Source organism: Patiria miniata, unplaced genomic scaffold (assembly GCF_015706575.1).
Source record: "Patiria miniata isolate m_02_andy unplaced genomic scaffold, ASM1570657v1 HiC_scaffold_9, whole genome shotgun sequence".
NCBI lineage: Eukaryota > Metazoa > Echinodermata > Asteroidea > Valvatida > Asterinidae > Patiria > Patiria miniata.
In genome coordinates, this window is record NW_024037076.1 from 10,228,453 (window position 1) to 10,372,631 (window position 144,179).

The window sequence follows — 144,179 nt, forward strand, 5'->3', positions numbered from 1 at the left end:
CAAACTTGAGTGAAAAAAATGAAAGTAACTTAAATCCCCAACCTGGGGTCTAAAAAAGGTATAGGTAAGTGAAATCCCCAACTTGGGGTTTAAGACGCATAATGTAAGCATAATTCAAATCTCCAACCTGAAGATTGAAAAACTAAAAGGCAACTGCACTTCTTAATCTGGATTCTTAAAACCTAAAGCTTAGTGAAATTCACAGCTGAAGGTGACTGAAATTATTATGTCCTTTGAGGAGGCAGTTTGGGGTAGTGATTGAGGTGAAAGAAGCAATTTGGATTATTTGCGGAGAATTTTCACATTATTTGCCTTGTGTAAATTAACTTTTCCATCCTCATGTCTGAAAAACAAGAGTTAACTAGAATCCCCTCTACCTGGGGTCTGAACAATAAATAACAAAGACCACACTATAGTGCATGATGAAGACAAGGGAAACATTGATCCCACACTTGAGCTGGATAAACTTTAGATAAAATCTAAAGGATCCTTTTTCCCTAGTCGATTTCTCACGAAATCCTTGATGTTAGTCCATGTTCTTTCTTGCAAGACACGTTCAGATGACAAGACAGACACGATTTCCTGTTTACCAGGCAACTTGCATGTTTGAAAACAATGGCCAAAATTCTTGACTACAGCCATCTTCTCGTCATTGCTCCATGGTGTTTTGGTTATCTTCCTGGTTCTCCTTTTCCCCTCCTCGTTGTGTGCGTTGTGTTTACTGCTCGTACTACTAGCTTTCTTTGAGGCCTTCCCACCTACATATAAGAAGGTGCATGGAAACATTTTCAACTGATGCTTGAACTGCTTTAATTTTTAGTAAGCTGAAAAACACTGGAAGCCAAATACATGGAATGCAATGGATTGTCCAATTAGCAATAATTATCTTAATAGTGGAGCTGCATAGTGAAAACTTGTGCATATTGTGTTAACTAAAAGCATGATGTGTGGCGTGCGGGCTCAGAATAGGCGAGAGAACATTAAGATTTGGACCCGTATTGGATCTTGCCAATTATTTGGGGTGGGACATGATTAAAAAAAAAAAAAAGGACAGACAAAATGCCAACTCAAAACTGTCTTTAAAAATATTTTTTCCTATTCTAAATAACAATACACTTAGAAATAAGTAAAACTTGTTCACCTTTTAATAGGCACTGCTTTTTCCACCATTTTGTGGCTGTGGCATTTATTTCTAAAGGGGCAGTTTATTGGTCATTCAATTTCATTAAGGCACAAACTGCATGTACATTGAAAAAAAACAAAACCTGTACACGCTGTATACACTTTGAAAAGGCAATTTTCAGACTAAGGTTTTTTTTTATTTACCCCTTTGTAGGAATAAAGCCAACTATTATTGTAGGGTTGAAAATCAGAAACGTTGCAGCAGGCAGCTAACTGAAAAATGGTTCGAGGTTTTCCGAGTTGAACTTCGTCCGCCCTCTTTTTTTCAAAATCAGGCAAAAACCCCTGGAATAGGCAAGATCCTGTAATTTCTGGACAAGACTGAGCCCACGTGCCAAATGTCATGCTTTCACCACAAAATGCACGCTTTGGCAAAAAATGACCATTAATTAGCAAGTCCACTACACAAGTAAAAACCATTATCCAGGCTTTGACTACTGCCATACCATAGCCAACAATGGTTTTCACTATGCAAGGTGATGACCCTTGTCTTTGACCTATGTGTTAATGAAAAACACACAAAAATAACATGCACATTGTGTGAAAAGCATCAAGACTTTCTGTTGTTTACACATTGTGAATGTCATTTTTTGTGTGTTTTTCAGTGCCACACATTTTCATTAACCCATAGGTCAAGACAAGGGTCAAGATGAAGATCACTTTGTGTAGTAAAACTGACAAGATTGTTACTAAGCTGGTGTCTCCAAGTGATACATTTCAAACTTACCTCCGGTTGGTTCTTCTCCCTGATGGTGTGAATTCTTCTTCTGGCCACTGCTGCCCTTCTTCTTTGAGCCCACGTGCCTCTCATCGTCATGATCGACATCTTCATCACCTAGTGGTTCATCCATTGGAGATTTTGAAAAAGCAAACATGATTAGTAACTCCTTGGGATGATCTCAACAAATATATTCAACTTTGGTAGAGAATATACAAGGCTTAAATTCTGACAGACATGAAACATACCTCAAGGGTGTGAAAGGCATTAGGTTTTTCCTTTATGTACATTGGTAAGGCCAAGGGGCAAGATAAAGATTTTCAGAGATCACCTTGCCAAGTAAAACTGGAGACATTGTTATGAAGTTGCTGACCCCAGCTAACTAACTTGCATACTGGAGACCTGAACACACTGCATGATGTTTAACATGCGGGCTCAGAATAGGCGAGAGAACATTTTAAGATTCGGACCCATGTTGGATCTTTTCTATTTGGGGGAAAAGGCATGTTTTTCAAAGAAAAAGGACAAACAAAATACCAACTCAAAAAACTATCTTTAAAAGTTTTCCTGTTCTAATTAGCAATAAACTTAGAAATAAAGTAAAACTTGTTCACCTTTTAATAGGCACTGCTTTTTCCACCATTTTGTGGCTGTGGCATATATTTCATTCAATTTCATTAAGGCACAAACTGCATGTACATTGAAGAAAAAAAAACCTGTAAACCGTTGTATACACTTTGAAAAGGCAATTTTCAGACTGAGGTCATTTTTATTTACCCCTTTGTAGGAATAAAGCCAACTATTATTGTAGGGTTGAAAATCAGAAACGTTGCAGCAGGCAGCTAACTGAAAAATGGTTCGAGGTTTTTCGAGTGGAATTTTGTCCACCCTCTTTTTTCAAAATCAGGCAAACACCCCTGGAATAGGCAAGATCCTGTAATTTCTTGTCTAGACTGAGCCCACGTGCCAAATGTCATGCTTTCATCACAAAATGCACTAATTGGCAAAAAATGACTATTAATTAGCAGCTCCACTACACAAGTAAAAACCATTATCCAGGCTTTGACTACTGCCATACCATAGCCAACAATGGTTTTTACTATGCAAGGTGATGACCCTTGTCTTTGACCTATGTGTTAATTCCTAGTACTGAAAAACACACGGAAATAACATGCACATTGTGTGAAAAGCATCAAGACTTTATGTTGTTTACACATTGTGAATGTCATTTTTTGTGTGTTTTTCAGTGCCACACATTTTCATTAACCCATAGGTCAAGACAAGGGTCAAGATGAAGATCACTTTGTGTAGTAAAACTGACAAGATTGTTACTAAGCTGGTGTCTCCAAGTGATACATTTCAAACTTACCTCCGGTTGGTTCTTCTCCCCGGTGGTGTGAATTCTTCTTCTGGCCACTGCTGCCCTTCTTCTTTGACCCCACATGCACCTCATCCTCATGATCGACATCCTCATGTAGTGGTTCATCCATTGGAGCTTCTGAAAAGCAAATAAGGATTATGCATTTCTCAACAAATATTACCTGAAAATTGACATCCTGTAGATAATGTACAAAGCTTCATTTCCAGCAGGCATAAAACATTAGACTACTATACATGGTAATGGAAAAAACATGTTCTAACTTCAGAGGAAAAAAAAATTACGGAGGAGACCATTTCAGAGTTAATTTACCCAAACATGTTCTAAAAAGTCTTGATAGACTGAAGAAAATTTACCTTCTTCTTCCTCTACACGGATCTCATCAAGACTGCTTCCAGCCAGGCTCGACAGGTTTCCCTTTTCCATCTGAAGTAGCACCTTCGAAACCTTTGCGACCTGTAGTGTTTGCTCTGGGAGGCGATAAAACTCCCTATGAACCCTGATATCATGACCCATGAAATTAGCCAGTATGTCCTGCTCATGATCCCTCAAGTTCATTACTTGTGCAACAGTGCCGATGTGCTTACGTAAACGAGTTGACCTAAGGTACTCAGGCTTGCTAGCTCCACATAATCCTGCATGTTTACGAAGAACATCAGAACCTCTGATATGGCCTAGGGAACTCTGGACTGGAAACATGAATTTATTTCCATTCATTACACCAGCCTGTTCTCTTTTGCACTTGAGAAGGTCCATACTTTGTTTCAAGTCCTCTGTCAGGAGCACTGGTACAGTCCTTCCTCTCTTCCCAACGATCTCCATGCGCCAGACAATTTTGCACAACTCCTTCTCCCACCCTGACAAGCCTTCCATCATGATGCCTTCTTCACCTTTCTTACACTTATCAAAGTCGGACAACTTCATTTTGGACACCTCACCAGATCTCTTCCTGTTGAACACCAAAACTGAAGTCAAAGTCACTTCAGCCAACTGTCTGTAGACATCTTTTACATGTGCTACATCTACCGGGTTGCACAGCTTTTTCTTCTCCTGTTCTACCTGTCCTTTCAGGTATGATGTAAGCTTGACAACATCACGTGTCACAGGGAGATATTTTGGATTGTTTCTCTTGTTTTCAGTCAATGTCCTTAGTGCATGAGTTGAAACCATGTCTTCACGAGGAGTGTCACGCTTCAAAAAACTTACTGTCATGGTCTGACATTTAGATGGCTTCGGAAGTACACTGTTGTCATAACACCAACTTGACAAGTCATCAAGATAGCTTTGCATGTGAGATGGTTGGCCATGCTTCACTACTTCACTTATAGTTAAATCATCAACATATTTCCAATGTCTGCAGTTTTCAACGGATGCATCATTTACCAAAATCAGAAACAGAATTGGACCCAATTTGGTGCCTTGAGGAACCCCACAAGAAATACCATGAGTCTTTGACAAATGACCGCAGAGCTTAGTATTATGGGTACGCTCATTGAGAAAACTGCAGACAGTGGGAACAATAGAATGTCTAACTCCAATTTGAATGAGCTTTCGAATAACAATATTACGGTTCACCCGATCAAAAGCCTTCGTAAAATCTATGGCACAAAGGTTAGCAAAATGACCAGTTCTATCAAGTCCCTCATGCACAAAGTTAAGCAAGTGCACAGTGGAGCTGCCTTTGACGTTGCCATACTGATTGACATCCAGCTTTGAAGAAACGTCTTCGAGGATCCACTTTGCAAGAAAGGTTTCAAACACTCTTGCGAAAATCGGTGTGATTTAGAACAGCCTCCCCCCCCCCCCCACACACACACACTGTTTGATTTTACATAGGCCTAGTGTCCGGAGGAAAAAACGGGTCTATATTTCAGCACGGATGTGCAAGTGCCCTTTGAAAGAAATGCTCCCACCCCCAATAAAAATGGAAACTTCTTTGACATCCTGTCGGGCTACCGTATTCAAATAAAAAAAAAATTCGAAAGTTTACAGCATCATATCATATTATGTCAGGCTGTCAAAACAAAATAAAAAAATAAAGCTACATATATTTTAGCAGCATTTATGACTTAGTGGGGGCCTGATTAAATAAACCAAAAAACATATATTTATATACAAGTTTTGGTCTTCCTTAATTTAATCGGTTTATATTATTGTAATATTCATATGTTTTGAAATTGAAAATGTAGTTTTCTATCAATTTAAAATAACATTTGGGGTTTTCAAGGAATTCAAAGTATTTTTTCTTTTAGTTTGTAGTTTCAATTCATTTACGTATTCACTTCTAACATGTATGTATTCACCACAACACTGGATTGTTTCGGCTACCTGTGACTCAATGCACGTATGTCACTTCGAATGAAGTCTTTTGAAATATATATATTTCTCTGCAAAATGAACACATTTAATGAAAAGGTCAAGATATTTTTTTTGTAATGTGCACTTATTTTTTGCAGCGTTGTATGAATTAACGGAGGCCTAAAAAATGAAATATATAATGTGTGTCTCCCTGAAATTAATCTATAGATTATTTTTGTATTAACACAATTTGTGAAAGTATAGCTTGGTATCAATTTCAAAAATTAATTGGGGTTTTGGTGGAATTAGGGGTATGTTTTGTTCCGTAATTTCAAATCATTTACGTATTCAAATAAAGGTCAGCGAGGAAAATTTGTTTGATGTTTTCATGATTGTTATTATTATAACAACATTATTCAATGTGTTAAATGGTATAATATATCCATAGTTTATACAATATACCCTTCCTAGCAAGGGTCTATGATATGCAAGCAGAATCGGCGATTAATCATGCAAAAAAAACAAACTGCGTCCTGACCTTTCAGCGTGCGCTTTCTATATCTGGTCTTCGGTTATGTACCCGTTGTCGCATCACACACATCTATAAATGTAATCTACACACGACATCTATTCTGTTACGTTCTAAACTGAGCAAACAAAGAGCCATTTTAGGGCCTAATTTTATCCAAACTTCACAGAAACACGAGCTCGCAGTCCTCTGTACGGCTTCCACTTTTTTTTTTTTTTTTTTTTTTTTTTTTTTTAACAAATCCTCAAGTTTACGGCCCCTAAACTCCTGAGAATTTGAGGGCATATTATAAATTATACATGATTTGACCCGCGTAGGCAATTTTGGGCCGATTTACAGATCTGAACCCCTAGGATTATGATGGACGACGCCGAGCATGCGCTTCATGTGCCGCAACAGTTTTTTTTTTCAGTTGGCGGGACCGGGGGGTGGGCACCATTTCAAAGAGGTCAACCAGGGTGGTTCCGCAACAAATCGTCGCATATCTGACGAAGTGACGAATCGGTCATTTTGGAGTTTTTTTCATTAATTGAGTTTTATGGTTAAAAATATTCGAATTTTCAGATTTTTAGGTTTTTAATTCATGAAAACACTTCATTTTTGTTGTTCCGAAACCCACTAAGTGACGAATCGGCACATATCGGAAAAACTTTGTCTTGCGAACTGACGAATAAATTATTCGACGCTTGGTCATATCAGAACAGCGCGCATCCAGTATCTGACGAAGTGACGAATAACCAGTTATTCATTGGTTACGCACACACCCGTCTTAATAATTGAATGGCGTATGAGGGAACCAGGGATTTTCTGTTTCGCGCGCTTTCCGTCAGCTTTCAAAACAAACTAACGGCGCTGCAACATTATAATGATGACTAAAAAGAGATAACCGTTACTACTTCACCTTTATGTAATTTTGTGTATGTAGAGTTGTAATCCTAAAATGAACGGAGTACAAAATGTACTAGGCTAGGACTGCGCGATGGACAGGCTTATACAGACTGGGATTCATTTAAAACGTGCGATATACTTTCCTTCAAAACCGGCGTTTTATAGGAATTCCACAAAAGGTCTACTGCATTTCAAGAAAATCTCGAAAACGGTCCCATTTAAGTGGCTAATATGAGCTGAAAACCTCATTTTAATCAGCCCATACTGAAATGAAGTGCCTCCTAGGGGATGAAAATTAGGATATTTTTTTAAAACGTGCGGTCCACTTTCTTTCATAAACGGCGTTTCATAGGAAAGCATTATTACTGCATTTCGACGGAGTCCATTTAAGCGGCTACTTAAAGCAAAATACATTATTGGAATAAACCAATACTGAAATGAAGTGCACCCCAGCAGGTGAAAATAGGATTATTAAATAAAAATAGTATTTATTCAAAACATATGCGGTACGTTTTCTTTAAAAACTGCGTTCAATGGGAGACCCGAAATACTGCATATTCTCGAAAATGGAACCCCTTTAAGTGGCTAATTTGAGCATAAGACCTCATGGGAAAAAGCCCACAATGAAAATAAAGAGTGCCCAGGAAGGTGATACTTAGGATGATGACATAAAAATATGTTTTATTTGTAGATTTTCTTTCAAAGACGGCATTTTTAAGGAAACCCAAAACACTGCATTTCGAGATATTCTCGAAAACGGAGCCTCTTTAAGTGGCTAATTAGAGCAGAAAAACCTCATTGGAATGAGCCTATACTGAAATAACGTGTGCCCTAGCTGGTGAGTGATGATTAGGATAATGAAATAAAAATATAAATTATTTCAACGGGTGCGGAACACTTTCTTTCAAAGACGACGTTTTATAGGATACCCAAAATTCATTTTGAGATACAGGTTTTGTATTCTCGAAAACGGAGCCCTTTAAGCGGCTAATGAAAGCAGAATGCCTAAGGATAACAAGCCGTTACTGAGATTATTGTACCCTAGAAGACAATAATTATGGGATTTTGAGACAAAACTGATTGTTTTTAAAACATTTGCTGTCTTACATGAATGAATGAATGAATGATTAAATAGTGTTGTTCGTTGTCAGTTCGCATTCACAGTTTTGTGTTCCTACTATTTTGTTGCGTCCATTCGAGATATTTTCCTTTTTAATAACTTTTTTATTAGGCTACTGTATATTATTAAAACATTATAGCAAGTACTTGGATTTGAACGTTGGGTTTAAGTGTTACCATATTTTTCCCTTAAAAGAAAATAGAAAATGTTTGTAAAACAAACACATTTCTTTGAAAATGCGCGTAGTGTTGTAAAGAAGTGACGAATATGCAATGGATTTGTGATGCAAAAACGCGCGCACAGTCAAAATGTTATCTTACAAAGTGACGAATAAGATATTTTTACGTGGCGAATAAGCAGAATGACGTTTAAATTTATCTCGCGAAGTGACGAATAAGTTTCACAGCAAAAATTAGACAAACCTTTAGTCTTACGGGTAAAAAACAAATGAAAAGATATATTTTAACAATCAAATAACTACCTTGAATAAAGTAAGAATGTACAAAAGGGGAAAGTAGCATCGAAAAGGGACACGTAAAATGTGTTCAACTTTAAACGCGTTTTTCTCAGAATTGCGTTTACGCGTAATCGCGCGTATTCGTCGGTTCGTCAGATATGCGACGAAATGCTCCAAAATCTTAAGGGTGCCGTGGGCCATCATCCAATAACAGCATTTTCCATTTGGGCTTGAAAGTAGCTAAAATTTCAGGCCTGTCATGATATCCAATTAGGAGAAAATTTTCCTCCCAATTTGTATGATAAATTTCAGTTATGGAGTCTTCCTTTTGCCGTACAAGATATTTTTTTGGGGAAAAACATTGTGGGTATATTAAAGGGCGTAGATCTGTAAGTAAAATTGAAATAATATGACAATTCTTTAGTATCATACGTGTCAAGGAATTCGAGGAATTAACAGTCCTTGTGATTGCAGTATTGAATTTCTCTGTTGATAATTTCGGCAGTTCCAAATTTGTGGTGACAAAACTACAGATATCCCAATTTTTTTCCAGAAGATTTAAATAACCCATTACATGTACGGCCATTGTAAGTATGCAAGACCGTACCGAGGCAATACCTGTAAACATGTGGGCAAGAACTTGTTTTTATACAATGTTAAGACCCTGAATGAAACTTTGTGAAATTTTGGCGAGACGATGAGCAATTCCAAGTAGGAATTCCTAATTTCGTTGCAACGAAACTAATAACATCCCCATTTTTTTCACACCACTGCGCTTGTTTTTAAATAATGTCAAAACCCAGAGTGAAACGTATGCGTTTACTGCACTGACCAAGTGAACCCATACTTTGACAAGTTGAGGGCCAACGAATTTGTAAATTCAGTAACAAAACTTGTAACTGGACGATGTTTTGTTGCAACAACGCCATTGAGGTGAGGAATGCGGAAGTTAACAATGCAGTGACCTCAGCGACGACCGTTCAATCGTAAATCCGAACGCTATGCGATCATAGTGAGTATACAAAGGACAATATCGCTGAAGTATGGTGGCACTGAAGGGACATCGCATATCGCAAACGTGTGCGCATACGTATGCGATGTCGCGAAATTTATCGCGAATGTGTGCGCACACGTATGCAATGTCGTGAAACAATTCGCGAATATGTGCGCACACGTATGCGATGTCGCGAAATTTATCGCGAATATATGCGCACACGTATGCGATGTCGTGAAATTAATCGCGAATATGTGCGCACACGTATGCGAATTTGTTTGCAATGTCGTGAATTTTATTGTATACCTTGTCGCATACCTTTCAGTAAAATTCCTAATGAACTGGGGAGTTGTAGCAGCTAGTCTGGAATCTAGACGTACTGTTAGATATAAATAGGGTCTGACTAATAAACCTTCGCGCGCACGCTGTTCCTCGTGCAATCGTTACTACTAGTACTGTCGAGCGCAAACTTGCTATTTGCGCAGCTTTGAAATTTGCGTGCGCATGTTTGAAACTTGCGCGCGAGGAACAGCGTGCGCGCGAAGGTTTATTAGTCAGACCCTATTTATATCTAACAGTACGTCTAGATTCCAGACTAGCTGCTACAACTCCCCAGTTCATTAGGAATTTTACTGAAAGGTATGCTACAAGGTATGCAATAAAATTCACGACATTGCAAACAAATTCGCATACGTGTGCGCACATATTCGCAAATTGTTTCACGACATCGCATACGTGTGCGCTCATATTCGCGATTAATTTCACGGCATCGCATACGTGTGCGCACATATTCGCGATAAATTTCGCGACATCGCACACGTTTGCGCACACGTTTGCGATATGCGATGTCCCTTCAGGGCCACCATACTGAAGCACTCATTTGTGTAAACATGCAGCTTCATTCGCGGACCCCTCCTAGTCCGAGTAACTAGGACTCTACGAATCGCCTTTGTTTACATTTGGATGGTTGGGCGACAGGAGAGTCAGTCCTAGGTACATAGCCTTCAATGACCAGCACGGGCCCGATACAAGATCTTTGACGTCTTGCTGCAATGCTTGTCGCAAGAGGGCCGGCACTGGTCCGATTAAGGCTCTGTACCGTCTGGCCGTTATGGTTGCAGACCAGTAAATAACCTTCTATAGACCCCAATGGTAAATGCTCACACTTCAGAAATTCGGGAAAAATACTCACAACTCTCCAAGTAATCAAGACACACATCAAATTAAAGTTTATTTCATCATCTTTCATTTTTGTTGTTGAAATTTTGAGGGGTTAACTTTGGGGGGGGGGGGGGGTGACTTTTAGGAGAAATTTCCATCCGAAGATGATCACCCCTGAAAATAGTCCTCAAGACGAGGTGAATGGAACAGTCCGTATGACACTTCAACAACTTATTCTTATACCATTGCACTCAGACAACATGGATGTTATTTGCATGACAAGGCAGCTTTGGTTCATAATTTGACGGCTTTTTAAATGTTGGAAATATGCCTAGGCGTTAAGTAACAAATTTGTTTGTTTGTTTGCTTGTTTGTTTGTTTTTTTAATTTCATTATGAACCGTTCCCCGTTAATTATGTCAAACCCTGGTTGGGTTGCTGGTGATCCAGACATTCAAAGTATTATTAATTAAAAAAAAAAAAAAACAAAACAAAAAAACGGCAATCCCGAGATTGACCTATCGCCGTTTGCGAGTTTGCCACACCCCTTGGACAACCCTTTGGAATGCTGTACGTTATGTTCTCTTCGTCTCAGATTTTGCGCGTTCCGCGTCCATTTGTAGATCATGTAATTTGACAATATTTATACGTGCTGCGCTGACGCGAGTCTATTGCGATATTCTAACCCCCTATGGCTGACATTTCATATTCAAATGCGTACATTATCTTTATTCATTTCCAGTAATTCTTTTTCTTTTTGTATTCAAATATTTTTAAGTTCTAACTTTTGGCTTCAAATACTTGTTATATTAGTATTTATATATATATTTATTCACTCTGTACAGAACTTGATGAGGAGTGGCAGGTCTTTGGCCACAGTGGTTGTTATCGCTTTTGCCTCTCCTATGCCCATCTTGTCCCCTATGTGATGAAAACGAATTTGCATGAATAAATAATAATAATAATGATAATAATAATAACTCTTTTTGCCCCAATAGGGTGACTTTCCCATAGACTTGTGCAAAAACCTAAACTGTCACCTAACCCAAGTTCACCTTATGTTTTTTCCCACGAAATTTAGTATTTATACTAATTGGACCATGAGAAATCGATCTATATGGTTAGCGACAGCAAAATTCCTTGTCCTAAGGGTCGTTTTCATAAAAGGGCGACAGTTATTTTGTCGCCTCAATAAGGTGTATCGCCCTATTGTGGACGGAGTTCGCAAAACCTGTCGCCCTATTACAGTAACAGTAGTAATAACACGTTTCAGTCAGCACAAAACAGATTCCATTCAAAGTTATCGGAAAATTCGCTCGAGTAGTCAAGCTTAACCCGCCATTGTTAGGAATACTACACCATTGTTAGGGCTTTCACCTAGGTTGTTCATCCCGTGAACTCGCACTCAAAGTGTTTCTTTTTACAATTTTGTTTACGTGAATCACTGATTTGAACAAACAAACGTGTTTACTCAAAGTACTGTGAGGGTGACCGATGCCTATAGGGTGTTGGAATAGTGGAAGCTGTAATTTGGAATGGAACGCCTTAATATAAAGTAGGAATACCCGCTAAGTTTGCATGTACTCAACATCTAGGGCTTTTTGTGACGGCTAATGGGAAAAATGACACGATATTACGGAAAGGCGAAACATTGTGGGTAACCTACTGTTACGCTCAATGCCCTACGAGTGCAGACCAGTAAAACATTTACTTTATGTTGTCTTTTTTTTCTCCCTTATAATATAGACAGTGTTTTAGGCCTCTGCACTTGAGGGTTTGTAGAAACAGAGGTTCTCGGCTCTAAACCGGTCTTTGAACTTGTTGTTCTGAGACGTTTGGAGAAATATTTTACCCCATAGCTTTTTTTTTTGGGGGGGGGGCCTTTGGAGTGAGAGGAAGATTTTGGACAATGGTTTTGGGATTAAGGAATTCTTTTAAGAGTGAACATAGGGAAAAATCACCAAAAATGTCAGCGTTAACTTGCCCAAGAGAACACCCTGCTGACCAGTGATATGCACTCTGTTACAGTTCTGAAGTAGTTCGATTATCATTAGGCAAGAAGATACTGAGAGCCACTAGAGGTCAAAGGTCATGTTGTATATCGCCACAAAGATGTTAGATTTTGAAGGGGACATTTCACCGCCTCCCCCCCCCCCCCTCGACCTCTATATGATTTTGATTAAAATGTTTTACTTGGCCTACATATGCCAATACATGTTCTTTCTCTGCAACCTCCTTTCCACCCCACCTCCTTGGGGCATTCAGTACAAATTCGCAGAATTGCTAGATCCCTTTTGATCAAGAAATTGGACTTACAGCAAAACGAACTGGTCCCCCACTCCCCCCGCTTGTTTCGTTCACGGCTATAGCTGCATAACAAAGTTATTATATAATATCGACCATAGCGGTAGCCCGCTAGTCAAAATGCGAGTAAAACAGCGGCGGGCTAGTCAAAACCATTCTCCAAGTAGCCCGTCTAGCGAGGCAAAGTTTAAAAGTGAGATACGGCATGAAACTTTTCCGAGTATACGCGGATTTCCTAGCCTTGATTGCAAGGTTGTGTAAGTGTTGTATATCGTATCAGCGTGCGATCATCGCTGGCCGTGCATAGCATACCCGTACCATACCCAGAGTACCGCCCAGCCTACAACTCTGGTGCTGTTTTTTTTTCTTTTCGTATTGGGGACATGCCAAGAATTAAAGGGGTGCACTGGGACCCCCGTAGCCAACAGACTACAGGGTGAGTAAAAAAAAATAACGAAACCCAAATGTCGGGACCATAATTTAATTAAGTTCTGCATGTAGCACTTTCAAATTCTAGGATATGAAAGCCCGATTCATAAGCTTTCTTTAAGTACAAGAATCATTCGAAACACTCATGTACTTTAACTTTCAAGTTACGGAATTTTGAACACAACCGCTGTTTTAAGGTTGACTACTTTCGGGGTGATTATCTTTCTTTTGATGGATTTTTCTCCCAAAAATCATGGGACAATGGAACCAAAATTTTACCAAAAATGAAAGATTATCAACAAAGCTTTAATTTGATAGGTGTTTCAAACACCTAGAAGACTTGACAGTAATTTTAATAAGTTTCGGAAGTAAGCGATATTATTTATCAGGTCCATTAGAGTCGATTTGCAGTTCTGCAACCTTTGGGTGAAGACCAGCAAATCAACTCCCACATTACGGAAAGCCGAATAACTGTTCAAAGGAACTCGGGTTTGTTTTTTGTAACATTAACCTAGGGCAGATTAGTCCGAGTATCACACGTTATGCACTGGGAGCCCTGTTTGTGGTCCAGCGTCTGATATATCTAAGCTTGCAAATTTACGCAACCCCGCATACCAGCCAATCGGAGTCAACTTTTCTTAAATCGTGACGTCGTTTTACATTCTAAAATCTACACTAAGTCCTTAATCGGTCAGTTCGGATACTGCTTTTTTTGTAATACAACGGCCGGGCATGGAGATATATTAAACCTAGACACGACATTTTGCTCAAAGCTTTGTGCATGGCGTAACATTATCGTTACAGAGCGCGTGCCTTTGTTAGTTCAATTTACAAGGTAATATAGTAATATATGTCGTGTGTAGGTTTTATTTATACAGGGTGAGAAAAACAAAACGAAACCCAAATGTCGGCACTATTGCTTTTATTGAAGTTCTGCATGTATCCCTTTCAAAATCTAGTATATGAAAGCCTAATTCGTAAGCTTTTTTTTAGTTTAGGAATCATTCAATTCAGTCAGGTACTTTTTAAGTTACGGAAATTTAAACACAACCACCGTTTTAAAGATCTGTCCAAGGATAAAAAAAAGGTTTTTTTTTTTTTTTTTTCAACAAAACAAAAGCAATTCACACACATCCCTATGTGATTTCTTTTCGTTTTGCTGATAGAACACTTGCCTTCTTGTGATCCGTTGACAGAACCTTAAAATGCTGGTTGTGTTTAAAATTCCGTAACTTGAAAAGTACTGTACTAAAGGAATGCTAATGAATATGGCTTTCATACCCTAGATTTTAAAAATGCTACATGCAGAACTTCAATAAAACAATGGTCTCAACATTTGGGTTTCGTTTTTTTTTTACTCACCCTGTATAAATCCAGGGCGCGAAAAAGGATATATAAAACCGAAGACCCGATATAGAAGGCGCCCGCTGATTGATCATAGTCTCGAGGTCAAGACGCAGCCATTTTTCTGCATAAATAATCGCCGAATCTGCTCGCATTTCTGCTTCGCAAGGGTATATTACATAGACTTAGGATATATTAGCCCATTTAACATATCGAATAATGTTGTTATAATAATAAGGATCATGCAAACAACTTTTCTATGCTGAAATATATTTTAATACGTAAATGACTTGAAATTACGAAATCAAACATACCCTTAATTCCATCGAAACCCAATATTTTAAACTGATACAAAACTATCATTAGAAAAAAAAGTGTAAATACAAAAATAAACTAAAGATTACATTTAGGAAGATACAAAATATGTATTTCATTTTTTTAGGGTTCCACTAAAATGATAACATGCTGCTGAAAATAATGTTTATATACAAATCGGTATCTTTGATTTGTGACAGACTGACATGCCGTCATCATGACGACATCAAATGGCAACTTTACAACACAGCTACTTCTGTACACATTAACACATAAAAATATGTTGGCCTTTTCATTAAATGTGTTCATGTGCATAGAAATATCCACATTAAAAAATACTTCATTCCAAGTGCTATAAGTGCTATTTTTAGACACAAGTAGCAGAAACAGTCCAGTGCTGTGGTGATCACATAAATGTTCCAGCTGCATATACACAATACAAAAATATACTTTAAATTCCCTTCAAACCCCAAATTATATTTAAAATTGAAAGAAAACTACAACTTCAACTATAAAACACCATACAAATATAAAAACAGTTAAATTTAGGAAGACCAAGCTAGATATATATTTTTTTCTTTTTATTTAATTAGGCCTCAATAAAGTCATAAATGCTGTTAAAACTACATGTAGGTTTCATTAAAAATCGTTTTCTGTAATTGTTCACTGACTGACATCAAGTGAAATGATGCTGTATAAAATCTTCCGTATGAAACATGAGTACAGGGCCCTTTGACTGTCACCTATGGTCTGTCACCTATGGATGAAACATGACGGTGTTAATTTTGTTTTATTTTACCACGGTAGCCCCGCCAGATATCAAAGAACTGTTTTCCCTTGGAAGGCCTGGGGTGTATTTGTTCTCATGTATGTCATTAAAGGCATTACTTTGAGTATTGAAATACATTTTACACAAACGTTTATAATATTTCTGTGCATTAATAAAATACAACCGATGGTCATTCAAAACTCTGTCACGTGCAGCTCAGGTGTCAACGAGTGTACACACTGCTCCGAATGTTCAAGATTTGACAGAACAGAACCGAGTGTTGGCTTCAAATACTGTACACAAGGGCAGATCGGGGGTTGCCCCCCCCCCCCCCAAAAAAAATCCCAAACTACCAACAAACAAACAAACATACAAACCCAATTGTTTAAGTGATCTCGCAATAAAGGCAGGAACTGCGTACACCACCATCTTTTCCTCAAAATGATTTGGCTAGAGGCTCAGAAATTGCTTCAGATCGCACCACAGAGTATCTCGAATCCCCCCCCCCCCGAAAAAAGAAACACGCCGTAATTTCTGAGACACACTTTTTGGAGGACAAATTTGTTCCCCCCCCCCCCCATAAAAAAGTTTGGTTCTAGATCCGCCCTTGACTGTACACTTCCTTAACACATAGTACCTTCATTTTTCCATCCTCTCACAATATACTTATACAATTTAAAAAAATAATAATAATAATAGATTTCAAAATATTATCACAAATAGCTGATCAAACTACAAAGCAGTATATAACAGCCTAAGCATTTTTTTTATTCAAAAATGAAAGACATTAATATGGTTTGATTACATCACATAAAACCGACCTCATATCCCTATTACAGATTAAATACACCAAATGAATAAACAAAGAAAGTGAAAAGAAGTTACTTGACCAATCAATTAACTGTTCCATCCAAGACTGTGTAGAATTTCAATAGGTTACCACAAATGAGGATTATATGTAAAAGTGTTTGAGGTGATTCATAACAAGACAGTTGAGAAGTACGAGATCAAATTAATCAATAATTATCTGCTTCACTTTACAATTATGATGTTGGTGGTTGGCTGAAGACAACCATGACTTATCTAGAAAGTTTTTGGCAAATTAGTAAATGACTCCTTCTGGTAGTGTTTGGCGTAGAAAAATTAGCATCATTGCAGGGGTCAAACACAAAGGAGCTTTACTGGATCCAAAACCATGTGCAACTGAGTTAAAATAAGAGGTTACTTTTGCACATGCATGTTTTGCTTTGTCTTCTCCTAAAAAAAGCTCAAATCAAGAATAGGGGAGAGAGACACACAGTACCAAATCGGATAAATCCTCTACATGAAATTGGATAACTGTGGAACTGGTTATCATGGTCAAGTTGCAATCCTTCGCTCAGTCGTTCAGTCTACTATACATTTTTCCATCCGCTCACTAATAAAATACAATACCAAACAGATTATAAAATGGTGTAACTAACAGCTGATCAAAATACAAAGCAGCATATAACTTGTTAAAACAGCCTAAAAACTGTTTTATGTTTAAAAATGAAAGACATACATTTATTTACCTCGTACCCATATTATGGATTAAATACACCAATGAATAAACAAAGAACTAAAATAACAGCTGCTTTACCAAAATCACTGAACAGTTCCATCCAAGACTGTGTAGAAGTTCAGTGGGTTACCCACAAAAAAATATGAAATACATGTACAGTAGTGTATGAGGCTGGGCCATAATAATAAGGGTGCTGAGAAGTTTCAGATCATATTAACACAATGTATTTTATCTCCATATAATTAGTGATGAAGCCAACCACAAAGTATTGAATGTGCAGTTTTATTTAACATCAATGAATGCCCCCCTCTGGTGGGGATGAGTGTACGAAATTAAAATCATGAAAGTAGGGGTATAAAACAAACATGCTTCGCTGGATTCAAAACAAGTTTCAACTGAGATAGTTTTTTAAGAGGTTAGTTTTGAAAATGGGTGTTTGCTTTGTCTTCTCCTACAAGAACCAAGAAAACACCTCAAATCAAGAATAAGATGGGGAGAGACACGGTACCAAATTGGGTGAATGCAGTATGTGTGAGGATTCATTCTACACTAGAATATGGATAACTGTGGAACTGGTAATCATGGTAAAGCTGCAATCCTCCGCTTAGTCGTTCAGTCTTATCTCATGGGCATTACTTGTCGCAGAGTTGCATTTGCAGCAATGGAAGCTGTGGCCAATGACGAGGTTTAGTAGTAGAGGGCGGGATTGTACACCACGCGGCCTGCAACATCCCCTCCATCACGCTGTGAAATAAAACACCAAATACATTTTACAAGTCTCGAAAAAAAGTCGTGTTAAAGAAATGTACACCGAGGGTAGAACATTTAATATCTCAAACTTAAAAATGTGAATGCTTCGATCCTGAAAACTTACCGCTTCGTTTTCTCGGTAACGTTCAAATGCCTCGTTGCCAGTCACCATGTATGGTCGGATGAAGTCTGGGCGATTCTGCATAGACTGTGTGTCATATAAAAATAAAACTTAAATCAGAAAGTTACACATAACATCTTAAATAATACATGGGTACACATCCAAATATAGTATAATGATCGTGATCATGCCTATGCAAGACACTGTCTGTTTGTATCAGGATCCATTTACCGTGCCCCTAAGCACATGATTCTTGCTTTTAGGAGGCATCAAGCCCCATGTAAAATGACAGTGGCTGAACTCTACTTTCCAGAATCCAACAGAATCCCATCAAAGCCTCATAGAGGATTTGGAAAGATCTGAAAGGCTAGGGCTATAACTCCAGCAACTTGACAGGATCTCTCTTTATAAACCTCCCTTAGAGAAGAATCTCTCTCATAGGCTATAAACCTGTCTTACCTGTAGGTAAGGTGACTGGCTCATGACATGAGCGAGACGATTCATCCTCCTTTCTTCCTCCCTGTAGTCAGCTACACTGTAGCTTTCGTCAGAGGACAGACTGCGATCTCTGCGATCTTCAAAGTCGAAGGGTTCTCTACTTGCTTGGAACTGTCTACCTGACTGATGGTAGATTTGACTCTTAATTTGGTATTGACGCCTCATCAGCATGCAACAACACATGACTATTCCTGCTATGGCCAGCAGGAGAACAACACATCCGACTATGATGAGAACTGTAGCTAGAGGCGACACATCACCACCTGCAACAGCGCAAACAGTACATCATTTAAAACATACCTGGTTTTGTTTTCCCGAAAAAAACCTTCAGATTTTGAAAAAAAAACAGGTAAACACAAACTGATTTACCTTTTTTTGATTTTTTTGGTGGCAAACTATTTGTATTACATCATTACATGTTATTGCATAATAATCCGAGGTCTGTTTATCAGAAATAAAACTCAATGTTTGGAGCTGACTCTTTTAAATGAGAACAAACAAAAACAAGTTGTTGTGAGATTAATATCTGAACCAAGGGTGTACAAATGTTGCAACAGGTAGCGCTGTAAAACTAGCCCTTGTCAAACAAAACAATTGTTTTCGGTCTTGGGTGCGAAAATGATTGGAATTGGATGTACCTGGTGGTGACGTGGTTACAACTTGAGTCTCACAACGCTCTCCAGTAAATGATGCAGGACAACTACAAAACACATAAAGACAATATTCTTACGTTGTATAGCCTACGTGTACATAATTTTCTCAACACGCATTTGAACTCAACCATTATCAAAAATTCAATGAAATGAAATTTTCCTAGCAGGCACTGAGATCCTTTCCAGAGTTTATTTCTCATTCTTGATGCATGTCCTGTCATAATGGCAAGAAATTGGGGTCAGGAGAGAAGGACTTGCATGATCTTCACTGCACGACAAAATCAAGGATGTACATGTGACACTTGGATTCAGATAATGGTCCGTCTCAATACATTTCCGGGAAGAGTTTCGGACAAGTTGCGGACATTGCATCGGGTATTAGTTGCAGGATTCCGAATAATTTCCCCGCAATCTTCCCGCAATGAGACTAGTGAGCCAAGCTATCTCCCCAGAACAAGTCCAGGACAAATGCAGACCTTCAGTCGGACAAAGTCATTGATTCTACCCAAAATTTGTCTGAATTTGTCCCAGATATGTATCGAGACGGGCTCTAACTCTCTGCGCTCAACGATCTGGGTTCAAATAGGCTCAATCGATACCAGAATGTTCAGTTACTAATAAATCAACCAACTATCAGCATACATAAATAAGTTCACGTATTCCAGGCACAAATGTACAAGCATGTATAGAGCTGATGCTTAAAGTTTTAAAACCATCACCATCGTCGAGTTTTCCCCCTGATAAATAAACAAATTACGCACATTGTCCACTTCAGACTTTTCGTCACCATTCCATTAATTAATTAGGCAATTTCGTGATCAAAGAATTAAGGCACTTGTTTGCCGTTCTGTCATGTTCTATTTTTTTATGATCAATATACTCCCACTCCTTTCACACTATTCTATAGTTCCGCCCTGACTTTACCTGCAAGTTAGCTGAGGGGAGAATCCTGACCTCTCGCATGTTCCGCCATTCATACAATCTCCCTGCATGCAATTCGATGGCATGGCTGATAACAAAACAAAGCTGATCAAAAAACGTGTAAATGTATCTGTATGCATACATTATCCACTTATTGGTTTGTGTTTCAATAAACCATATTGACATCGTCTTCAATAGTTCACTGCTATACTGAGCACTTTGTGCTTAGATGTTGCAGGGACTGCCTTTTTAATTCAGCAAGTTTCCGTGTCAATCACTTACGCGTATTTTTTGTAACAACTGACACAAACGTTTACTGGTACTGTACATGTACATGCACTGCTCTTTCCGTTTACCGAGAGATACTTCTGTCAACAACATAGTTTGTAGTTAGCTTTGACTTTAATATAAAAACAAATCTGGAATCGGTTTCTTATCCAAATTTTCCCTTAGTTCATTGGGGCTTGTGTAACAAATGCTCCGCCGTTTTTACTCCTTGACTTATTCAAAACCAATACTAGGACTGGGGCAGTACAGGGGGAACAGGTAGGTTGGTTTGATGCACCAGGAACAAATGCATTGGCAAGACTTACATGTGTTACTGACAGAGTTCGGGACAAGCGGAATGTTTCCCGACCCATCGTTAAGTGTGTCACCCGCTCCTATCACATTGCTGATAACATTCGTCGATGGTGGTTGCCCTTGGAATGCTATTGCCGTGAGTGCAACCACACTGCCTTCTTTGAAGCTCAGAACTTGTACCGCAATCACATTGCTGGTGGAAGTATCTCCCCGCAGTTTGTTCATGATCTGGAAAGTGAAGGCCGAAAAAGGGTGCCAAAACAAAAAGGTTTCTCCCAAGCTAATGCAGACGTAGTGTGAAATTCCGACTCATGGACTCGCTATTGCGCATGTATTGCGCATGCCTCAGTGTGAGGGTAAGAGTCCATTATAAGGTGCAAGAAACCAGATTTCATAAGAGTGCTATTTCATATGACACCGGCACACATTAACACTCCTAATGTTAAATACCTGGTTTTCATCAATCAATGTGTGCCAATTGTGAGGCAATTACTTTATTACCTCCGCCAAGGAGGATAAGTTTTCATCTGGTTTTGTTGGTTGGTTGGTTTCTCTTCTAACAAGATAACTAAAAAAGGTCCTTGGTACAAGTATAAATCGATTTACATTTGAAGGTTATCCGGATCTGGATCTGAATCCATTTTTATAAGGACTCTTCACCATTTATGTGGTTGTTTCTTGTACTAACAATATGGCGGGGAATTGTATAGCCTTGGTAGAGGTTTGTTTGCGCTCTCTAAGAGCTTTTTAGTTTTAATTTGTGTTTATTAGTTTATTTTGAAAACATAAAACAGTGCAAGCGCAATGTGCTAAAAATACTTCAATAAATGAATGCAACAAGAAGTAGTTTATTACCGCTGCATTAAGCCTCGTGGCAAGTTGTTTCCATGCAGAGGATGATGGGTTACCGTAGGCACTGACGAAAAGCAAATCTATTTCTATGAAAAAGTAGAGTGTCTCGCGTTCTGAAAAAAAACAACAACAGGTGTTTCAAATTAAATTTAGTATTTTACGTCTTGAACAAAATCTTAGAGCAACGCTTTTTACAAGTCTGTTGGGGAAAAAGAAATACATCAATATACATTGAGCTAAAGATGTTGTTATAGTTGTACTTCTAGTAGCGGAATCATAAGATAAGTGATTCTGACTAGACAGGTCCCAAGGCTCGAGTTCTAACTTCACTCCATTTCAAAAGCTAATTGTGAGACCCAGACTTACGTGTACATGAACCATTATTGTTAGTGAAGAATCCTTCATAACCGTTGCATTGGCATGTGTAGCCGGCAGCGTTGGTAGCCGGTTGACAAAATGTTGCACTCTCTGAGCATGAAGGGTTGCCGGACGAACACGGACTGGCAGCTGAAAAATAATGCAATGGACGATGGTATATTGTTCAAGTTGATCTTATTTTGATGTTAATACATGTACGGGTCGTACTGCTTTAGTATACAATTTATAGGGTTTGAACATACAGTTAAACATCCTGTAGCAGTTTACATAACATGTGTTCTCGTCGACTGATTGAAACGTATATGAGGTGAAGAGAGACAACCAAGAAAAACTGACTTAAGCATTTTATTAATAAGTAAATATATCCTTGAAACATTGGTGCACATCATCCCCGTTTGTTTATGTCTAAATGAAGGATTTGCTATTGTTCCTTTTCCCTTCCTTTTGATTATACTGAGCAGCTCTCATTAGTTTTGTACACGTTTTCTAATCAAGGTCGACCTCGATTTGGTTTCTGTCCTCAATTCATCGATGATGTTGCACGTGTGTGTCCTCAATTAGCACCATAAATCTATTCAGCTTCCAAGTTGTCATTAACGAATAGGTTTTTTCCACTACAGAATCAATGTATCTCTGTTACTATTGACCTTCAGTTTCATCATTTCATCGCAGAAAAGGATAAAAATCTTAAGGACATATGTACTTCTCTTTAAAATATCCTTTTTGTTGCAATGCAATTGATGGAATAGAAAGTCAATGGTAACAAAGATACATGCATTCCAGTAGAAAAAAATATCATGCCATTTTGAGTATAAGAAGCGAATAACTATGAACCAGTATCTAAATAATTATCTAATTAAACTGAGTAAACAAGTTATAGCTTTAGGAGCACTGTGAACATGACAAAATCTATCAGTTGCCAAATCTTACCCGAACAAGTTGGTCCTGAAAAATCATACGGACAAAGACACTCGCAGAAGTTTGCATCAAATTCACCTCCATTCGTGCAACTTGATGCAGACAGCTGGCAATCTGATACAAACAAAACACAAACACAGAGACCATGAGCCATATAATAGTCTAATGTACAATGTATACTATGACAGAGGACCTGCATGAATCATGCTCCAAGTGGCGATTGCTAGCAACATGAAATATGTTGCACACCTCCATTTATGGCTTATGAAAATGTCCAATTGACGACTTGGGAGACTGCTAACACAAACATGGTTGAGAGATTAATACTTTTATACTGTGTGAACAGTATTTCTATCTTCGTTCGGTTCAATATAAATATCAGGGTTTGCTTTATTTCTTCGTTATTTTTATTAGAAAAACCTACCTCCCTCCGTGGTTGGTGTCTCTGTTGTCAAGTCTGATGGTGTCGAAGGCACTTCAGTTTCGCACCGCTCACCAGCGAACGATGCAGGGCAACTACAAGAAACAGACAGATTACATCCCACTGATGCTTAACATATTATATCTATAGTTCTTAACAATGATTCTGAAGGTTTGGGCTAAGAAAACCTTCAATGAATCAATGATTATCTACAATTTATTTCACAATTGCGTCAGTAAGCCTTCCTTACCAGCCTTTGTTATTCTTGATGTACGTCTTGTGCATAGTGTAAAGAAAGTGGGACCACTAATGGAGGAATTTATCCTTCACTGCTTTATGATTAAATCCAGGATGCAATAAGCAGTGCTGTAGCCGTCAGGACTGGTCTTCGATTTGAGACCAGTCTCGAGACCAGTTCGAACGTGTTCTTGGTCTCGATCTCTCATCACTGATGAGTGATATTGATTCAAATAACTATCTGTATACGGCTATAATAATAGCTCACGTAGTCTTTGTTAATACCAGAATTCGATTAACACTATATCGACTAACTGGTATAATGTACAATCAATATATCAAAGGCAATCAATATATCAAACATCATTTCAAACACACGTTGTAAGTTCTCGCCAGGGACATAAGTACATAATATGTACCGGGTTGATGCATGACACTTGAAAGACACCTTCCCTCGAAAAAAAAAACAGCTAGAGGTTATATACCCAATATTTATTTCAGTTTGGGACTTTTCATCATCATTATGATTTATAATTACTCAACCGGGCGATACATTCCAAACATAATTGATTCAGGCAGCTTTATGTCTCTTTGTAATGTGCTGCTTCTTATGGCTATATACTCCCACTCCTTTCGCACAATCCTGGCCCGCCCCATAAATTACCTGCAAGTTGGCTGAGGGGAGAATCCTGAACTCTGGCACGTTCCGCCATTCATGCAAACATCTTGTGTACAGTCTGTCAACAATGCTGATAACAAAACCAATTATAAAAAAGGTCACTGGGATTCCATTGTTTGATGAATTATTCACTTTGGAGGTTTTCATGTTTCTGACGTACTGACAGCGTTGCCAAGGTGATTAATAAAAAAAGGAACCAAAATGTCGGGACCAATCTTTTAGTAAAGTTATGCATGTAGCACGTTTAAAATCCGGAATATGAAAACCCAATTCATCAGCTTTCTTTTAGTCCAAGAATCATTTAAATCACACAACTTTTATCACAGCCACCGTTCTTTCCATGGATCACAAAAGGTGTGCGTTCTTTCAGCAAAACGAAGGCAATTCACACACACGTCTATGTAATTTGATTTTGTTTTGCTGAAACAACACTTACTGGGTGAAACAGGCAAGTTGGTTTTAGGTGTTAAAGGAACTAATATAACACAACCTTACATGTGTTTATGTAACTGACAGAGTTCGGGACAAGAGCTATGTCTTCCACACCATCGTTCAGTACATCATTCGCTGCTATCACATTGCTGATGACATCCACGGAGGGTGGTTGCCCTTGAAATGCTAGTGCCGTCTCGGCAACCACACTGCCTGCGCGGAAGCTCAAAACAGCTACCGCAACCACACGGTTGGTGGAACTACTTCCCCGCAGTTTGTTAAGAATCTGAAAAAAGGAGACAGTATATGTTCAGATAGTAAAGATAAGAGGTTAGTTCTTCTTCTTAATGCAAATGTAAAAGTCACCTGCGACATAAAGGCAATTTGCCACAGGAATCTGCAAAGGGAACACATTTCAGTGGATATTTCATTATGATGGATGGATTCAGTTTACATGAATCCATCATACCTGCGATTTCTAAGACAGGAACAACACCTGGGTACCAAATACCCAACAGAATTAAGATGCAAGATATTAAAACGGTTCCACATTTTCTGAAAACCTTCGTTGCACAAACAAACATAACTTTTCTTATACAGAGACAGTCAACTTAAAGGGAACATGTAATTAAAGGGAAAATACAACATTTGCAAACATCAAAAAATAAAAATACCAAATCATTTTGTAATACCTTGCTGGACTGTTAGTGAATGACAATGTAAAGCATCCTGTAAAATCATGGCACCTGGTATACTGTCATTTTCAAGAAAAGTGGTATTTTTGTATCAATTTCCAACGCTGATCGGCCGATCAGCGTTGGAAAAAACTGGCTTTTTTTTCAAAAACTGGCCCCAATTGACCATCGCACTTGTTTGCAATCGATTACAAACCTATGAACGGGTACGAGCCAGCTAGACTGGTTCCCTGACCTTACAATTCCCCAATGTATGTAAACTGCTCTGTTTCTTCTTATATGGAGTCAGGGAACCAGACTACAGGAAAATGATTGTTTTTCGTGGTTTTTATAGCATTTTCGAACCAAAAACCTCAAAAAATCAGTGTAACTATATTTGCTATATATTTCCAACCCCCCAATTCCATCCATTTCTGGAAATTACAGTAAAAGCAAATGATGTATATTCCCTTTAAAGATTTGTATGACTTAAATACACTTAAAACAGCTTTCTTGCCATGTTACTTTGATTTTCCACATCCTTTGTAATAATCTAAAAAAACATAGCGTAATGGCTATGGGGTATTTCAATTTCTAAAGACAGACTTGCAGGGTTGCGTTGTCCCAATTGTTGCCCTTTTCCCCGGTACCCCATCAGTGCCAATATGTAAAGGGCACTTGACAGAACGGCAAAGATGAGTGCTTAGAGTTTCTCTTTTTTTAAATGTTGGTTATCGAAGGTGTGGTGCACATTACATGTGAACCTAAAGTTTTGTCACGTTTTAGTTTTGTTCTTGTTCAGGAGGTTCTTGATCCTTTCGACAACGGGTATCCGGTTCCAAAATCACCGGCAAGAGCAGACACCCTCCATGCAATTTGCAGATCTTAGGCACAACTGTTTGCGTTTGCATTTGCTCGGTTGTAATATACTAGTTTCTATCCTTGTGTGCAACACACACGTTCTAGGCTCATTTCCACAGGTGTATACAATTAATTAATTAATGGTATATTACCGCAGAAATTATCCTTCTGGCAAGTTGTTTCCATGCAGCAGATGCTGGGTTATGGTAGGCAATACGGAAAGGCAGGTTTAATGTCATGCCAAATCGGAATGCCGTGCGTTCTGAAAAACAATAACAGTGTTTGATTTTTAATGAAATTTATTAGTACACCTGTCTTGAAGCAATTATGTTGAATTACCTTTGCACTGAACACACTCTCTTAACATAGCCTGCTTGTTCATGGTGCGCTGTATCTAAATGTAACTTAAACCATTAGTAGGGTTGACTGGCAAATTAAAATGAAAGGAAAATGTGGGTAACTGTCCACCAACAAATTGGAAAATGTCTTACTATGCATGGTTTACTTAAAGTACTGCTAGTATTATCTTTATTTCTGATGCCACATACAGATTGATGATACAGAGTTTAAATAATAGCCCTTCAAACAGTGAGATATTCAACAAGTAAACAACTCAATCGAGAGACCCAAGGTGCAGTATTCCACGGGCCTAAGGATGAAGTCATGCTCCAGTCACTTTTAAAAAGATTGTGCAGGACCCACGCCTACTTACTTGTACATGAACCATCACTGTTAGTGAAATATCCTGCAAACCCATTGCATTCGCATGTGTAGCCCGCAGCGTTGGTAGCCGGTTGACAGAACTTCCCGTCAGTGTCTGGACATAGAGTGGTGTCTGACAAACATGGACTGGCAGCTGAAAAAAATGGGACAGTACATGATTTTGTAAGTCATTGTTGCGTTGATAGCAGAACATGTTGTACAGGCTTGACCATGTTTTAGTAATCAAACAAAAATTGTTTCGTCATTGATTGGCTAGTTTTAATTGAAATAAAAAAGTTATACGTGACCTGAGTAATATAATTAAAAACAAAAAGACTTTCCCGGAATATTTTCACAGATGTGACACTGCATCTGCACTTCCTACCAAAGTGCCCGTTCACACTTACTTGAAGCAAAATCAAGGCAACCCAATGACGTCGATAACTTAAGTTTGACTGTGAAGTCTGCTGTTACCTGACACATTCGTTCCGCACTGTAATTCGCTTGAATAAGGAACTTAAAAGTCATTAGATGCAATTTAATGCTCCCAGAATCATAGTGAATAAAAAAAATCATCACGGAGCAACTCAGTGTAACAGCTCAATGTGAGTTTGTGCTATCAGAAGAGAATAGCATTGGATGAAACTAGTATCTTAGGAAATATAAAACATCATAAGCGTTACAAAAGCAAAACCATAACTGTGGAATTATTGTGAACACAGGAAAGCACAGTTTTAACGACAACTCATTGCAAAATCCTACCTGCACAAGTTGGTCCAGAAAAATCAGACGGACAAAGACACTGGCAGAAGTCTGCATCGAATTCACCTCCATTCGAACAAGTAGATGCAGACAACGGGCAGTCTGATACAAACAAACACAAACACAAACAACCATGAGCCACACGAGAGTTAATGGGCATTGCATGTGACATAGGACCTGCAGGGATCATGCTTCAAGTACAGATGCACACATGGCTTATAATTAAATTAAATGTCTTTAATTGGAGTCTGCCAATGCAGGCTGAATATAGACAAAATAATGGTAGAGCGGTGGTACAGCCTTAATGATCTAAGGTTCTTTCCACTCATTTCAAGTGAGATCCAGAAGAATGATGTGGGAAAGGAAACAGCAGCGTATGGGGTGGAAATGAAACCTTGTGTGGACGTGGGCAGGTCCACACAACGTCGCTGCTACCTGGTTTATATGGACAACTTTTTTTGTTCGGAAGTCCACACAGTGAATGTAATGCTTGTCCACACACATAAGGCCCAGGTATACGATTCTACATTAGGTTCACAGTGGTGAAGTGCAAGAAAGTGCAGCTATGCCAAATTGATCTCTCATAGACATAGTGCATTGTGTATATGAATCTCCGGTACAAATTCCACAGTCAACTTCGACTAAACTTGATAGGAGCATCTACTTATACAGAACTGTGTTATTGAAAGGTTGTCAATGTCAAAAACTTTAGTAAGATACTCTAATGAGTTGTGGATGTTCAAACTTCAAGTAACATCAAGACCAATGTCAAGAAGTTCAGTAATATACTCCGATCAGTTTTGGATGTCCAGACTTCAAGTAGCAACATGTAAATCAATGCTGGATATAACTGAAGTGGGTATGTAGTTGACTTTTGTACCTGTCTTGTGTTACAATTTGGTTAATTGATCTTTATCTAATAATGGACAGTATGTTCTAGATTTGGCTACGGCGGACATTGGTGACAACACGTGCGCCCCTTATACGTTCCGGCCGTAGGCGCCATAACTATATAAGTACAATTTTGTCAAAATTCTATCAGACAGTTGGTTTAAAGGTCATCGTTCGATTGGTTGCAACACCATGGGGAATGGCCTTACAAAACATCAGTTCTTAGATTTAAATGGAAACAGGGCCCGTTTCAAAGGGCCACAAAGGTGGAGATTTTCTCTTGGCGTGATTTGATGTTTCCAACGGGTCTTATACTTATGCATATGGCAATTCTGCCAAATTTATCATTTTTTTTCAACCAAGACACGGCTGATCAGTTATAGACCAATTTGTTTCCAGCGAATGATGTAGGAAAATAATCAATTTCTGAGCAACAGATTTACAAAAACATTTGGATATTTTTTAAGAACCCCCAATAAATAAAAGCCCTTCCCAATAGCTCATTCTAAATCTTAAATGTTTATCTTTGTTTCCATACCTGAACAGTCAGTTCCAGTCCAGCTCTGGGCACATGAACACTGGCAAGTAGCAGTGTTGAGAGTTCCGCCATTCATGCAATTCAACTCGCAGTCTGCAACGAAATAACTATATTTGTCAATTGTCTTTTTAAAGTATACAACAGTCCTGTCTACAGTGCTACAATATGCAAAGAAGGAATGTTTATGAGTGCAAGAGAAATTACACTTAATGGAAAAGGTGGCAGCTAGATGGGACATTTCAATCAATGTTAAGGCCTTGTATAAATATCAATACGTGTTTGCCTATACACTGTAAAAACACTTAGTTTGATTTGACCAAAAATACAAAAAAAAAAAAAACCGGCACCCAGCCCAGGCTACAGTGAGGGTCAGGTCACAACAAGATTTGATATAACCATTTTATAATGAACATAATTGGGTGGATATAGAGGTTAAAATTGTTTGATGACAATGCTCTATAGGGCCGCAAGTTAACGATCATTTTTTTTTCGATCAGTTAATCGTTCCCTTCCGATAACAGTTTCGATTAACCGATAAGCCTATTGTTGTAGGAAAATTCTGGTTGAAAAAAAACCTCGCGCCAATTGAAAAACGATATCGCCTGTATCTCGATTTGTCTTGACCTTACGCAATTCCGATTTATTCAGAGAAACATCATAATCGTGCTGAAATGATTTATCGTTAAGCGGTTCGTGGGATGTTTCCATATATAAGCCCGTTTTTTCACAACTTGGTTTTTGATTAATCAAATAAAACAATTTAACTGAATAATCTACACATTAATCTAGGAAACTGAATAATACTTGCAGCCATACGATGGTCTGTTTAATTTTACATACAATCTACAAGCCAGGAGGAGGTTCGTTTTAAGCCATATTTGGTGTGGTGGTATTTTTATAGCAATGTTCTATTGTATATGTATACATAATAACACTCATCCTGTACTCACCAGAGCAGGTAACTCCCATCCAGTTTTGATCGCATTGACACCGACATGCTCCGTCATTCAACGTGCCATCATTTTGACAGATAAGTGGGCAGTCTGAAATACAATCACAATACCTTTAGCTTAAAAAAAAGGAGTTCCAGTATTGCAAAGAAAAACAAAAACGAGGCTTATATATAGTCTTAGTCACAAGTTTTCAAAAACTGAAATATGGTTTAAAATTTCAAGCGAAGCCCCGAGCATTGCCATGGTGCTAAATTTCAGCGTATCGCACTGGAAAGTTGAAAGTCTTGAAAACAATGAAAATACACTTAGCTAAAAGAGTTGTCTTATTACTGTAAAGAAAAAAAAGAACGAGGCTTGTGTGAACTTACTCACACGTTTTTAGAAACTAAAGCACGGTTAGAAATTTCAAGCACTCCCCTTAGCATTGCCATCGCTCTAAAAATCAGCGTATCCCAAATTGCACAGGACAGTTGAAAGTCTGATAAACAATCAATATACCCTTATCTTAAAGAGTATCCTAATTATTGTAAATACAAAAGAACGAGGCTTCTGTGAACTTACTCACACGTTTTCAGAAACTGAGACATTGTTTGAAATTTCAAGCAAAACCTTGAGCATTGTCATTGTTCTTCAATCAATAAATGTCAACAAGCTAGTTGAGGATAGCCACTTGTCTTTGTTCAATCAGGAAATGACCAACAGCTTTGAAAATGTTTTTTATGTTTTTTTTATTTTTGCATATGCGAATTTCTAAATATAGACTTATTTTGTGAACATTGTCAATTAATATGACAACGAAAATAAAAATTGGCAACTGGCTGACTGGCCAATCAGTAGGGCTCCGTCAGTAGAGAATGGCAATTGAAATGGTAGGGTTTGTTTCGTCCGTTTGTTTTGTGTACAACAAAACATGATTTGAATATCTAGGCAGTTAAAAAGTTGGCAAAATCAATAATTTCTTATGACGCTCATCTTCTTAAATTAAAACAAAACTCACCAGAGCAGGTGGTTCCAGTCCAGCTACCGGCACATGTACACTGACACTTCCCAATGTTAACATTCCCAGCATTTGCACAGGTCAAAGGGCAATCTGTGAACAAGGGTCAAATTCATCTCTTTCATTTAACACCAGTTGTACTACATGTGTTATTTTGTCCTTTTCTTTATAAAAAAAAATAAAAACAAACACAATTATGTTTAAAATTCAATACCTCAAAAACAAGTTCACAAAACAACTACAGTTCATCCCATGCAGAAGGACATACTTACATTGTCGAGTCGATATTTGACTTTTTTAGAAGAACAAATATAGCCTAGAAAACTGCAGCGTCAAACAGGGAACTTGGCCTTCACAGCTAACTACAATTTGTTTAACTACATATTGTTTGGACTTTGAGATTTTACACAGGTGGAGGCTATGCAACATAATACACCGAATAACATAACTTCTTCCACGATTCACAAAAGCTTCCGCTCACGTAACGACAAATAAATAGTACAATTGTTCTCTTTTTGTCAGCTACAAATTGTACTGCGTCACTGCTTCACAAAGACCACTGCGTCTGATGTGTTACAAGATCGGAAAAACCCTAAAAACCAATCGAAAAAACAACAACTCAACAGGGTGCTGACATTATGGTTTCCCCTCATTTAAGAGTTTGCATGATTTCCAAACTCTTAAATGAGAGAAGATGATGGATATTTCTGTGAATTTTTCAATGATAAAAACAGATAGACAAGTAGACAGCATTAGGGTATTTTTGAAAAGTAAACACAATACTTACCAGAGCAAGTTGTTCCCATCCAGTTACCTGTGCATGGACATTCACAGGTCTGACTATTCTGCTGTGCACCGTTTTCGCATTGTAACGTACAATCTGTAAACAAAACAGATGACATTTCTCAAGTGCTGTAAAAGTATTTAAACATTGAATATAATTTACTTTTGATTTGACGATAAATGTTAAACACCAACATGTGCAAACACATAAATGCAAACAAACTACTTTCCCTGATATTAACACATAACACATTTTGAAAATGCTTAACGTAATTTGTTATAATTATGACAAGATGTGATAGGGTCTCATTATGCCAACGATTAGTAATTCTGCTGATACTTTAGCCAAGGATTAATTTAAGCTGAACTTGGTTGGAATGGCTACAGGATTTAGTTTGTGGTCGATAAAGACTGATGTCTTTAGTAAAAATGTTTAAAATGTTCGAAGGAATAGTAATAAATTCATGGTCAAAATGTTGCTGAACGGCGCGCCACCGAGTATATTAACCAACTTAACACCCTCCAAGAATTCTTAACTATTGCTTGAACAATGGCCTTTGTATATCTTCATTGTTGAATTTGTTAAAATTTAGTAAATTAGTAATATCAAAGCATTTAAAAGAACGGCATTCGTCGAGCTGTCACAAAAGCCTAGTGGCTAACGAAATGAGCTTAGATTTAAAAGGTCCCTAGATCGAATCCTGCAATGTCAATTTTTGAAAACGCCATTATTCCAGCTACATGGATTTATCGAAAACCCATAGTGTCATGTAATGATCCCACGTATGGGAGACAATTGTGGTGGATGTCGAGTGACGCATCGTGCTCCATGAGTCCAAAATAATGTGAAGGCAAAATAGTGGTTTGACGTCACGGGAGGGTGTTAAAACTAGGAAAGGGGTGTCTACCTTAAGCACCCTTCCCCCTCCCTGGGAGAGTGAGAGCAAAGGTTTTGAAAATCGTTGTATTTGTTGTACTGTACAGTTTACTGCAATTTCAGAGCAAGAAGAGAGCTAACCTACTCAGAAAACTCTACGTTAATACAGTGAAAAAGAAATCATTGGTGTTCATTTACCGGAACAGTAATCCCCTGTCCAGTTCTGGTCACTGTCACATGTACACTGGCAATTCTGATCCTGCACTCCATTATTGAAACAGGTGGATGGGCAACCTGCCATACACACAAAAACAGGGAGCAATGTGAACTTATAAACATTTAGTTCCGTAAATTGTGCTGCTTCTCATACAAATATTATTATGTGAAAATAATTACAGCGCATGAATGAAACTGTACTTTTCTTGCTTCCATTATGTCATAAAGTAAAGTTTTCATAAAGTAACACTGAAGTGGACCTGAAATAACGCCACGGGTGTGGTCATGCATGATTTTTGGCAAAATCAACAAATTCATGTTGTTTTGTAAATATCAGAACGTGAAAAATGGGGGGGGGGGTTATCACAAGTTCAATATTGTCCTTATTTTCCTATACCTGAGCATTGACAAGTACTGGTGAACAGATTCTCTCCTTCCTGACAGCTATCGGCAGTTAAACTACAGACTGAAAAACAATAAGAAAGAGAGAACAAAGCTTATTCGATTCATTTTTTTGTTTGGTAAATTGTTGTGTTTAATCTATTTTAAATTTGTTTTAGAAACTGTATCTTTGTAGGAAGATACTTTTCAACACATGCGAAAAATGCTAACTGAGCTCAAATGATGTACTGCATGCAGAGCATCCGTTTATTTCATAGAGACGGTAAGTATGGCACAGTAAACAGTATACATGCTTCCAAAAAATTGTGTCACATCGATACGAATGTCTAAGAATGTGTCGAGTACGCTTATGGTCATCACAACTTTGTCTGCTACAGCCAGCACAATTTGTCTGCCTAATTATCTTCCCGCCGTGAAATAGGGTGCAAGTACACATCTAAGCACACTCATTAAGACCTGATCGTTTCCTTCTTTTGTTCCCTTTTGCTTGTACCTTAACTTGTTCTCAACGGCTCCCATAATGTTTGTACACCAATATTCCCGAGGACCTGGGCTCTTTGAAATCGAACATACCCCATTGTTCCAAGTCCTCAGTCTGAATGATAACCATCCCACCGAAGTGTGTATTAAGCTGCAATCATGGACCTCCTATTGACCCCCCTTTGTTTATAATTAAACTGTTTAGGAAGACCTCCCATATGTTGTGTACAGGATCGTCAATTGTGGACCTTCTGTAATTGTGGACCCCTTTGTCCAACGTCCCCTATTAGATGCAGAAACAAAACACAGTGACACAAGACATCGCAATCAATATAATTACCAGTACAGGTCGTTCCACTCCAATCGTTTATGCATGTGCACTGACATGTCGCCTCATTCAAATTACCACCATTCATGCAGTCCAATGTGCAAGCTAGTGAGAAACAAATAACATTGATTCCATGAACATCTGTAAGTTGTTTTTATTTTCTGATGAATCCATATGGGACAATGCAGTACTGGAGCTTTGTTGGCAAACACGTTTGGCATTATGAGGCATTAATGTGACTACAAACGGGATGAACCAAGCCTCAAATTCCAATGCATAAAAAAGATCGGCCACGGGTCTCCTGTCAATCTTGCAAAGTCAGGAAGATCACGTGCACCCCCTCAAAAAAAAATCCATGGAAACTGTGTGCTTTATGAAGGTGTTACTTGCCATTAATGATGTGCATACAGGCTTTGTACTAAAACAACTACATGGGTTTGAATTCCTTATGAACAAAAAAATGTATTCATGGCACTTAGACTGAAGAGGTGTTTTTTTTTTATCCTACTTTAGATTTTTAGGATGCAAATTTACAATCATGATTAAAAAAGATGAATGCAAACTTGTTCTACATCTGTATGATTAGGGCCTGTAGAGGTCCTATTTTTGGCTAAATTAAGTCCAAAGCTTACCAAGACGACTTACATATTATCTCCTTTTTACACAATACCAATCCGACAGTTATAGTCAACAGAATTCCAATTCATGCCCATGAACTCTTCTATCTCTTCACATATCCCTTGCTACTATTGAAAAAAAAAAAACATAAATACTGTTTTTAGTTTGTTTGTTTTGACCAGGTTTTTTTCTTTCAACTGACCGCTACAGTTTAGTCCATCCCAGTTGTCGGCACAGGTACATGTGCACGCTGCAAGATCCAGTGTTCCGCCATTCACACATGACAGCTTACATACTGAAAAGATAACACGTTCATATTCAGTGCTCATTTGATATTCCTGTCTCAAGTCATATGACAATTGTTTTAAAAGATTGATTCATATATTGATTCATATATTAACATTCATATATATATGACTGCAAAATGACTCTGCATAGTTTGAGCAAAAAGTAAGAAAACTACTCAATCATGAAACCTGAAACTATACCTTACACCTTCACCACCTTCAGACTAACAAAAAATTCAAAATGCTGTCATTTATCCAAGGGCATAGATTGGACCTTTCATACAATTCTTTTTTTTTTCAATTTGATATCGGCTAGACAGTTTGTAAGGTTAAAATTTCCAAGTTTCCCTATTGTTTGTGAACACTGCATTATTTCTTACTGCCACTGATATCATAAAACCAATAATAACATATTTGAAAGTTCAATATTATCTTAAACACAAGACAGATTGAACTAAAGTTTAATATTTTCTCAAACAAGCATCACAATTCCAACTTGTTACCTATTTCACAGTTTTCTCCCATGAACCCTACGTCACAGCTGCAGGTGTACCCGCGAGCAGTGTTCAGATCGTTGATGCAAGTTGCTCCGTTTACGCAGTCGTTGCCCATTTGACAAGGTGCTTAGGATAATAAACAAGATCGGATTGAACTATAACCTGGAGGGAGGTTAACAAAGCTGAAATATATCTTAAAAAACTGGAATAAGTTGGTTTCAGCCATCAAACGACAAGTGGCGTAACTATGAGCAAGTTCGATCAAGGACCAGTGGTTAGCTTGTGGTTGATTCGTGATGTACCTAGCGTATGCGCACTGAAGCTGAAGCGCAAACGACTCTAATTGTCATGTCAACGACCGTCAGAAAATGGCGGTCCCACATTCAACACTTTTTTTCTGTTTATTAACACAATCATAGTGATAGTGCAGTTTATGTTATCTTACATATTCGCCATTAATAATAACAACAATAATATACAAATTTCTACCGCGCATTTCTAAATACAATTGATCAAATGTGCCTTACAATAAGAACAATAAGACGTTAAGTTATTTAAAAATCCAACTATTGTACAATGTTGACCAAAGACAGTGTCAGAACCATGAACCTGAATAATCGACTAGACTAGTCTAACCATCGTCGACTAACGTGCGTTCGATCAAAGTCATCGAACTATGGTTAATTATGGTCCTTGGGGGTACTGATTATGATCAATTTTTAATTCCAAATTGGGGGATGGGGGTGAGGGTGGGGTGGGAGCGGAGTTGGGGTGGGGGTAGTGGCACTGGGGGTACCGGGGGTAGGCACTGGGGGCACGGACATCCACGGGGGGGGGGGGGGGGGGGGGGGGCACGTGCCCCCTGTGCCTCCCCCGCCCCTTAGTTAGCCAGTGAACATAACCCGTTTGATGCATTACAGGGCACAGTTGTATGTAAACATTACAGGATAACAATCTATGCACTTAAATGGCAAGATTTTTAAATCAATAAACGTAAAACGAGGTACCGAAATTTTAAAACAGTCATATTTACCATAGAGATTTTGCCTACCAAGTAACACTACAATCATATACTTTTTTGAGTTTACATGAAATGACCTGTATTTTTCCAAGTGTTGTCGTCGAGTCAATCAAAAGTCATTTCATAAAGTCAGTCACAAGTAACAAGATGAACAACGACCGAATAATGATCTTGTTGCATGTCATTGTAATGCAACTAGTGACTTCATGACTTGTGACTGATTAACTTAGGATATACTGGCAGGGAATTGCATAGGCTGGACTACATCACTGATATTTCTTTTAATCCATCAACAGTTGTTCATTTGGCCCATGCCTACACTGATTTTGATTAAACATACTACTACTACTGAATTGTGATGAACAAGAAGATACAGATGGAGAAGTCTGTTCTTTGCCTGTGCCGTTGCTGGTTTATTCACCACACACTAACGGAAGAAGTGGAAATGAGAAACCAATTTGACTCGTAGGTTTACGCAAACAAAGTAGTCCCAAATTTACATATCAAAACATACCTCCTCCTTTAAAAGTAGACATTTCATTAACTATAATCAAGTTTTAACTACAGAGATCTGCAATTTAGCACTGTTTCATGAGGGCAAAGATATTTAGAATTGATGAGAACTGTGCACGATAGAAAGATTTTGATCATTTTCCATTATTCCACATTTACCTGAAATCAAATGCAGATGTATATATATATATATATATATATATATATATCACCAGGTAATTCATTACAGCCCACCATTATAGAGTAGTAAATTTCAGACCTCTGTGGTTAAAATTCAATTATGGTTCTTGAAATTGTACTTTCCAGAGGGGAGGGAAGTTGTGATATGTAAATGAGGAACTACTTTGTTTTGGTAAGACTACTGAGGCAATCCGGTTTCCCACTTCCACTTCCACTTTTTCCATTAGCGTGTGGTGAATACCTACAGTGGCACAGGCAAAGGACCGATATCCTGGCACTGACAGTGTATCTTATTAGGTGCAGAGTTTCTTGTTTAAGAAAGTTACCCATCGTTTCACACCGCGGGCCGCTGAATCCTTGACCACATGTACAGGTGTAGCCAGTGTCTGATGAAGAGTTAACTGCACAATTCCCACTGTTCATACAAGGGTTGACGTCACATGGTTCTGGGGGAAACAGAAATACACACATGATTGATCAAAACAATATAAGAAAATGCTACCATGCTCAAAGTTTTCCTATTTCGTTGGGTTCTTTCACAAATTGCCAATCCAATGGAAGCCGATTCCACACTAGTCTTTCCCCGCAAGATACAAATCACGATATTTTGTACATAAATTCACCTACCGACTTGGCAGTTTTGTCCGCTGTAGCCCGGTGGGCAGCTGCACGTGTATCCTCCCGTGGCCAAGTTGTCCTCAACACACTCACCACTGTTAATGCAGGGCGTCGCATCACACTCTGGTTGAGAACAAAAGCAGCAGAATGTGAACTGTTAAACTGTGAATGTCCCCTCTGTTCGCTATTCTCCTTTGTGAGAATAGAGATTATTATTTGAGTTTGATACACACTTTCATTAGAAGCATACATTTTGAGAGCGAGTACTTACTGGGGTCACCGATAATGAACGTCCGTTTGATCAGCTGGTGGTTGGGAGCCAGCTGACCCCCATTGCTACCCGTCAGCTGGCCAAGCAATGCCATGATGATCTCTAGATCCGAGTGCGTGGAGCCACTTTGGAAGTTGATAACCAACGTCAGTAAAGCTGTTGTTGAGTCCGAGCTCAGCGTCAAGTCTGTGATGACTACATCCCTGAAGGAACTACTCAAAGAAGAATCTCCGAAGGCTGCCTCCATCTGAGTTCAACATGAGTCATTAAGAGAACCAGCAATTAATTTCTTTTTTATGATGAACGTTCAACAAAACTTTCACGCACTGCCACAACATCACAATTTGGAAACGTTTAGTCCATATTTTACAAAAGCCACCACCTGTCTATGGCATCGGCAATGAGCATTGATCTTGTTGAAGCGAAAACCCTATGCAATTTTTATGGGCATTATTAATGGTTCAATCAACGTTCCTGGGATGTCTTCAATTTCTTTTTTTGCTCCTAATAATATACATTGTTGATCTCATTGGAGTGCTGATTTAATAAATTCAAGTTTCCTTTATACATGTTTAATTTCATTTTACATGTTAAGAAAAACTGTTAAAAAATTGTGTGTTTTTTTTTATTGAAACACACCACTCCCATATCAGTAACCACCAGTCATGTAATCCATTAGGGGGAATACATTTGAAGAAATAATGTTGTCTGTGCAATCTACATACCGAATTCTTCAATTCCTGGCGATATGTGACGGAGCCTGTTGCCAGATTAAATCCAGCACCGTCCACAGCCAAGCCACTGATGATTTCAAACACGGCAGATGCCTCTTTTGAATAAGCCGCTGAGAAAAAAAATACGCACATTTTAAGTAGGCGACCTGACAAACTATTGACAAGTTTGGCCATTTACCTATAAGCTGAGTGCCACAGCAGAGTTGTAATGACTCGGGTCAATGACTGCACTTGAGTCTGACTCGAGTCACAATCTTTTGGCGACTCGACTCGACTGGAAAATCGACTCGATCCGAGTCCCAACGGGTAACTGACTCGACTCGAGTCACTGTGCGCAAATGACCCAACTCGAGTCAAAGGCTATAATCACTTGAGTCCCAACACTGTGCGAAATTTTGCAGTGACTTACGGGAAATGTAATTATGTTCGCGTATTTCGCGTTACAGTCAAGCTGTGGCCGCTTATCGCATACAAATATACGCCGAATGACGGATTCCCTTCTGATTTTATAAGGTGGCCCACAAACTACCATCCCGGAACCAGGTTTTAAACGCATCTCCAAATTCCTGTTTTCATCATCGGCTTCGGGCGATTTCTTAAGCCCTTGATACTCGGACTAAATGTCATGCTTTAAAATCAAATAATTCGATATATTTATATAAACCATAAAGCCTATGACGTTATCAGCGTAAATAAAATATTCCAGACCCGAATGTCCACTTCGTGTTAACAGTTCCGTAGATCTTTGGTAAACGTCCAGCAGAAGCTGTCTAATGGGTACCATGCAACATATTTTCAGTCTCTGGATCTTCATAACAAACTGGTGCCTTGTTCAATAATTTATTAGATGGTTTACAAGTACCAGTGACTAGATTTGACTCGAGCATAAACATGACTTGACTCGACTCGACTCGACCACAAACTTTAACTCGACTCGAGTTGACCAGACCTTCTTGACCTAATCACTCGACTATGCTCGAGTCACTTCCTTGAAATACTCGACTCGGCTTGAGTCACTTCCTTGAAATAACTCGACTCGACTCGAATCACAAAATATTGTGACTCGTTACAACTCTGCTCCACATAAATGGCAGAAACATTGTGCGAACTGCTTCCACAACGTGCATTCCAAACAATAGCAGCCAACATCCTCTTGCCATGTAACAGGGGCATTTATGCGTGCTGCGAGCACAGTGATCCACACTGCAACAACGTTTTGCTGTGTATCGACTTTTTTCTTCATTTTTTTCTTCTTTTCCCATTTCTTTTTCTGACAAGCGTTTGGGAATGTTCATCCACATTACCATAATAGTCAGGCTCACACCTTAACTTTCCCTTTCTACCTGTGCACCATTTGGATGATCATTTCGTCATTATTTTTAATGGCAATTTTTTTTTTCTAAAGTCATTAATGAGAGTAACTCTTTCTAGCAAATCTGGAATAGCAAAATATTACCCAGACATTCTGACTCTTGTTGATAGAATCCTAACATGCAGTTGCACTCATACGTCCCTGGCAGATTAGCGCACATTGAGTTGGCCATCGTACATGGAGTCCCATCACATTCGTTCACATCTAAACAATGGGAAAGATATCGAGAACATTTCATCAACCCAAAACCCCTTCAACATTTTGGCAAAGAACCTTTTTGAATCCTACAAAAAGAGTAACCATTCTGCAAGTAAACCAATGACAAATTCTTCGTTCTATATTTACTAATGTGAGTGGTTGGGATCTTCCTTCCCTCAATCCAGCTAAGTCCTTCAAAATGGTTAATTGAAATAAAACCTGGGCAAAGTGTTGTAGATTGAGATAAGTTTACGGTTAAAGTTTATACACAAAACTAAACCTTATTTTAAGCAATGAAAAAGAGATTTCCAATGGAATATGACAGTATTTCCCTCAGTTTCAGAGGGAGGTAGGCCACCCCAGTGCAATTCACTCTTGGCCAGATACTTCTAGTCCTTATACAAAATAAAAATCAACATTTAAAAAAAAGAAACAGTGAAAGATGGTTGTTGTTTCTACAGTGTTAATATTTATTGTCCAAAACCACAACAAGTGAAAATTCATCAGTCGTCCAAACATCAATAAAAAATGTTCAGCACTGAACTGTTTTAACAATTCAATTACCTTCACACTGGCCCAATTCATTCTTTTCATACCCCTCCTTGCAGTCACACATGTAGCTACCGACAGTGTTGTTACATAGCGACACCGATGTATCGCAGTTGTCAAGATTCAGCGCACACTCATCAACATCTATAAAGAAACGGAGCCAATCCAACATATCATTGAATATTCAGTATCTGTCTGATAATGGACAAAACACTAGACGAAGTAGGCAGGTTTCTAGCTCTAGGCTCAACTGACTTGAAAGGAACACACAATAGAGCTTGTCTTACTCTTTCTCTCAGGGATTTGTTTGTGCAAAGAAACGTTTTTTAAATCCTATAAAATCCAAAACTGTCTACTGGAATTCAATGGCACAATCTTAATCTTCATCTTTTAAGAAGCATCAAGCAGATATACTAGGGGGAGGCGCACAGGGGGAGCACAGGGGAGGAAAGAAACGTGTAAGCCGTTCAAAATGTTCCCTTTTTTTAAACCAAAAGCATCAGCATTTTACAATCAGCACTGACTTAACCATTTTTCCAATAAAATATGAGCGCCCCTCCTCCATCGAGCAAAACGTGGCCATGCTACTGCCATCAAGCCATGTTGTAGTAACAGGAACAGGATCGACCTTCTTGAAAATCCTGCAAAACCTTCTGAAACCTAATGTTGGAGTTTTAACGATCTTGAATGTTTACACATTTACATCACAGAACATTTTTAGGACCCAGTTCACTCAAGTTTGAATGTGATTGTGCAGTTCACGGCGTATACATTTTCCTGGCATGTTTTCAAAAAAAAGAAAAGGTGTTTACCATCGCACTGTCTACCAGTTGGGAAGCCTGCAGAGACATAACCACCTATGCAGGAACACATGTAGCTACCGACATTGTTCATACACTCAGCAATGTCAGCTGCACACTCATCAGCACCGGTCATGCATTCATTCACATCTACCGACAACCAAAGATCAAATTTAAATGTGATTTATATAAATTTCAAATGTCAGCTTTTAATCATCATTTTTTTCAGATTGGAAAGCAAGTGAGCATGATAAACTGATCTGCAAAAGCTTTCATTTTTTAAAGTTGGTGTATTAGCTGTACATGCTTTACATTCTAGCGAAAAGGAACATATTCAGTGGAGTCTGAACTTAGTTTGACCCTGGCTTGCCAAAAATCTACTGACTTTGTTAGTTTCCACTGCTGTGTGACCTGTAATTACGAAATGAAATTACCCTTTTGCCATTTTACAGTACAATCAGACAAAGCCAAGGTTTGAAGGGCCGGTCGATTTTGTTGGTTTTGGGAGTTAACCTCAATCTGTAACTGCTATGTTTACTTTTTCTCAAATGTATCTTTCAATTCAGTCAAACATTTATATATAAACTTTCTGTTTTCACTTTTAATATTTTGCTCTCTTTCTTTTTCCTGACTTGTTTGTGTAATTCTTGTTTCTATTCATCCTTAGCCTTGCGATAATTTCCACCCAACAAAATTATATAAATATAGTTACTCAAAACACTGAATAAATTTGGTCGTTTGGGTTTCATTATTGCGTGCTTAGCAGTATCCGGAATTCCAATCTTTCAATTCTGTAAAGACATCAGACCTTACCCCTATTTCGTAGAGACAGGTCAGAATGAGAGAAATTGATACATAAACAATATTCGTTTTTACCTTCACAATATGTGCCATTTCCTTGGTAACCCTGGTTACAGTTGCACGATAGCTCCCTCGGTGTCTGTGCACGTCGCTAAGGAGTGACACACGCCAGGGTTCTCCTGACACTCATTGATGTTGACGCACGAGGTGAAGCCATCACCACGGAAACCATCGTCGCACGTGCAGAGATAACTGCCTAAGTTGTCCGTGCAGGTGCTGTTGGTAGCGCACGCGGAGATCCCACTCTCACACTCGTTGATATCTGGTGAAGGAAAATGTGTGAAACACACGTGATTTTATACAGCGGCAAAATACATCTGGACGCATCAAGACTTACCTCCAAAGCGTAAAGTGCCTGTTTTAGCTCATAATGGGCCATTGAAAATGGCCTCCCATTTTCTAAATTATATTCATTTCACAAGGCCGAAAAAAAAAATCGTGTACACTTTTAAGATAAAAGTTGTAAACGTAAACTCTCCCTCCCAATGTTTTTTTTATCAAATTCCAACATCCATTTCTGGAAATATGTTTTTTTTTAACTATGAATAGAAGACTTGTACTGTGTGTGCTTAATAATTTATGCTAGCTCCACATATTTGTCATCTGTAGTGAAACAAATCTGATTGAATTTGGTTGAAAAGCTTTAAGAGAATCGAATGGTTTCACACTGTTTCCATAAGTTAAGGCACACTCTAAAAAAATTTGTATGACCAAATTCAACTATGTTTGGTATCATGGCTCTAAGTAAATACACAGGTTAAGTGCACCAAATAGTTTTCTGCCATAGGGCCATACGAGAATTAGAATAACTTGTATAGACTCCATGCATAGTACACAATGATTCCTTACCACTCACGAGAGCTGCAGTAGACGGGGTTCACATTGTGCACTTGTCAATTTGCGTGTGGTATGAAATTCACAGGATTTTGTATTCTTAGTATTATGTACGACCCCAATCGTCACGTGACATTCAATCGTCACGTGTTTAAGTGTCAGACGCTGTAGGCATTGCATTCTAGGGTTCCTCCCATCAGTCTCTCCCAAGTGTCTCTTTGCAACTAATATGGCGGCATTTGTGCTACACACAGTCCATACTCATCAATTTTATCCTCATTCAAGATGAACCCTAACAATACTGTGCCACAAGCCAATCTTGGCGGTCATCTATCTAAGTAAGGCTTAAAGCAGGTTATTTCTGTTTGCACCTACTTTGGCAAGTTTGCCCACCCCCTTCGTATCCCATGGTGCAGTTGCATTGGAATGAGCCCGCCAGGTTGGTGCACGATGCGAAGGGACTGCAGTTGGCATAGTTCGGGTCGTCGGTGGGCAAGGAACATTCATCAATATCTGGAGGAAAAAAATAAACTTCATATGTTAATTTGTCACGTGAAGTAATTCAATCTATTTCACATTGTGCAGATAATGATGCGTTAACAATTTCTGACTAGATTAAAATGAAAAGACAAAGTTCTGAAAGCTAGCCCAGATCTTCGAGAAAATTAGCACATGTCAAACTCACATCGGGTATTCCAATTAATCAACACCACAAATTAAACAGGAACATAATATGTGCTGGCAAATATGATATATACGTATCATGTCAGGTGCAACTTCAAAACATGCTACAACCAAGCGCTAATAACTGATGAAAAAAAGAACCCATAGTCTGTATGTGTAGTCTAGGCCCCACGTCTCCCCCCCAGAAAAAGGATTATGTTGTTACAAGTATCTAACTGCATAATACATGGGTTGTATCAATTGGGGCAACATAATTAACAAACATCAATGTAAAACACCAAACAAACACTCACAGAAACCTTGAATAATACCAAAACATAAACAGTTTACTTACCAAAGCATAGCTGTCCGGTGCCAGTAAATCCGTCTTTGCATTGGCAGGTGAAGGAACCGTTATTGTTCAGGCAGTCAGCGTCGATGTGGCAATCATTCAAGGTGTCATTCAAACATTCGTTGACGTCTGTCAAAATGAGCAAACATGAATCACGTCATTTAAAACAAATATATATATATATAAAATGAATGGAAGCGGGACATATACACGATATTCAAAGTATTTTTTTCTGGCAATGACAAGATCTCTTTCAATTGAGTGGTTTAATGCGGCTCTGAGGATTCCTGTCGGCTACAAGTAGCAGTGACTATCCACAGCCATATTGACAAAATTGCCGACACAGCCATTTTTCTCTGCACTGGTTGTGGCTGAATACATGTAAGTCCGTAATTGACTTTCGAAATATATCCAACAAAAGAAAGTCAAACAAGCCGTTAAAGGGAATATACAACATTTGCAAACATCGAAAAATAAAACTACCAAGTTTTTGCGAAATACCTTAATAGGATGTTGGTAAATGACAGTCTAAAGCATCCTGGAAAATTATGGCACCTGGTATACTGTCATTTTCAAGAAAAGTGGTATTTTTGTATCAATTTCCAACGCTGATCGGCCGATCAGCGTTGGAAACAACTGGCTTTTTTTCAAATACTGGCCCCAATTGACCATTGCACTTGTTTGCAATCGATTACAAACCTATGAACGGGTACGAGCCAGCTAGACTGGTTCCCTGACCTTACAATTCCCCAATGTATGTAAACTGCTCTGTTTCTTCTGATATGGAGTCAGGGAACCAGACTACAGGAAAATGATCGTTTTTCTTGGTTTTTATAGCATTTTCGAACCCAAAACCTCCAAAAAGTCAGTGTTACTATATTTGCTTTATATTTCCAACCCCCCAATTCCATCCATTTCTGAAAATTACAGCAAAAGCAAATGATGTATATTCCCTTTAAATGTTAACAAAATGTAAAATTGCGTGTCTCTGGAAATTCAAACAGATTTCGGCTTCTGTTTAACTCCTGTTTACAGTAAGAATATTCGTGTGCATGTAAGAATATTCGTGTGCACTTTGATATTCTTGTTCACAGGCATGGAACAAAGAAATAAATGAGCATACTTCTGATATATCATTAGTTTTGAGCCATCTGAAATACGTGTGTTGTATTATTCCACATTTCACTCACACTCACAGGATGCCTGAAAATGAAGACGTTGTAAAGTGCACGACAGCCCTATTCTCTAAACTGAGATGTAGAAGTGGGGTTGGCCTCGCAACCCCCAAAGTGGGACTTAATTTGTAAAGTTTCCAAAGGCCCCTGGGTATGCACGCCCATGAGGAAAGGGTCCTAACCTGAGCAGGATCCGTTGAAACTCTCGCTGCTGAAGCCAGGCTTGCAGTCACAAGTGAAGTAGGGTTCATCGTTGACGCACATCTGGCTCATAGCATCGCAGTTATGAGTACCGGCTTGGCATTCATTCACATCTAAATATCATGAAATAATGACATGATGGTTTGTCAGAGCTTAGATTTCAAGTAAAAATCAAGTAGACTGCAGTGCTTGCTAACCAATACAAATTCTACCTGACATGAAGTACTTTTATTTGAACAGTGCCCCCCCCCCCACCAAAAAAATGTCGGTTGATTCATAGTACTTTTGGTAAGCAATATTTCTGCTCAGCAGCCACACGAAATTGATTTCTAGTGTCATTGTCAGATTGACATACCTGAACAGGTCCGTTGGTCACTATTGAGAGTGTAACCGGGATAACAACGACACTCGTAACTGCCTTCCAGGTTATCACACATCGAGTTGGCACCACACATGTCAGGGTCACTCTGGCTTGTGCACTCATCAATATCTGAAATGCAGTAAAAAAAAGATGAACTGAGAGGAGTGTTCTCTTAAAGCCACTGAACTGTTTGGCATAGAAATATCTAAATTCCTAAAAGAAATTAGAATTGAAACTCATTTTGTGATGAAAGATCAAAACATGAAAACAAGTTAAGGAGGACACTGTTAAACTATGTTACCTTCGCAGACAGTGATATCACCATTGATTGCGTATCCTGGGTAGCAGAGGCACATGTCTGTATTGCTGGCTCTGTAACAGTCACCCTGGGTGCAATTTGTATCCGAACACACCATTTCAGCTGTGGGCGAAAACCATACCATGAAGGAGTTATTGTGATGGCAACAAGCTTACATTGTATTACATTGTATTTACTCACTGATGAATCTATAAAACCGGACAGTGCTGGGACAGTTTGAGGTTGTTAATGGACTAATGGGTTACGATATTTTGTATTAAAGAGACAATTATGAGAAGAAGTAATTACAATGTTTTGAAAGATAATGAGTGGTTTTTTATGTTTGCTTACAAATTCAACTTTCTTCATTTTCTTAATATTAATTTACAGAAATCAGCAAAAGAGATTTTCCCACTGGGCAAACTGGTTATTTTCTTCTGTATCTTGATGAATTTCTTGGTGCATATTTAGGATGCCAAACTAGCTTATTCAAGGAAAGTTGCCAACTGAATATTTCACCCTGACAAACTCGGTCTCGAAGGGTGAATCCAGTGCTACAATTGCAAGCAAATGATCCCTCGGTGTTGGAGCACTCTTGCTGGCAGTCGTCAAGTCCAAGAGTGCATTCGTTAATGTCTGTGCAAAAGGAAGTAAAAAACTTATTTATACCAAATAGCACAAATTAATAAGTGGAGTAACACGCTGATAACTGTGAAAAGAGGCAATTGTTCTGTCATTGCAAATCCCCTGTACTGTTAATGGACTTAGCAATCGACCTGCAATTTACCGAACAAGAGATTTGTGTTTAAAAATGAACTTCACAACAAAAGAAAGGTATGGTTGCAGCTTCGGTTTGAATGACAACACGGGCTTTTGAGAGTAATGTTGATATTACAATAGTTTTATTGCAACATCCAGTCGAAAACATGAGACAAAAACAAACGAAGAGTCTTTCCTCAATGCTTGAAAGTTAGAGAATGCATTGGCTGAGTATGATGGCATTAACATCTGGGTCAAAACAGTCACACTTAGACATGGGCTCTTAGAAAGCAATTTTCAATTGTTGTTTTGCCTTTGACGAAGATTTTGTTGCAATGTCAGGGTGCTAAAGATTATTTGACATCTCACCTTCGCAGGTCTGTCCGTCCCCTGTGTATCCAGTAACACAGTTACACTGATAGCTGCCCACAGTGTTGGTGCAATTAGCGTTCGCCGAGCAATCATTGTTTCCCTGACACTCATCGATATCTACAATGATCAAAGTTGTATGACAGGAAAAAAAAAATGTTTGGAAAAAAAAATACTTTCATTTCAATTGGTGTCAATGTCACCTTCTGGACTTGATTCTACGTGTTTGCAGACAAGGGATTTGGCAGCGCATTAAGGAATGTAGCGAATGGGGCGGAGTGTCACTAAAGAGTATATCATCCCGCACCTAGGCAAATGATCCATCATGGGCGTTGCTGCAATGAAGAGTGCCACCTATTGTCCGATAAGGTCCAAGGGATTTAAACATCACCGCCTTTAAGTCAGATCATGCAGTTCCCCTCCAACATCCCTTTATTTTTGCTTTTCGACGTCCTGTTATTTGCTGGGAAAAAAAACAAACTTTTCTGGCTACCTTGCAACACGGAGGGTCGGTCATCAAATTTGTTTTCACACCCCCAATCAAATCAGTCGAACTATGCCCCTAATTATGAGCACATCTTCTGATCTTGTCAACTACCTTTAGTCTACAAATTTAAAAACTAGTCCTTTGACACAAAAGCACTGGCAACAGAACAATACAAATAAATCGCCTTTCCATTTTAAACAATTCTGTCAGTATCTACGAAGATTTTGGTAAAAAGAAAACAGAGGATACCTCCAACTTTCAGGCCCAGTAACATCGTGGACCTGCAAGGGACACTAACACATTTATATAGCACACTGGTTATGTTTGATTTACCTGTACAGTTTGTCCGACCGTCCCCAGTATATCCATCCTTACAGCTGCAGTCAAAGCTACCCACTGTGTTGCTGCAATCACCAGTAACGGCCAAACAATCGTCCTGACCAGTGGTACACTCATTCAAATCTACGAATCAACGGTAATGACAGAAACATTTTAGGCTGTGCAAACATTTGGTATTTTGCAGCCCTGGCTTCGCCTTTGTCCTATGATGGGCAACAGTGAATATTATTTTATAGTCATGGACAACAGTGTCTGTGTTGGACAGGGCCTACGTTGGTTAGGATGATGGTGTTCGAAGTCGACAATTCAGATTGACTGCCCTGGTATACTATGTTCGACGTATAAATGATACACTGAACAGAACATCTAATGTTTTCAACTGCATCACCTTAAGAAAAAAAAAACACTCCACATATAGCCCTGGCTGGCTACTTTCACTACAGCAATCAAAACGTAACACTGCAATCTGTACACTGCAAACTTGCGAAAACACTACTTACCCGCACACATCATTCCGTTGCCAACATAACCAGTGTTGCACTGGCATGTAAAGCTACCTTGAGTGTCCGTACATTCAGCGTTCTCATGACAGACTGGTAACGATGCGGCACATTCGTCTACATTGGTGCAGTTGGTGCCATCGCCAGTCCAGCCATCCCCACACGCACACGTGTATGACCCCACGGTGTTTGTGCAATCGGCTTCAGCATGACAGTTATCATCCAGGTTCCTTGTGCATTCATTCAGATCTATCGATACACGTAAAGTAGAAAGTCATGTTTCGAGCAACACTTTCAGCTGAATGCGACTGGGTGACGTCACAACACTTTTTCACGCAGCCTTTTTATTTCACAAAATGTGGAAGCAGTTTAACACCAACAGATTTCGCCATGAAAGTTTGTTTATTCCAAATGAACGTCACATTTACATTTGCATTTGCAATGAAATGGACCACATTGTTTGCGTCTAATTAAGGCAATTAATTCCAAAGTCAATTAGTACATAAGGCCTTACCTTGACATGTCTTGCCATCACCTTCATATCCCGCAATGCACACACACAGGTACGAGCCGATGGTGTTTTCACACTTAGCTTTCTCGTCGCAAGTGTAGCTACTATTGTCCATGCATTCCATGAGGTCTGAGGGATGTATGACAAAAACAAATGTGACTGTAACTTTAGCTAATCTAACGCTGACTTCACAATTATAGGAATAAGACTTAAAGCAGGAGCATTCTATACACTGTTTTTTTAGCATCATTTGCTTGTATTGACTAAATTTCCACAAATGACTTTTTCGAGCCTTGGCTGACTTAAATCAACTTAGAAAACTGACAAAAACACGATTTTGGTGCCATTACTGTGGGTTTCCTTTCACGTTTAACGCTATTCCTTTGTATACTATTTACTATCTAGGCCTCAAACCTTCAAACATCTGAAAATACAAGTTCTCACACGTTCTCACAAGTTCTCGAAAGTTCTCAGAAATCGTCACAAGTAGTGGACAACAACCCAAATCGTAAAACAAACAGTGAAACAAACAGTACTTCTTTTTCCAGTGTTCCTTCCCTGCGTAATTTAGTTGAATACGCTGTAAGGTAACTTATGAATGTTTTGCAGTTGTCTTGACTGTAACCTTAACACTGCCGTATGTTCAGCATCATCATTTGTACGTTAAAAGGCAAAAACATAAACGCCGTTTTGTCCAAAATTTTATACCAAGCACTGACATCGAAAAATAAATTGCTCAGCTGAATTCTGTTCATGATGGAACATTTAAAGAAAAGTAAAAGAAAAAAAAAACAATCAAACTTTTTGAAACTCTAATGAAGAAAATTAAAAACACCTGTTTTTATACTGTTTGTGCTTTATCATATTCTTAAATTTTGCTTTATGTACAACAAATGTTGGCAACATCTCTACCGTTTTCCAACACACATACCTGTACACGACGTTCCATCCATGAAGTCGTCTCTGAAGCCTGGTTTACAGTCACACTCGTAGCTGCCCTTGGTGTTGTTGCACACGGCGTTGACGCTGCAGTTGTGCAGGTCCATTTCACATTCGTCGATATCTACATCATCCAAATCAAACACAACCGTTCTAAATTACTGGTTTCACAATGTGCAAATCTGGCACACAAAAACACTGACATGCCTCAAATCCTCAGATACCACTAGGGTAAAATCAACTTTCTACAGGTCCCCTCCACTTCACTGTCGTTATGTGTTTAGTACTTTTGTTTCTATATTTGTCAATCTGTATTTTTTTTCTCTACCTGTAAATAAAGTGGAAATAACTGAGGAAGATATTAAAAAATGAATTTAAAAGGCTGAAGACAAAGAAAAGAGCTAAATTGTGGCGATTTCATCTCCGTTGAGAAAAAAACAATTCAGATAAGTAGGGTTATGGGGGGGGGGAGGGTTGGCAGAAATTGTGGAGACTATCGTAAATTACCCCAAATATCAGTGTCTGAGTCTCACAATTTAAAATTTTAAGATAATCTTAACTGCACCTTATACGGATATTTAATGAAAAAACTTATGTATTGCGTCCCCTCATTTTCGCAACACTGTTACGGCGTAACCAACTTTCTGTCCAAAGTTTTATCTTTGTATTTTGCAGGCTTATCTTTGTTTTCGTGCATGCAAAGAACACAATGCATACCAATGCATCGCCTGTTGTCAATGTACAAGGAGTAGCCAGATTCACAGCTGCAGTTGTAGTCCATGAGGAGGTTGTTGCAGATCTGATCGCAGCCGCGTCCACCACTGCTGGCTGGCTCGTCTTGGTACAGCTCACACTCGTCAATATCTGCAGGAAATTAGCAGTGAATCTTCAGGGTAACACAGTACGTCAATATCATTAACAATTAACGTGAGGTCCATATAAGTCTTTCATACAGCAAACTTCATTAAGTCATGAATACAGAATCACTGTGTAGTTGATTGATATAATCTATCACGACAGGGAATTGTGGGGAGGGGAGTTGAGGTGGTTAACCATAATTATTTCCTTTGGAGGAGGATGGTTGAGGTGGCTAAACACTCCCCTCCAAGTTCATTTCCTTGCCATTAGTTTCCAAATGTGTTAACGATGAGACCTCCTCATTTGACTCCATTTACAAAAATCTTGATTCAGAGAATGTACACATACTTGATTGACGGAGAACGCATAATTATGTGCTCAGTCATGTATTTTAGTACTGTTGAAAAACAAATTTTGACAGACCATACATCGTTGGTGCAAAATGGTCTCTACTCCTTTGCCAATGAACTTCATGTAGGATCATTTAAATCAATTTTCCATTCGCCTCTCAGTACATATACAACATCGTTCGACATTGTCTCTATTACCTGATGAATCCATAAGCCCACATCTGTACTAGGTAAGTCTTGGGCAGCACAGAGAGTAATACACCATGTCACATTTTGTTTACACTTGATGTTGTGGTCACGTGAAGCATCATGTGATGCAAACTGTTCTGGCCTGCATTGCAAGTACATCTCTTGCAGTCTGGGTCGCCCGTCGGTATGTCACAGGTGACGTGGTCTACAATCAAGTTAGTCTGAGCCAGTTATACGTAAATGAGCTAGTGGTTTAAAATTAAATGCTCAAACCAAGAAAGTCTTGGCCTACCTTGACAGAACCTGCCGTCACCCTCAAGTCCTTCAGGGCAGGGGCCACAGGTGTTGTTCAACGACGGTGGCGCTTCGTCAAAACAAGCCACGCCCATGAAACAGGGGCCGTCCTCACAGGCGTCGTAATCCACTTCACAGAACTCACCACTCCAGCCAGGATCACACTCGCATAGCACCACCTACATAGGAAACGATTGACAATGTAAACGTACATACTACACAATACAATGTGCATAACAAGCGTAACAACTTGATCTCTTTGATTGTATTGCTATTTGCTACCGACATTCACAAAGCCTATTTCAGGAAGGGTCTATCGGATTAGGAAATCCTCCGTCTTTGAGAAGGACACCTTTCTTTGAAAAAAAAAGAGTCAAACCTTCCATAATCTGCATTTTCGACCTAGAATGAATCAATAGCTTATAAGAATCATTGTTAAACTAGCAAACATCCAACGCAGCTTCTACACAGACCCATAATAAATTAATCGAGGAAGTAAGCAAAGCCTTGCCTGTTTAATCTGAGACCAGACGTTTGACAGCAACTTTGGGAGAAAAGGACATTATTTTTACAAATTAAGAAAGTCAGTCAGTCGGTCAGTACGTCTGTCAGTCGCCAGCACGTCTGTCAGTCGGTCAGTCAGTTGTTCATTAGTAGGACATTAGGTCGGTCACAGGAAAATAGGCTAGCCTTTGGGTCCCTCAGAAAACAATAAGCACTCACCCCAAAACGGTCTTCAACAACATCCGTGCCCATCACAAATTCATCCCACAGGCACGTGCCACCGTTCATGCAGTCACAGAGCTGTACGGTTGGTTCATGTGTTGCATTAGCCTTGCCATCTGTTGCAAGGAAACCAACCATGACCTTCGACTTGTCCGCTGGCGTCCAAGTGAAGAGACCACCTGTAAGATTAGTGGGCATGTATGCTTACTTCTGAAACTTGAACATCCAAAATTTGCTGTACTCATACTTTAATATGTGTTGTCTGAAGTATTCGCTTCCCAACAGGGTGGATTGAGTGGGCTATAGCAATATCGGGCAGATCAATACTAAAAGCCACTTTTTCAGAGGGTCACAGAAGCCCCAAATAGAAGAGAGTTGTGAGGGTTGTATATTACAATAAAATATACAAAATGAATATTTGGTTAGAGAGAAGACACAAATAGTTGAAAAGCATGGATATAACGTCTTAATTCCAATGGTTACAACTGAGGTAGGCTATAGCAGTGGTAGATCCAGGACTTTCATGACTGGTCCACTAGCTTTGGTTTTAAAGTCACGATACTTTTCAAGAGTGGATTGATAGGTGAGGTGTTGACGTCAACACATACAACGATCAAAGGTCTGTGGCCTTTCAAGATTCGCAACAATGAGTGGTGATATTATTCTTGGAACTTTGTGTAATTCAAGTTGGGATCATTTAACACCGGTTAGGTAGGGAGTGTTGGGGTTGGGGGGGGGGAGCTTGTTAGCCACCTGAATCGTTTTCTCCTGGCAAGAGCTATAGGTCGTGGGTTTAAGTCACACACAATTTAGCTGAGGTTTTTTTTTTATCATAGATTAATTTGACTGCAAAGCGTACACCGCTCTTATGAATATATTGCTGACGGAAAGCATAGCCAAATCGAACTACTTCGTAAAGGTTAATTGTAATTACCGTCTTCGGTGATGGATGCACCTTCAACTGGCTCCACCAATGAAAATATAACATCGTCTCCATCAGGATCCATGGCTTCCAGTTGTTCTGTGAATAGCACACCAACCATCACCCTAAAGGTATCCGAAGCCGTTATGTTTGGTGGATAGTTGGCTGCAAATTGTACAAAAAATAAGTACATTTTATTGCACCGCAGTAGAGTGCCACATAAATCCAATAATACCGGACATTTGACCTAAGCAATCACCGCAAAACCTTTGGCAGAACATTGGTTTTACAAATGACCACTAAACAAAATAAACAGTTTGTTTGTATGGAACCCTTTCTGCCATTTTTTTGTGTGATGTTCAACTGTAAATGAAATGATCATTTGCATGCACGATTGTCATGATATTGTGAGCACGTGTACGTGCGCTGTGTGAACGCCGATGATGCATGAGCATCATATCAGCGTATGGTGTCAACGATATCAAAAAGACTCTGCCCAACCCTTCCTTCGTAACAAATAAAGGGCTACTTATGAACCACAGGCTTTACTTACTTGCTGCACTTTCGCTTGCAGAATTCATTTCATTCAGCATCACTGTAGACTGTCCGATGCTTTCATCGTCTGTCGCCAGTGTGTCAAACAAACACATCTTGTTGTCTCCGCACAGCTCTTGAGCCTTTGCCAATTTTTCCGGAGTTGCAGCTGCGACAAGGTCTTCATAGAAACTTGGCACGAAGGAGTGTTCGTTTGATAATGCAAAAGTCTCGTCACCCACATAGTAGAAGAGAGAATTCGCTTCAGTGATACGCCCTGCATGCAGCCAATAGAAAAATATACATTTTTTAAAGAAAACTGAGGAAACTCTTGTGGCAAACAATATCTAATGCAGCGTCTGACAATATCCAACAGCTCCATAAAGAGTTTTGGATTATATAGATTCACGTTAATGTATGAGCACATACTGCCATCAAGTCAATGTGACCTTGGTTCCGTCATGTAGAATGCATTTTTGACTTGTACCTGATCGTGTGGGTATTCAGTGGAAAGTCTGTGTTAATTCTCTCCAAGCCCTTCCTGATCTACCTACGTTCTCGACTGAAGAAGGAAGTGTCAAAGATTTTATGGGGTATCCCGGATGAATGCTAAATGATCACAAAATCTAGATAACTCGGCAAAATAATTTCACAACAGTCACCAAGAGTTGGTGATTGACTTACAGGTTTCACCAAATGCATAGAAGTCACTTTCAATCATCTCTCCGTTTTCACCGGTGGCTGCTTGTATAGTACCGTCACGTCTTGTTGCATCGTTGCTTTGGTCGCCATCCCAAACACCTGTACACCAGACATTTAATCAATCATTCATGCGACGCAGACCGAGAACTACGGTCTAATTACGCAAGTATTTGAGAAGTGCAAAACTTTCCAAATTCTTGAAATCTTGCTTATTGGTTGAGTAAGTGACTTGAAGTTGGACTAGATGACTTCCATTGACTTGTGCACTTGTGAGAACATGTGAGGCCTTGACCTAATTTGTGTACATCGGACTGAAGTCGTATGTTGAAATGTTGTCCGCTGAGGCAATTAATTCTGTTTATATTATTAATGAGTAATTTGAGTTGTACTCACCCAGAAGTCCTTTGGTGTTTCCCATATATGTTTGCCCAAACTGGACAGTTATGTCTCCAATGCTGTTGTTTACTCCCACTGTAAACTGAATATCGCCAGGGAACATGGTGACCACTTTGTTAGTTGATGCATCCCTTTTGACAGTCACATTGCCAATTAGCAATCCTAAAGAGGATAGAAGACAATATAACTCACAACTACTTATCAAAAAGTCAGTGAGAAATTCTTGGTCTTTAATTATTTTCGCCATCAGTTCTAGGTTCAATGCATTAAGGCTTTTAAACCTAAGAAACCGCAACAGGCAATTGGTTGCTTGCTGCATTCTTAATACACAACTGAAAGGTATGACAGATAGGCCTATATGATGAAATATAACAGGCCCAACTGGGGACTCATATCAGGTAGTGTTCAATGAAAAATCACTGATTTAATTATGGGCTGGTCAGCCCAGATGTTGTAATTATAACTCTACTACTCATTTAGGGGGCGGGGCTACCAGGTAACATTTAAACTCCACCTACTGCGCATGTACCTGCTGTTGTAGGCGTGACAACGTCTCCATTGACAGTTGTTATCAGGTCATCGGCGTTCTGCCTTTTGTTTAATTTCACTTCAACCTGGTAAAAATAATAAAAATAACCACCTATTATCAAAATATGACAGAAACCTAGGCCATTATTTCCTTACAACTTAAAATATTTCGAAAGTGAGCGATCCAGAGCAAGACACGTGCGGAAAATGTGACATTTCTGATGTTTGCGTTGTGTAATACAAACCAACTACAGAGGATGTTTGAAGGAAAAGAAAAAGTAAATTTCAAAGATGACAACGTTTCTCTTCAATTAAATCTGTGAGTTTTAATATTCAAGAATTCCTCAAAAGTTCCAGATTTAAAGAAATACATAATAACCCGTAAAGACAATGACGCAAGGGATGCGATTCTTTCCAAATCTACAAAACACATTTTAAAATGATATCTCATTTTTTGGCAGGTGAATAGAGAACCCATAGCGTGTAAATTCATAAGTATTACCAAGTTCATAGCAACGTGCCAAAAAAGTTTGTCATATTAACTACGTGCTAGTTACATCTGGCAAATACTCAAACTGAATAATCGGGTGCAATTCAAAATCTACTAGTAGAAAAACATATTGAATTTTTGAAAAAAAAAAATTCTTGTTGAAAAGTAAAGTGTTACAAACCCTTCCTTCTCCAGGATACTCTGCAGCAAACCCAGAGTAGAAAGTTGCATCCGTGAGTTGACCACTTTCTACATTGGTAGCTCGCTGTGTCCGGCCTTGTAGTTCAAAGATTGTCCCTCCGTTGTCATCTTCAACGAGAGCCACTGTATATTCCCCCAGACCATTGAAGGTGTACTCAACTCCGTCCAGGGTTTTGATGTGGGGGTCTCCCCAGAACCAGACTTTGGGAATTTCCAGGAGAAAAAAGAGTGACAACATTTATTTTACTCAGTGCCTGGATTTTCGTTTGTTTTTCACTAGTTGTTGGTTTGAAATCAGAAAAAAAAATTCAAAGGTTTTTCATTTCAATGACTCTATAAGCCTTACACCAAGTAAATGAAAATTGGACCAACATGTCAGTAAAAATCCTTTGTCTCAATGAGTTGAGCATTTGCAACTGTAGAAAGCATTGATATAGATATATGACTGGACAGCCGAGATCTGACAAGCAAATAATTTTCTTTATCAACCATCGTCTGTGTAATAAAAGAAAATACTTATTCAGATTTCTCGATAATGCAAACTTACACCAAAATGGTGGTCGGTATCTCCGACAACCCATGGGCGGTCTGGAGGCGTAGTACAAGCCGCAGAGTGTAGAAGCCTGACAGCAGTAATACCGAGGCAATACTTCCAGATCTGTGTACAAACACAAAGTTTGTTTAGCACACAAAGTTTGTTTACGGAGCGTACCCCATTTCACCAATTAATGTATTCTCATTTTGTAGTCGATCAGATTCAATCGATTTTCAGTGTATGGGACAGCCTGAGAGCAGTTCTATGGTCAGCCGTAAAAAAATGGTTTCATTTAGGAAACATGCATAACTTCTGATAGCATGGAGCTATTTCAGATATTCTTTTTTTTTCATATTAGTGAAAGCATATGCTCGTTTGATACATATGCTATTGGTATTCAAATAAATTTGTTGTTTTAAGGGGAAACATCATTAATCTATGTCACTTTCTTTTTGCCTCACCCTGTTTATTGTGTTCATTGGGCATTTTCAGTTAAAAAAAATGGTTTTCCAATTAAGAAGAAGAACAAAAAAGAAGTTGAAAAGTTGAAATTTTGAACAACTATAGGCAAGATATGAACGGGGTGAGTGAAAAAAGAAAATCCATCGGGTGCCCCCTATTGTTTTAAGTTCTAAATAAAGCGCTTTCCAGATCTAGATTATGTTAGATCTAGATCTAAGTGTACCAGCTATCCAAATTCTGAACACAAACACCCCACACCATTTTCAACCTTGTCTACGGATCACAATAAAGCTGAGTGATATTTCAGCGAAACTAAATCTATTCACATATCAAAATCCACACTAGAACACTCTCATAAGTATGATAACTGGCACTTACACATGTATCATAACACATATATTAAAAAAAGTCTTTGCCCTGCCTTCTACCTTTGCTACCCCGAAGACTTATGTGAGTATTCTGATATCATTTTCAGGATACGACTGGGTTCATTTTTGCTGATAGTTTACGAACATAAAATGTGATCCGTTGACAAAGTTAAAAAAACGGTGTATGTGTACAACATATCATAACTAAAAAAAGTACATTTGAATGATTCTTAAAAAAAATAAAAATAAAAACAAACACTTATTTGTATCGCTTCATATTCCAAATCTTGAAAGCGCTACCTGCACAACTTAAACAAAATTAATAGGGTTAACCATTTGGGTTTCCCCTTTTTGACTCACCCTGTACAATAATGTGGAGAACAGTTTCATTATTAAGGTTGACTGCCCACATGATGAACTTGTTAGCCAAATATGTGGGGGAAATAGATTTTGTCAACCGGTCAGGAACCCTTTTCAGGGTCTCAAGTACTCCTACAGTAAAACTCCACAGATAACAGGAATCCATCACTATTAACCCATCCAGTCTGTGACAGATCCTTGGCTGGCAGGAGTCCCTTGAAAATGGAACTTTTGATTTTTGTCTTTGACAAGATTCATATTTTGAAATAAGAGGAGATGGTTGATGCCTCGTGCCAGCAAACCCCGCGTAGCAATATCCAGCAAAAATTATTGATTCATCTCCAAGATATTGCCTCCTAAATCCCCAAGAATCAATGTCTCAGAAACTTTGGAGGACCATGTCTCAGAAACTTTTGGGCGACAACCCTTAAATGTTTCATCTGTTCGTGATACATATTAATAAGGTAGGCCTACTACCAGAAAATGATTGAGCCAAAATCTGAGTCGGTGGCCGTGGAAGATGCCCGGACTTTAGTTGAGTTGAATAGGGAATGACCCATCAGATCCGTGAAATCGACGTAAGACATGACGACATTTCACTTTGTTTACTGATTGCTTTTCCATGGGAGCTAAAGGTGGGTCTTGACCCAATAAAGCTGCCATCGTACTTGTAAACAAAGCAGCATGTGATTATGTCGCAGGTCTATGGCCTCCAGCTGGTCTAAACGTAACGTTGCAGAGGTGTTGCGGACATAGGTTTTTGCCTATTAAGTACTTACCATACCACCGGTTGAACCGATCAGGTGTATAAAACAAGGGACTGACTGGATAATGTTCAAAGACGGAAGCAACTATTGCATTCCTGACGCCCCGGAGAAGACTCCATGTCCATGTGCTGTAGCAGCATAGCGGGCCCGGAGTATTAGGAAACGTAAACGTCCTGACATAGCAAACAGCAGCTGCACGAACATTACATTCAATTTAAAAACAAAATGTAGAATTAGTTATTTCTTTAGTGTAGAAGGGTTTATACGTAAAACAATAGAGGATAAAATATTCAATTTTCTTTGCAAACAAATGGAGATGTAGGACCTTAAGGTTGAGTAAACCAATGGAAAAAAACTATGGTGATGGTTCTTAAAAGAACCAGAGGTATCAACTCGACGTTCCCGTCAGTTTGCTCTGACCGCCTTCAGCTTTCTTTCATAATTATCTATACCATGCAAAGCCTCGAATCTTACTTGAGTATACCATTTTGATTTTCAGAAATTGAACTGCAGAATCAATTTTGAGATTGTAAGAAATACATTTGTGTGTATCGTGTCTGCTTTTCGTCAAGTTTGAGATTCCCAATATCTCGGCACCCAGTTTTTGGAAGAAGTAAACTCACAGAAAAGAATGCCTTGGCTATCTTTGTCGTGAAAGTTTTTGACTCATTCAATAGTTTTAGAAGTGTACGGCATGTGTTTATTGTTCTTTGCTTTATAAAAGAACCGCACAGTCAAAGTCAAGATAACATGAAGAGTCAACCACTGTCTTTTCATTAACTGTTCACTGTTCATTCGAATATGATGGTGGGGGGGGGGGGGGGAGTGGATACGCTATACTCACCGACTGATGTGCTGCTTCCTGAGTTTGGGAGGAAATAACTGTAACCAATGTATGTCCACCTTGGGTCCGCACTTGCCTGGAACCAACTGCATGGACAAGTGTGAGCAGTCGCAAACCAGTAGGAAAGGATAAAATTATCAACAACCTGCCTGCTGGACCAGTTCCTACAGAACAAGCGGGGATTGACGAAATTGTCCGGTAGGCTGTCCAGTCGCTGGACCCAGCGCCCGTATATCCCGGTATTTCCAACCATATTTCCCGGGCGGAAACGCAAGTCACTCGGTATGTCCAGGTAGAATTTGTTGCCATATTGTCCGCAGGTGAAGCCCTGGATGACGTTGTCGTTTGCCAAGAGCTTTTCGTTCCAGTTCATGCCGCAGCGCTCGTAGTTGAAAATAACATAGCCATGAATGTAATCTGTCACAAGCACAGCTTGGAAAGAGTTGGTACTCTGAACAGAAAAAAAAGAAGAACATAAAGAGAATACGTTGTTGATCGCAAATGTTTCACATATCAGTTCAGTACAAGTAACCTTAACTTACCACACACACACACACACACACAAAAATCAATAAGTTTGTTTAATGTCCAAATCCGGTTGGAATATAAATAATTTTGTATAATATGTAGTTTTGTACTTGATGTCGATTTGACTCAACAGTGTAGAACCAAATGCATGGTCATGCATAGTTTGTTAGATAAACTATCGTATTATTCTATTCCCATTCTGTTAAACTATGCTTGTTTTGCGTTACATGTTTAGCTTTTAAAATTCACAATTATCTGCTTCCGATTAAGAAGAGACACATTAAACGTCTCACTAGGACCCATGTGTTTAGGTGTTATTTGTGTTCAAACAGTTTGCCAATTGTATGTGTATGTAAATAATGATGTAGGGTTTCTGGACACTTTCTATAAGCCCTCTTTATTTATGCAACATGCCTTGTACCCTTGCATAAATCAACATTTGTATACAACAGTCATTGTGGCGTTGTGTGGCCAAATATGCAGAACATAACAAATCAGTGCAAGGAGAAAGCTCTTAGCTACGAGCGTATCATGACATTTTGTATGTTTTAATGAGTGTAAAGAAAACAAATTCCATGATTTAGATCGTGAATTTATAATGCATTTTCGCCTAAATCAATGCTAGCAACGCCATTCTTGGCAAGGGCTATAGAAGAAAAAATGAGACTAATACAACATCAGAAAAGTTGGAGGCAGAAATTGATAGTCCTGTTAATCAAGGAAACATCACAGAATGGAGGGAAACATATTAGGCTAGGAGTTTCTAGAGATCTACACAGCAAATGGGGGAAAAAAAACTATTAGAGTAGCTCTTTGCTTGCATCTCGGCACAGCTAGAGGGTATGGGTGAGAGGAAGCAGAGAGCCTAGCTGCCACTCAAACACCCTTACAGGAGGAACTAAATCAAACTAATTAGCGGAACAATTTCCTTGGACATATCTGTGGAATAGACTGAGGGTGGCTAGAGACCTACGGTGGGAGATGGGTTTTAATGATGAGCCCAACTGTTCAACATCTAAATCTAACAGTGAGACATGATTTAAATCAAACAAGCCTGTCACAAATACTTACTTTATCCGGTGAGAGGGCTTCTACATAGCGCCACGTGATGACAAGAGCCCAGGCTGCATTAAAGCTGCCATACCGGGCAGACACGATGCTACTCAAGGTTGATAACATGGTTGAGCCACTGCCATCATAGACCTGTGGAAAAACAAATGCACGAGATCGTTCTTAACCACTGCTACGTCTCTAAAGCGCGCAAAGGGTGTATGCATGTTTGTAAGACAAGGGTAAGGGTCTTTGGCATAATCAAGTACGAATCTGCATCGAGCCTCAAATAAACAAAGACAATTGAATTTTTGGATTCTAGATGCTCTGTGGTGCGATCTGAGGCAATTTCTGACCACTTTAAGCAATGTTTTTTTTCAGGAAAAGATGGCTGTGTACCCATTGCCTGCCTTTATTGCGATGTCACATAAAAAAAAGAAAAAAAAAAGTTTTTTGGGGGGGGGGCATGGCCCCCTTTGGCCCCCCCCCCCCCCCCTGCATCCGCCCTTGACCACAGGCAGCGAAGTGGCGCCATCTCACAAAGCCGGTGAGGAGATAGAAGACTTTTTTCCTCATGCATTGCAAATAGCATAACCTGCTCTCAATATCCTAATGCATATGTACTTTAAGCTATTGACAATACAGAGTGTTCCTTTGATTCCAATTGTGCAAAATAAAATCCTTCATGGCATGTAACTCGAAGATAGCTCTGGCTACTACAAACTCGTTTTGTTCAGTTAGGTGAAGAAGATATTTCAAAGCCTTGTTTTATTTACCAAGCCACTTCATAAAAAAGAGAGACTAGTCAGAGGCCACAAACTACTCAGCTTTGCTATTCATGATCTGTGTCAAGATTAGTTTTGTTCGATTAATTTCAAACGTGCTCAGTATGATTTTGAGATTTGCATGACGGATTGCATGCGGTGACATAGGATTTTCTGAAAGATGGACAGGGTTTACTGTCCTAGACGACACAACAACACAAAACTGCGACAAACTCACCTGAAAGAAGACATTCCTTGTTTGAGAAAACCTTCTGCTGTTGACGTCCGCCCAAAAAGGAGCTATCGTTTTTGTTGGGCCCCTGAAGAAAGATTTTCTGGTGCCTGGGTAACCTCGTCTGTTCAGACGTTGCGCATTGGACAAGACAATGACACCATTATCTGTGAACTGTATCAACAAACAATCAAAGACGTGTCAAGACCGTGAAAAAAGGTTTTAAATTATGTTATTGGATGATAATTATATCAAAATTGGAAGGTGCGTCCAATTTCATTACACCGCTAAGAACACATTAGTGTTTAACAAAATCCCTTGTCCATTTCACAGAGCCAGCTAACTTCAAACCAGGCCCTAATTTGTGTCCAATAACAACATAAATCTACATGCGCACACTACAGGTAGCGTGAGATCTACTTGATTTTTGTAATTTTTGTCACTACACTTGGCACAATGTCTGTGCTAACTGTTTATCAGCACCTTGAAACTGGCCCTTGGTGAGAAAAACCAACTGATGTGACCTGTGTCTTTTCACACAAGTCCAACGAAATTGCCATTTTTTTCAAAGTACTGACAAACGTTATAAAGGTACACATTCTCAACCCTGGGTTTCTATTAAACCAAATTACAAATGTCCACACAATACCAAGCTTTTTCTGCCGAAAATACCACGATGGGTAGTTCTGAATGGCACACTTAAGGTCAGATGCACAATTAAAGAAGCGGTTCCTATGAGTTAACCCCAGTAAACCGTGCGTTACCGCGCGGTAAACCGAGATGTTTTTTTTTCCCGGGTTGGACGTACTTGTCTTGTCCGACCGTCTTCTAGGAAGCGGTATTCAAAATGATTTATTTTGGGCATTAAGACTAGTTGCTGTCCTCAACCTTTTATTGCTACCTCCACCACCGATCAAAAATTACATTTTTCCCCAGAAATGCAAGGAATACATTCTATTAACTTCAATAAAGCAGAACGTCCATATATATTTTACACAAGAATGGAAGTCCCACATATTCTTGTCCCGTTAGTGTTGTTTGTTAGAGTAAGTTCGGCATCCAATGGTCAGTATGATTGTACATAAAATGAATGTTTGTTACAGCCAAATAGTAGGCACACGTGTTTTGCATTATTATAGTACAGTACAGTGCTACTGCGTGTGATTAAACAAATAAGGCATACTTAAGCCGTGACCTCGAACTTCAATGCAGGTGTTCTATTCCAAAACAAAATATGCATTTTCCTCTTGTTTTTCATATGTCATACTTACATAGATTGTCTCATGCAGCTCATTGCAGTAAGGAAAGAAATTTGGTGGGCTGATGGTTCGTGAGATCAAATCTTTGTTAGACGACCGTGATCGCTGTTTAGACAAAAGGGGATTATTTTTTTGAATTCAGTGCGCCATCGATATGATTCAAATAGTTAAGAAAACATTGTTTTAAAAAAACAACATATCTATAAAAGAAATCCTCCCGATTCTTCAACCAACCCATAGACGTGCATATACACCTATAGTGACCAAACTATAGTGATTGTAACTAACGTAAGAGAGAAGTACCTCCCTGCATTTGCCAATGTGTATTAAGTAGTCTCTGCTTTATAACAAAAAAAACCAATAAAAACGTAATTTGGAGTAAGGACACTATGTATTCCAGTACTATCGACCTGTTCCTAACTAAAACAGGTTGTCTGCAATTTCAAACAGGGATTCAGCAGTTATGTAATGATTTTCACAAATGGTTAATAAATGAACACGTATTATACATTGCATTTATTCCCTGGCTACTCCATATCCATAAACACAAATAGTGCTGCGATAGTTTGGTACAGGGTGTAACAGGTACATGCGGTGATGCACCTTATCCAGCCATTTGTGATCGTGCTCCCTGAAGAGATTTATTAAATTGTAACTGTTGAATGGGATGGTGCCAGACTATCTTTGTGTTCCAAACTTCACTTTCACTTATTTTTTAAATGTGGCTTGATAAGGTATATTTAATCACCGATTTTCAATTATTCATCAGAACTGACTGATACTGAATTGTAATTTATTTTGTGTTATTGCTGTCTTTTCTATTCGCGGGTCCAAGAAAGGAAGAATTTACCCTTCTTTTTGAATATAATTGTAAGGTGTCCACTTAGAATGAGGTTCCAAAGTTGATACAAATCAAATATTCAGAAACTCATGCTCAATGAAATGAAAGTTTACTTACAGGTTGTAGTTCTTGTGAAAGACGCCTATCGCCGACAGCGGCTCCAAAAGGAACAAAATTGCCCTCTGTTTTCGAAAAGGGCAAAATCATTGGTAAAACAACTTAAATAAGTCCATTCAAATCTCCATCGTTTCTTCCAAAAGGCTAGCATTTGACTGTAGTATATGCTTGTAACAGAAACACCCTTTTTCAGCTCCAAAAAGGATATCAGTCATTTTTTTTTTAGGAGTAAAAGTAAAAAGCAGTTGCAAACTCGACCCAGACATTTATATATAAAGTTGGCTCTTTTTGGCTTCACAAATTTGCCATGAAATAACAATATTTAACAAAAAAATAACAGCTGTGAACTAGAAAAAAACACCCTTTTCTCATTAATGGGGTACCAACACCTATGGATTTCTTACCATAGACACTGAATGAGAAGCTCCTTGAAGTACTGCAGATTTCAACCATAACATTGCAAGTCACTGTGTGAGATCCAACACCAAAAGAGATGCCTCCGATCAGAGGCACAGCATTTCCGTTCTGATTGGTACAACTGATGGCTTGGTCGTCCAAGTATCTGCCTGTTACTGCAGGCCACGAAACTAGTACATCATTCTGTCCAGGCAGGGTACACTGGTCAACAACCGATGGCACCGTTATGCGGGGCTTTGCTGTGGAGACAAATGAAGTATTGACTGAATGTAAGTCTAGAGGTTCAGAATTGTTTTTCAAATACTCACATAAAGCCACATGTGGAAAACACAATCTTGTTACATTTTCAAATAAACCACAAGAGGGGTCGAACTCACCAGTTGCACAATAATGATATTTTATTTAGAAATGGTACCCGAGGTAGACATTTCTCTAGGGCTGTACGCACACTTTTTCCAAACTTTAATTTCCACTGACCTCTATTTTAACTTGTCCTACCACAAGGAATGTTGGTATATTTCTGTTTTGGACCGAAATCAATCACTCTAGCCTATTTGCGACTCTACAATTGTTGCCTTGAAGTAGGAGTCGTGACATCAGGGAGACAATGGAATGTCTCCCTAATTTCCACTCTCTTCCAAAGGTATACCGAAAAAGCTATGACTAAAAAAACGTCTCCTTATAGGTATATCAATAGAAATTTATAGTCGAACAAACGTATCGACTGACCTCCAGATTACCGTTCTGACACGCTACCAACTAAGCTTTGAATACGCTTTAGTCACGCGCCTCAATTAAAACCTTAACATGGTTAATTTGACAGATTGTATATGCACAGAGCTGTATTTGGTATGATAATAGCCTAGCAATGTAACATCCAACAATGAATGCGATTATTTTTTCAAAAAGCGCATTGAGCCTGATTATGGTCACGATGTACTACAGGTCGTCCTAAAAATAATGGTTCCTGTAAACCCCGCCATTTTCGCCAATTTACAACCGGAATTTACTGAAATGTTAACACGATCTTCAAGGTTACAGATTTAGCTTGAGAATTCCAGGTTTTTTTTTTATTAAAGATTGCTTTTGTAAATCCAGAGATATGTGTGAAAGACCGCGAAGCCAAAAAAAACAAACATTTTCTGCTACTGTTAGGAGTGCTTCAAAGATCAGACAATGCCAGTATGGCTCTTTTGATAAGATTATCTCTATAGGTGTAAGACAAACATTCCATTCACACGACAATTAGGGTTTAGTTCTTATAATGAAACAATCAAATAGCACAAACAGGTTAACTTCTTTAAAGCTTCAATGAAAGAGTTCAATAAAATATATAAATATTGCACACTCTGCTTATTTTTTTTAAATCACTAGCAGTAAACTGATTTGGTTTTAGACAAGGACTATACCGAATTTAAATGCTTCACAGAAAGTGGCAAAAAAATAAGTTTCTTGTTTTTGCCGCTATTCAAACACATCTTTAGATTTTCAAGAACAATCGCGATGAAACAAACGGTCTTCTTGAGCCAAATCTTTTACCTTGAAGATGGTGAAAGCATCCGCAAAAAAGGACGAGTTTACATGCACCATTTTGTTCAGTACGCCCAGTAATTAGTCAACATCTAAATTTACATCAGGGATGCCACTCAGAAGCATTGAAGTTAACCCGTGCAAGCCGTGGGTTAACTCAGGTGCCCACAATCTCTGTGTTAAGCTGTGACACACCTAGTACATGTGCAGTCTGGAGAACTCCACATGAACATGAAAGTAATGAATTTAAAGGCCATCTAATTGTAAAGAAATGTCTCTGAAAATCATTTTCCCCATCAAATAACAAGCTCAATCGGATCTCGAAAGCTGCAATCCAACACAATTGTGTTGACCTTTAACCCCATACCTGTAGGTCAGATGAAGAGATCACCATGGACATTTTTTAATGTTGAACCTGGGCACAATTGTTGACAGCGCTACTTTTGTCATTTGAGCGTATTTGAAATTTGACGTTATTGTAACCTTGACCCCATCATGACCTCTGACCCAATTGGAAATGTTGGGCCGGGCTACTGATACCTTTGACACAGTTTGGTTGCAATCAGTCAAAACATGTAGAAGCAATAGACAATGTCAACGTTTGTTACTAACCAACTAGCAAACTAACTAACGTACAGACTAACAGAGAGACATAATGATTTGTAGGGGTGCTACCCTCAGCAAAACAAAATTACAGAGTAGGTGAAACTCATGCAATACATTTGGCAGCATTTTCTTCACCTTGACTGTATACTTGAATCTTGGATTATTTCTTACCGAATACATGGAAATCGAATGCCCCCACTGCTGTGCAACCAGCATTATTGGTGACAACGCAGGTGTGGACGTGTGTATAGTCCTGCAAGTACCACCAACCCCCTGTGAGCGGCATGGAGATTCCCCACGCTATGCAGACGATTTGGTTGTTGTCGCTGTGCGTGGCGGTCACCAGGGGCCATGACACCTGGGCATACACCCACCATGAGACTGCACAACGATTGTCGACAACTGGCAGGTTAAGAATCGGTGATTCTATGTGGGTAAAAAAAAGGGACAATCGTTACATAATAAATTATTATTCAGCAAAATTTTCCGCACAGTGTTGAATGCACTTGGGCAACGACACGCTAGACCTTTACGAAGCACCAACACGAAAACCGTGTTTTTGTATTACTTTGAAAACAAGTACATCCAAATGAAAGAACTCAATTTCCTCTGAAATTCGAATTGAAATTCGAACCAGTCATCAAACCCCGGTAAGCCCGGTGGTCGAGTGGTCTGCACTAGTATGCAGGATGTCGTGAATTCGAGTGATTTTCTCTCATATTTCACTCGGAGGATATCACGCTTAGTATACAGTGTTTATACGTTGGTGAAGGGCAGAGCCTAAATTTGAATTTACACCACCCCAACGTAAATTCCATCTTATGATTAAAGACACAAATCACAAGTGGACAACAAATAATTGAGTACTGGACCACAGGTTAAATAAATCAAAAGCATGTTTTGGATGGCGCCGTGATCCAAAAGCTGTAGGCCACAGAGCAGAGCACAAGTGCATGGCGGCGATGGTGCTCAGAAGCTATAATCATCTTCTCTTTCAGTGACGAAGAGGGTACTTATGCCCTGACCCCAAGGAGGTTAAAGGATGATACAATGTTACCAGATAACATACACTGTTACATTAACCAAACTTTAATATATATATATTTTTTTTACTTACGTTGGACAGTGAACGAGAAGCTTTTTGAATCTTCACAACCATTATTGATGGTGACCTGACAGGTCACGATGTGAACACCCACACCAAAGGCGATACCGCCACTGAGAGGCACGGCAATTGCTCCTTCAGTGCATATGATAGCTTGTCCGCCCAGGTCGGTACCAGATACTGCAGGCCAGCTCACAGTGGCGGTAGCTAAACCGAAATCAGTGCACTGGTCGTCCACGTCTGGCACCGTTAGCGATGGAGATGCTGTGGATAACAAGTACAAATCAAAACTTCTCGTTGTACAAAGTTTACCCAATATGTCTCAGTTTCATCCAAAACCGACCACTATGGACTCCCTATACTGCCTTAACACTGCATGATTTTATGGAATCATCTGGGAATAAATACACTGCAATACGATGTAGTAAAAGTGCCCATCGTTAATTCAACTGTAATTTTCGCGGGGAACTGTTGATGGAGCTAATAGGCTTACTAATGATGGGAGCCTGGAGTAGGGTTCTTTCGTTGTATGTGGGGAAAAAAGACCCTGGGCTTCCCTTAGCTAGCTCTACTCAATATTTTTTAGCTGAGGACACTTTTTTTCTACTACAAGAATTAGCCTTGCCCTACTTCTGCACGCTTGCTTGGATTGAAAAGCAGTATGCGATATCCCTTTACACAACATACTAAGTTAATGGAGCTACAGGTCTCACCTACAACAGCAACTGCGAAGGTTTCTGATGCCATGCAACCACCACTATTGGTAACTGTGCAAGTTACGGTGTGAGTTCCTAGAGGGAAGTTACCTCCAACCAGAAACACAGACAATGCACCCGATGTACACTGAATGATTTGACCGTTGGTGTTGGTGCCAGTTACTGTACTCCATAACACTCGAGTTGTCACCTGATTCGGATCGGTGCAACTAACAGGGACCACAGGCACTGAAATTGACGGTGAAGCTATCGGGTGAAACAAAAAAGACACAATGAAGGTGATCTTCAAAAACATTTAACAGGATTTCAACATTTGCTTTAAATTTTATATCCTGTCAGAGGCAAAAACTTCCACGAACTGTTCCTTTCTATTTTTTTTTACCAACTGCATTAGAAAAACATACACCACTACAAATATAATGTTTGATACCTGATACAACAAACGTGAAGCTGTTTGAGCCTGAGCAACTATTGGTATTGGTAACGCTGCACGTGATTGTGTGCGATCCTACTCCAAAGGTGCCTCCAGAGATCGTCACTCCAGTTCCATCTCCAGAATCAGTACAAGTGATGCTTTCACCCTCAGTATTGGTGGCAGTCACAGTGGTCCATGTCACAGTAGCTGTAGAAGAGCTTTCATCGGCACAATGTGGACCCACGCTGGGCACAGTCACAGATGGAGAAGCTGTATCAAACACAATAGCCAATGACCAATGTTGACCGATTTTCAAAGTTGGGAACATGCAAGGTTGAAAGAAAATACAACATTTGGACTTGAACCTGCGGTCTTTGGAATATCGTACTAGTGCTCAACTGAGCCCTATTTTGACAGTCTTCGAACTTGTCAATGTTTTTGCCCAGCAAGAAGCCATCAATCTACATGCGCCATGTAGTCAGGGATCACACCAAAATACACATTACACAATGCTTACAACATTCTGCTAAGCATTCAGGCGTACAGGCATCACTCATGAAGGATATATTGGCTGTATTGCGTCACAAATTAGCGCACCACAAAATAATATATGTAAGAAAGGGAAACGGACTGGGAGCCAACGCAATGCATGTTAGGTTGAACGTTAGGTGGAACGTTAGGCTATATATTAGTTGACTGTGGGACTCAAACTGCCATAAAACTGAACTGATGTTTAACCAGCTAAGCTATTAAGCTGTATGGTGGTATCCCAGTGTCTTGGTCAATGCTGCCTAATTTGAAGAAAAAAAAAATAAAATAGGGGATCAATTTTCACAATACATTTGGCAGACTTAATGGTTCTAGACATGTTCAATACCTGCTACAGCAAACGTGAAGCTATTGGAGCCTGTGCAACTGCCAGAATTAGTTACAGTGCACGTGACTGTGTGTGATCCTACTCCAAAGGTTCCACCGGTGGGTGTCAAACTGGTTCCATCTTCAGAATCACTGCAAGAGATGCTCCCTCCCGCAGCATTGGTGGCAGTTACGACTGGCCAAGTTACAGAGGCCGTAGATGCACCAACATATGCACACTTCGGACTCACCGCTGGCACATTCACAATTGGTGTTGCTATATAAATGACAATTGATCAGCATCATGATGTCGCACGACGAAGAGCTCTTTCAAATGCACGTAAATGAATAAGTGAAAAGACAAATTTCAAGGGATCCGGTCCTTATAATTCAAAGGAATTTGAAAACCGCTAATGCCATATTTAACACTTTATGCATTACAGATTAATGCTCTGGTCGTCTCCACTTTTATTTCCTCAGTAAACTAAAACATGTGAGGTATTAAAGCTGGAATAAATAACAGTAAAAGTAAAAAAAAGTTCACTTGAATGTTGTGAGTTTTGAGTATACGATATTTGTTTTTTTTAGGAGGCAGGGGAACAAGTTACGGACACGAATTTGAGGCAAGGCCCTTTTGCAAATTATTTGCTATCTTTCAGGTAATAATAATGACAATGACAGGGTTTATATAGCCCTTTTAACTAAGATCAAACCGCCTATATTATCATTACCTCTTATCACTGTGCCAATTAAACATTCCAAATACTATGCCAGCTCCCTGGGGAGTAAACAGTTCGATGCAGCCTTCTAGGCGCAAGGAAGCTAATTCAATCACAATGACTATCTCTGCCCTCACACAGTGCCTTGCCCAAGGGCACACGCACCATAATCCCAGGCTGGACTAGAGCCCACAGCCTACAGCTTAAACTGCACACTACGAACCCAAGGCCCTTAACCACTCGGCCACAACACTCATACCGTTTTGATGAGACATTCAAATTCCTCCTGATAATTAGTCAGTCCGTTTGCATTTACTCACAACTATTTACCAACAAAATCAGATAAAGACTCAGCTCTAGCGCTTTAAATTATCATTTTTCAAAAAAAGTTTCCCAATTATTTGACCAAAAATTATACCTGATACGAGAAATGTGAAGCTATTAGAGCCAAAGCAACCCTCAACATTGGTAACACTGCACGTGATTGTGTGTGATCCTGCTCCAAAGGTGCCAGCAGAGGTCGTCAATCCAGTTCCGTCTCCAGAATCAGTACAAGTGATGCTTCCACCCCCAGCATTGATCGCGGTTACAGTAGTCCAAGTCACAGAAAGTGTGGTCGCACCAACAGCTAGACACTGCGGACCAACAGTCGGCACATTCACAGTTGGTGGTGCTAAGAAAACAAAGTAACAATTCAGTATAAATATGCAATTCGATGCTTACAGGGACATGACCCTTCATCGTGTCCAAACTGTATGACGTTTTTACAATCGTTAGAGAAGAGAAAGCTTAAATCTGATCAGAATTGTGTATGCACAGTTTCCAATTGTTCACAGTCAGTATTGACAGTCTTACTGTAACGTGTAACTGTTATAGCGTTGTCCCACTCAAATAAGATTTAATAGCTAGTGCGCAATGAGAATTGATTTGCCCAAAAGTAATGTTTCATGATTTAGAACCTGAAGGCAAAAAGTTCGCAGTTTGGAAATAATATTTATCCATTACGTAAAATTGTCAGTGATAAAGAAATTATGAATGATAATATACAGAATTTATATGTAACTATTTAATGTACTGGATGCCAATGGCATAAAAATGGTCAAATAAAAATTGCAACCAGTTATCATGTGTAAAATGTCGGTTATAATGTAAAATAATTTTGTTAAATTGAGATGTGAATTATGTGTTTGTGCAAAGCTTACTACATTGTGTATACTACCAAAGGAACCATTCATAACATTACCGTTAAACACCCTGTCCGAAGTGGTTTGGTGCAAGCCTTTTAAAACAAGACATAATACATTCAATAAACGAGTAATATTTACCACATGTGGTTGATACTTCAGTGGTGGTTGGTCCTGGACTGGTGGTTGGTCCTGGAATGGTGGTTGGCCCTGGAGGATTAGTTGGTCCTGGAGTGGTGGTTGGTCCTACAGCGGTGGTTGGTACTGGAATGGTGGTTGGTCCTGGAGGGTTGGTTGGTCCTGGAATGGAGGTTGGTCCTGGAATGGTGGTTGGTCCTGGAATGGTGGTTGGTCCTGGAGGGTTGGTTGGTCTTTGAGTAGTGGTTGGTCCTGGAGTGGTGGTTGGTCCTGGAATGGTGGTTGGTCCTTGAGGGTTGGTCGGTCCTGGAATGGTGGTTAGTCCTGGAGTGGAAGTTGGTCCTGGAGTGGTGGTTGGTCCTGGAATGGTGGTTGGTCCTGGAGTGGTTGTGGGTTCTAGGGTGGTGCCCATTTCTAAAATGGTAAATCAAATGGATGACGTACTTGTACTTACCGGTAGGTATTGATTTTTAAACTGACTATAGTTATAGTAACATCCAATAAAACATAAAATTACTGTAACATTTAAAACAAAACATGACATTCCAATATTCATTATACATATAAAAATCAGCCATCTGACAAATCTTAAACTTGATTTCAACCGACAAAATACATACATATGAACGTATGGTGAGCATAAGCTTCTTGAAAGCAAGCCGTCTTCCGTACAAAAAATTAATTACATCGTAATGCGTATGCACTTTCCATTGTACATCATTTTACATATCTTTCTGTATGTTCAGACATAATCGACCGTTCCTGGTTGTTTGGTTAAACAGCTCATTAATTTCAAAGGGACTTGGACACACTATCTACGGGTTCTGAATCACTAACTGTCATTTAAAACAAACCAACTTGAAGTAATGCTGATTTTTTTTTGACAACGTGATGAGAACTCCAAGTTAAAAGTTACCGGTTACATCAACCCAAAAAACTTGACAACAAAATGTGGTTAAACCTATATCTTATTTCAAAATGGGTAAATTACAAATAAAATCTTACCGATTACATCGAATGTGAAGTATGCTGATGCCGTGCAACCACCATCATTGGTCACAGTGCAGGTTATATTATGAGACCCTACTGGAAAGTCTCCTCCTGTGACTGTCACATTAGTTCCCCCTGCATCATCCGTACAAGTTATTGCTTGACCATCTGAGTTGGTGGCGTTCACTTGATCCCATGACACTGGAATTGATGCTTCCCCCGTTGCAATGCACTCGTCACCAACAGTTGGCACGGTCAAGACGGGTGTTGCTGTGAAGCAACAAGACATACTCCATTTATTATTCCAATAATACAGTTACACTCCAAATAATCAAATTACTCCATTGATTAATAAACAATCCAAGCAGTAAAACTATGCATACTTCTAATTGAAAGACTTCCTGTTTAATATGCATTGGTTCCCCTCATCAAATTTGGAATGAATCAATTTCAGCGATTATTTTGATACTGTTTGAGGGCTTTTTGGGCTAGTATTAATAATGCAATGTCGAAATTAATGAACAGATAAACAAGTCCAAGTTCACTGCATCATACAAATGTTTACATTATGAACATGTTTTGTGAATAATTTCATACAAGATAAGACCAGCCAAACTAAAAAAACTCATTCGTACTCGGTCGTGTTCGATGTAAACAACCAGTTTTTTTTTTCTCGTCTTTTCTCGGAAATGGTGAAACATAATGTTCGCTTCCTTTTAACTAGATGTTTGAAATTGGATAAGTAAACAATCGAAATCATTTTTTTTTTTTTGGGGGGGGGGGAAAGATTGCAGGACCTAGTACCCCTTTAAATCATATTTGAAAAGGTGTCAATTACAAATAAAATCTTACCGATAACATCGAACGTGAAGTATGCTGATGCCATGCAACCACCATCATTGCTCACAGTGCAGGTTACATTATGAGACCCTACTGGAAAGTCTCCTCCTGTGATTGTCACACTGGTTCCTCCTGCATCGTCCGTACAAGTTATTGCTTGACCATCCGAGTTGGTGGCGTTCACTTGATCCCATGACACTGGAATTGATGCTTCCCCCGGTGCAATGCACTCGTCACCAACAGTTGGCACGGTCAAGACGGGTGTTGCTGTGAAGCAAAAAGACAATACTCTACTTATTATTCCAATAATACAATTACACTCCAAATCATCAAATCACTCCATTGATTAAAAAACGATCCAAAAAGTAAAACTATGCATACTTCTAATTGAAAGATTTCCTTTATAATATGCAATTGTTCCCCTCATGAAATTTCGAATGAAGCAATTTCAGCGATTATTTTGGTATTGTTTGAGGACTATTTGGCCTAGTATAATTAATGCCATGTCGAAATCAATGAACAGATTAACAAGTTCAAGTTCATTGCACCATACGAATGTTTACATCATGAACATGTTTTGTGAATAATTTCAATCAATATCCCACCAGCCAAACTAGAAAAACGTATTCGTACTCGGTCGTGTTCGATGTAAACAACCGGGATTTTTTTTCGTCTTTTCTCGGAAATGGTGAAACATAATGTTTGCTTCCTTTTAACTAGATGTTTGAAATAGGATAAGTAAACATTCGATATATTTTTTTTTTTTAGGGGGGGATTTCAGGACGTAGTACCCCTTTCAATCATATTTGAAAAGGTGTCAATTACAAATAAAATCTTACCGATAACATCGAACGTGAAGTATGCTGATGCCATGCAACCACCATCATTGCTCACAGTGCAGGTTACATTATGAGACCCTACTGGAAAGTCTCCTCCTGTGATTGTCACACTGGTTCCTCCTGCATCATCCGTACAAGTTATTGCTTGACCGTCCGAGTTGGTGGCGTTCACTTGATCCCATGACACTGGAATTGATGCTTCCCCCGTTGCAATGCACTCGTCACCAACAGTTGGCACGGTCAAGACGGGTGTTGCTGTGAAGCAAAAAGACATACTCCATTTATCATTCCAATAATACAGTTACACTCCAAATCATCAAATTACTGCATTGATTAATAAACGATCCAAGCAGAAATACTATGCATACTTCTAATTGAAAGATTTCCTTTTTAATGTGAAATTGTTCTCCTCATGAATTTTGGAATGAAGCAATTTCAGCGATTATGTTGGTATTGTTTGAGGACTTTTTGGCCTAGTATAATTAATGCCATGTCGAAATCAATGAACACATTAACAAGTTCAAGTTCACTGCACCATACGAATGTTTACATCATGAACATGTTTTGTGAAACATTTCAATCAATATAGCACCAGCCAAACTAAAAAAACCTATTCGTACTCGGTCGTGTTCGATGTTAACAACCGGGTTTTTGTTTTCGTCTATTCTCGGAAATGGTGAAACAAAATGTTCGCTTACTTTTAACTAGATGTTTGAAATTGGATAAGTAAACAATCGAAATCATTTCTTTCTTTTGGTGGGGGGATTGCAGGACCTAGTACCCCTTTCAATCATATTTGAAAAGGTGTCAATTACAAATAAAATCTTACCGATAACATCGAACGTGAAGTATGCTGATGCCATGCAACCACCATCATTGCTCACAGTGCAGGTTACATTATGGGACCCTACTGGAAAGTCTCCTCCTGTGATTGTCACACTGGTTCCTCCTGCATCATCCGTACAAGTTATTGCTTGACCATCCAAATTGGTGGCGTTCACTTGATCCCATGACACTGGAATTGATGCTTCCCCCGTTGCAATGCACTCGTCACCAACAGTTGGCACGGTCAAGACGGGTGTTGCTGTGAAGCAAAAAGACATACTCCATTTATCATTCCAATAATACAGTTACACTCCAAATCATCAAATTACTGCATTGATTAATAAACGATCCAAGCAGAAATACTATGCATACTTCTAATTGAAAGATTTCCTTTTTAATGTGAAATTGTCCTCCTCATGAATTTTGGAATGAAGCAATTTCAGCGATTATGTTGGTATTGTTTGAGGACTTTTTGGCATAGTATAATTAATGCCATGTCGAAATCAATGAACACATTAACAAGTTCAAGTTCACTGCACCATACGAATGTTTACATCATGAACATGTTTTGTGAAACATTTCAATCAATATAGCACCAGCCAAACTAAAAAAACCTATTCGTACTCGGTCGCGTTCGATGTTAACAACCGGGTTTTTGTTTTCGTCTATTCTCGGAAATGGTGAAACAAAATGTTCGCTTCCTTTTAACTAGATGTTTGAAATTGGATAAGTAAACAATCGAAATCATTTCTTTTTTTTGGTGGGGGGATTGCAGGACCTAGAACCCCTTTCAATCATATTTGAAAAGGTGTCAATTACAAATAAAATCTTACCGATAACATCGAACGTGAAGTATGCTGATGCCATGCAACCACCATCATTGCTCACAGTGCAGGTTACATTATGGGACCCTACTGGAAAGTCTCCTCCTGTGATTGTCACACTGGTTCCTCCTGCATCATCCGTACAAGTTATTGCTTGACCATCCGAGTTGGTGGCGTTCACTTGATCCCATGACACTGGAATTGATGCTTCCCCCGGTGCAATGCACTCGTCACCAACAGTTGGCACGGTCAAGACGGGTGTTGCTGTGAAGCAAAAAGACATACTCCATTTATCATTCCAATAATACAGTTACACTCCAAATCATCAAATTACTGCATTGATTAATAAACGATCCAAGCAGAAATACTATGCATACTTCTAATTGAAAGATTTCCTTTTTAATGTGAAATTGTTCTCCTCATGAATTTTGGAATGAAGCAATTTCAGCGATTATGTTGGTATTGTTTGAGGACTTTTTGGCCTAGTATAATTAATGCCATGTCGAAATCAATGAACACATTAACAAGTTCAAGTTCACTGCACCATACGAATGTTTACATCATGAACATGTTTTGTGAAACATTTCAATCAATATAGCACCAGCCAAACTAAAAAAACCTATTCGTACTCGGTCGTGTTCGATGTTAACAACCGGGTTTTTGTTTTCGTCTATTCTCGGAAATGGTGAAACAAAATGTTCGCTTACTTTTAACTAGATGTTTGAAATTGGATAAGTAAACAATCGAAATCATTTCTTTCTTTTTGGTGGGGGGATTGCAGGACCTAGTACCCCTTTCAATCATATTTGAAAAGGTGTCAATTACAAATAAAATCTTACCGATAACATCGAACGTGAAGTATGCTGATGCCATGCAACCACCATCATTGCTCACAGTGCAGGTTACATTATGGGACCCTACTGGAAAGTCTCCTCCTGTGATTGTCACACTGGTTCCTCCTGCATCATCCGTACAAGTTATTGCTTGACCATCCAAATTGGTGGCGTTCACTTGATCCCATGACACTGGAATTGATGCTTCCCCCGTTGCAATGCACTCGTCACCAACAGTTGGCACGGTCAAGACGGGTGTTGCTGTGAAGCAAAAAGACATACTCCATTTATCATTCCAATAATACAGTTACACTCCAAATCATCAAATTACTGCATTGATTAATAAACGATCCAAGCAGAAATACTATGCATACTTCTAATTGAAAGATTTCCTTTTTAATGTGAAATTGTCCTCCTCATGAATTTTGGAATGAAGCAATTTCAGCGATTATGTTGGTATTGTTTGAGGACTTTTTGGCCTAGTATAATTAATGCCATGTCGAAATCAATGAACACATTAACAAGTTCAAGTTCACTGCACCATACGAATGTTTACATCATGAACATGTTTTGTGAAACATTTCAATCAATATAGCACCAGCCAAACTAAAAAAACCTATTCGTACTCGGTCGCGTTCGATGTTAACAACCGGGTTTTTGTTTTCGTTTATTCTCGGAAATGGTGAAACAAAATGTTCGCTTCCTTTTAACTAGATGTTTGAAATTGGATAAGTAAACAATCGAAATCATTTTTTTTTTTTGGGGGGGGATTGCAGGACCTAGAACCCTTTTCAATCATATTTGAAAAGGTGTCAATTACAAATAAAATCTTACCGATAACATCGAACGTGAAGTATGCTGATGCCATGCAACCACCATCATTGCTCACAGTGCAGGTTACATTATGGGACCCTACTGGAAAGTCTCCTCCTGTGATTGTCACACTGGTTCCTCCTGCATCATCCGTACAAGTTATTGCTTGACCATCCGAGTTGGTGGCGTTCACTTGATCCCATGACACTGGAATTGATGCTTCCCCCGGTGCAATGCACTCGTCACCAACAGTTGGCACGGTCAAGACGGGTGTTGCTGTGGAGCAAAAAGACATACTCCACTTATCATTCCAATAATACAGTTACACTCCAAATCATCAAATTACTGCATTGATTAATAAACGATCCAAAAAGTAAAACTATGCATACTTCTAATTGAAAGATTTCCTTTATAATATGCAATTGTTCCCCTCATGACATTTCGAATGAAGCAATTTCAGCGATTATTTTGGTATTGTTTGAGGACTATTTGGCCTAGTATTATTAATGCAATGTCGAAATCAATGAACACATTAACAAGTTTAAGTTCACTGCACAATACGAATGTTTACATCATGAACATGTTTTGTGAAACATTTCAATCAATATAGCACCAGCCAAACTAAACAAACGTATTCGTACTCGGTCGTGTTGGATGTAAACAACCGGTTTTTTTTTTCGTCTTTTCTCGGAAATGGTGAAACATAATGTTCGCTTCCTTTTAACTAGATGTTTGAAATTGGATAAGTAAACATTGGAAATCATTTTTTTTTTTTGGGGGGGGGATTTCAGGACGTAGTACCCCTTTCAATCATATTTGAAAAGGTGTCAATTACAAATAAAGTCTTACCGATAACATCGAACGTGAAGTATGCTGATGCCATGCAACCACCATCATTGCTCACAGTACAGGTTACATTATGGGACCCTACTGGAAAGTCTCCTCCTGTGATTGTCACACTGGTTCCTCCTGCATCATCCGTACAAGTTATTGCTTGACCATCCGAGTTGGTGGCGTTCACTTGATCCCATGACACTGGAATTGATGATTCCCCCGTTGCAATGCACTCGTCACCAACAGTTGGCACGGTCAAGACGGGTGTTGCTGTGAAGCAAAAAGACAATACTCCACTTATTATTCCAATAATACAGTTACACTCCAAATCATCAAATCACTCAATTGATTAATAAACGATCCAAGCAGTAATACTATGCATACTTCTAATTGAAAGATTTCCTGTAAAAATATGCAATTGTTCCCCTCATGAAATTTGGAATGAAGCAATTTCAGCGATTATTTTGATATTGTTTGTGGACCTTTTGGCCTTTTTTTATTAATGCCATGTCGAAATCAATGAACAGATTAACAAGTTCAAGTTCACTGCATCATACGAATGTTTACATCATGAACATGTTTTGTGAATAATTTCAATCAAAATACCAGCAGCCAAACTAAAAAAACGTATTTGCACTCGGTCGTGTTCGAAGTAAACAACCGGGTTTTTTTTTTTTCGTCTTTACTCGGAAATGGTGAAACAAAATGTTCGCTTCTTTTTAACTAAAAGTTTGAAATTGGATAAGTAAACAATCGAAATCATTTCTTCTGGGGGCGGGGGGGGGGGGAGATTGCAGGACCTAGTACCCCTTTAACCCTAAAGGGGCCGGGTTATTTTGACCATCTCTCAGCCGGGGGGAGGGGGCGGATTCCGCCCCCCCTAAGATCTCGGCCATGGAGTGACGAAAAATTTTGAAACTCAGCACATGCATAGAACAACTCTTCCTAAACATGCCCAAGAAATTTCATGACTATAGGTCAAAGGGTTTTGGAATTATGGCTAATTAATTATTCATATGTATGAATGGCAATTCTGCTCGGTGTACACGACGTATATGCGAAAATTCAGTTTTCACGGCGCGTAGCGCCGGAAAATTTTTTGCTACGGGCCAACCCGTGGTCCGATTTTTATGTTTTTGGTATCAAAAGATGCGCAAAGCTCGAGGCTAAAAAGTCATAACAGCTCGGGTCGCGAAAAAATTTTTTTTAGAAGCTATCGCGGAAAATGTTGAGGGGGGGGGGGATTCCGCCCCCCCGGCCCCTTTAGGGTTAAATCATATTTGAAAAGGTGTCAATTACAAATAAAATCTTACCGATAACATCGAACGTGAAGTATGCTGATGCCATGCAACCACCATCATTGCTCACAGTGCAGGTTACATTATGAGACCCTACTGGAAAGTCTCCTCCTGTGATTGTCACACTGGTTCCTCCTGCATCATCCGTACAAGTTATTGCTTGACCATCCGAGTTGGTGGCGTTCACTTGATCCCATGACACTGGAATTGATGATTCCCCCGTTGCAATGCACTCGTCACCAACAGTTGGCACGGTCAAGACGGGTGTTGCTGTGGAGCAAAAAGACAATACTCCACTTATTATTCCAATAATACAGTTACACTCCAAATCATCAAATCACTCCATTGATTAAAAAACGATCCAAAAAGTAAAACTATGCATACTTCTAATTGAAAGATTTCCTTTATAATATGCAATTGTTCCCCTCATGACATTTCGAATGAAGCAATTTCAGCGATTATTTTGGTATTGTTTGAGGACTATTTGGCCTAGTATTATTAATGCCATGTCGAAATCAATGAACACATTAACAAGTTCAAGTTCACTGCACAATACGAATGTTTACATCATGAACATGTTTTGTGAAACATTTCAATCAATATAGCACCAGCCAAACTAAAAAAACGTATTCGTACTCGGTCGTGTTGGATGTAAACAACCGGGTTTTTTTTCGTCTTTTCTCGGAAATGGTGAAACATAATGTTCGCTTCCTTTTAACTAGATGTTTGAAATTGGATAAGTAAACATTCGAAATCATTTTTTTTTTGGGGGGGGGGGATTTCAGGACGTAGTACACCTTTCAATCATATTTGAAAAGGTGTCAATTACAAATAAAGTCTTACCGATAACATCGAACGTGAAGTATGCTGATGCCATGCAACCACCATCATTGCTCACAGTGCAGGTTACATTATGAGACCCTACTGGAAAGTCTCCTCCTGTGATTGTCACACTGGTTCCTCCTGCATCATCCGTACAAGTTATTGCTTGACCATCCGAGTTGGTGGCGTTCACTTGATCCCATGACACTGGAATTGATGCTTCCCCCGTTGCAATGCACTCGTCACCAACAGTTGGCACGGTCAAGACGGGTGTTGCTGTGAAGCAAAAAGACATACTCCATTTATTATTCCAATAATACAGTTACACTCCAAATAATCAAATTACTCCATTGATTAATAAACAATCCAAGCAGTAAAACTATGCATACTTCTAATTGAAAGATTTCCTGTTTAATATGCATTGGTTCCCCTCATCAAATTTGGAATGAATCAATTTCAGCGATTATTTTGATACTGTTTGAGGGCTTTTTGGGCTAGTATTATTAATGCAATGTCGAAATTAATGAACAGATAAACAAGTCCAAGTTCACTGCATCATACAAATGTTTACATATGAACATGTTTTGTGAATAATTTCATCAAGATAAGACCAGCAAAACTAAAAAAACGCATTCGTACTCGGTCGTGTTCGATGTAAACAACCAGTTTTTTTTCTCGTCTTTTCTCGGAAATGGTGAAACATAATGTTCGCTTCCTTTTAACTAGATGTTTGAAATTGGATAAGTAAACATTCGAAATCATTTTTTTTTGGGGGGGGGGGATTTCAGGACGTAGTACCCCTTTCAATCATATTTGAAAAGGTGTCAATTACAAATAAAGTCTTACCGATAACATCGAACGTGAAGTATGCTGATGCCATGCAACCACCATCATTGCTCACAGTGCAGGTTACATTATGGGACCCTACTGGAAAGTCTCCTCCTGTGATTGTCACACTGGTTCCTCCTGCATCATCCGTACAAGTTATTGCTTGACCATCCGAGTTGGTGGCGTTCACTTGATCCCATGACACTGGAATTGATGATTCCCCCGTTGCAATGCACTCGTCACCAACAGTTGGCACGGTCAAGACGGGTGTTGCTGTGAAGCAAAAAGACAATACTCCACTTATTATTCCAATAATACAGTTACACTCCAAATCATCAAATAACTCCATTGATTAATAAACGATCCAAGCAGTAATACTATGCATACTTCTAATTGAAAGATTTCCTGTAAAAATATGCAATTGTTCCCCTCATGAAATTTGGAATGAAGCAATTTCAGCGATTATTTTGATATTGTTTGTGGACCTTTTGGCCTTTTTTATTAATGCCATGTCGAAATCAATGAACAGATTAACAAGTTCAAGTTCACTGCATCATACGAATGTTTACATCATGAACATGTTTTGTGAATAATTTCAATCAAAATACTAGCAGCCAAACTAAAAAAACGTATTCGTACTCGGTCGTGTTCGATGTAAACAACCGGTTTTTTTTTTTCGTCTTTTTCGGAAATGGTGAAACAAAATGTTCGCTTCCTTTTAACTAAAAGTTTGAAATGGGATAAGTAAACAATCGAAATCATTTCTTCTGGGGGGGGGGGATTTCAGGACGTAGTACCCCTTGAAATCATATTTGAAAAGATGTCAATTACAAATAAAATCTTACCGATAACATCGAACGTGAAGTATGCTGATGCCATGCAACCACCATCATTGCTCACAGTGCAGGTTACATTATGAGACCCTACTGAAAAGTCTCCTCCTGTGATTGTCACACTGGTTCCTCCTGCATCATCCGTACAAGTTATTGCTTGACCATCCGAGTTGGTGGCGTTCACTTGATCCCATGACACTGGAATTGATGCTTCCCCCGTTGCAATGCACTCGTCACCAACAGTTGGCACGGTCAAGACGGGTGTTGCTGTGAAGCAAAAAGACATACTCCATTTATTATTCCAATAATACAGTTACACTCCAAATCATCAAATTACTCCATTGATTAATAAACGATCCAAGCAGTAAAACTATGCATACTTCTAATTGAAAGATTTCCTGTTTAATATGCATTGGTTCCCCTCATCAAATTTGGAATGAATCAATTTCAGCGATTATTTTGATACTGTTTGAGGGCTTTTTGGGCTAGTATTATTAATGCAATGTCGAAATTAATGAACAGATAAACAAGTTCAAGTTCACTGCATCATACAAATGTTTACATTATGAACATGTTTTGTGAATAATTTCATCAAGATAAGACCAGCCAAACTAAAAAAACGCATTCGTACTCGGTCGTGTTCGATGTAAACAACCAGTTTTTTTTTTCGTCTTTTCTCGGAAATGGTGAAACATAATGTTCGCTTCCTTTTAACTAGATGTTTGAAATTGGAGAAGTAAACAATCGAAATCATTTTTTTTGGGGGGGGGGGGAGATTGCAGGACCTAGTACCCCTTCAAATCATATTTGAAAAGGTGTCAATTACAAATAAAATCTTACCGATAACATCGAACGTGAAGTATGCTGATGCCATGCAACCACCATCATTGCTCACAGTGCAGGTTACATTATGAGACCCTACTGGAAAGTCTCCTCCTGTGATTGTCACACTGGTTCCTCCTGCATCATCCGTACAAGTTATTGCTTGACCATCCGAGTTGGTGGCGTTCACTTGATCCCATGACACTGGAATTGATGATTCCCCCGTTGCAATGCACTCGTCACCAACAGTTGGCACGGTCAAGACGGGTGTTGCTGTGGAGCAAAAAGACAATACTCCACTTATTATTCCAATAATACAGTTACACTCCAAATCATCAAATCACTCCATTGATTAAAAAACGATCCAAACAGTAAAACTATGCATACTTCTAATTGAAAGATTTCCTTTATAATATGCAATTGTTCCCCTCATGACATTTCGAATGAAGCAATTTCAGCGATTATTTTGGTATTGTTTGAGGACTTTTTGGCCTAGTATAATTAATGCCATGTCGAAATCAATGAACACATTAACAAGTTCAAGTTCACTGCACAATACGAATGTTTACATCATGAACATGTTTTGTGAAACATTTCAATCAATATAGCACCAGCCAAACTAAAAAAACGTATTCGTACTCGGTCGTGTTGGATGTAAACAACCGGTTTTTTTTCGTCTTTTCTCGGAAATGGTGAAACATAATGTTCGCTTCCTTTTAACTAGATGTTTGAAATTGGATAAGTAAACATTCGAAATCATTTTTTTGGGGGGGGGGATTTCAGGACGTAGTACCCCTTTCAATCATATTTGAAAAGGTGTCAATTACAAATAAAGTCTTACCGATAACATCGAACGTGAAGTATGCTGATGCCATGCAACCACCATCATTGCTCACAGTGCAGGTTACATTATGGGACCCTACTGGAAAGTCTCCTCCTGTGATTGTCACACTGGTTCCTCCTGCATCATCCGTACAAGTTATTGCTTGACCATCCGAGTTGGTGGCGTTCACTTGATCCCATGACACTGGAATTGATGCTTCCCCCGGTGCAATGCACTCGTCACCAACAGTTGGCACGGTCAAGACGGGTGTTGCTGTGAAGCAAAAAGACAATACTCCACTTATTATTCCAATAATGTTACACTCCAAATCATCAAATAACTCCATTGATTAATAAACGATCCAAGCAGTAATACTATGCATACTTCTAATTGAAAGATTTCCTGTAAAAATATGCAATTGTTCCCCTCATGAAATTTGGAATGAAGCAATTTCAGCGATTATTTTGATATTGTTTGTGGACCTTTTGGCCTTTTTTATTAATGCCATGTCGAAATCAATGAACAGATTAACAAGTTCAAGTTCACTGCATCATACGAATGTTTACATCATGAACATGTTTTGTGAATAATTTCAATCAAAATACTAGCAGCCAAACTAAAAAAACGTATTCGTACTCGGTCGTGTTCGATGTAAACAACCGGGTTTTTTTTTTCGTCTTTACTCGGAAATGGTGAAACAAAATGTTCGCTTCCTTTTAACTAAAAGTTTGAAATGGGATAAGTAAACAATCGAAATCATTTCTTCTGGGGGGGGGGGGATTTCAGGACGTAGTACCCCTTGAAATCATATTTGAAAAGATGTCAATTACAAATAAAATCTTACCGATAACATCGAACTTGAAGTATGCTGATGCCATGCAACCACCATCATTGCTCACAGTGCAGGTTACATTATGGGACCCTACTGGAAAGTCTCCTCCTGTGATTGTCACACTGGTTCCTCCTGCATCATCCGTACAAGTTATTGCTTGACCATCCGAGTTGGTGGCGTTCACTTGATCCCATGACACTGGAATTGATGCTTCCCCCGTTGCAATGCACTCGTCACCAACAGTTGGCACGGTCAAGACGGGTGTTGCTGTGAAGCAAAAAGACATACTCCATTTATTATTCCAATAATACAGTTACACTCCAAATAATCAAATTACTCCATTGATTAATAAACAATCCAAGCAGTAAAACTATGCATACTTCTAATTGAAAGATTTCCTGTTTAATATGCATTGGTTCCCCTCATCAAATTTGGAATGAATCAATTTCAGCGATTTTGATACTGTTTGAGGGCTTTTTGGGCTAGTATTATTAATGCAATGTCGAAATTAATGAACAGATAAACAAGTCCAAGTTCACTGCATCATACAAATGTTTACATTATGAACATGTTTTGTGAATAATTTCATCCAAGATAAGACCAGCCAAACTAAAAAAACGCATTCGTACTCGGTCGTGTTCGATGTAAACAACCAGTTTTTTTTTTCTCGTCTTTTCTCGGAAATGGTGAAACATAATGTTCGCTTCCTTTTAACTAGATGTTTGAAATTGGAGAAGTAAACAATCGAAATCATTTTTTTTGGGGGGGGGGGAGATTGCAGGACCTAGTACCCCTTTAAATCATATTTGAAAAGGTGTCAATTACAAATAAAATCTTACCGATAACATCGAACGTGAAGTATGCTGATGCCATGCAACCACCATCATTGCTCACAGTGCAGGTTACATTATGAGACCCTACTGGAAAGTCTCCTCCTGTGATTGTCACACTGGTTCCTCCTGCATCATCCGTACAAGTTATTGCTTGACCATCCGAGTTGGTGGCGTTCACTTGATCCCATGACACTGGAATTGATGATTCCCCCGTTGCAATGCACTCGTCACCAACAGTTGGCACGGTCAAGACGGGTGTTGCTGTGGAGCAAAAAGACAATACTCCACTTATTATTCCAATAATACAGTTACACTCCAAATCATCAAATCACTCCATTGATTAAAAAACGATCCAAAAAGTAAAACTATGCATACTTCTAATTGAAAGATTTCCTTTATAATATGCAATTGTTCCCCTCATGAAATTTGGAATGAAGCAATTTCAGCGATTATTTTGATATTGTTTGTGGACCTTTTGGCCTTTTTTATTAATGCCATGTCGAAATCAATGAACAGATTAACAAGTTCAAGTTCACTGCATCATACGAATGTTTACATCATGAACATGTTTTGTGAATAATTTCAATCAAAATACCAGCAGCCAAACTAAAAAAACGTATTCGTACTCGGTCGTGTTCGATGTAAACAACCGGTTTTTTTTCGTCTTTACTCGGAAATGGTGAAACAAAATGTTCGCTTCCTTTTAACTAAAAGTTTGAAATGGGATAAGTAAACAATCGAAATCATTTTTCTGGGGGGGGGGGGTTTCAGGACGTAGTACCCCTTGAAATCATATTTGAAAAGATGTCAATTACAAATTAAATCTTACCGATAACATCGAACGTGAAGTATGCTGATGCCATGCAACCACCATCATTGCTCACAGTGCAGGTTACATTATGGGACCCTACTGGAAAGTCTCCTCCTGTGATTGTCACACTGGTTCCTCCTGCATCATCCGTACAAGTTATTGCTTGACCATCCGAGTTGGTGGCGTTCACTTGATCCCATGACACTGGAATTGATGATTCCCCCGTTGCAATGCACTCGTCACCAACAGTTGGCACGGTCAAGACGGGTGTTGCTGTGGAGCAAAAAGACAATACTCCACTTATTATTCCAATAATACAGTTACACTCCAAATCATCAAATCACTCCATTGATTAAAAAACGATCCAAAAAGTAAAACTATGCATACTTCTAATTGAAAGATTTCCTTTATAATATGCAATTGTTCCCCTCATGACATTTGGAATGAAGCAATTTCAGCGATTATTTTGATATTGTTTGAGGACTTTTGGCCTTTTTTTATTAATGCCATGTCGAAATCAATGAACACATTAACAAGTTCAAGTTCACTGCATCATACGAATGTTTACATCATGAACATGTTTTGTGAATAATTTCAATCAAAATACCAGCAGCCAAACTAAAAAAACGTATTCGTACTCGGTCGTGTTCGATGTAAACAACCGGGTTTTTTTTCGTCTTTTCTCGGAAATGGTGAAACAAAATGTTCGCTTCCTTTTAACTAGATGTTTGAAATGGGATAAGTAAACAATCGAAATTTTTTTTTCTGGGGGGGGGGGGATTTCAGGACGTAGTACCCCTTGAAATCATATTTGAAAAGGTGTCAATTACAAATAAAATCTTACCGATAACATCGAACGTGAAGTATGCTGATGCCATGCAACCACCATCATTGCTCACAGTGCAGGTTACATTATGAGACCCTACTGGAAAGTCTCCTCCTGTGATTGTCACACTGGTTCCTCCTGCATCATCCGTACAAGTTATTGCTTGACCATCCGAGTTGGTGGCGTTCACTTGATCCCATGACACTGGAATTGATGATTCCCCCGTTGCAATGCACTCGTCACCAACAGTTGGCACGGTCAAGACGGGTGTTGCTGTGAAGCAAAAAGACAATACTCCATTTATTATTCCAATAATACAGTTACACTCCAAATCATCAAATTACTCCATTGATTAATAAACAATCCAAGCAGTAAAACTATGCATACTTCTAATTGAAAGATTTCCTGTTTAATATGCATGGTTCCCCTCATCAAATTTGGAATGAAGCAATTTCAGCGATTATTTTGATATTGTTTGAGGGCTTTTTGGGCTAGTATTATTAATGCAATGTCGAAATCAATGAACAGATAAAACAAGTTCAAGTTCACTGCATCATACGAATGTTTACATCATGAACATGTTTTGTGAATAATTTCAATCAAGATAAGACCAGCAAACTAAAAAAACGTATTCGTACTCGGTCGTGTTCGATGTAAACAACCAGTTTTTTTTTCGTCTTTTCTCGGAAATGGTGAAACAAAATGTTCGCTTCCTTTTAACTAAAAGTTTGAAATGGGATAAGTAAACAATCGAAATCATTTCTTTGGGGGGGGGGGGGGATTTCAGGACGTAGTACCCCTTGAAATCATATTTGAAAAGATGTCAATTACAAATAAAATCTTACCGATAACATCGAACGTGAAGTATGCTGATGCCATGCAACCACCATCATTGCTCACAGTGCAGGTTACATTATGAGACCCTACTGGAAAGTCTCCTCCTGTGATTGTCACACTGGTTCCTCCTGCATCATCCGTACAAGTTATTGCTTGACCATCCGAGTTGGTGGCGTTCACTTGATCCCATGACACTGGAATTGATGCTTCCCCCGTTGCAATGCACTCGTCACCAACAGTTGGCACGGTCAAGACGGGTGTTGCTGTGAAGCAAAAAGACATACTCCATTTATTATTCCAATAATACAGTTACACTCCAAATCATCAAATTACTCCATTGATTAATAAACGATCCAAGCAGTAAAACTATGCATACTTCTAATTGAAAGATTTCCTGTTTAATATGCATTGTTCCCCTCATGAAATTTGGAATGAAGCAATTTCAGCGATTATTTTGATATTGTTTGAGGGCTTTTTGGGCTAGTATTATTAATGCCATGTCGAAATCAATGAACAGATAAACAAGTTCAAGTTCACTGCATCATACAAATGTTTACATCATGAACATGTTTTGTGAATAATTTCAATCAAGATAAGCACCAGCAAAACTAAAAAAACGTATTCGTACTCGGTCGTGTTCGATGTAAACAACCTTTTTTTTTTCGTCTTTTCTCGGAAATGGTGAAACATAATGTTCGCTTCCTTTTAACTAGATGTTTGAAATTGGATAAGTAAACAATCGAAATCATTTTTTTTTTGGGGGGGGGGGAGATTTCAGGACGTAGTACCCCTTAAATCATATTTGAAAAGGTGTCAATTACAAATAAATCTTACCGATAACATCGAACGTGAAGTATGCTGATGCCATGCAACCACCATCATTGCTCACAGTGCAGGTTACATTATGGGACCCTACTGGAAAGTCTCCTCCTGTGATTGTCACACTGGTTCCTCCTGCATCATCCGTACAAGTTATTGCTTGACCATCCGAGTTGGTGGCGTTCACTTGATCCCATGACACTGGAATTGATGCTTCCCCCGTTGCAATGCACTCGTCACCAACAGTTGGCACGGTCAAGACGGGTGTTGCTGTGGAGCAAAAAGACAATACTCCACTTATTATTCCAATAATACAGTTACACTCCAAATCATCAAATCACTCCATTGATTAAAAAACGATCCAAAAGTAAAACTATGCATACTTCTAATTGAAAGATTTCCTTTATAATATGCAATTGTTCCCCTCATGACATTTCGAATGAAGCAATTTCAGCGATTATTTTGGTATTGTTTGAGGACTTTTGGCCTAGTATTATTAATGCCATGTCGAAATCAATGAACACATTAACAAGTTCAAGTTCACTGCACAATACGAATGTTTACATCATGAACATGTTTTGTGAAACATTTCAATCAATATAGCACCAGCCAAACTAAAAAAACGTATTCGTACTCGGTCGTGTTCGATGTAAACAACCGGGTTTTTTTTCGTCTTTTCTCGGAAATGGTGAAACATAATGTTCGCTTCCTTTTAACTAGATGTTTGAAATTGGATAAGTAAACATTCGAAATCATTTTTTTTTTTTGGGGGGGGGGATTTCAGGACGTAGTACCCCTTTCAATCATATTTGAAAAGGTGTCAATTACAAATAAAGTCTTACCGATAACATCGAACGTGAAGTATGCTGATGCCATGCAACCACCATCATTGCTCACAGTGCAGGTTACATTATGGGACCCTACTGGAAAGTCTCCTCCTGTGATTGTCACACTGGTTCCTCCTGCATCATCCGTACAAGTTATTGCTTGACCATCCGAGTTGGTGGCGTTCACTTGATCCCATGACACTGGAATTGATGCTTCCCCCGTTGCAATGCACTCGTCACCAACAGTTGGCACGGTCAAGACGGGTGTTGCTGTGAAGCAAAAAGACAATACTCCACTTATTATTCCAATAATACAGTTACACTCCAAATCATCAAATAACTCCATTGATTAATAAACGATCCAAGCAGTAATACTATGCATACTTCTAATTGAAAGATTTCCTGTAAAAATATGCAATTGTTCCCCTCATGAAATTTGGAATGAAGCAATTTCAGCGATTATTTTGATATTGTTTGTGGACCTTTTGGCCTTTTTATTAATGCCATGTCGAAATCAATGAACAGATTAACAAGTTCAAGTTCACTGCATCATACGAATGTTTACATCATGAACATGTTTTGTGAATAATTTCAATCAAAATACCAGCAGCCAAACTAAAAAAACGTATTCGTACTCGGTCGTGTTCGATGTAAACAACCGGGTTTTTTTTTCGTCTTTACTCGGAAATGGTGAAACAAAATGTTCGCTTCCTTTTAACTAAAAGTTTGAAATGGGATAAGTAAACAATCGAAATCATTTCTTCTGGGGGGGGGGGGATTTCAGGACGTAGTACCCCTTGAAATCATATTTGAAAAGATGTCAATTACAAATAAAATCTTACCGATAACATCGAACGTGAAGTATGCTGATGCCATGCAACCACCATCATTGCTCACAGTGCAGGTTACATTATGAGACCCTACTGGAAAGTCTCCTCCTGTGATTGTCACACTGGTTCCTCCTGCATCATCCGTACAAGTTATTGCTTGACCATCCGAGTTGGTGGCGTTCACTTGATCCCATGACACTGGAATTGATGCTTCCCCCGGTGCAATGCACTCGTCACCAACAGTTGGCACGGTCAAGACGGGTGTTGCTGTGAAGCAAAAAGACAATACTCCACTTATTATTCCAATAATACAGTTACACTCCAAATCATCAAATTACTCCATTGATTAATAAACGATCCAAGCAGTAAAACTATGCATACTTCTAATTGAAAGATTTCCTGTTTAATATGCATTGTTCCCCTCATCAAATTTGGAATGAATCAATTTCAGCGATTATTTTGATATTGTTTGAGGGCTTTTTGGGCTAGTATTATTAATGCAATGTCGAAATAATGAACAGATAAACAAGTTCAAGTTCACTGCATCATACAAATGTTTACATCATGAACATGTTTTGTGAATAATTTCAATCAAGATAAGACCAGCCAAACTAAAAAAACGTATTCGTACTCGGTCGTGTTCGATGTAAACAACCAGTTTTTTTTTCTCGTCTTTTCTCGGAAATGGTGAAACATAATGTTCGCTTCCTTTTAACTAGATGTTTGAAATTGGATAAGTAAACATTCGAAATCATTTTTTTTTTTTTGGGGGGGGGAGATTTCAGGACCTAGTACCCCTTCAAATCATATTTGAAAAGGTGTCAATTACAAATAAAATCTTACCGATAACATCGAACGTGAAGTATGCTGATGCCATGCAACCACCATCATTGCTCACAGTGCAGGTTACATTATGAGACCCTACTGGAAAGTCTCCTCCTGTGATTGTCACACTGGTTCCTCCTGCATCATCCGTACAAGTTATTGCTTGACCATCCGAGTTGGTGGCGTTCACTTGATCCCATGACACTGGAATTGATGCTTCCCCCGTTGCAATGCACTCGTCACCAACAGTTGGCACGGTCAAGACGGGTGTTGCTGTGAAGCAAAAAGACAATACTCCACTTATTATTCCAATAATACAGTTACACTCCAAATCATCAAATCACTCCATTGATTAAAAAACGATCCAAAAAGTAAAACTATGCATACTTCTAATTGAAAGATTTCCTTTATAATATGCAATTGTTCCCCTCATGAATTTGGAATGAAGCAATTTCAGCGATTATTTTGATATTGTTTGAGGACTTTTGGCCTAGTATTATTAATGCCATGTCGAAATCAATGAACACATTAACAAGTTCAAGTTCACTGCACACATACGAATGTTTACATCATGAACATGTTTTGTGAAACATTTCAATCAATATAGCACCAGCCAAACTAAAAAAACGTATTCGTACTCGGTCGTGTTCGATGTAAACAACCGGGTTTTTTTTCGTCTTTTCTCGGAAATGGTGAAACATAATGTTCGCTTCCTTTTAACTAGATGTTTGAAATTGGATAAGTAAACATTCGAAATCATTTTTTTTTGGGGGGGGGATTTCAGGACGTAGTACCCCTTTCAATCATATTTGAAAAGGTGTCAATTACAAATAAAATCTTACCGATAACATCGAACGTGAAGTATGCTGATGCCATGCAACCACCATCATTGCTCACAGTGCAGGTTACATTATGAGACCCTACTGGAAAGTCTCCTCCTGTGATTGTCACACTGGTTCCTCCTGCATCATCCGTACAAGTTATTGCTTGACCATCCGAGTTGGTGGCGTTCACTTGATCCCATGACACTGGAATTGATGCTTCCCCCGTTGCAATGCACTCGTCACCAACAGTTGGCACGGTCAAGACGGGTGTTGCTGTGAAGCAAAAAGACATACTCCATTATTATTCCAATAATACAGTTACACTCCAAATCATCAAATTACTCCATTGATTAATAAACGATCCAAGCAGAAATACTATGCATACTTCTAATTGAAAGATTTCCTTTTTAATATGCAATTGTTCCCCTCATGAATTTTGGAATGAAGCAATTTCAGCGATTATTTTGATATTGTTTGAGGACTTTTTGGCCTAGTATTATTAATGCCATGTCGAAATCAATGAACACATTAACAAGTTCAAGTTCACTGCATCATACGAATGTTTACATCATGAACATGTTTTGTGAAACATTTCAATCAATATAGCACCAGCCAAACTAAAAAAACGTATTCGTACTCGGTCGTGTTCGATGTAAACAACCGGGTTTTTTTTCGTCTTTTCTCGGAAATGGTGAAACATAATGTTCGCTTCCTTTTAACTAGATGTTTGAAATTGGATAAGTAAACATCGAAATCATTTTTTTTTTTGGGGGGGGGGGATTTCAGGACGTAGTACCCCTTCAAATCATATTTGAAAAGGTGTCAATTACAAATAAAATCTTACCGATAACATCGAACGTGAAGTATGCTGATGCCATGCAACCACCATCATTGCTCACAGTGCAGGTTACATTATGGGACCCTACTGGAAAGTCTCCTCCTGTGATTGTCACACTGGTTCCTCCTGCATCATCCGTACAAGTTATTGCTTGACCATCCGAGTTGGTGGCGTTCACTTGATCCCATGACACTGGAATTGATGCTTCCCCCGGTGCAATGCACTCGTCACCAACAGTTGGCACGGTCAAGACGGGTGTTGCTGTGAAGCAAAAAGACAATACTCCACTTATTATTCCAATAATACAGTTACACTCCAAATCATCAAATTACTCCATTGATTAATAAACGATCCAAGCAGAAATACTATGCATACTTCTAATTGAAAGATTTCCTTTTTAATGTGCAATTGTTCCCCTCATGAAATTTGGAATGAAGCAATTTCAGCGATTATTTTGATATTGTTTGAGGCTTTTTGGCATAGTATTATTAATGCCATGTCGAAATCAATGAACACATTAACAAGTTCAAGTTCACTGCACCATACGAATGTTTACATCATGAACATGTTTTGTGAAACATTTCAATCAATATAGCACCAGCCAAACTAAAAAAACGTATTCGTACTCGGTCGTGTTCGATGTAAACAACCGGTTTTTTTTCGTCTTTTCTCGGAAATGGTGAAACATAATGTTCGCTTCCTTTTAACTAGATGTTTGAAATTGGATAAGTAAACATTCGAAATATTTTTTTTTGGGGGGGGGGGGGATTTCAGGACGTAGTACCCCTTTCAATCATATTTGAAAAGGTGTCAATTACAAATAAAATCTTACCGATAACATCGAACGTGAAGTATGCTGATGCCATGCAACCACCATCATTGCTCACAGTGCAGGTTACATTATGAGACCCTACTGGAAAGTCTCCTCCTGTGATTGTCACACTGGTTCCTCCTGCATCATCCGTACAAGTTATTGCTTGACCATCCGAGTTGGTGGCGTTCACTTGATCCCATGACACTGGAATTGATGCTTCCCCCGTTGCAATGCACTCGTCACCAACAGTTGGCACGGTCAAGACGGGTGTTGCTGTGAAGCAAAAAGACAATACTCCACTTATTATTCCAATAATACAGTTACACTCCAAATCATCAAATTACTCCATTGATTAATAAACGATCCAAGCAGTAAAACTATGCATACTTCTAATTGAAAGATTTCCTTTTAATATGCAATTGTTCCCCTCATGAATTTGGAATGAAGCAATTTCAGCGATTATTTTGATATTGTTTGAGGACTTTTTGGCCTAGTATTATTAATGCCATGTCGAAATCAATGAACAGATTAACAAGTTCAAGTTCACTGCACATACGAATGTTTACATCATGAACATGTTTTGTGAAACATTTCAATCAATATAGCACCAGCCAAACTAAAAAAACGTATTCGTACTCGGTCGTGTTCGATGTAAACAACCGGTTTTTTTTTTCGTCTTTTCTCGGAAATGGTGAAACATAATGTTCGCTTCCTTTTAACTAGATGTTTGAATTGGATAAGTAAACATTCGAAATATTTTTTTTTTGGGGGGGGATTTCAGGACGTAGTACCCTTTCAATCATATTTGAAAAGGTGTCAATTACAAATAAAATCTTACCGATAACATCGAACGTGAAGTATGCTGATGCCATGCAACCACCATCATTGCTCACAGTGCAGGTTACATTATGGGACCCTACTGGAAAGTCTCCTCCTGTGATTGTCACACTGGTTCCTCCTGCATCATCCGTACAAGTTATTGCTTGACCATCCGAGTTGGTGGCGTTCACTTGATCCCATGACACTGGAATTGATGCTTCCCCCGGTGCAATGCACTCGTCACCAACAGTTGGCACGGTCAAGACGGGTGTTGCTGTGAAGCAAAAAGACAATACTCCACTTATTATTCCAATAATACAGTTACACTCCAAATCATCAAATTACTCCATTGATTAATAAACGATCCAAGCAGAAATACTATGCATACTTCTAATTGAAAGATTTCCTTTTTAATGTGAAATTGTTCCCCTCATGAATTTGGAATGAAGCAATTTCAGCGATTATTTTGATATTGTTTGAGGCTTTTTGGCATAGTATTATTAATGCCATGTCGAAAACAATGAACACATTAACAAGTTCAAGTTCACTGCACCATACGAATGTTTACATCATGAACATGTTTTGTGAAACATTTCAATCAATATAGCACCAGCCAAACTAAAAAAACGTATTCGTACTCGGTCGTGTTCGATGTAAACAACCGGTTTTTTTTCGTCTTTTCTCGGAAATGGTGAAACATAATGTTCGCTTCCTTTTAACTAGATGTTTGAAATTGGATAAGTAAACATTCGAAATATTTTTTTTTGGGGGGGGGGGATTTCAGGACGTAGTACCCCTTTCAATCATATTTGAAAAGGTGTCAATTACAAATAAAATCTTACCGATAACATCGAACGTGAAGTATGCTGATGCCATGCAACCACCATCATTGCTCACAGTGCAGGTTACATTATGAGACCCTACTGGAAAGTCTCCTCCTGTGATTGTCACACTGGTTCCTCCTGCATCATCCGTACAAGTTATTGCTTGACCATCCGAGTTGGTGGCGTTCACTTGATCCCATGACACTGGAATTGATGCTTCCCCCGTTGCAATGCACTCGTCACCAACAGTTGGCACGGTCAAGACGGGTGTTGCTGTGAAGCAAAAAGACAATACTCCACTTATTATTCCAATAATACAGTTACACTCCAAATCATCAAATCACTCCATTGATTAAAAAACGATCCAAGCAGTAAAACTATGCATACTTCTAATTGAAAGATTTCCTTTATAATATGCAATTGTTCCCCTCATGACATTTGGAATGAAGCAATTTCAGCGATTATTTTGATATTGTTTGAGGACTTTTTGGCCTAGTATAATTAATGCCATGTCGAAATCAATGAACACATTAACAAGTTCAAGTTCACTGCACAATACGAATGTTTACATCATGAACATGTTTTGTGAAACATTTCAATCAATATAGCACCAGCCAAACTAAAAAAACGTATTCGTACTCGGTCGTGTTCGATGTAAACAACCGGTTTTTTTTTTCGTCTTTTCTCGGAAATGGTGAAACATAATGTTCGCTTCCTTTTAACTAGATGTTTGAAATTGGATAAGTAAACATTCGAAATATTTTTTTTTTTGGGGGGGGATTTCAGGACGTAGTACCCCTTTCAATCATATTTGAAAAGGTGTCAATTACAAATAAAATCTTACCGATAACATCGAACGTGAAGTATGCTGATGCCATGCAACCACCATCATTGCTCACAGTGCAGGTTACATTATGGGACCCTACTGGAAAGTCTCCTCCTGTGATTGTCACACTGGTTCCTCCTGCATCATCCGTACAAGTTATTGCTTGACCATCCGAGTTGGTGGCGTTCACTTGATCCCATGACACTGGAATTGATGCTTCCCCCGGTGCAATGCACTCGTCACCAACAGTTGGCACGGTCAAGACGGGTGTTGCTGTGAAGCAAAAAGACAATACTCCACTTATTATTCCAATAATACAGTTACACTCCAAATCATCAAATTACTCCATTGATTAATAAACGATCCAAGCAGAAATACTATGCATACTTCTAATTGAAAGATTTCCTTTTTAATGTGAAATTGTTCCCCTCATGAATTTGGAATGAAGCAATTTCAGCGATTATTTTGATATTGTTTGAGGGCTTTTTGGCATAGTATTATTAATGCCATGTCGAAATCAATGAACACATTAACAAGTTCAAGTTCACTGCACCATACGAATGTTTACATCATGAACATGTTTTGTGAAACATTTCAATCAATATAGCACCAGCCAAACTAAAAAAACGTATTCGTACTCGGTCGTGTTCGATGTAAACAACCGGTTTTTTTTTCGTCTTTTCTCGGAAATGGTGAAACATAATGTTCGCTTCCTTTTAACTAGATGTTTGAAATTGGATAAGTAAACATTCGAAATCATTTTTTTTTGGGGGGGGGGGGATTTCAGGACGTAGTACCCCTTTCAATCATATTTGAAAAGGTGTCAATTACAAATAAAATCTTACCGATAACATCGAACGTGAAGTATGCTGATGCCATGCAACCACCATCATTGCTCACAGTGCAGGTTACATTATGGGACCCTACTGGAAAGTCTCCTCCTGTGATTGTCACACTGGTTCCTCCTGCATCATCCGTACAAGTTATTGCTTGACCATCCGAGTTGGTGGCGTTCACTTGATCCCATGACACTGGAATTGATGATTCCCCCGTTGCAATGCACTCGTCACCAACAGTTGGCACGGTCAAGACGGGTGTTGCTGTGAAGCAAAAAGACAATACTCCACTTATTATTCCAATAATACAGTTACACTCCAAATCATCAAATCACTCCATTGATTAAAAAACGATCCAAGCAGTAAAACTATGCATACTTCTAATTGAAAGATTTCCTTTATAATATGCAATTGTTCCCCTCATGAATTTGGAATGAAGCAATTTCAGCGATTATTTTGATATTGTTTGAGGACTTTTGGCCTAGTATTATTAATGCCATGTCGAAATCAATGAACACATTAACAAGTTCAAGTTCACTGCACAATACGAATGTTTACATCATGAACATGTTTTGTGAAATATTTCAATCAATATAGCACCAGCCAAACTAAAAAAACGTATTCGTACTCGGTCGTGTTCGATGTAAACAACCGTTTTTTTTTTCGTCTTTTCTCGGAAATGGTGAAACATAATGTTCGCTTCCTTTTAACTAGATGTTTGAAATTGGATAAGTAAACATTCGAAATCATTTTTTTTTTTTGGGGGGGGGGGGGATTTCAGGACGTAGTACCCCTTTCAATCATATTTGAAAAGGTGTCAATTACAAATAAAATCTTACCGATAACATCGAACGTGAAGTATGCTGATGCCATGCAACCACCATCATTGCTCACAGTGCAGGTTACATTATGGGACCCTACTGGAAAGTCTCCTCCTGTGATTGTCACACTGGTTCCTCCTGCATCATCCGTACAAGTTATTGCTTGACCATCCGAGTTGGTGGCGTTCACTTGATCCCATGACACTGGAATTGATGCTTCCCCCGGTGCAATGCACTCGTCACCAACAGTTGGCACGGTCAAGACGGGTGTTGCTGTGAAGCAAAAAGACAATACTCCACTTATTATTCCAATAATACAGTTACACTCCAAATCATCAAATACTCCATTGATTAATAAACGATCCAAGCAGAAATACTATGCATACTTCTAATTGAAAGATTTCCTTTTTAATATGAATTGTTCCCCTCATGAAATTTGGAATGAAGCAATTTCAGCGATTATTTTGATATTGTTTGAGGGCTTTTTGGCATAGTATTATTAATGCCATGTCGAAAACAATGAACACATTAACAAGTTCAAGTTCACTGCACCATACGAATGTATACATCATGAACATGTTTTGTGAAACATTTCAATCAATATAGCACCAGCCAAACTAGAAAAACGTATTCGTACTCGGTCGTGTTCGATGTAAACAACCGGGTTTTTTTTTTCGTCTTTTCTCGGAAATGGTGAAACATAATGTTCGCTTCCTTTTAACTAGATGTTTGAAATTGGATAAGTAAACATTCGAAATCATTTTTTTTTTTGGGGGGGGGGGGATTTCAGGACGTAAACCCCTTTCAATCATATTTGAAAAGGTGTCAATTACAAATAAAGTCTTACCGATAACATCGAACGTGAAGTATGCTGATGCCATGCAACCACCATCATTGCTCACAGTGCAGGTTACATTATGGGACCCTACTGGAAAGTCTCCTCCTGTGATTGTCACACTGGTTCCTCCTGCATCATCCGTACAAGTTATTGCTTGACCATCCGAGTTGGTGGCGTTCACTTGATCCCATGACACTGGAATTGATGATTCCCCCGTTGCAATGCACTCGTCACCAACAGTTGGCACGGTCAAGACGGGTGTTGCTGTGGAGCAAAAAGACAATACTCCACTTATTATTCCAATAATACAGTTACACTCCAAATCATCAAATCACTCCATTGATTAAAAAACGATCCAAAAAGTAAAACTATGCATACTTCTAATTGAAAGATTTCCTTTATAATATGCAATTGTTCCCCTCATGACATTTCGAATGAAGAAATTTCAGCGATTATTTTGGTATTGTTTGAGGACTTTTTGGCCTAGTATAATTAATGCCATGATGCATGTCGAAATCAATGAACACATTAACAAGTTCAAGTTCACTGCACAATACGAATGTTTACATCATGAACATGTTTTGTGAAACATTTCAATCAATATAGCACCAGCCAAACTAAAAAAACGTATTCGTACTCGGTCGTGTTGGATGTAAACAACCGGTTTTTTTTTCGTCTTTTCTCGGAAATGGTGAAACATAATGTTCGCTTCCTTTTAACTAGATGTTTGAAATTGGATAAGTAAACATTCGAAATCATTTTTTTTTTGGGGGGGGGGGGGGGGATTTCAGGACGTAGTACCCCTTTCAATCATATTTGAAAAGGTGTCAATTACAAATAAAGTCTTACCGATAACATCGAACGTGAAGTATGCTGATGCCATGCAACCACCATCATTGCTCACAGTGCAGGTTACATTATGGACCCTACTGGAAAGTCTCCTCCTGTGATTGTCACACTGGTTCCTCCTGCATCATCCGTACAAGTTATTGCTTGACCATCCGAGTTGGTGGCGTTCACTTGATCCCATGACACTGGAATTGATGCTTCCCCCGGTGCAATGCACTCGTCACCAACAGTTGGCACGGTCAAGACGGGTGTTGCTGTGAAGCAAAAAGACAATACTCCACTTATTATTCCAATAATACAGTTACACTCCAAATCATCAAATAACTCCATTGATTAAAAAACGATCCAAGCACTAATACTATGCATACTTCTAATTGAAAGATTTCCTGTAAAAATATGCAATTGTTCCCCTCATGAAATTTGGAATGAAGCAATTTCAGCGATTATTTTGGTATTGTTTGTGGACCTTTTGGCCTTTTTTTATGAATGCCATGTCGAAATCAATGAACAGATTAACAAGTTCAAGTTCACTGCATCATACGAATGTTTACATCATGAACATGTTTTGTGAATAATTTCAATCAAAATACCAGCAGCCAAACTAAAAAAACGTATTTGTACTCGGTCGTGTTCGATGTAAACAACCGGTTTTTTTTTTTTCGTCTTTACTCGGAAATGGTGAAACAAAATGTTCGCTTCCTTTTAACTAGAGTTTGAAATGGATAAGTAAACAATCGAAATCATTTCGTCTGGGGGCGGGGGGGGGGGATTTCAGGACGTAGTACCCCTTGAAATCATATTTGAAAAGATGTCAATTACAAATAAAATCTTACCGATAACATCGAACTTGAAGTATGCTGATGCCATGCAACCACCATCATTGCTCACAGTGCAGGTTACATTATGAGACCCTACTGGAAAGTCTCCTCCTGTGATTGTCACACTGGTTCCTCCTGCATCATCCGTACAAGTTATTGCTTGACCATCCGAGTTGGTGGCGTTCACTTGATCCCATGACACTGGAATTGATGCTTCCCCGTGCAATGCACTCGTCACCAACAGTTGGCACGGTCAAGACGGGTGTTGCTGTGAAGCAAAAAGACATACTCCATTTATTATTCCAATAATACAGTTACACCAAATAATCAAATTACTCCATTGATTAATAAACAATCCAAGCAGTAAAACTATGCAGACTTCTAATTGAAAGATTTCCTGTTCAATATGCATTGGTTCCCCTCATCAAATTTGGAATGAATCAATTTCAGCGATTATTTTGATACTGTTTGAGGGCTTTTTGGACTAGTATTATTAATGCAATGTCGAAATTAATGAACAGATAAACAAGTCAAAGTTCACTGCATCATACAAATGTTTACATTATGAACATGTTTTGTGAATAATTTCATCCAAGATAAGACCAGCCAAACTAAAAAAACGCATTCGTACTCGGTCGTGTTCGATGTAAACAACCATTTTTTTTTCTCGTCTTTTCTCGGAAATGGTGAAACATAATGTTCGCTTCCTTTTAACTAGATGTTTGAAATGGGAGAAGTAAACATCGAAATCATTTTTTTGGGGGGGGGGAGATTGCAGGACCTAGTACCCCTTTAAATCATATTTGAAAAGGTGTCAATTACAAATAAAATCTTACCGATAACATCGAACGTGAAGTATGCTGATGCCATGCAACCACCATCATTGCTCACAGTGCAGGTTACATTATGAGACCCTACTGGAAAGTCTCCTCCTGTGATTGTCACACTGGTTCCTCCTGCATCATCCGTACAAGTTATTGCTTGACCATCCGAGTTGGTTGCGTTCACTTGATCCCATGACACTGGAATTGATGCTTCCCCCGGTGCAATGCACTCGTCACCAACAGTTGGCACGGTCAAGACGGGTGTTGCTGTGGAGCAAAAAGACAATACTCCACTTATTATTCCAATAATACAGTTACACTCCAAATCATCAAATCACTCCATTGATTAAAAAACGATCCAAAAAGTAAAACTATGCATACTTCTAATTGAAAGATTTACTTTATAATATGCAATTGTTCCCCTCATGAAATTTGGAATGAAGCAATTTCAGCGATTATTTTGATATTGTTCGTGGACCTTTTGGCCTTTTTTTATTAATGCCATGTCGAAATCAATGAACAGATTAACAAGTTCAAGTTCACTGCATCATACGAATGTTTACATCATGAACATGTTTTGTGAATAATTTCAATCAAAATACCAGCAGCCAAACTAAAAAAAACGTATTCGTACTCGGTCGTGTTCGATGTAAACAACCGGTTTTTTTTTTTCGTCTTTACTCGGAAATGGTGAAACAAAATGTTCGCTTCCTTTTAACTAAAAGTTTGAAATGGGAGAAGTAAACAATCGAAATCATTTCTTCGGGGGGGGGGATTTCAGGACGTAGTACCCCTTGAAATCATGTTTGAAAAGATGTCAATTACAAATAAAATCTTACCGATAACATCGAACTTGAAGTATGCTGATGCCATGCAACCACCATCATTGCTCACAGTGCAGGTTACATTATGAGACCCTACTGGAAAGTCTCCTCCTGTGATTGTCACACTGGTTCCTCCTGCATCATCCGTACAAGTTATTGCTTGACCATCCGAGTTGGTGGCGTTCACTTGATCCCATGACACTGGAATTGATGCTTCCCCCGGTGCAATGCACTCGTCACCAACAGTTGGCACGGTCAAGACGGGTGTTGCTGTGGAGCAAAAAGACAATACTCCACTTATTATTCAAATAATACAGTTACACTCCAAATCATCAAATCACTCCATTGATTAAAAAACGATCCAAAAAGTAAAACTATGCATACTTCTAATTGAAAGATTTCCTTTATAATATGCAATTGTTCCCCTCATGACATTTCGAATGAAGCAATTTCAGCGATTATTTTGGTATTGTTTGAGGACTATTTGGCCTAGTATTATTAATGCCATGTCGAAATCAATGAACACATTAACAAGTTCAAGTTCATTGCACAATACGAATGTTTACATCATGAACATGTTTTGTGAAACATTTCAATCAATATAGCAACAGCCAAACTAAAAAAACGTATTCGTACTCGGTCGTGTTGGATGTAAACAACCGGGTTTTTTTCGTCTTTTCTCGGAAATGGTGAAACATAATGTTCCCTTCCTTTTAACTAGATGTTTGAAATTGGATAAGTAAACATTCGAAATCATTTTTTTTTTTTGGGGGGGGGGATTTCAGGACGTAGTACCCCTTTCAATCATATTTGAAAAGGTGTCAATTACAAATAAAGTCTTACCGATAACATCGAACGTGAAGTATGCTGATGCCATGCAACCACCATCATTGCTCACAGTGCAGGTTACATTATGAGACCCTACTGGAAAGTCTCCTCCTGTGATTGTCACACTGGTTCCTCCTGCATCATCCGTACAAGTTATTGCTTGACCATCCGAGTTGGTGGCGTTCACTTGATCCCATGACACTGGAATTGATGATTCCCCCGTTGCAATGCACTCGTCACCAACAGTTGGCACGGTCAAGACGGTTGTTGCTGTGAAGCAAAAAGACAATAATCCCTTATTATTCCAATAATACAGTTACACTCCAAATCATCAAATTACTCCATTGATTAATAAACCATCCAAGCAGAAATACTATGCATACTTCTAATTGCAAGATTTCCTTTTTAATGTGCAATTGTTCCCCTCATGAAATTTGGAATGAAGCAATTTCAGCGATTATTTTGATATTATTTGAGGGCTTTTTGGCATAGTATTATTAAGGCCATGTCGAAATCAATGAACACATTAACAAGTTCAAGTTCACTGCACCATACGAATGTTTACATCATGAACATGTTTTGTGAAACATTTCAATCAATATAGCACCAGCCAAACTAAAAAAACGTATTCGTACTCGGTCTTGTTCGATGTAAACAACCGAGTTTTTTTTCGTCTTTTCTCGGAAATGGTGAAACATAATGTTCGCTTCCTTTTAACTAGATGTTTGAAATTGGATAAGTAAACATTTGAAATCATTTTATTCATTTAATTTAATTTTTTTTTTGAGGGGGGGGGGATTTCAGGATCTAGTACCCCTTCAATCATATTTGAAAAAGGTGTCAATTACAAATAAAATCTTACCGATAACATCGAACGTGAAGTATGCTGATGCCATGCAACCACCATCATTGCTCACAGTGCAGGTTACATTATGGGACCCTACTGGAAAGTCTCCTCCTGTGATTGTCACACTGGTTCCTCCTGCATCATCCGTACAAGTTATTGCTTGACCATCCGAGTTGGTGGCGTTCACTTGATCCCATGACACTGGAATTGATGCTTCCCCCGTTGCAATGCACTCGTCACCAACAGTTGGCACGGTCAAGACGGGTGTTGCTGTGAAGCAAAAAGACAATACTCCACTTATTATTCCAATAATACAGTTACACTCCAAATCATCAAATTACTGCATTGATTAATAAACGATGCAAGCAGAAATACTATGCATACTTCTAATTGAAAGATTTCCTTTTTAATGTGAAATTGTTCCCCTCATGAATTTGGAATGAAGCAATTTCAGCGATTATTTTGATATTGTTTGAGGGCTTTTTGGCATAGTATTATTAATGCCATGTCGAAAACAATGAACACATTAACAAGTTCAAGTTCACTGCACCATACGAATGTTTACATCATGAACATGTTTTGTGAAACATTTCAATCAATATAGCACCAGCAAAACTAGAAAAACGTATTCGTACTCGGTCGTGTTCGATGTAAACAACCGGGTTTTTTTTTTCGTCTTTTCTCGGAAATGGTGAAACATAATGTTCGCTTCCTTTTAACTAGATGTTTGAAATTGGATAAGTAAACATTCGAAATATATTTTTTTTAGGGGGGGATTTCAGGACGTAGTACCCCTTTCAATCATATTTGAAAAGGTGTCAATTACAAATAAAATCTTACCGAAAACATCGAACGTGAAGTATGCTGATGCCATGCAACCACCATCATTGCTCACAGTGCAGGTTACATTATGGGACCCTACTGGAAAGTCTCCTCCTGTGATTGTCACACTGGTTCCTCCTGCATCATCCGTACACGTTATTGCTTGACCATCCGAGTTGGTGGCGTTCACTTGATCCCATGACACTGGAATTGATGCTTCCCCCGGTGCAATGCACTCGTCACCAACAGTTGGCACGGTCAAGACGGGTGTTGCTGTGAAGCAAAAAGACAATACTCCACTTATTATTCCAATAATACAGTTACACTCCAAATCATCAAATAACTCCATTGATTAATAAACGATCCAAGCAGTAATACTATGCATACTTCTAATTGAAAGATTTCCTGTAAAAATATGCAATTGTTCTCCTCATCAAATTTGGAATGCAGCAATTTCAGCGATTATTTTGATATTGTTTGAGGACCTTTTGGCCTAGTATTATTAATGCCATGTCGAAATCAATGAACAGATTAACAAATTCAAGTTCACTGCATCATACGAATGTTTACATCATGAACATGTTTTGTGAATAATTTCAATCAATATACCAGCAGCCAAACTAAAAAAACGTATTCGTACTCGGTCGTGTTCGATGTAAACAACCGGTTTTTTTTTTCGTCTTTTCTCGGAAATGGTGAAACAAAATGTTGGCTTCCATTTTTTTTTTTTGGGGGGGGGGATTTCAGGACGTAGTACCCCTTTAAATCATATTTGAAAAAGGTGTCAATTACAAATAAAATCTTACCGATAACATCGAACGTGAAGTATGCTGATGCCATGCAACCACCATCATTGCTCACAGTGCAGGTTACATTATGGGACGCTACTGGAAAGTCTCCTCCTGTGATTGTCACACTGGTTCCTCCTGCATCATCAGTACAAGTTATTGCTTGACCATCTGAGTTGGTGGCGTTCACTTGATCCCATGACACTGGAATTGATGCTTCCCCCGGTGCAATGCACTCGTCACCAACAGTTGGCACGGTCAAGACGGGTGTTGCTGTGAAGCAAAAAGACAATACTCCACTTATTATTCCAATAATGCAGTTACACTCCAAATCATCAAATAACTCCATTGATTAATAAACGATCCAAGCAGTAATACTATGCATACTTCTAATTGAAAGATTTCCTGTAAAAATATGCAATTGTTCTCCTCATCAAATTTGGAATGAAGCAATTTCAGCGATTATTTTGATATTGTTTGAGGACCTTTTGGCCTAGTTTTATTAATGCCATGTCGAAATCAATGAACAGATTAACAAATTCAAGTTCACTGCATCATACGAATGTTTACATCATGAACATGTTTTGTGAATAATTTCAATCAATATACCAGCAGCCAAACTAAAAAAAACGTATTCGTACTCGGTCGTGTTCGATGTAAACAACCGGGTTTTTGTTTTCGTCTAATCTCGGAAATGGTGAAACAAAATGTTCGCTTCCTTTTAACTAAATGTTTGAAATTAGATAAGTAAACAATCGAAATCAGTTTTTCGGGGGGGGGGGGATTGCAGGACCTAGTACCCCTTTAAATCATATTTGAAAAGGTGTCAATTACAAATAAAATCTTACCGATAACATCGAACGTGAAGTATGCTGATGCTATGCAACCGGGTTTATTTTTTCGTCTTTACTCGGAAATGGTGAAACAAAATGTTCGCTTCCATTTTTTTTTTGGGGGGGGGGGAATTCAGGACGTAGTACCCCTTTAAATCATATTTGAAAAAGGTGTCAATTACAAATAAAATCTAACCGATAACATCGAACGTGAAGTATGCTGATGCCATGCAACCACCATCATTGCTCACAGTGCAGGCTACATTATGAGACCCTACTGGAAAGTCTCCTCCTGTGATTGTCACACTGGTTCCTCCTGCATCATCAGTACAAGTTATTGCTTGACCATCTGAGTTGGTGGCGTTCACTTGATCCCATGACACTGGAATTGATGCTTCCCCCGGTGCAATGCACTCGTCACCAACAGTTGGCACGGTCAAGACGGGTGTTGCTGTGAAGCAAAAAGACAATACTCCACTTATTATTCCAATAATATAGTTACACTCCAAATCATCAAATAACTCCATTGATTAATAAACGATCCAAGCAGTAATACTATGCATACTTCTAATTGAAAGATTTCCTGTAAAAATATGCAATTGTTCTCCTCCTCAAATTTGGAATGAAGCAATTTCAGCGATTATTTTGATATTGTTTGAGGACCTTTTGGCCTAGTTTTATTAATGCCATGTCGAAATCAATGAACAGATTAACAAATTCAAGTTCACTGCATCATACGAATGTTTACATCATGAACATGTTTTGTGAATAATTTCAATCAATATACCAGCAGCCAAACTAAAGAAACGTATTCGTACTCGGTCGTGTTCGATGTAAACAACCGGTTTTTTTTTTCGTCTTTACTCGGAAATGGTGAAACAAAATGTTCGCTTCCTTTTAACTAAATGTTTGAAATTGGATAAGTAAACAATCGAAATCATTTCTTCTGGGGGGGGGGGGATTTCAGGACCTAGTACCCCTTTCAATCATATTTGAAAAAGGGGTCAATTACAAATAAAATCTTACCGATAACATCGAACGTGAAGTATGCTGATGCCATGCAACCACCATCATTGCTCACAGTGCAGGTTACATTATGGGACCCTACTGGAAAGTCTCCTCCTGTGATTGTCACACTGGTTCCTCCTGCATCATCCGTACACGTTATTGCTTGACCATCCGAGTTGGTGGCGTTCACTTGATCCCATGACACTGGAATTGATGCTTCCCCCGGTGCAATGCACTCGTCACCAACAGTTGGCACGGTCAAGACGGGTGTTGCTGTGAAGCAAAAAGACATACTCCATTTATCATTCCAATAATACAGTTACACTCCAAATCATCAAATTACTGCATTGATTAATAAACGATCCAAGCAGAAATACTATGCATACTTCTAATTGAAAGATTTCCTTTTTAATGTGAATTTGTTCCCCTCATGAATTTTGGAATGAAGCAATTTCAGAAATTATTTTGATATTGTTTGAGGGCTTTTTGGCCTAGTATTATTAATGCCATGTCGAAATCAATGAACACATTAACAAGTTCAAGTTCACTGCACCATACGAATGTTAACATCACGAAATGTTTTGTGAAACATTTCAATCAATATAGCACCAGCCAAACTAGAAAAACGTATTCGTACTCGGTCGTGTTCGATGTAAACAACCGGTTTTTTTCGTCTTTTCTCGGAAATGGAGAAACATAATGTTCGCTTCCTTTTAACTAGATGTTTGAAATTGGATAAGCAAACAATCGAAATCATTTTTGTTTTTTTTTGGGGGGGGATTTCAGGACGTAGTACCCCTTGAAAACATATTTGAAAAGATGTCAATTACAAATAAAATCTTACCGATAACATCGAACGTGAAGTATGCTGATGCCATGCAACCACCATCATTGCTCACAGTGCAGGTTACATTATGAGACCCTACTGGAAAGTCTCCTCCTGTGATTGTCACACTGGTTCCTCCTGCATCATCCGTACAAGTTATTGCTTGACCATCTGAGTTGGTGGTGTTCACTTGATCCCATGACACTGGAATTGATGCTTCCCCGGTGCAATGCACTCGTCACCAACAGTCGGCACGGTCAATACGGGTGTTGCTGTGAAGGAACAAGACAAAATCCACTTATTATTCCAATAATACAATTACACTCCAAATCATCAAATTACTCCATTGATTAAAAAACGGTCCATGCAGTAATACTCTACATTTTTAAATTGAAAGATTTCTTTTTAATATGCAAATAAGAGTGTTCCCCTCATAAAATTCCAAAGGAAGCTAGTTCAGTGATCAGTTTGATATTGTTTGAGGCTTTTCGGCATATTATTATTAATGCCATGTCGAAATCAATTAACAATTAACACGTTCAAGTACACTGCACCGTACTAATGTTTACATAATGAACATGTTTTGTGAATAATTTCATTCAATACATCACCAGCCAAATGGAGAAAAAAAGATTCGTACTCCATCGTGTCCGATGTAAACAACTTTTTGTTCCGTCTTTTTTCGGAAATGGTAAAAAATAAAGTTCATTTTCTTTGAACCAGATGTTTTAAAATTGGATACTAAAGTAAATAATCGAAATCATTTTTTTATGAGATTTACAGACCTAGTACCCCTTTAAGTCATATTTGAAAAGGTGTCAATTACAAATAAAATCTTACCGATTATATCAAAGGTGAAGTATTCTGATGCCATGCAACCACCATTATTGGTCACAGTGCAGGTTACATTATGAGGGCCTACTGGGAAGTCTCCTCCTATGATTGTCACATTGGTTCCCCTGCATCATCCGAACAAGTTATTGCTTGACCATCTGAGTTGGTGGCGTTCACTTGATCCCATGACACTGGAATTGATGCTTCCCCCGGTGCAATGCACTCGTCACCAACAGTTGCCACGGTCAAGACGGGTGTTGCTGTGAAGCAAAAAGACAAAATCCACTTTTTATTCCAATAATACAATAACACTCCAAATCATCAAATTACTCCATTGATTAAAAAACGGTCCATGCAGTAATACTCTACATTTCTAAATTGAAAGATTTCTTTTAATATGCAAATAAGAGTGTTCCCCTCATAAAATTCCGAATGAAGCTAATTCAGTGATCAATTTGATATTGTTTGAGGGCTTTTCGGCATATTATTATTAATGCCATGTCGAAATCAATTAACAATTAACACGTTCAAGTACACTGCACCGTACTAATGTTTACATCATGAACATGTTTTGTGAATAATTTTATTCAATATATCACCAGCCAAGTGGGAAAAAAAAGATTCGTACTCCGTCGTGTCCGATGTAGACACCTTTCTTTTTCGTCTTTTCTCGGAAATGGTAAAAAATAAAGTTCATTTTCTTTGAACCAGATGTTTTAAAATTGGATACTAAAGTAAACAATCCAATCATTTTTTTAGGGGATTTCAGGACCTAGTACCCCTTTAAGTCATATTTGAAAAGGTGTCATTTACAAATAAAATCTTACCGATTACATCGAAGGTGATGTATTCTGAAGACATGCAACCACCATTATTAGTCACAGTGCAGGTTACATAATGAGGGCCTACTGGGAAGTCTCCTCCTGTGATTGTCACATTGGTTCCCCTGCATCATCCGAACAAGTTATTGCTTGACCATCTGAGTTGGTGGCGTTTACTTGATCCCATGACACTGGAATTGATGCTTCCCACGGTGCAATGCACTCGTCACCAACAGTTGGCACGGTCAAGACGGGTGTTGCTGTGAAGCAAAAAGACAAAATCCACTTTTTATTCCAATAACACAATAACACTCCAAATCATCAAATTACTCCATTGATTAAAAAACGGTCCATGCAGTAATACTCTACATTTTTTAAATTGAAAGATTTCTTTTTTAATATGCAAATAAGAGTGTTCCCCTCATAAAATTCCGAATGAAGCTATTTCAGTGATCAATTTGATATTGTTTGAGGGCTTTTCGGCATATTATTATTAATGCCATGTCGAAATTAATTAACAGAGTAACACGTGCAAGTACACTGCAACATACTAATGTTTACATCATGAACATGTTTTGTGAATAATTTCATCAAATATATCACCAGCCAAGTGGGAAAAAAAAGATTCGTACTCCGTCGTGTCCGATGCAGACACCTTTCTTTTTTCGTCTTTTCTCGGAAATGGTAAAAAATAAAGTTCATTTTCTTTGAACCAGATGTTTAAAATTGGATACTAAAGTAAACAATCCAATCATTTTTATGGGATTTACAGACCTAGTACCCCTTAAGTCATATTTGAAAAGGTGTCAATTACAAATAAAATCTTACCGATTATATCAAAGGTGAAGTATTCTGATGCCATGCAACCATCATTATTGGACACAGTGCAGGTTACATTATGAGGGCCTACTGGGAAGTCTCCTCCTGTGATTGTCACATTGGTTCCCCTGCATTATCCGAACAAGTTATTGCTTGACCATCTGAGTTGGTGGCGTTCACTTGATCCCATGACACTGGAATTGATGCTTCCCCCTGTGCAATGCACTCGTCACCAACAGTCGGCATGGTCAATACGGGTGTTGCTGTGAAGCAAAAATTAAATACAATCGCCACTTATTATTCCTACAGCAAAATTACATTCCAGTTCATCCAATAACTCGATTGATTAAATGATATATCGAGTAAAAATTAGGAACTTCAATTTAAAAGATTCATTTTTAAAGTGAAAACTACTGTGTTCCAAAACATTACAGGATGATGTTATATTAAGTGATTGATTTGATATTAAGGGCTTCTTGGTCTTAAATGTTAAGCCCTGTCGAAATCAATATAAAAAGTAACAAGTTCAAGTACACTAGACTGCTCCATACGGATGTTTACATTCATGAACATATTTTGTGACTATTTTCAATCAATGTTTCAAAGGCCAAATTAAAAAGATTGGAAGATTTGCATGGTAAATTGGGCGATGAAGCAGGTACAATTAAGTGTAACACCTAGTCTCAAAAGATCCATCTTTTATCAAAATGCTGGCCTCTAAACAATGCAAAGATTTTCGAAAAAAAATCGGGTTGACTTAAATCATATTTCAAAGGTTGTCAATTACAAATCAAATCTTACCGATTACATCGAAGGTGAAGTGTGCTGATGCCGTGAAACCACAATCATTGGTCACATTGCAGGTTACAGTATGAGAGCCTACTGGAAAGTCTCCTCCTGTGACTGTTACACTGGTTCCCCCTGCATCATCCGTACAATTTATTGCTTGACCATCTGAGTTAATTGCGCTCACTTGATCCCATGACACTGGAATAGATGTTTCCCCCAGTGCAATGCACTCGTCACCAACAGTCGGCACGGTCAATACGGGTGTTGCTGTGAAGCAAAATTAAATACAATCGCCACTTATTATTCCTAAAACATAATGACATTCCAAATCATCAAATCACTCTATTGATTAAATGATATATTTAGTAATACTTTAGGCACGTCAATTGGAAAGATTTCTTTTAAAGTGAAATTCACTGTGTTCCAAAACATTACAGGATGATGTTATATTAAGTGATTGATTTGATATTAAGGGCTTCTTGGTCTTAAATGTTAAGCCCTGTCGAAATCAATATAAAAAGTAACAAGTTCAAGTACACTAGATTGCTCCATACGGATGTTTACATTCATGAACATATTTTGTGACTAATTTCAATCAATGTTTCACCAGCCAAATTGCAAAGATTGGAAGATTTGCATGGTAAATTGGGCGATGAAGAAGGTACAATTAAGTGTAACACCTAGTCTCAAAAGATCCATCTTTTATCAAAATGCTGGCCTCTAAACATTGCAAAAAAATTTCGAACAAAAATCGGGTTGACCTAAATCATATTTCAAAGGGTGTCATTTATAAATCAAATCTTACCGATTACATCGAAGGTGAAGTGTGCTGATGCCGTGAAACCACCATCATTGGTCACATTGCAGGTTACAGTATGAGAGCCTACTGGAAAGTCTCCTCCTGTGACTGTTACACTGGTTCCCCCTGCATCATCCGTACAAGTTATTGCTTGACCATCTGAGTTGGTTGCGCTCACTTGATCCCATGACACTGGAATTGTTGTTCCCCCCGGTGCAATGCACTCGTCACCAACAGTCGGCACGGTCAATACGGGTGTTGCTGTGAAGCAAAATTAAATACAATCGCCACTTATTATTCCTACAACATGGGTCAGATAATCACGGGGTCAGTTGTCATTTATAAATGCCAATGATGTGAAATGATTGTCGATGCTACAGTGGTATTCATGCAATAGAATTTGCTTTGGGATGATTTACAGTTGTAGTTGAACTCATAGGGAGTCTAACCTCCAGTTCATTTTAACACAATTTGCAAAAGTAGCACAATCTTCAGTCTCGCCATCAGCAGGATATATAGAAAGACTTTAGCAGTTAATAACCCTCATGTGTTCAAACAACACATGAAACGATTGACTCCTTTAGATATTTGGGCAGTTTATTAATTGGGTTAGAGCTTGGGTTTGGGTTAGGGTTAGGGTTGGACTCGGGTTAGGATTAGGACTAGAGTAAGTTTTAGGGTTAGGGCTAGGGTTTGGACTAGATGGTTAGCGTTAAGGTTGTGAAACATTGGTATCGGGGAACATAGGTATTCACTCATCTGGACTCGCGATGAAACATCGACCAGAATCAGCTAGGCCAGGTAGGCACAATCACATCATCAAGTTAAAAAACAAGGTTAGCGGCTTACAAGCTGTCGTATTTGTAATTACAAGATTGCTCTTTGGATGCGAAACATGAGTTCTATACAGGACAATACGTGCACTTCGACAAGAAATTCATGGCTTGACGTATTATTGAACTCTCTACGTTGAAAGTGCTACACTCGGTTGAATATACATATTGGAACAATAATTATTCTGGAGGAAAATAATCAAGTATGACTTGTGTTTCACTGAATATATGAGTCGTTTTATTTCTGAAGTACAAAAACACTGACCACAACTCATAGACAGTGTTGGTCAATGGTCCCCAAATGGGAGGTCTCTCCATCCAGTTTCCTACTACTCCATCTCAATAAGTCATTCAATCAGATGGAAAATTCATTGAGGCTGTTTCCATGAAAAAGTTTGTTTTGTTTTAATGTGCCACAAATGGTGTTTATTTTGTTAAGGTAAGCGAGATCACTTTCACTATGAATCGAGACTTAGCAACACTGCATTTAAGCCTGCAGCGGTTGTTGTACAACAAATTGAATTATGACTTGGTTAACAGCATTTCTTTGGCTAATCAATGAAACTCGAACACATGTTTCAATCTCACAGTGTGGTTTTAAGATACACATGCTTTTCAATCAAAACCGACATATTCAATAAAAAGGGTGCATATTAGTGTTTGATTAGTGGCTCCTTACACAAGCGAGTAAACAAGCAATAGGGTATGTTTGTGTTTGATTAGTGGCGCCTTATTCAAGCAAGTAAAGAAGCAAGAGGGCATGTTAAGTGTTTTATAAGTGGCTCATTTCTCTCATGTGAGAACACGATAAAGAGGTGATTGATGTTTGTGGCTTTGAAATGGACTACAATACAGTTATCTCATAGAGTGCTTTTAGGTTCCTTATTTCAACTTAAATCGTACTGATAGGAACTATTAAGTATGCTGATTCCGACATGGTTGTTTACGCCTTTAAAAAATTTGCATAGGTCAGATAATCACGTGGTCAGTTATCATCAATGCAAGATAAATGAAATGGTGGTCGATACAAGTTGAGCTCACAACAAGTCTGAACTCCAGTTTATAAAGTGAAAAAGCAGCACACTTTTTTGTCTCTCTTTTTAGCAGGATATAAAGATAGGCACTGTTAAAAGAGTATGTTGTTTTACAACGACTTACATTAAAAACAGAGAATTTGTTGTTATTTTGCTTAAATACAGTTAATAAGTGTTGGTGAACAAGTATCGTCGAAACTGTCTACAACATCCATGTTAAGCAGCACAGGTTAACTGTTCAAAACCGGCTCGCGCTGGAAATATCTTGTTGTTTTAATCGATGCTGTATATATTTTTGAAAACCTTACAAATAAACGATTAATTTAATTTATTGATCCTGTCTTGAATGTTTATCTTCCAAAAAAGGCAATTATGCGCGTTCTTGAAATATTGTGCGTGCACAAGTAACTCAGTATTAGACAAGCGAGTACAAGAACATGCCAAACAGCACTTACAATTCAAAGCTGTGATGGCCGAAATTAAGTTCCTAACCCCCGGAGCGCGGCCCCGGGCTTATTTCAAGGGTTGCTCTTGCAGGAAAAAAACCACGAAAGGCGCGAAGTAGGATAAAAAGCTTTAAACTTCGCATGTTGGTTCTTCATGCCAGGAATTTTTGTTTCAGATATGGAGGCATTTCATATTTGACCTCTGGTAACCTTAGAGGTCTATGGACTTTCCATTCTTTTTTCATAACTTTTGTTCTTCAAAACTTCACTTTCCTATGACCCAATAATATGTGATAGGTCTTCATACCATGAAAATAGTGATCAGATTTGGGATCAATTCATATCTGACCTCTGGTGACCTTAAGAGGTCAATGTCCTTTGTTAACCCGTTTTTAGCTATTTGTAAGATTTATTTTTACCACATTTGTTTACGATTCATATCCAAATTAAAGATGTTCATGCTATAAAGAGAATTTTCATACATAGGTCATTTCATATTCACCCTCCGGTGACCTTACGAGAGGTCATGACCTTTGTAAAACCATAGCCTATTTATGGATAGTAATTAGCTTAAAACAATTGAAAATGCCTTTTTTATGACCCAAGTCTACAACTTAACTCTTCTTTTTGTGCCATGAAAAGAATTGTCAGATATGGGAACATCATATTGACGTAGTGATACCGTTAGAGAGGTCGATGAATTTTTGATAGCTTAGTTGCCGATATTTATCATATTTATTCGTAAAAAACGCCATGTGTTCGTGCCTTAATAGTGTCAAATAACGGTATTGCACTTATTAGTTTACAGTCAAGTTTATGAATTCAGAGTCCTCAAACAATTTTGAGGTGACCTCTTATCTCGCTTCTCTTTGTTTAATTGGCAGACGCAATATGAATTGATTGGAATAAAAATTTGTGGGTCTGTTATGTATAGAGAATGTACATATATCAAGCAATATTCACTTTTGTGTAGTTATTACACCCTTCTGTATCCATATGAACTTGGAAGCCACGTTTTTAACCTTTTTCTATTAAGCCAAATAATCTCGTCTGCGTCTGTGTCTGCCCTAATACAAAGGAAAATTGAGATCAAAAGTTATGCAAACTAGTCTTTGGGGTCCGACTTCATAACATGTTGTAGAAAACTTATTAAAATACACGCCTTTTGCTTTATTAGACTTCGGTCATGGACAAATGCAAAATGACGGCAATCAGAGTATACACAAATCTTTGACCTCGCAAAGGTCATTATAGGTGAAATACGAAATGTCTACATATCTGAAAATTCATATCATGGCAAGAAAACCAAATTTAGATAAATAAAAAAGAGGTGTTTTGAATAGTTAATCCTCTAATACCTTTACACAGGATACGCAAAGTTCATTTTCCCTTGAAGGCCATCAGAGGTCAGATATGAGATTCCCTAGACATGAAATTCTTGTCCTAGCATGAGCAACTTAACAAGCGCATTATTGAAAACCAAAATTTATAACTAACATTATGCATGCGCACTTCAATAAAAAATGGGGTTTAAAAAGTAAAATTGTATAAATAACTATAAATAGAGTAAGTGCAGTTAATACAAAGGTCATTGACCTCATGAAGGTCATCATAGGTCAAGTGTGATTTTTTTCCACATTGGTTGTTATTTACTTTGGATGAACACTATACATAGACTAAGGTCATAGGAAAGTGACGTTTTCAAGAACAATAGGTATACATAGAGTATTCAAAGATCATTGACCCCTCAAAGGTCACTGGGGGTCAGATATGAAATGCCTCCATATCTGAAATTTGTTGTAATGGTATGAAGGCCTCACATGACTAGTTTCACACTTTTATAACAAAAGGCATAATTATGTCCCTATGCCGCACAACTATATTTCTTTCTTCTAGTTTTCGGGGCAATAAAATAATTACATAAAACTCACAGAGGCGATTTTTTAGATACAATAGATTTCTTTACGCTACAATTATTTTGATAAAAACGAACAATTTGAAAAGCTGTATAAACAGTATTGGTTTGGTTGTTTTTGATTGTTCCCAATGAAACGTGGTGCCAGGCATCAACAAGACTGACTAATTTTCCGCGATACGTACCGCGGGTTGAGAGCATTTTTGGACAATATTCCCCCACGGTCAATCAAGACATAAGCCCATCTAACAAAAATGTGTTCACAAATCTAATTACTTGATAATATCCTCTGCCATAATAATAATAATAATCATAATTTGGGAGGCTAATCATCCTTACTCGCAGCTGAGAAGCTGAATTGCGAAGGATGCGGCTACAGCGTGGTCGGGCCGCTGGTACGTAAAGGTACCTTTGGCTGCCGTCCACATCGACTGATATATGACCATGGAGCACAGCCTGAGATCGGAAGTGTTTGATTGTTGTCATTATGAATAAGTATGAGTGTAGGGGAAACCCCTGAAATGTGTTTGTCGCAAACAAAATGGTCCTTAATGTAAGCAAGCTAAATCTGAGAAAGACGGTAGTTTCATGAAACCACTGTTTTTACGTTCTCAGAAAATATTTAAAAGTATTGAAACAATAACAACAGGCACCAAATTATTCGGACTTTAATCGATACAATACAATACAAATACATGTATAAGTCGACCAATACTGGTCAAATTATCAATTGTTACACTCTTGGGCAAATTCTTCCCGATAGTTTGCAATTTTTTACCCAATTCAACCCAATATGAGGTAATTTCATACCAATGCTGGGTAAATTACATTGCCCAGCAATGGTACATCCAACCTTTCTACAGTGTACAAAGGGTTCTCCCGGGATAGGGTTTTGTGAATTTTCGGGAGAAAGTACACGTAGTCGCGTAGCTGATTGGTTGGTACCGTGGGTCAAAGTATTTGTGGATGTGGGTATCAATATGGCAGTATTTTAGCATTTCGTTGAGAACTTGGTGCACAAGTAATGTGGTTTCATGTGCCATATTTCTTTCGATGGTTTCATGTTGGGAATTGGGATGTTTAAAACCAACTTGTAATTAGTCCTCACGGTTCATGATGCATTTGGCATTTGTCACATGGCTTAATAACGACCTGTGGATTGTTTTCGAGTTTACAGGTGGTTGATAGTTTTGCTTTAGGCATGTTTTTGATGTGGACTAATTCCGTTGTTGTAATTGTTGTAGTCTCCAATTAGTTCACAAGTGTAACCATTTTGGTGGCAAACCCAATAAAGGGGGTATCCCAAAGGACGACAGCCATCTTGGATACTTTGGTATGAAGTTTGTTACCAAGGAATCTAAATAACTGTAAATAATTGTTACCCCGATGGATGGTAGGTTTCTCTTGAAATAATATTTCAATCCACAGATCGAAAAATACTTGGAGCGTAACCCCATGGCATCAACAACACGATTATTATGACTTCTGGATATGATTTGATTGACTGTATAGATCAAAATTTAAAGCAGCATCCCAGACTTGGTGTCAACCACTGTGTTAAAGACATCGGGTTTCACCTCAACGACATCTGGCTCCCACTCCTCCAGACTGATGGGTCTCCTATACCCTAGGTCCTCAGCTACCACCTTAGACTGATGGGTCTCCTATACCCTAGGTCCTCCCTCTACTGACACTGCAACCCTACTGTTCCACTTCAGTGGGCAACAAGCTTGTTCTAGGATCCTGTCTACTTGGCATCCTCACAGGATGCAACTTCCCACTTCATTGACTTCGCCTTTTGCTACTTAAGTATTCACTTTCTTAAAGTTTAGGCACTCTCCTGAAGACGGTCAGAGCATTCTGACCGGAACGTCGAGTTTATACATCTGGTTCTTTTCAGAACCATTCTCTTAGTTGAGAAATTATTCGCACATGGTGTTTACGCAAACTTTTCATTATTTAGTATCTCCACCATGCAAAGCCTCAAATCTTACTTAACCACTATGTTTAGACAATTTTTCCTGGCACCTGATGATAACCGACACAAAGCACCAGTGGCAGCCACCACGGCCCATTTTACTCGTTACACTAAGATGTTCAAGCTTAATTCACTGCTTTCCATATCTAGTGTAACCAGGACATGTGATGCAGTTGATGCAGAGAGCCAGGGGCGGTGGAACGCTTTTCAAACTGGGGGGGGGGGACAAAAAAAAGGGGCATTTGCTCAGAAAAAAAAGGATACCTTCCGTCGGTGTGAAATTGAAAGAAAAGAATATGGCCCCGTTAACATTTCACTATAAACCCACATGACGAGGAATATATCATGAATACGTTGTCCCTTTTGCTCTTTGTTTTTCTTTTACCTAGTTATGCAGAAAGACCTTTTTTTATCGCGAGAGGGGCACTGATGCTTAGGATGGCCAGTTCAGTGACCATGTCATTCACGTGAAGAGCACTATTATTGTTAAAGGGGTCAGCTATCCATTTTGAGAGGGGGCACAATTTTGATGACCGTTGTTGCGAACGGGGCACTAATTATGCTTTCGAGTGGTAGTTTTCCATATTGAGAAGGTGCAAAATCTTGTTTATGCCCCCCCCCCCCTTCTGCCGCCCCTGCACAGAGCCACTTACGAACAAAAAGAAACCCAGACATACAAGAAACATCAAGTGGATTTTCTAGTTGCCAACTATAGACAGCAGTCACACTTGTAGTGGAGCAGCATACCCCCAATGTTTCCAACAATTGTGGACTTTGTGATAAAGGTATGAAACTTTGCATGTTGGTTCGTCATCATGGGCACTCCCCCCGCCCCCCCCCCTCCCCCTCCAAGAAAAAAAACAAAAAAAACCCAAAAAGGGGAAAAACAGGTGCGAAGCCATAATGCTGTTAATTTGATGGGGGGATGCTCCCCTGCTCATACTTGGAAAAATGATAAATTGAGAATATAATGTAAACGTTCAGGAATTTTGGGGAAAATTGCTTTGCCCCCCCCCCCGAAAAAAATATTGGCGACGCCCATGTCCGTCATGTCATAATTGTTTTTTGTTTTTTTTTCACATTTACAGACATATCATATTTGACCTCTGGTGACTTTTTCATTGGTGAACAATTACTCTTTAAAATGTCTTTTTCCTGTAACCAAAGTCTACGTTATAGGTCTTCATGCAATGAAAATAATCAGATTTGGAAACAATTCATTTCTGACATCCGGTGAACTTTGAGAGGTCAATGACCTTTGTAAACCACAGCTTTTTGTAAGGTTTACTCTTTAAACCTCTTTAAAGTGCTTATTCATGTGGAAATAAATGTTTCTGAAATGAAATGAAATGAAATGAAACCCAACTTGTTCACGATCCAAGTCTTAATGGTAGGTGTTTATGCTATGAAAGGAATGTTCATATATAGGACCTTTAATATTTAACCTCTGGTTACCTTCCCAGAGGTCATGACCTATCTACTAGATATTTTAAAGATTTACTCTTATAAATGCCACATTTTCATGACCCAAGTCTAACAGTTAACTTTTTGTGTCATGAAAAGAATTTTCAGATGTGGGGACATCATCTGATACCCATATCTGATACCAAAAAAAAAAAATATTTTGGAGGTGACCTCTGAACTCCATCTATTTTTGTAATGTCACACGCAACATGATACAATTGGAATAGAAGCATGTGTGGCTCCTTTGCAATAAAATATGTACAGAAGTATTCACTATTGTGTGCTTATTACACTCCATTGTATCCAGATGGATATCAAGCCAACTCTTAGAGTGTGATGCGTCTGCCCTTAAAACGAAATAAATGGAGATCAGAGATCATGACAAAATTTGTCTCTGGGGTTCAAAATCATGACATACGGTAGAACAATATGTTAAAATACACTTCTTTTTCACTTATTAGACTAGGGTCGGTGAAAGGATTAAATATGACGAGGAAATATGATAAATAGTGGCATTTAGGGTTTACCAAATTCATGACCCCTCACAAAGGTCACCAGGGTTAGATATGAAATGCCTCTATATCTCAACATGCTCGTCATGGCATGAAGACCTGACATGCCGAGTTTCATGCTTTACCCACAAAATGCACAATTATGGCACTATAATAATTTTCAATCCAGCACATGAATGGTCAACACCTGTCACCGTGCTAGAAACTCCTTTCAAACTCAACTGCATTATATGCCCAGATAACCTTGGTCCTGTCATGGTTTCACCATTCACCGAGGTTTCACCGCCTCGCTACCAGAATGGACTTCATATGACATTCGAGTGTGAAGTTATTTTGCAAATAAGTTCAAAATAGCGGCCATTCTGAAATATCCAAGATGGCTGCCATCCATTGCGAATGTCCTGTCAACAATGAAATACTTGGGTTCCTTGGTATCCATAACATGGGTTATACCACCAACATGGACTTCATACGGCATTCAGGTCCGCGGTTAATATCCAAATTAGGTCCCAGGGGAGTGGGTTTATTTGCCTGTTATTTAACGACCGGTCTACTTGTCAAAGGTATACACAGTGTTCGTTTGTTTATGAAAATGTGCTTGATTCAAGAAGACTTCCTTGTTATTCCTGATTAACTCTAAATAAAGGAATATAACTGAAAGTAACTGAAAATACACTTGTTAAGGATTTGTTTTAGATTGCCATTTTTACAGCACTGCTGCGCAAAGAGTGTACAATTGCCCAAGATGTTCTTACCAAATATGAAAAGACCACTAATGGACCTTCGCGTACAGCCAAAAGAAAATTATTCTGAGTGGCCTTTCAAAGGGCTTTTGGAGGGATAAAAATAGGTTAATCATGCAATTTTGAAAGTTGTAAAGATGCTGTATTGTAGGGCCCCTAAATAGTGCAACAATAAATTTTAAAATGTGTCCTTTTGTTAAGGGTAAAGATTGATGCTTTGTCGTAATATTGTACTTTTGTGACATTACGTTGCATGTTGGCTGGATGGCCTTTGAAAAAAAAAAACCGGACCTGCTATTGATTTAAAAAGTCTGTATTGGTTACGTACTTCCCAAGTTCTTTCATCGCACTCGATGTTTCGACCCAGAGCAAATGCAGTGTGAGTCTAAACACAAACAGGAAACCCGAATGGCGCCGCCTATTTTCTTTTTAAGTAATTTTAGGTGTAGCATGCATCAAGTCCTTCGCATGGCTTAAGCTCCGCACTGTTTCGTGACATCGGCTGCTGGAAAAATTTACACCCACGCGCAGCCTATAAAGCTGTCGGTGACTTCAGACCATTGTTGGGCAACACTGTTTACTTCCTCATGAAAGACTAATATGCGAAAAGCTACCAGAGGCGAGTCTTGCTCACTTTGTAGAGTAAAACAACCCACTATTCAAATGACACACATGCAGTGCAGAACATACAGTCAGCTGAAAGTCCACACCACGTGACCACAGCATTCAAACTTGTCGACAAGTGTAAAATAAATTGAAGTCCACATCTCAACTCACTTTTATTTCTTTCAAATTGTTTCTGTCCATTCAAAATAAATCTCGAGACAACCAAGAAATTGTCATTGTAAAGTTTTGAAAGCTTTGGACGACGCCCATGATGTAACCTATTCAATAGGTCTGATTCGATCAATAAACTCAGTCTTCGTCACAGAATTGATGACTTCATTATAACCTGCGCATTGAGGCTTGGTTTAAAGAAAAAAGAATCCAAAAGGGGTCGATTCATTTGCTTCGAATTAATATGCATTTATAGTGTTTTGGAACGATTCTTTGTCGAAGAACCCGAACTTGTACTCTTGAATGGTGTCAAATATTGGATCTAACAATTCAGACTAAAAAAATAACAATCTTATTTTCTACTTCAAAATATATACAAGCAAAGATTATCTGGAAAGTTGCCAATTGTATGGAGGAGTGAATCAATCAGATCGGAACAGATTGCCCAAAGCTGCAAATTTCATCAAATCTGAGCCGTACTAGTCCTTGTTCAGTTTTCATTTTTATTCTTATTTTCTCCAAACCAGTTTCCTTCCTTTCAATAGAAGTTGTTTTGTCGACACCAAACTGCGTGTCAGTCGGTGATTTGTCGTCATATCACGAGGCTCATATTGTGACGTTTGCAGTGGGTTACTGCATACACGTTCACGCTGCGTGCTTTCAATATGTACGAAATTTGCGGAGCACAAAAGGAAAATATTATCCCTAAGGGAGTTTAGCTCGCCCCCGATAGTAGGACCCTGACTTTTACATGGAGTTTTTCCCTCATGCAAATCAAAAAGTACAGGCTATGGTTCGTTTTCCCAACTGCGCAGGTGCATAACAAATACATTTAATGGATGCTTTACTTTGTAATGGAGAGATTACTTTCTATCGGTGACAAATGGAATGTTCCATTTAACGAGGCGAATGGAACATTCCATATGAACCCGCAACAAATATGTGCAGCCCTAGAATTGGACAAGTCGCCGATGTCTTTCTCAGTTTGCAAAGAAAAGCAACCCATTCTTCAAGTGACACACCTGCCGTGTAGAACAGAACAGTTTGCTGAAAGTCGACACCACGTGACCACAACATTCAAAGTGTAAAGTGGATTGAATTCCACATCTAAACTCACTTCATTTTTTCTTTGAACGTGTTTCATTTCTATTCAAAATAAATCTTGGGACAACCAAAAAGTGTCATCGTAAAGTTTTGAAAACTTTGGACAACGCCTATGGTGTATATTCGATAAAAAAAAAAACCTCGGCAGCCTTTGCTACATAACTGATAATAATCCTTATAGATTGCGCATTGAGGTTTGTTATGAGAAACAAGAATCCAACATGGGTCGATTCATTTGTTTCGAATTATTATGTATTGATAGCGTTTTGAAACGATTCTTTTGTCGCAGGACCCGGACTTGTACTCTTGAACTTTGTTAATAATTGGATCTACCAATTCAGACTAAAAATAACAATTTTATTTGCGTACTAAAGAATCTGTACCAGCAACGGTTATCTGGAAAGTTGTCAATTGTATGGAAAAGCAGATCAATCAGATCAGAACAGATTGCCCAAAGCTGGAATTTTCATCAAATCTGAGTGATTCTAGTCCCTGTTCAGTCTTCATTTCTCTTTTATATTTTCTCCAAACCAGTTTTCCTTCATTTCAATAGAAGTTGTTTTGCCCACACCAGACTGCGTGTCATATTGTGACGTTTGCAGTGGGTTACTGCATACACGTTCACGCTGCGTGCTTTCAATATGTACGAAATTTGCGGAGCACAAAAGGAAAATATTATCCCTAAGGGACTTTAGCTCGCCCCCGATAGTAGGACCCTGGCTTTTACATGGAGTTTTTCCCTTATGGGAATAAAAAAAATACAGGCTATGGTTCGTTTTCCCAACTGCGCAGATGCATAACAAATGCATTTAATGGATGCTTTACTTTGCAAAGGAGAGATTACTTTCTATCGGTGACAAATGGAATGTTCCATTTAACGAGGCGAATGGAACATTCCATCTGACACCTCAAGAACTTATTCTGAAACCATTGCACTCGGTCAACATGGTATAGTCCAACGTTTCGGAATTATTATGTACTTCTCACACCACTAGTCTTGCTTCAAATCAGGACAGTTCCTCCATTGCTCAAGCGACCATGGTCAGGCCCAAAGCATTTTTGATATTATTATTATCATTATTTTTTTTTTCTTTTCATTTTTCTGGGGAGGGGTAATTATGGTCATGGAGTTTGCCATAGTAGTTAGCACCGTGCCGTTGCGCTGGCTTTGTTCCTCAAGCCAAATTGTCCAGATAAACAAGATGTCACGATGCTGGCATTCAACTAGGCTAGATGCATGTTCATGGCAGTTAACATCGTCCAACATGATCCGTCCTGACCCTTGAATATAGTCATGCCCCTAACCAATGCTGGGAAACATTCCACATGAGCTACAGTTGTGGGTGCATGGTTTTTTAAAAGTCTGGACAGGATTGTTATTAACGTAAGGATCCCACTCAAGTTGGACCATGCATTCAGACAAAACACCAGTAAAATTTAAGATAGAAACCAGTACTTAATTAGGATCAAACAAGAATCATTATAAGATTTAAAAAGGGGGAAGCAATTGAAGCACACCCTCCCCCCCCCCCCCGCCCCGCTGCGTGCGTTGCATGATCAAACATCATCGCTTCCCTGTTGTAAACATACCAACAAAATAATTAATAATTTGTAATTCTTCATGCGATGATCGTCGTTCACAAATATTATAATGAAAACAAAAGTAATTCCTCAGTTCTTTTGGGAGAGTGTGGACTAAGAAAGAATTTGAATGGAACTGGAATTGAACCTGTCACCTCCAGAATATCCTACTGGTGCTCTATCCAACTGAGCTATCCAGCCCTATGCTAGTGCCCGTCACAATTAGTCAATATCTGTGTTCAATATATGTGATATATAGTCAGGAGCAATAAATGACACATCCGTATAAGCCATGTAATCAGGGATAATGTCAAAACTCTGCAATCATGTCAAAACTGCTTCACGTGGGAGATGAAATCTCTCCTTCGTGGACATGCTGAAACGGGACATGTCAACACCGGCTTGACCACCGCTGAGGAGCTGCGCTCCTGCATGCCTGACCGGGACATCTGGACCAAGATTAATGGAAGGGCTCGAGCTGCCAAAGGGCCTTGACTTGATTGATTGATTAATTGAATGATTGCTTGAGCGAGCAGACGGGGCGGGAATCTCCTACCCCGCGCGAACGAAATTATCGTATGGCAGCCAATAATGCAAAATTGTGCAGTAATAATTCAATAATTGAACACGAGCCAATTCTTTTTTGGGTGATGTCTCATTCAAAAGTGAATAACTTATATTTCTAGACAACATTCATAAACGAAATCTTTTTTCGTGTTTACAGTTTGAATAAGAACGGAGAATACAACTTTAACTCTCTTTGGAACACTCTGAGCAGTACATCATTTTCTCGGAAACCACCGTCAAGCTGTGCATATCAGATCCATTGATGTTTTCGAAAAATAAAAAAAACACGAAACCTACAACTCTTCCAAGCTACGGAGCATTAACAACAAAGTGTTCAACTATTTTGTGTTTCTAAAGTTGAAAAATCGCGAATTATATAACAGCTTTTGTTCAATGGTGTTTTTCTTTCAGAAACTGCGATCTCTGGATTACCGCATAAACCGGTTTTTCTATCCGTATGAGCCATCCAGCCTGCCCTGTATGCTAGCAGTTATCCTATTTTGTCGAAAACATTTGTTCAGGGATGCTAGTCAGAGCGATGAACCGCAAAATGTAGTCAGGGATCACTCCCAAAGTCACGGTCCGGCAAATTTGGCAATGCTGCTCACCTGATAAATTGCTTGGATCACTCAGAGATGATACGGCTTTTAATTTTGTTTAACATGAATTAATAAGGATAACTAAATACAATTCGAAGAGTTGTATAGGCTTGTTACAAAACAAGTGTTGAGTAAAGATAAAACATATTATGAAATATCACATTTGTTTGATCCGCTAAACACTGGAAAAAAAAATCGCTTGAACAGTTCCACTGGAGATTGAATGCGTCCCACCCACCATCAAACTCACTTTGGAACACACAAACAGTAAGTCAATTCCCTGGACACCACCGTCAAGGTTGTGCATATTGATCTTTTTTAGCCTATACTTCAACAAAAAGTTGAAAACGAAGCCCACAAATATTTCAAGCTTGTGCGAACGGCAAGTGTGTGCGCTTGTATGTTTTTCAAAAGTTGGAGAAGGCGCGAAAGGTACAACAATGTCCGTACATTTTTTTCTTAAAAACCAGGTTCCCGTACGTTTTTAGTGAAGGTGTCAAATTTAACCCTGCGTCGTGTCAAAAGTTATAGTGGGCTACACGTTAGTTTGGAAATTATTACCAAAAAAATGGGAGGGACATTGTTGGGCGAAACCACATGAATCGAGTGGCAGAGGCGAGTCAAGGACCGCGACAATAACCATACCATGACGCGAGTCTGACGCGGGGCGTGTTATATGGGTGAGGGCCGGGATGTTGCGGATGTTAACTTCATTGCTGTCTTGTTCCAATACAAAAAAAAAACTAATAAAATATCTGTGTAACACTTTGAACTGAAAATCATATGTCGAGAAAAAAAAAACACTCTTTAATTTGACAGCATGTTCAAGAGGAGTCAACAAGAAAGTGACCTGGATTGATGGTTTTTTTTTTCCTCAAAAAAACAATCAAATTTGATACACCCAATGAAGTATGTCTTAAAAGAGCATGTTCGTCCTGTCATCTGAGAAAAAAAAAACTGATATCGATCTAAACGATCAGAAATCATGCACGCATCAATACAAGACCCTTTATAGCTGTCCGTGGAATGTCATTGGAAGCTTTGGAGCTGAGTTTTAATTACAGATTACACGAGGCCATTCAAATTCAAATGATATTTTAATCATTTGAGTCAAGACTGAAACATTATTTTTCCGTCAGATTTTGTGTTTTGAATATGAGGAACAAGTCAACTGTTTTCTTTTCTGAAATATTTATGGCATTTTTGTCTGTTTTCCTTTGCATATTTGTGTTTGTTCGTGTTTATTCGCGTTTATTCGCGAAAACGTTCATGCTTCATTGTAATAGGTATTCATCGGTTCGCTGAACGGTAAAGAATCCGGCGGTGGTGGACGGCTGAATTTCGTAATGTCGCTATCGAAAAAGACTTAACTTCGGAATATAAAGTGTCCAAATTACGTGATTTTTTTTCATAGAATAGTAGTAAATAGAGCGAGCGCCACATTTGCCAAAAAAAAAAAAAGGTTTCTTATTCGGTCACTTTCGTTTAATTTCAGATTCATTCAGCCCAAAAATAAATGTCAAGTCTGGGAACCAGACTAGGTCGGGCGGACTGGAAACCATCCGACCAATGGGATTCTATTCAATTCAGAGGGCACTAGGCACTATTACGCAATGGGGGTTACTATTATTCATTGCCGCTTTGATTAATGCCGACATGATTTTGCGGACATGATGATCTACAGGGGCAGGGAAGGCTGTGAAAAAGGCTGTCTTACTTTTACAAAAACAAATGTTTATTGGCAGTTTGTTTATTAGACTTTTTTACGTGATTCAAATAGCAGACAGGCATTAAGCAACAAGTAGCCAAGATCTGAATCAAGTTGCATGGGCGAGTGGGCAGGAACATAACTGTTTACTTTTCATCGACGGGTCTAAAAGGTATAAACAGTGTACGTTATTTTATGAACATTTTCTAGATTCAGGAAGACTTCCTTTTTAATTTTTGATAATCAAGAAATAAAGGTAAATAACCGGAAATACACTTTTTAAGGATTTTTTTTTACAATTTTTGCAGCGCTGTTGCACACAGATTATAGGCCTACAATTACCCAATATGTTCGTACCAGATATAAAAAAAGACCCCTAGTGGACCTACTCGGAGCCAAACGGAAATTATTCTGATTGGCCTTTCAAAGGCCACTCATCGCACTCGATATTTGACACAGAGCAAATGCAGTGTGAGTAAATAAAAAAGGAAACCCGAATGGCGCCCCCAAATTCTGCGTGTAGCATGTACAACGTCCTACGCATGGCGCAAGTTACGCACTGTTTCGTGACATCGGTTGCTTGAAATATTTACGCCCACGCGCAGCCTATTAAGCTGTCGGTGACTTCAGACCATTGTTTGGCAACACTCTTTACTTCCTCATGAACGCATCCATGGACAATGAGTGTCTTTCTCAGTTAACAAATTAAAACAACCCATTCTTCAAGTGACACACCTGCTGTGTAGAACAGAATAGTTAGCTTAAAGTCGACACCACGTGACCACAACATTCACATTTGTCGACACTGTGGAATGAATTGAAGTCCACATCTTCAACTCACGTATTATTCTTTCAAAGTGTTTCTTTTTATTCAAAATAAATCTTTGGACAACCAAAAAGTCTTTGTTAAGTTCGGAACACTTTGGACGACGCCTATGATGTATCCTATTTTTTTTTTTTACGTCATCTTTAATGAGGGTGAACTCCGATCAGTGCAAGGCACTGCTTTCCATGGAGGCCCTCTAAGTTAATGAGAACTATGAGACTCAATATGTAGCACCTTTATAAGGATTTACAAGGTGCTGCGGCGCATATTGCAGCCACTGCCAGAAACAACGGGCCAAAACCCTTCCCTTAGCGATAAAGCCAAACAAAAGTCCCCGGTTTCTGGTATGCGCGCGCGTCGCAGTAGCCATGCGCGTCGGCAAAATGAAAACGTTTTTTTTTTTTCAATGAAAGATGATGTCTCAAAACCGCCAAACTCACTGGTTTGACTGGAATCCTGCTGCTGCACAATTTTAACGTGTTTTTAGATGGGGTTATGATCGAGAATAAGCTTTATGTGGCCTCTCTGGACTCCCATATATTTGCACTAAGTTTAGTCGGACACCATTTGCAGTCATCAGCCGACATTTGAGGCAAAACAAGTCAGGTAAAAAAAAAAAAAAAAGCCGCAACACTTTTTTGGCAAGCTTCATACCAGAAACTGGAGACTTTTTTGTTTGGCCTAAGTGTAACTTGGTTTTTAACGTGCATTACACAAAACATGGGACCTACGTCTTTGCGTCCCATCCGAAGGACGAATAAATAATGGTCAAGGGCCTTGTTCAAGAGCACAAGCGCCATGTTCCCACGGTCAGGATTCGAACCCGTGTGCCACGGCACACGAGTCGAAAACCGTAACCATTGGACCACGGCAACCCATTATAGGACCACGGCACCCCATCCCATGCAATAGGTCTGATTCGATTAAAACCCTCTGCAGTCTTTGCTACTGATAACTTCCTTATACATTGGGCATGGAGGCTTGGTATGAGAAACAAGAATGCAACAGGGATTTATTCGTTTGAAATCGTTATACATTTATATCTTTATGCATTGAAACAATTCTTTTGTCAAAGAACCGGGACTTGTACTCTTGAACTTTGTTAGTAATTGGATCTACCAATTCAGACTAAAAATGACAATTTTATTTGCGCACTTCAGAATCTGTACCAGCAAAGATTATCTGAAATGGTGCAAATCGCATTGAAGAGTAGATCAATCAGATCGAAACAGATTGCCCAAGGCTGGAATATTCATCAAATCTGAGTGGTTCTAGTCCTTGTTCAGTCTTCATTTCTCTTTCATATTTTCTCCAAACGAATTTCCTTCCTTTCAGTAGAAGTTTTTTTTCCCCACCAGACTGCGTGACAGTCGGTCATTTGTCATAATACCCCGGGCCCGCTTTCAATTTGTACGACCTTGCCGGAGCACAAAAGGTAAATATTACCCCTAGTAGAACCCTGCCTTTAAGAGTGAGATTTGCCCTCAAGCAAATCATGATTGCAAAATATATAGTCTGTAGTTTGGTATGCCAACTGCGCATGTGCATAACAAATACATGTAATGGATGCTTCACTTTGTAATGGAAAGACTTATTTCTTTTGGTGACAGATGGAAAGTTCCATTCCACGAGGCGAATGGAATAGTCCATCTGTCACCTCAAGAACCTTTTCATATCATTGCACTCAGAACATTTGGCATTTTAGACCTTTTTTTTCCCCGAGACACCAACGTCAAGCTTGTGCATATCGGTTCCATTTATGCTTTTGAAAAGAAAAACAAGCCAACAACTCTTATAAGCTACGAGGATGAAAGATAACGTGCTTGACTATTTTCATTCTAAACTTGAAAAAAGGCGCGAATTATATGAACACTATTGTCCCAATTGTGTTTTTCTTTCAGAACCTGCGCCCTCTCGATTACCCGTATATACAGATTTCTATGCAACTGAACTATCCAGCGGGCCATATTATGCCAGCGGTGTTCCCATCCTGTCAATACGGTGCTAGTCAGAAGCATTCAACCCGTATGAATAGTCAGGGATCACGCCCAAAGTCACGGTCACAAGCGACATTATTTTGGTAATGCTGCTCTCCTGAGAAATAGCAAACGGAAACAAAACGATGTTTTTAACTTGAATTAATTAGGATATTTAAAAACAATTCGATGAGTTCTGTAGGTTTTTGTTCTTTACAAAACAAGTGTTGAATAAAAAAAAGCATGATAATCCCACCCAACGTTTCAAGCTTGTGCGAACGGCAGTGTGAGCGCGTGTATGTTTTTCCAAAGTTGGAGAAGGCGCGAAAGATATATACAACAAAGTTTCAAAAGTGTTGTTCTCTCAGATACTAGGGTCCTGTAGGTTTTGAGTAAAGGTGTCAAATGTAGCCCTGCGTCGTGTCAAAAGTTACAGTGGCCTTCACGTTAGTTTGGAAAGTATAACTCCCCCCCGCAAAAAAAGGACATTGTTGGGAGAAACCACATGAAACGGGTGGCAGCAGCGAGTCGAGGACCGCAACAATAACCATTCCATGAAGCGACTGTGACGCGGGGCGAGTTTTACGGGTGGGTGTAAGGGTGTTGGGGATGTTAGCTTCATTACTGTCTTGTTACAATACGTTTCATACAGTATCTGTATAACACTTTAAACTTAAAAATATATGTCGAAAAAAAAAACCACTTTAATTTGACATGAACAGGTTGAGTCAAGAAGAAAGTGACCTGGATTAATGACGTTTTCCTCTTGAAAAGCAATCAAATTTGACACACCACATGAAGTTTGTCTTAAAAGAGCATGTTCGTCCACTCATCTGAGAAAAAAAACTGATATTGATCAAAGCTATCAGAAATTATGCATGCATCACCAAAAGACTCTTCATAGCTGTCCATGGAATGTCATGGAAGCTTTTGAGCTGAGTTTTAATTACAGATTACACGAGGCCATTCATATTCAAATGATATTTTAATCATTTGAGTCAAGACTGAAACATTATTTTTCCGTCAGATTTTGTGTTTTGAATATAAGGAACAAGTCAACTGTTTTTTTCTGAAATATTTATGGCATTTTGTCTGTTTTCCTTTGCATATTTGTGTTTATTCGTGTTTATTCGCGTTTATTCGCGAAAACGTTCATGCTTCATTGTAATAGGTATTTATCAGTTCGTTGAACGGTAAAGAATCGGTGGTGGACCGCTGAATTTCGTAATGTCGCTATCAAAATAGATTTAACTTGGGAATAGAGTGTCCAAAATACGTGAATTTTTCATAGACTAGTAAATTGAGCGAGCGCCACATTGGCTCCAAAAAAATTAAAAAAAGTTTCTTACTCGGTCATTTTCGTTTAAATTCAGATTCAGTCAGGTCTGGGAACCAGACTAGGTCGGGCGGACTGGAAACCATCCGATCAATGGGATTCTATTCAATTCAGAGGGCACTGAGCACTATTACACAATGGGGGTTATTATTATTCATTGCCGCTTTGATTGATGCCGACATGATTTTGCGGACATGATAATGTACAGGGGCAGGGGAGGCTGTGAAAAAGACTGTCTTACCTTTACAAATAAAAATGTTTATTGGCAATTTGTTTATTAGACTTGTTTACGTGATTCAAATAGCAGACAAGGCATTATGCAACTAGTAGCCAAGATCTGAATCAAGTTGCATGGGCGCGAGGATCATAACTGCTTACTTTTCATCGACGGGTCTAAAAGGTATAAACAGTGTAGGTTATTTTATGAACATTTTCTAGATTCAGGAAGACTTCCTCTTTTATTCTTGATAATCAAGAAATAAAGGTAAATAACTGGAAATACACTTTTTAAGGATTTTTTTAACAATTTTTGTAGCGCTGTTGCACACAGATTATACAATTACCCAATATGTTCGTACCAGATATAAAAAGACCCCTAGTGGACCTACTCGGAGCCAACAGGAAATTATTCTGATTGGCCTTTCAAAAGCCACTCATTGCACTCGATGTTTTGACACAGAGCAAATGCAGTGTGAGTAAAAAAAAAAAGGAAACCCGAATGGCGCCCCCATTTTTATAAAGAAATTCTGGGCGTAGCATTTACAACGTCCTACGCAAGACGTAAGTTACGCACTGTTTCGTGACATCGGCTGCTGGAAATATTTACGCCCACGCGCAGCCTATTAAGCTGTCGGTGACTTCAGACCATTCATTGCCAACACTCTTTACTTCCTCATGAACGCGTCCATGGACAATGAGTGTCTTTCTCAGTTAACAAATTAAAACAACCCATTCTTCAAGTGACACACCTGCTGTGTAGAACAGAACAGTTAGCTTAAAGTCGACACCACGTGACCACAACATTCACATTTGTCGACAAGTGTGGAATGAATTGAAGTCCACATCTTCAACTCTAGTATTTTTCTTTCAAAGTGTTTCTTTTTATTCAAAATAAATTTTTGGACAGCCAAAAAGTCATTGTAAAGTTTTGAACACTTTGGACGACGCCTATGATGTATCCTATTTTTTTTTACGTCATCTTTAATGAGGGTGAACTCCGATCAGTGCAAGGCACTGCTTTCCATGGAGGCCCTTTTAGTTAATGAGAACTATGAGACTCATTATGTAGCACCTTTACAAGGATTTACAAGGTGCTGCGGCGCATATTGCAGCCACTGCCAGAAACAACGGGGCAAAACTCTTCCCTTAGCGATCAGTGTAACTTGGTTCTTTAACATGCATTACACAACACATTGGACCTACGTCTTTGCATCCCATCCGAAGGACGAATAAAAAATGGTCAAGTGCCTTGCTCAAGAGCAAAAGCGCCATGTTCCCACGGTCAGGATTCGAACCCGTGTATCACGGCACACGAGTCGAACACCGTAACCATTGAACCACAGCAACCCATTATAGGACCACGGCACCCTATCCCATGCAATAGGTCTGATTCGATAATAAACTCTGCAGTCTTTGCAACTGATAACTGATAACTTCCTTATACATTGCGCATGGAGGCTTGGTATGAGAAACAAGAATGCAACAGGGATTTATTCGTTTGAAATCTTCATGCATTGATATTGTTTTAAAACAATTCTTTTGTCGAAAAACCGGGACTTGTATTCTTGAACTTTGTTAGTAATTGGATTTACCAATTCAGACTAAAAATGACAATTTTATTTGCGTACTTCAGAATCTGTACCAGCAAAGATTATCTGAAAAGGTGCAAATCGCATGGAAGGTAGATCAATCAGATCGAAACAGATTGCCCAAAGCTGGAATATTCATCAAATCTGAGTGGTTCTAGTCCTTGTTCAGTCTTCATTTCTCTTTCATATTTTCTCCAAACGAATTTCCTTCCTTTCAGTAGAAGTTGTTTTTTCCCCACCAGACTGCGTGGCAGTCGGTCATTTGTCATAATACCCCGGGCCCGCTTTCAATTTGTACGACCTTGCCGGAGCACAAAAGGTAAATATTACCCCTAGTAGAACCCTGCCTTTGAGAGTGAGATTTGCCCTCACGCAAATCATGATTGCCAAATATATAGGCTGTAGTTTGTTATGCCAACTGCGCATGTGCATAACAAATACATGTTATGGATGCTTCACTTTGTAATGGAAAGACTAATTTCTTTTTGTGACAGATGGAAAGTTCCATTCCACGAGGCGAATGGAATAGTCCATCTGTCACCTCAAGAACGTTTTCATATCATTGCAATCAGACAATTTGGCATAGTTCGACGTTTTTTGAATTGTTATGTACTTCTCATGCCACTACTTTTGCTTCAAACCAGAAGTTCTTTCCTTTTTTTGGGGGGGGGGGAGGGATTAGTTATGGTCATGGAGTTTGGCATAGCGGTTAGCATCGTTTCGTTGCGCTGCCTTTGTTCCTCCAGACCGTCAAAAACTTCAAGATGTACGATAGACCTGTCCCTTTACCAGTCCCAGGAAACATTCGACACGGGCCGTATGCCACGCGGCTACCGTTGGGGGTGGTTCTATAAAAGTCTGGAGAGGCATTGTTGTTAACGTAAGGATCCAACTTCTAGGCAGTGTTGCCACTGTGTGTGTGGTCGGTCCATCCTACACTTAAGTTGGGATCATGCACTCGGACAAAAAAAAAAATTATATGAAAGATAGAAACCAGGACTTAAATAGAATCTTACATGAATCACTAAGATTTAATTAGATTCTTAAAGATTGAGTTACAATTCCAAAAAAACAAGATTAAATAACGCTAAAAATACGTAGGTAATCATAATTATGGGGTAGCTTGTACGGGTCCCATTCGGGCCAATATATGGGCCCATTATGAACGGACCATACATTTACTAATTTCCCTAAGGTATATCATGTACATAACTGTCAGCCACTATAAAAATAGAGAGACTGGTGATAAAGATTCACGATCGGGCAAAAGTCAGGGGCGTCGCTAGACCATTTTGAATGGGGGGGGGGGGGTTGAGGGTGGAGGTGCCATCGTGAAATCTGCCGACGGACCGTCACGCAAAATAAGTGTAAGTGATCATTTCCGCCCAAGTGATATCCCTCTAACTCTATTTCTAATTCATCCACGATTATTTTGAATGGTTATTATAATTACCTTGAAAAGATTAACATTTTCAGTGGGATAAGTTGAACTTCAAAAGTAAATCATCAACATTTTGCCCAATCATATTGAAAAGTTTGGGACTTTTCTTTCGTCACAAAATTGCGTGTCACGTGTGTGCATACTGTGCTAAGGCCCGTTCCCTGATCCAAGACTGGTCATGGGGTGTGGGTAGGGGTTGGGGGTATTTAAATCCTAAAGTTGAACTTTTTATAAGGGAGTCAGAAGCGCGAAGCCCTGAAGGCGTGGGGTCTTAAGGACCCCAGGAAATGTTTGGATTAGGTAGACGCTCTGTTGTGCTATCTGAGGCTTTTCCTGGCCACTTCCCCCTGACTTTTTGGATGAATGTGCTAGTGTTTAGGGTGTTGATGGAGGGTCATCAAAGTTGATATATTACATCACAAACATCCAATAAACTGTAGCTTGACTCTCTTTCGAGATTTGCCCTCTTTAGCTTGAAGCCTGATTTTGAGTCGCCACTAAGAATCAGCTGAGTGGCCTGCGAGGGTGTACGTCGTGTGTTTTGCACAGCTGTAGCTGTCAACAGCCGTCCGACCTCGCGTGGCAGCTAGTGCCGACATGACAGAATGTACAATCTTTTGCCATGGGTTTAAGAACCGGATTTTAGCTTCGCGGAGCAGCGGTGTCTATTATTTACATTCTCCATTTTTCTTCTTCCCTCTTCCTTTCCCCTTCCTTCTCCATTCTTCATTTTTATATTGCCAAAAGCATCATGATTTTGCCGATAAGACTGACCAATAGAGATGTGACACCCCCCCCCGTAGCGACGCCGGTGTGTTAAGGCCCGTTTGTTTGTTCTTGCAAAACAATAGTTATTAAATGAAAACAAACCTTTATAGGCCTATCAATATACCATATGGTCTCCTGTAGTTGCGCAACCATTACGAACGATTATGTCCATAACTGTATGATAATTATTTCCTGTACCGTCCACTGATGAGTATTTGTGTCAGCTTCATTTTTAACTCGTGACTCGGACTCCGACTCGACTCAAATGACTCCGGACTTGGACTCGATACTTTATTTGCTATAAAAATATTCGGTATTCAATAAAGGCGTACATGTATTATCAGTGCGTTTTATAGGCTTGGCATCCGGGGTAAGCGATAGGCAAACTAAGGTGCTCATGACTTGACAGGACTTGAGTTATGTTCCGTAGTCATCAAACGAAACCCTAGACCGACAACTAGTAACAAAAGAATGTTTTTCTTCGCCCAGTTGTTCGTCGTTTTATACAGATATTATAATAAAGGGCGTGTCTTTTTTGTGTATATATTTGTTTTCCTTTTTATTTACTGTTCGACGTCTTTTTGTAGATTACTGCTGGATTTACTGATTTCAACTCATGTTTAATGCACGTTTATGAATGGTGTAGCGTAGCATTGACGAAATGTAAGGACCACTGACAATGAACGAACGTTATACTTTAACAGAGTTCTACTGATAAACAAAATGCAAACAAAACCTCGTTTTACAATAGAAAGTCCCGTCTAAGATGCGAAGTAGACTTCTTCTAGCCAAGGTACTCTTCCTTAATACTTTCAGAAACTTGGCGCTCGGTATTTTTTTTATGCAGACAAAAACGCTTTGACCTTATCAATCTTTAAACAACAAGCCAACCAAACAAAAGGAGATCATGATTTGAAATAATTAGCGCGTGTCATGACTGGTGAGATCGCAAACACTAAGCGGAGGAACACCCAACATTAGATTTGGTAAAACATGAGTTTAAATTTAACAAATAAATTGACTGGAACGGGAATTGAACCTGACACCTCAAGGACACCGTGGTGATCGCTCACAGAGCATGCGGCTTGAAACAAGATGAATCGAATGAAAATGTACAAATATATAATAAAATGCCAGTTTGGAAGGCCTTTTTACAAAATGAAAATGCCAGTAATAGCAGGATTCATAAACGGAATCCATTGTTGGTGTTTACAGGCGAATATAGCACAAGAAATGCATTTTTAAACTACCTAAGAACACTGTGAACGGTACATCATTTTTTTCCCCAGACACCAACGTCAAGCTTGTGCATATCGGTTCCATTTATGCTTTCGAAAAAAAAAACAAGCTAAGAACTCTTATAAGCTACGGAGGATGGAAGACAACGTGCTCGACTATTTTCATTCTAAACTTGAAAAAAGGCGCGAATTATATGAACACTATTGTCCCAATTGTGTTTTTCTTTCAGAACCTGCGCCCTCTCGATTACCCGTATATACAGATTTCTATGCAACTGAACTATCCAGCGGGCCATATTATGCCAGCGGTGTTCCCATCCTGTCAATACGGTGCTAGTCAGAAGCATTCAACCCGTATGAATAGTCAGGGATCACGACCAAAGTCACGGTCACAAGCGACATTATTTTGGTAATGCTGCTCTCCTGAGAAATAGCAAACGGAAATGAAACGATGTTTTTAACTTGAATTAATTAGGATAATTAAAAACAATTCGATGACTTCTGTAGGTTTTTGTTCTTTACAAAACAAGTGTTGAATAAAAAAAAAGCATGATAAATCCCACCCAACGTTTCAAGCTTGTGCGAACGGCAGTGTGAGCGCGTGTATGTTTTTCCAAAGTTGGAGAAGGCGCGAAAGATATATACAACTAAGTTCCAAAAGTGTTGTTCTCTCAGAAACTAGGGTCCTGTAGGTTTTGAGTGAAAGTGTCAAATGTAACCCTGCGTCGTGTCGAAAGTTACAGTGGGCTTCACGTTAGTTTGGAAAGTATAACTCCCCCCCCCGCAAAAAAAGGACATTGTTGGGAGAAACCACATGAAACGGGTGGCAGCAGCGAGTCGAGGACCGCGACAATAACCATTCCATGAAGCGACTGTGACGCGGGGCGAGTTTTACGGGTGGGTGTAAGGGTGTTGGGGATGTTAGCTTCATTACTGTCTCGTTACAATACATTTCATACAGTATCTGTATAACACTTTAAACTTAAAAATAGATGTCGGAAAAAAACACTCTTTAATTTGACATGAACAGGTTGAGTCAAGAAGAAAGTGACCTGGATTTATGACGTTTTCCTCTTGAAAAGCAATCAAATTTGACACACCACATGAAGTTTGTCTTAAAAGAGCATGTTCGTCCACTCATCTGAGAAAAAAAATTATATTGATCCAAGCTATCAGAAATTATGCATGCATCACCAAAAGACTCTTCATAGCTGTCCATGGAACGTCATTGGAAGCTTTTGAGCTGAGTTTTAATTACAGATTACACGAGGCCATTCATATTCAAATGATATTTTAATCATTTGAGTCAAGACTGAAACATTATTTTTCCGTCAGATTTTGTGTTTTGAATATGAGGAACAAGTCAACTTTTTTTTTCCTGAAATATTGATGGCATTTTTGTCTGTTTTCCTTTGCATGTTTGTGTTTATTCGTGTTTATTCGCGTTTATTCACGAAAACGTTCATGCTTCATTGTAATAGGTATTCATAAGTTCGTTGAACGGTAAAGAATCGATGGTGTACCGCTGAATTTTGTAATGTCGCCATCAAACCAGATATAACTTGGGAATAGAGTGTCCAAATTACGTGAATTTTTCATAGAATACTAGTAAATTGAGCGAGCGCCGCATTTGCCAAAAAAAAATAATAAAATAAAAACATTCTAATTCGGTCACTTTCGTTTAAATTCAGATTCATTCAGCCCAAAAATAAATGTCAGGTCTGGGAACCAGACTAGGTCGGGCGGACTGGAAACCATCTGACCAATGGGATTCTACTCAATTCAGAGGGCAATGGGCACTATTACGCAATGGGGGTTACTATTATTCATTGCCGCTTTGATTGATGCTGACTTGATTTTGCGGACAAGATAATCTACAGGGGCAGGGGAGGCTGTGAAAAAGGTTGTCTTACTTTTACCCCGCCCCCCCCCCCCCGAAAAAAAACAACCGTTTATTGGCAATTTGTTTATTAGACTTTTTTACGTGATTCAAATAGCAGACAAGGAGTTATGCAACTAGTAGCCAAGAACTGAATCAAGTGTCATGGGCGAGTGGGCGGGATCATAACCGCTTACTTTTCATCGACGGGTCTGCAAGGTATAAACAGTGTTCGTTATTTTATGAACATTTTCTAGATTCAGAAAGACTTCCTTTTTTATTCTTGATAATCAAGAAATAAAGGTCAATAACTGGAAATAGACTTTTGTAGCGCTGTTGCACACAGATTATACAATTACCCGATATGTTCCTACCAGAAAAAGGACCCCTAGTGGACCTACTCGGAGCCAACAGGATATTATTCTGATTGGTCTTTCAAAGGCCACTCATCATCGCACTCGATGTTTTGACACAGAGCAAATGCAGTGTGAGTAAAATAAAGGAAACCCGAATGGCGCCCCCATTTTTATAAAGAAATTCTGCGTGTAGCATGTACAACGTCCTACGCATGGCGTAAGTTACGCACTGTTTCGTGACATCGTCTGCTGGAAATATTTACGCCCACGCGCAGCCTATTAAGCTGTCGGTGACTTCAGACCATTCATTGCCAACACTCTTTACTTCCTCATGAACGCGTCCATGGGCAATGAGTGTCTTTCTCAGTTAACAAATTAAAACAACCCATTCTTCAATGACACACCTGCTGTGTAGAACAGAACAGTTAGCTTAAAGTCGACACCACGTGACCACAACATTCACATTTGTCGACAAGTGTGGAATGAATTGAAGTCCACATCTTCAACTCACGTATTTTCTTTCAAAGTGTTTCTTTTTATTCTAAATAAATCTTTGGACAACCAAAAAGTCATTGTAAAGTTTTGAACACTTTAAACGACGCCTATGATGTACCCTATTCTTTTTTACGTCATCTTTAATGAGAGTGAACTCCGATCAGTGCAAGGCACTGCTTTCCATGGAGGCCCTTTAAGTTAATGAGAACTATGAGACTCATTATGTAGCACCTTTATAAGGATTTACAGGGTGCTGCGGCGCATTTTGCAGCCACTGCCAGAAACAACGGGGCAAAACCCTTCTCTTAGCGATAAGTGTAACTTGGTTCTTTAACGTGCATTACACAACACAAGGGACCTACGTCTTTGCATCCCATCCGAAGGACGAATAAATAATGGTCAAGTTCCTTGCTGAAGAGCACAAGCACCATGTTCCCACGGTTAGGATTCGAACCCGTGTACCACGGCACACGAGTCGAACACCGTAACCATTGGACCACGGCACCCTATCCCATGCAATAGGTCTGATTCGATAATAAACTCGGCAGCCTTTGCTGCATAACTGATAACTTCCTTATACCTTGCGCATTGAGGCTCGGTATGAGAAACAAAAATCCAACATTGGTCGATTCATTTGTTTCGAATTAATATCTTTTGCAGAAGAACCCGGACTTGTACTCTTGAACTTTGTTGATAATTAGATCTACCAATTCAGACTAAAAATAACAATTTTATTTGCGTAATAAAGAATCTGTACCAGCAACGGTTATCTGGAAAGTTGCAAATCGTATGGAATAGTAGATCAATCAGATCGAAACAGATTGCCAAAAACTGGAATTTTCATCAAATCTGAGTGGTTCTAGTCTTTGTTCAGTCTTCATTTCTCTTTCATATTTTCTTCAAACCAGTTTCCTTCCTTTCAATAAACGTTTTTTTTTTATCCTCACCAGACTGCGGGACAGTCGGTCATTTGGCATAATACCCCGGGGCCCGTTGTGATGTTTTCAGTGCTTTCAATTTGTACAACCTTGCCGGAGCACAAAAGGTAAATATTACCCCTAAGGGACCTTAGCTCGCCCCCGATATAGTAAAACCCTGCCTTTGAGATTGAGATGTTTCCTCACGCAAATCATGATTGCAAAATATATAGGCTGAATTTCGTTATGTTAACTGCGCATGTGCATAACAAATACATGTAATGGATGCTTCACTTTGTAATGGAAAGAATAATTTCTTTTGGTGACATATGGAACGTTCCATTCCACGAGGCGAATGGAACAGTCCATCTGTCACCTCACTTATTCTTACCATTGCACAATATGGCATAGTTATGGTGGCTTTAAAGGGACATCGCACATATATATTGACGCCAATATTCACGACATTGCCTCCATGTCGCAAATATTTGCGCCAATATTGACGCCAATATTCAAGACATGGACCCAAGTCGCAAATATTTGTGCCAATATTGACGCCAATATTCACGACATTGACTAAAGTCGCAAATATTGACGCCAATATTCATGACATGGTCTCAAAGTCGCAAATTAGGGTTCTCAGTATCTGTACGGCAGTATTTATTCAAATAACCGTGAAAAAAAAGGGATGCCAAAAACAAATCTGCCTCTTTTGTAAGTAAATAGTAACTATTGAGTACCTTCAACTGGAGCTTTGACAAATAAATCAGTAGTCCTGAAATTACTTTTAGTCAGGTGTTCGATTGTTTCTCATTATTTTAACATTTTAGCAAAAGGCATATTGCAGTAATGCATTTCAATTGAAACACCAGCGTCCGTGAACATGTTGATGACTGAGAAAGGACAATTTATATCAGAATTTAACGTATCTGTACGGCAGCATTCAATCAAACAGAAGTGAATAAGCTTCATGCCAAAAACAAAACCCTTTCGTGTAAGTAAATAAACAATGGTGTATTAAGGGGAATGTTTTGGCGGTGGTAACCAAAACATGGTTCGATTGTGCGTCATTGGTTTTATTTTATAGCATTGAAGCAAAATGGATAGTGGTTCTTTACAGTAGATTCCTCTCTTTTGGTATTTAGTGGTCAAATAATGCGACTGGTATGTTACAAACAAACCCGTTTTCAACGTTTTAACGTGCAGAAGACGCACTAAGTATTTTTCCTTTGGATAAAGGTGTGGGCTATGACGTAAACGAACTATAACAGCGTAAAGCTGTGTCAACGCACACAAAGACACACACGCGATGGTTCGTGGTGTAAATCAAGGATTTTCTTTTGTTCCTCTTCCCTTTTTCTTTTACTTTTTGGCAAAAGCTCTCAACAGTTTTGTATACGTCTTCTAATCGAGGTCGTCCTCGATTTGGTTCCTGTCCTCGATTCACTAATTATGTTGCACGTGTGGGTCCTCGATTTACACCATAAACAAACGCTACGCTGTACTCCAAGAGTGAAGACAACTACAGGGATCTCAGCTACATTTCGACGGACTGTCAATGTTGTTATTTTCGTGTATTTTATTATTCGACTCTGTGGACACAGGCTAGGTGGCGTTTGCCCGTCACATTGGACGGTTCCACTTGCCTTGGCATTTGCGAGCAACTCTTTTGTTCAAATTTAATAAGCCTCGCTCCCTCGGCAGGAGCAGGCGACCTTTTATTTGCCTATCAAGCCTCGGTAGTAGGCGAAAATTTTCTTTCAATATCGGCAGTCGCCTGCTACCAACAGGACACTTACATGTATATGCCAAACGGCATTGGCATTTTATCATAGAAACATTAAATCTTACCTCCTACATCAAATGTGAAGTATGCCGATGCCGTGCAAGTACAGTCATTGGTCACAGTGCAGGTTACATTATGAGACCCTGCTGGAAAGTCTCCTCCTGTGATTGTCACATTGGTTCCCCCTGCATCATCCGTACACGTTATTGCTTGACCATCTGAGTTGGTTGCATTCACTTTATCCCATGTCACTGGAATTGATGCTTGGCTAGGTGCAATGTACTGATGATCAACAGTTGGCACGGTCAATACAGGTTTTGCTGTGAAGCAAAATAAACCATCTTCAATAACAAATTGATAATGTAACTTATTGACTACTGATAGACATTCCACTTAATATATATTTTATGATGTAAAACCATCATGTATATTGATTCGTACGATCTTTTTTTGTATATGCAATTGAAAGGGTTCTCTCAAATGATAATGAGTGGCATTGTAGGGAGTGATTAAATAACTTTTGGGTGGTTGTTGGCATATACTGCCAATTCTAAATCAGTTAATCTTGATAGGGAGACATGTAATCACTGCCATGCTGGTAATTGTGTTATCAATCTGAAACTTGAGGTTGACTCTAATGACAATAATATAATTCACTAGTTTAGGATGACGTCTATGATACTGCAATTTCATAAGTCTAAATCTTTTTTTTTTTAAATGTCCAGCCTTTAGCATTATTATTTAAATAACCTCTTACTTCACGGTGCTTTGCAAATAAATAACCTCATGTGTACTACACTGCACATGAATTTTCCAGTATACCGGTCCTGCATTAAAAAAAACTTCTGATTTGTGTGCATGTGTAGGCTTGGACTTCAATCCTGGTGTCTATGAACTTGCAACCTTTCGGTCTGGCAGGAAAGCTCGCGGTAATCAAAAGATGATTTGATTCATATCTTGCATAGTAAGTAAAAACATGTTGTCTTTATTTTACCTATTTACTTTAGCACGATAGA

The 144,179-nt window shown here is 38.9% G+C and overlaps 2 protein-coding genes across 2 annotated transcripts; both read right to left on the bottom strand.

Annotated features, from left to right (window-relative positions):
- Nucleotides 1–17,140: 17,140 nt before the first annotated feature.
- On the bottom strand, nt 17,141–61,880 carry LOC119720459 (fibrillin-1-like). Its single transcript, XM_038190130.1, is given in 51 exon segments — nt 17,141–18,172; nt 18,303–18,386; nt 18,759–19,060; nt 19,436–19,497; nt 20,375–20,459; nt 20,965–21,181; nt 21,809–21,918; nt 22,172–22,312; nt 23,114–23,215; nt 29,299–29,391; nt 30,249–30,341; nt 31,249–31,341; nt 32,036–32,128; nt 33,107–33,202; nt 33,522–33,590; nt 34,347–34,439; nt 35,155–35,247; nt 35,743–35,862; nt 37,777–37,896; nt 38,078–38,191; nt 38,340–38,586; nt 39,065–39,183; nt 40,530–40,649; nt 41,208–41,336; nt 42,005–42,142; nt 42,869–42,918; nt 42,920–43,115; nt 44,063–44,200; nt 44,706–44,831; nt 46,060–46,191; nt 46,434–46,568; nt 46,741–46,860; nt 47,257–47,373; nt 47,866–47,985; nt 48,686–48,814; nt 49,192–49,440; nt 49,706–49,831; nt 50,634–50,765; nt 51,359–51,505; nt 52,331–52,511; nt 53,056–53,237; nt 53,993–54,145; nt 54,534–54,791; nt 55,199–55,315; nt 55,610–55,774; nt 56,142–56,226; nt 56,812–57,032; nt 57,379–57,489; nt 59,336–59,515; nt 60,180–60,618; nt 61,767–61,880. Coding segments are annotated over 51 exon segments (7,107 nt in total). The 5' UTR covers nt 61,875–61,880; the 3' UTR covers nt 17,141–18,115.
- A 5,791-nt stretch (nt 61,881–67,671) lies between these two features.
- On the bottom strand, nt 67,672–73,055 carry LOC119720460 (mucin-2-like). Its single transcript, XM_038190132.1, has 7 exons — nt 72,647–73,055; nt 71,740–71,994; nt 70,625–70,855; nt 69,763–70,017; nt 69,330–69,578; nt 68,629–68,880; nt 67,672–67,937 (listed from the first exon to the last, which is right to left on the bottom strand). Exons 1-7 carry the CDS (start codon nt 73,053–73,055, stop codon nt 67,672–67,674), a joined length of 1,917 nt encoding a protein of 638 aa, XP_038046060.1.
- Nucleotides 73,056–144,179: the final 71,124 nt, after the last annotated feature.

Bases quoted from the DNA above. Each gene is read 5' to 3' on its own strand.
- LOC119720460 (XM_038190132.1), bottom strand. From the start codon at position 73,055: ATGGGCACCACCCTAGAACCCACAACCACTCCAGGACCAACCACCATT. The intron at 71,995-72,646 runs GTAAATATTACT...TTGTTTTCTTAG, and splicing joins TGAAGTATCAACCACATGTG to CACCACCAACTGTGAATGTG. The intron at 68,881-69,329 runs GTGAGACCTGTA...TGTTATCCACAG, and splicing joins CTTCGCAGTTGCTGTTGTAG to CATCTCCATCGCTAACGGTG.